The 121896-nt window shown below is 42.4% G+C and overlaps 2 protein-coding genes across 2 annotated transcripts; both read right to left on the reverse strand.

Annotated features, from left to right (window-relative positions):
* Positions 1-40849: 40849 nt before the first annotated feature.
* Positions 40850-75923, reverse strand: tomm7 (translocase of outer mitochondrial membrane 7 homolog (yeast)). The gene is made up of 3 exons (XM_041185223.1): positions 75759-75923; positions 56563-56611; positions 40850-41486 (listed from the first exon to the last, which is right to left on the reverse strand). The coding sequence occupies exons 1-3, from the start codon at positions 75859-75861 to the stop codon at positions 41471-41473; spliced, it is 168 nt and encodes a 55-aa protein (XP_041041157.1). The 5' UTR covers positions 75862-75923; the 3' UTR covers positions 40850-41470.
* Positions 75924-77801: 1878 nt separating this feature from the next.
* LOC121276044 (solute carrier family 40 member 1-like) lies at positions 77802-121260 on the reverse strand. The gene is made up of 10 exons (XM_041183990.1): positions 121182-121260; positions 120950-121017; positions 113940-114099; positions 111595-111710; positions 102068-102194; positions 98489-98752; positions 93589-94183; positions 93461-93537; positions 80435-80691; positions 77802-77939 (listed from the first exon to the last, which is right to left on the reverse strand). Exons 1-10 carry the CDS (start codon positions 121258-121260, stop codon positions 77802-77804), a joined length of 1881 nt encoding a protein of 626 aa, XP_041039924.1.
* Between the last annotated feature and the right edge of the window lie 636 nt (positions 121261-121896).

Raw genomic sequence — 121896 nt, forward strand, 5'->3', positions numbered from 1 at the left:
CTTTACCTTCATCATTGGCTTCAGATAATGAACTAAGAAGGTGCTGGAAAGCATGGGTTCATTAATGGCTTCAGTTAACAGATCGATAAGATCATAGAAAGTGAATTATGGTTCGGCAGAGTTCCATTAATAACGTAGATACATACACAAGTACTGTTTTGGGATTGTAAGGAACGAAGACCATTGATGAAATTTCCAGATTCTGGGGTGTCATTCGCATGCAACACATACTTATGAACTATAAATATGAATTTATGAAAGTATAAATCTGAAATAGGAACTTTCTTGTAACACAAAATGGAGTTGAGAGGTCAGGTGACTTTTTTTCTTGCCAACACATAGAACTGTAAAAACACTGAGCAAATTTTCATGATAGAAAGGTCTTGGCAAAGTCATTAAGATGCAAACAACCTTTCCTGTGAAACTGAATTAAAAGAAGTTAAACACTTTTTAAAAAAAAACTCAGTTTTCAATCAGTGGGTAGGTGAATAAAGGAGGAGAATCATGCCTTTCATCTCTCCCCTGTCCATAACAGGGGAAAAAAATGAAAGCATTGGATTGGCCTGCTGGTGGTCTTTCAACTCTCAGACCTGAGGTGTCTCACTTTAATAGATATAGAATCCTATTTGGACAGTCGATAGCCACTTCCCAGCAGACATAGCCTCATAGTGTATTGATAGTATTGATGCAGGTTGGCAGTCTCATGCAAAGAAGCCTTAAGGATACTAATGTGTATTGCAGAAGCAATTACATAAATGAGACAATGCTGTATTGGACCTGAGCAATTGTTGTTCTGCATCTTGCCGTGTCATGCCTATCCTGGAAATAAAAGAGATGGCAACTAGCAACGGGAATGAAAACCAGCAGCAATTTATTACATCAGGGCCCATGTGCAACAGGATAAAATCTCTGCCAAAGTTTCAGCCAGCTTTTCAGCTGAGAATCCTTTTCATTTTATCTGGAAATGGCCATCTACCAACTTGTATCACTCTTAGTGGGAACAGGCCGCAATCAGGCAGGCTACAATGAAAATGGTGGTGGATTCTAACCACATCATTTCCTGATTTGCAATGTGTATGAGCTCCTACTTGTTTCAATCGGGATTTCTGGCCCCCAGGAAATCAGGACAAATACCAAAAGAAGAAAGAAAAAAAGACAGACATGCATTTATGTAGCACTACAGAATATCTCAAAGCGCTTTACAGTCAATGAAGTACTTTTTGAAGTGTGGTCAGCATTGTAATGCAGGAAATGCAACAGCTAATTCGCACTCCCACAAACAGCAATATGATAATGACCAGATAATCTGGGCCTGGGAGCAGACAGGAAACCATCCCCCAATCACGATTAGCCCTTGACCCTGATTTCACACTTGGTAGCCAATTAGCGGTTGGCCAGCGTGAAACACACCCGGAGAAAGACTCAGTGCTGCTGGTGGCGGCAGGAAGAGGGCTGGGCTAACGTCACTGCGGGTGCTGGTGAGCGCTTCCAGTGAGCTCCCTGAAAGTAGACAGGTGCCTCAGAGAGCTACAGACTTCCAAGTAATAAAAGAAAGCACAAAACTGCTGCAAAAAATGTCCATGCAGCAAAATCAAGCACCTGAAAGCATACCTCATAAAAAAATAGTCCCCAGATATTTCTTTTTATATTAAATCCTAACAGAGATTTCATCATGCCCTGGGATGAGGTTTCATCAAAAATGCAAAGGCTGCTTGGCCGATTGGCCCATCCGCCAGTCGTAGGGTTGGATGGGCCACAAACAAATCATTTACAATTGGACCGTTGATGAGCTTAATTGCCCACTTAATTGTCGACAGGCACTCTTCTGACTTATGCACGAGCTTGCCGAGCGAAATGTCACGCGAGTGCATGATGACGTCGGGACGCTCGTCCGACATATTCTGCCCGCCCACAGGATGTAAATTTCTGGCCTATGTTTCAATTTGCTCCACAGATTCAGCTCATTCATGGACTTTACCCAGCCACTAACATTATAATGATAGCATCTGTATGAACGCTAACCCCAAGACCTAAATCCAGATTTAAGCAATATTGCTTCATTGGTATGTATTAGTGTAAATGCATGGTCAATACCCCAGGAAAATGTTGCTTAGAACACTGTGTCATGTAATTTTAGCTCTGAGGAAAAATTGGATAGGCTGCAGTTTTTTTCTTTACAACGGAGGAGGCACAGGGAGATTTAATTGAAGTGTATAAAATTATGGTGGACTTAGATAAAGTGGACAGGAGTGACGTATTTCCCTTAATGGAGAGAGCAATAACCAAGCATTGATTTAAAGTAATTGATAGAAGTATTACAGAGGAGTTTATGAGAATATTTTTCACCCAGAGGGTGGAGAGGGTCTGTTTTTTTTAAATTTAATCTTTCTTTGTTTCTTTAATAAACTTTTTCAAAATTTAGTAGTTCCTTAATTCAGTTTCAATTGTCTGATTGCGTGGTGATACTAGTAACTTCATGAAATTCTATTTCCTATTCTCGCCTAAACATTACTTAAGATTGCCCAGTTGCGATTGCAAATTCTCTCAGGGATGAGATATTCAGAATTGAGCTAAGCAAGTAAATCAGATATAGTTTCTTAGTCAGGCTGCACCTGGAATACTACATTAATATGACCATCATGTGATTATGTCTAGATGTGGTTCATGAGGCTGATCGCACAGAATCACAGAATTTTTACAGTGTAGAAGGAGGCCACTCAGCCCATCATGTCTGCACCAGCTTTTTGAGCATTTTAACTTAGTGTCAATCTCCTGCCTTTTCCCTGTAACCCTGCACATTGTTTCTATTTAGATAATCATCCAACACCCTCTTGAATGCCTCACTTGAACCTGCCTCCACCGCACTTCCAGGCAGTGCATTCCAAATCCTAACTACTCGCTGTGTGAAAAAGCTTTTTCTCACCTCGTATTTGCTTTTTTTGCAAAACACTTTAAAATTGTGCCCTCTGGTTCTCGATCCATTTACAAGTGGGAACAGTTTCTCCCTATCTACTCTGTCCAGACCCCTCATGATTTTGAAAACTTCTATCAATTCTCCTCTTGGCCTTCTCCTCTCCAAGGAAAACTGGCCCAACTCCTCCAACCTCTCCTCATAAGTGAAGTGTCTCATCCCTGGAACCATTCTCATAAACCTCCTCTGCACTCTCTCCCTGGTGAACTCCATTACAAACCTTCTTCCGGCCTGAAAAATTCCCATTAACCATTACTCTCTGTTTCCTACCCCTCATCCAATTTGGTATCCACTTTACTACTGGCCCTGTCTCTTGTGCCAGTGAGTTAGAAGAGCTATGAAGAATAATTGATAAGCTAAGGCTCTTCAGCGTGGACCAGAAGGGTCTCAAATAGGATCTTATGGAGGTCTGGAAGGTACTTAACATGATAGAGAAGGCAAAATCTAAAATAGTGTCTTCAGATGTGCTGAGGCAGCAAAGTGAGAAGTTGAAAGACACATTCAAGACAGATATTTGGAAGCCTTTCTTTACACAGATGGAGATCAATAGCTGGAACAGACAGCCAAGATAGTGATTGAGGCAGGACACTGAACCCATTTAAGAAACAGTTAGATACTGAGATAGAAAGATCTTGCAGTTGATTGGGCCAGAGCTTCCTATTTCTAACCCAGATTAGACAAAAGGTGATATACTCCCTTTCCTATGATTTTATGGGCCTGTCTTCCAATAGGGGATCTTTCCAAGCTCAGGCAATGCAGCAATCCTCACAGCAAGCAGCGGAGAGAATCATTGTAGAAGCTACGCCCCCTTTTCATGGCACCAACTGCCGTACTCCAGTAAGTAAAGAGTTCAAGTATCCCAAAGCTACTTTGAGAAACTACGGAGAGAAGATAAATGTGTAAGGTAAGTGGGTGAGGAGGGTAGGGTGGCAGGTGGGTATGTGAGGGGTTAGGGTGGCAGGTGGGTATGTGAGGGGTTAGGGTGGCAGGTGGGTATGTGAGGGGTTAGGGTGGCAGGTGGGTATGTGAGCGGGAAGGGTGGATTTCCAAAAAGCATTTGATAAGGTACCACATAAGGGTTACTGCAAAAGATAAGAACTTATGGTAATGGGGATGATATATTGTCATGGATAGAGGAGTGGCTAACGAACAGGAAACAGAGAGTCGGGATAAATGGGTCATTTTCAGGTTGGCAAACTGTAACTAGTGGAGTTCCACAGGGATCAGTGCTGGGGCCTCAACTATTTATGGTCTATTTTAATGACTTGGTTGAAGGGATAGACTGTATTGTAGCTAAATTTGCTGACTATAAGAAGAGAGTTAGGAGAGCAAGTTGTGAGATGGATAGAAAGGGCCGAATCATGCAGTCCGATTGATGGCGGGTGTCATGGCAGGCGGGGGTGGTGGGAGAGGAAGAGATTGGTTTCACGCCGGCTTGTAAGCACAGCGGGATCAACCCATGGTGTCTGCCATGGCAGAATGCCAATCCCGCTGGAGGCCAGTGTGAACCCAAAAGTAAGGCCCAACCAGAATTGCCCCCCATGCCTGATTTACTGTTACGCTGGTGGTAAAACACGCCAGCCCAGAACACGCCTAGACAAGCGAGACGTACAGAAGTTGGGACTCACCATTAGGGACTTGCTCAGATCATGGCCGTCTGAGGAGATGAAAATGCTGGAACCCTACAGCTACTGGAAGAAAAAGTGCATTGCAGGCTGGGTGGGTTCTCATGGACATGGCTCCACCGCGAAGCAGCTCTCAGTAGGTGGGAGGTCTCCACTGACGTCTCAGTCATCACAGACTTGTCCATGGGCTGCTACAGATGATCGGCAAAGGGGGTGGAGAGGAAGGTCTTGGAGTACCTGGGAGAGGAAGGCGTACTGGGGTTGGAGTGGGGGGTATGGTAGGGGTGAGGTTAGGAAAGGGGAACAAAGGTGTTGTCAGGGATGAGGTTGGGAGGGGGGAGGAGGGAGTATGAGGGTAGTGTATAACAGAGGAGAATGCTGTAAGTGGGGAGGTAGGTGTAAGGGGGAAGGAAGGTGTAAGGGAGGCAGTTTGGAGGGAGGAAGGCGTCTGGGGGAAGGAGGGAGATCGGAGGGGGGACGGTGCCTGGGGGGAGAAGGGAGTAAAGGTGGAGGAGGGAATAAGGGTGTAGGAGGAAATAAGAGGTGGGGGGATGTCCAGGTGAAGGTGTAAGGGAGGAGTCTGTGGAATCAATGACTGACTCCTGGAAAGCGAACTGAGGGTGAGCATTGTATGAGGGAATGGTGAGTATGAGAGAGGGCAGAGTGAGCTGGTAGGGTAGGAGGGTGAGGGTGCATCGGTATCAGTGGAAGGGACAGTGAGGGTGGTTGGTGGGAACTCAGAGGCAGACATCACCCTGGGGGTGGGAAGGAGGAGGTCGGGGAGGTCAGTGCGGATGGAGGCGGGATTCTCAAGAAGGTAGGGAATGTGCACATTCACCTGACATCCTGGAATGACGGGTTCAGGTTGATAGGTGTTGGTGAGGAGGTGGAAGGTGATGCTGTGGGAGGCGGGGCTGCAGTGATGGGGGAAAGGACATGGGTGACTGGGGAGGGTTAAAGACAGGGCAGCTGATCCAAAACTTCACTACAACCATGGTTTTCGAAATTGAAAGTGAGCAAAGCCTCGTGTTGGGCAGGAACAGGTCCTGCATGGCAGTGTGATCGGTGGGTGGGCGGAGATGCATTTCGGCTCAGATGGACAACTGAAAGAGATCCCCAGCAGACTGCATTGAAAATAAGATGAGTGTGATGGATGTAGGCTCCATGTGCATGGGAGAGTGCTAGCACGAGGCTCCGAAAGGCCCTGACACATACACACTTCACCCTCCTGAATCACTCATGGCTACTAGTGGGGGGTGGGGTGCTGCAGTGGGAGGACTCGCGAAGCCTGTCAATGAAGCTGAAAGACAACGTTAAACATTATTCAGTAAAAATGAATATATTTTCAGATCATAAAGTGACAAAATGTATTATCCCATGCAACTACTAGTGATCAGAATTTCTTAGCTTTTCTAGGCTTAACCCTTCCTCTAGGTGCTGCCCAGACATCCGCAGCAGGGGTGGAGACCACCTGTGCAATGGTTGACCCTGTTGCCACTGATGACTTCGGCATGTATCCTCTGGAGAGACGAGGCCTTGAAGGCCCCAAATTGCTTTGGCTGTCTTCCTGTGGGCCAGCCAATGAGGTTGAGGGAGTCACAGGCAAAGGGGGCTTAAAAGGAACTGACAGCCTCTGAGATTCCTGAATGGATGACACAGGGGTGTCCAGCTGCTGCCTTTCCACCTTTCAGGTACCCGAGGTCCACGGCCTGACTCTTTGAGAGGAAGGAGCACCTGGAGGGATGTCGAGGTGCCCTGTTTCCCTCTCGCATTGCCACTGCAGGAATTCACCCATGGCTATTGCGATGGAGTGCACGTCCATGCACATCGCCACGTTCTACTGGACCAGGGCCTCCATGGAGTTTATCATCCTTCCCATAGAGACAGCCATGCATGCACATATGGGTGCCACTTCATCAGGTATGGGTGCATATGCGAACACATTCCTCCGATCTATGTGCCACTCTGTTGAGGGCTTCCAACAGCTCTGCACAATGTTCCCCTGCCTTCTGCTGACTCTCGAGGATGAGTTGGAAGGCTGAATCCAGAGGTTCGTCATCTGACTTGGACCTCACAGATGCCTCTTCCCCAGCAGTCCTGGAAGTGCCAGGGAGCTCGGCCAAACCCGCCTCATCCTGCTGCAGACACGTGTCCACGTGATGGCCACGAGATTGTGAACCCGAGCCTGCTCTAGAGCTAGGTCCCAACAAGGTGTGTGTCTCTGCGCTGGTGGAGGGTGTGGGTGAGCGCTGTGACGGATCTTCTAGGCTGCTTATTTCCAGCTCTTCAATGGAGGAGGTGTCCCCTTGCAGGAGGTGAGGACCTGGATGAAGCTGAAGGACTGGCTGGCTGAGGGTGTCGGTTGCTTGGCAGAGCTCCCTGTGAACCAGAGTAGAGATAATTAGTGCATGGCAGCAGAGTCAAAAGCAGGAGAGAGAGCACTCACAGTTGCATTGAGAGAGAGATGATGTGGTGCAGGATCGTCACATGGGTGTTTGCCACCAACTTCACCATTGCCGGAGGAAAGGTCCACATCCTCACCAGTCAACGCGATGGCACGCTCCTCAAAGTGACTGAGGAGCCTAATGTGGGCCACTCCACCCCCGGTCTGGGACCTCTCCCAGCTGTTGTGAGCCAGCTTCTCCTGCATGAAAACATATGGAGAGATTGTGAGCAGGATGCATGGCACTGGATGGAATGTTTGTGTAGTGAGCTGGATGGGATGAGGATGTGAGCTCCAGAGGATATGAGTCTGATGGAGATGTGAGGGTGTGTGTGAGAGTTAGTGATTTTGTCCCTTGTGGTGTGAGATCCTTGTAGATGTGTGATGGGTTTGAGAGTGTGTGAGTTGAGAGTTATGAGGTTGGCTTACCCCTGGCGCTATGGATGAGATCACTCATCCTCTTCCTGCACTGGATGACTGACTACCTCTATACTCCAGTGGTGCTGATCCCAGGCCAGATTGATGACTCTGGTGGACTTCCTGCGACCAGAGTTGGGGTAGAGGACAACACAGCGGCCTTCTACTGAGTCCAGCAGGCGCCCCAGAGAGGCTAAATTTAGAGGCTGCTGTCTTTTTTGCTTTCACGGCCATCTGTCGCCTGGAGGAGTCCTGACCTGGAGGCATGAGGTAGGCTGCGCTCTGGTGCACTTTAAAGATGGCGCCTGGAATGAGGAAGGGCTGAGGTCATGGCATGGCAGGCACATCTGAGCTCACCCACCAGCGATCTGGAATGTGTCCCATGACTGCATTATTAATGAGTGCCGGGAAAAGTGTGATATGGCATGAAATCCCACCATGGTGGCCGGTGGGTAAAATGACTTTTTTCACACCTGCTACCGCACTTAGTGAAAATCTGGGAAGATTTTGCCCAAAGGGATAAAGATAGGTTAAGTGAGTGGGCAAAAAGTTGGCACATGGAGTATAATGTAGGAAAATGTGAAGTTGTTCACTTTGGCAGGAAGAATAGAAAAGTTGAATATTATTTAAATGGAGAGAGACTGCAGAATGCTGCAGTGCAGAAGGATCTGAGTGTCATTGTACATGAATCACAAAAAGTCAGCAAGTAGGAAGGCAGATGGAATGTTGGCCTTTATCGCAAGGGGGATGGAGAATAAAATTAGGGAAGTCTTGCTACAACTCTATAGGGCATTTGTGAGACTGCACCTAGAGTACTGTGCACAGTTTTGGTCTCCTTACTTAAGGAGGGATATACTTGCATTGGAAGTAGAAGGTTCACCAGGCAGATTCCTGGGATGAAAGGTTGTCATATGAGGAAAGGTTGAGCAGGTTATACTCATTGGAGTTTAGAAGAACGAGAAGCTTAGGGCTTAACAGGATAAATGCTGAGAGGATGTTTCCCCTCATGGAGAAATCTAGAACTTGGGGGCACTGTTTAAAAATAAGGGGTCTCCTATATAAGAAGGAGATGAGGAGGAAATTCTTCACTCAGAGGTCATTAGTGTTTAGAATTTTCTTCCTCAAAGAAGAAGTCAGGGCTGGGTCATTGAATATATTCGAGTTTGAGCTAGACAGATTTTTGATCTACAAGGGAGTCAAGGGTTATGGGAAGCCGGCATGAAAGGCCACAATCAGTTCAGCCATGATCTTATTGAGTGGCAGAGCAGGCTTGAGGGACTAACTGGCAACTCATCCTGCTCACATTTCTTATGATCTTATGAGGAGTCCATAAATGATGGTTAAGCACAAAATGAGAGGAAATCTTATTTAAAACAAGTTAAAATATCTGTACAGCAATGCACACATTGTCTGGAATAAAAAAGGTGAGCTGGAGGTGATCATGAGCTGGGAGAAACCATAGGTAATAGGGTTTACTCAAGTTAGTGACAGAAAAATCAGGACTGAGAATTAAACATTGCTGGGTATAACATATTTAGAAAAGATAGAGAGGGAGAATGGGAGGGTGCAGTAACTGCACTTATTAGGGATAACATAATGGCAGTAAGAAAAAGGAACACAACTCTCAGCAGGACAAAATTAGAATTTATATGGACAGGGATAAAAAATGATAAAGGATCAGTCACAATAATAGTGTAATCTACAGATCGCCTAATAGTAGACGGAAGCTGAAGGGAGAAATATGCAGTCAAATTAGAAAACTGAGTTAAAAAAAAAATAATCATAGGGGATTTTAACTACCCTAATATTGATTGGACAGTAGAGATAAGTAAAGGGATAAGGAATTGGAGTTCCTACAATATTTACAGGACCCCTTTCTTACCCAATATGTAAAAAGCCCAACAAGGGAGGATTCATTATTGGATCTAATAATGGGGAATGAACTAGAGCAGATAAGAGAAGACAAAGTAGGGGAACATCGAGGCAATAGTGAGTACAATATAATACACTTTAAAATGATGGTAGAGAAAGGCTTAACTACAGCAAAGACCAGGTTAATAGATTGGAGAAAAGTTGATTTTGAGGGGCTAAGAATAGTACTTGGGAAAATAGAATGGGCAACAATATTGGCAAACAACAATGTAGAACAATGGGAAATTTTAAAATGGTATTCAACAGAGTACAAGAAAATATATTCTGCTAAAAGAAAAGAACAAATTAAGCACTAGTGAGGCTCCACAAATGAATAAAGACATAAAAGAATAATTGAGGGTTAGGAAAGAAGCACACATTAAGTACATAGAAAGCAGAGGAATGCATGATAAGAGAATATGAATGGATTAGGAGAGAAGTTTAAAAAATAATGAAGGCAAAGAGGAAATTTGAAATTAAATTACCAAGGAGCATAAAGCAATATAGTAAAATATTTTCCAGGCACATCAATAAAAAATAAGGAAGGCTGGGATGGGATTAAGGATAATACCACAGGTAACGATACAGAGCTGGCAGAAAAATTAACTAATTGTTTCGCTTCTGTATTTACTGGGGAGATATGACATTGAATGATGAAATAAGTGCATTTAGAATTAAAAAGGGGGGTGTATTTAATAACCTCAACAAACTCAAAGAGGATAAATCTCCTGGTCCAGATTTTAAAATAACCTGGGGGAGAGATAGCAGAGGCATCACTACACATATTTAATAATTCATTAGAAAAAGGTATTAGTGCAGAGGACTGGTAAATAGCTAATGTAATTCTTATATTTAAGGGTGGACACAGAACCCATCCAGGGAATTACAGACCAGTCAGCTTAAAATTGGTTGCAGGAAAATAATGAAATCCCGACTAAAGGAGACAAATGAGAAATATAATGAATACTCAGCATAGTTTTGAGAGGAAAAATCTTACTTAACAAACATAATTGAATTTTTTGAGAAGGCAATAGAGAGAGGAGACAATGGTAACGCAGTAGATACAATTTATCTGGATTTTCAGAAGGCCTTCAATTAGACGTCACATAATAAACTGTAATGAATAAGGTCAGAGAATGTGGAATCGGGGAGAAGTGGCAGAATGGATTGCTAGCTGGCTTCAAGACAGAAAGAAGAGAGTGGGAATAAAGGATAGTTATTTCAAATGGCAGAAAGTAAAAAATGGTGTTCAACAAGGAGTAGTGCTGGGACCACAGCTGTTCACAGTTTATTTTATGATTTGGACATTGGACTCAAAAACCTTTTGTGAGTTTTTGAATTTTTGTCAAAAAGTTTTAAATTTGGAAGGTCACTTATTGTTTGGAGGGTGTAAATCTAGGTGAGGTAGAGGAACAAAGGACCTTGGAGTAAAAATACATCAATTACTAAAAGCCACAGGTTAGCAAGACCCTTAAAAAATCAAATCAAGTACTATGCTTTATTTCTAGAGGGATAAAATTGAAAAGTAGGGAAATTATAATAAGCTGTATCAAACTTTGGCCATTGACCACACTTATGGCAGAATATTTTGATGGGGGGAGGGGCAAAGGGGGCTGCCGGAGGATGTGTCATTCGCTCAGAAGCAACTGAGTCAATTTGGAATCGACCCGTCCACACTGGTCCACCTTCAACCATAATGCACTGCAGGCAGGCTACATTGGGGCAGTGTGGGACTTCTGCCACTCACTGGGGAAAAAGTCCTGCCCGCTGGAGCTGCCAGCCAATCAGATTGGCAGCACCAAGAGCACATTAATTGGCACAGCTGGGACTGCAGCCAGGAACAAGAAGAAGGCCCATGGATCCCAGAGCCAGGTAAGTCTGGGGCCTTGAGCAGAAAGGGTTTGAGTAGTTTAGGGACGGGGGAGGAGAGGGAAGGGGGGTGATGTGTTTTATGGAGCAGGCGGGTAGGAAGAAAGGGCAGAGTTCTATCTTAGGGGGGGCTGCCCCACCCCCAGTGAAGAAAGTACCCTTTTCCTTCCCACCTTATGAAAAGATTTTGTAAAAAAGCAGCCTGCCCAATCCCATCCAACTGCCAACGCCAACCATTTTATGCCATGGCAGCATATTACTGGATCAATTGGCTTGTTAACAAGCCCGATTGACCCTTGATTATTTATTTAAATATGGTAGGCAGGCTGCTGATTTCAGTGCCCATCCACCGACATATTTTAGGGATGAACTGGGGGCTGGTTGGGAAGGTGGTGCAGTGCCTCCCGTCCCCCCCACCCCCCACCCCCCGCCGAAAACACACCCAGTGGGAGCACATAAAATGCAACCCTTAGAGTATCGCATGCAGTTCTGGTTGCCATATTATAACAGGATATAGAAGAAGTGGAGAGAATGCAAAGAAGATTTTCAAGGAGGATACCAGAAATGCATGGGTATACATATCAAGAAAGGATTGACAGGCTGGGTCTCCTCTCGCTTGAAAAAGGAAGGCTGAGGGGTGACCTCAGTCTGTAAGATTTTGATAGAGTGGATACAGAGAGAATGTTTCCTCTTGTGAGGAAGAGCATTGTTAGAGGCCATCAATATAAGATAGTCACCAAAAATCCAATAGGGAATTCAGAAGAGATCTCTTTACCTAAAAAGTGATGAGAATGAGGAATTGACCATCTCAGTCTGTGGCTGAAGTGAATAGTGCAGATGCATTTAAGAATTAGTTAGTTTAGATGAGGAAAGATGGGAGGAGGCTTGAATGGAGCATAAATACCAGCATGAACTGGTTGGGCCTAATGGCCTATTTCTGTGCTGTATACGCTATGAATCCTACATAATCCACAATTGCTATGTCTGCTACTGTCAGCAAGCAATGCATTCTTTGAAATCTAGCCCCAATAAATGGTCAGGTTTTAAAAGAATGAAATCTTTGTTAAAATGCAGTTTCTAGTAGCAAGTACATGAGAATAATCCCCTGCAAAGCTCTATTGGGATGTATGGTGATAAGATGGATAGGAAACTGAATGCCCTGAGATAGCCTTTGGGATTTAAAGCACCTTTAAAATTGAAGCACTAAAGGAATTTAAAATTAATGTTCTGGAAATTGTGCTATCAATGGAAATGAGAGAGAACAAGGATAATTTATGAGCAACACTTGAGCAGGACAAGATGCAGTTTGCAGAGTTGAAATTCATATCGGGTGTGGGTGGGTGGGTGCTGGGGGTGTGGGAGTTCAGGAGGTAGGTGATCAGATAATCAGATCGTTCAAGACTGGAGGTTGAGAAAAGTGAATTACGCCTCCAGCAACAGTGAACATGAGTTAGTAATCAACGTAGGCAGTGTTACAGAGGTGATAATAGGAGGTTTTGATGGTGGATAAGGGTTGGATGAAAGCTGAGCAGAGTTGGGTTCCGTCTGATCTAGCAGCCGGCCAACTGGTGGAATTGTGGGTTTAGGGTTACAACTAGGGGAGAAAACCCAAAGATAGGAGAAAAACTAAAGGCAGACTGGTTTCAAAATCTATTCATATCAAACTTGTTTTCCTATCAAGAAAGAAACATTTTGCACCTTTCCACGGGACACCACAAAGTGCTTTACAACCTATTAAGCTTTTCTGAAGTGTAGCTACTAGAAGCCATCAAGATAAGATGCAATACAGTATTAGCCATTTGCAAGCACTCACAAGCAGCAATGAGTTAAATGACCAGGTAATTTGTTTTAGTTGTGCTGATTAAGGTGTAAACATTAACCAGAACTTTAGACAGCCCTGCTCTTCAAATAGTGCCATGGAATCTTTCACAACTTCCTGATGGTGTAACATCATTTTTTTCATTTACTCATGTGTGCTCTGCCCAAAGGCAAGTTTTTGGTTCATTGTTTGCTGCTGCTGCATCCTGAGCTGTTTTCTTGGCAGTTTTTGCCAGTAATGGTTTGCCATTGCCTTCCTCTTTCAGGGTCAGGGCAAGGAGGCAGGTCCTAAGGCTACCTCAGCTGGGACAGGAATTGAACCAGCACTGTTGATATTATTCTGAACTACATCTTGCCAACTGAGCTAACCAGCCCCCTCTTGCTTAACTTATCTCATCTGAAAGATAGCATCTCCTCTGACAGTGCAATGCTCCCTTGATATTGCACTGGACTGTCAGCTTGAATTATCTGCTCAAACATCTCAAGTGGGACCTGAGCCCACAATGTTCCGACTCAGGGACAAGAGTGCTGCAACCAAGCCATGGATGACACTAGATGGCAATATTGATTAAGCAAACCTGTTATTTTCACTGTCATTTTTTTTTAATTCTTAAGATTCTTTCTTGGGAAAAGAAAATGACTCTCAGTCTAAGCATTTCTCTCACATTTCAGAATAGCATATTTTTTGTCAATCAAAGTCATGCTAGTTAGGTTAATGATTCTATATAGTTTTTCATGTGTGCCTCTCCACAATGTAGTGGACTGAGATTACCTAAAACCAGCTTGTTATAAATTATTGGTCATTGGTATGGATTAAAAACAATCATGGTCACAGCACTAAATCATTTGGCACACCAGCAGCGGGTACTCCTCCAGCCAACCCCCTAACCTTCTCATCTTTAGAAACTACAATCTAAATTTACTTGAGAGGACCTGTCAGCCATGGCTCAGCTGGGCACTCTTGCCTCTGAGTCAGAAGATTGTGGACTCAAAGACCACTCCAAGCCTTGAGCACAAAAATCAAGGCTAATATTCCAGTGCAGTACTGAGGGAGAGCTGCACTGTTGGAGATGCCTGTCTTTCAGATGAGATGTTAAACTGAGGCCCCATCTGCCCTCTCAGATGGAAATAAAATAAGAAGAATGGGGACTTACCCCTGGTGTCCTGGCCAATATTTATTCCTCAATCCAACATTACATTATGACATAGCTGTTTGCTGTGTACAAATTAGCTGCTATATTTCACACATTGTAGCCAATGACTAGACATCTAAAAGTATTTATTGGCTGGAAACCACTATGCAGCATCTGGTGGTCATGAAAGGTGTTATACAGTGCAAGTCTTTCTTTCTAATAGTTGAGTCCCTTCAATCTCAGATATCAACTTAAATCATTACTGTACAATGTAATCTCCCTAATACGGGTGCCAAAAACAGAACTCGATACCCAAATGAGGTCTGACTAGTGTTCTGTATAGTGACTGCATACTCACTTTATATATAATACATCTAAAGGTGGATTCCTATGACTTTGGACACCAGATAATCAGGCTCACAACAAGTTATCTTTCATGACTCTATTTGCAGCACTGCAAACTACAGCAGGGGGTATAGCTCCATTACCTATGGAAGGGAAAAGAGTTATAGTCACTTCAGCATGCTAACTTCTTGAGGGCATTCTGTTCAGTGGCTGTGCTACCTACATTTTACCTAACTTAGCCTACTTTAAGGAGGACATCAAAGGAATCTGATTCTTATACAGGGATGCCATTCCCCTGTCTGTCTTTGGATACAAAGACTATCTTTTGATACATTTTCTTCCTATACAACTAATACACATATAAGTAAGAACATCAAATACATACACAGACAGTGAAGTTTTAGGACAGCCAGAACTTCACCATGACATCAGTAACAGCTTTACTAGTGGAACTTGCATATTAATGAATAGTTTGTGTTATACATTTTTGTTTATTTTTTAGTCCTGGCACAACCTAGTAAAACCTGGGTATAAATGTAGACTATAAAATGCATTGAACTTCATTGCATGGAGAAATAACATTTTTGACATTGTGTAAAGGCTTCGTGTGGTTGAGTTGTTGGCTGGGGTCTTCTGTGTCTGCTGGTGTTGGACGTATTTGATGGCGAGTGGACAATATGGCAAGAAGGCAAAAAATCAGTTTCACGACGTCATGAAACTGTTTTGCAATTGTCCGCTCAGCCCATTGATGGCAGGCCATGTTCCCCACTATCGGACATTGGGAACCTCATTGTAATGCACCTACATATTATAAGGCTGGCCTGCCAGATTCATCCCTTCCCCATCCCCCCGCTGGATTGTCCGCCCACATCAACAGGAAAACACACCAAATTGTTTCACAACAGCATATATAAGGCGCGCACATGGTGGGCTGCACTTCATTTGGGACTTCAAGATTTGTTTGCCTACCTTGCTTCGATCAGCACTCACAGTCATCAGCACCAGGCTTCACACACAACACCACATCACTTTTAGGCGGACTCACGGGCAGATCACTACCTACTGGATCAGCCATATGTAGGTGGATTTTCAATGGCTGCAGGGCGAGGGCTTGCTTGGGGAAGGGGGAGAAGTGGCCTCAGGCAAGGGAAGAGGCTGCAGGATGAGAGCTATACTAGGAAAGGAGAGTATCCCAGGGTGTGTGTGTGAGGGAATATGTTGATCTGTGCAAGGGGCCTCAAGAAGATGAGGGCTGAAAAGGCAGTCTCCAGAGGAGATGAGGCCAGATGGACATTTGAGATTATGTCTGTGAGAATGGATGATGATGTCCCTTGAGCTGGCAGTGAGTGAGATACCTGTGAATGTGTGATGGGCTTGAATGTGTGAGATTAGAGTGATGAGATGGTTACCATACCCTGGCTGCACAGATGAGATCATTCATTCTCTATTTGCATTGGATGGTCAATTTTTTCTGTGCAGCATTGGCACTGATCACCACTGCCATCGCCTACCAAGCCGGAGTGGTAATGTAGCTGCCCGTTCTGCGGCCAGAGTGGGGGTAGAGAACATCACAGTGGGCCTCCAAGGTGTCCAAAAGGCGCTCGAGGGCTGCAGTCTTCTTGCCTTTTGGGGCCATGTCTTCTTTTCTGCAGTCCTGGGCTGGAAACACTGAGCACAACTGTACTTTAAATGTGGTGCCTGGCATGATGAAGCAGCGAGGTGACAGCGTAGCAGGCGAATCAGAGTCCACCCACCATCAAAACAGCATGTATCCCGGGAATGCATAATTAATGAGGCACGTTTGGGACGATACAACATGAAAAGCCGCCATTGTGGCCAGCGGGTAAAGCATCATTTTTCCTGCACACTACTGCACAGTGCAAACCTGGCACAATTCTACCCATTGTCTCTTGCACCTGTTCACAAGTGCAATTTCTAGAAAAAGATGCTGATAACATAAATGATGTGATCAGTCACAATCCATCTTTCTGAGGGAATGAGAAAGAGAAAGAAGAGGGATGAGAGAAAGTTTCAGAACAGTGAGTAAAAGAAATTGGTTTCATTAGCACATAGTTAAACTATTTGCAATGTTTAGCTTATTTGCAAATCGTGTCTTTTTTTAAATGTGGCAAGCCCGGCCTGTAAGTGCATGTTAATTGCTTGGTTGGCTGTGTTAAATTTTGGATTATTTCATTCAACGGAAAATATTGACAAACTTTCACTTTTTGTTAAAAAAAATGACATGCTGTCTCCCCAGTGTCATACTCTCCCCCCATGCTGGAGATTCCTCTTAGGAGGAAGTTCAAAACAATACAGATCTCAAAACAAGATCTTGGGGTTTCCATTGGGGAATCCAACAAAGTTACCCTCGGCAATAAATAAAGGGCCAGATGTGGTGATGGTAGCAAAGGTCTCAGGACTCGACCCCAAGACAGCTCCACATAGACAATCCCGTTGACAGAGCCTGCGAGCCTCAGCATGCCTTCGCCGCACTGTTAGTACAAACTCTGGCTCTTTGGGCTCTGCTGATTGCCCTTGTCTCCGGGGAGAATCGCTACTGACGGCCCTTCTTGTTTTTCTCTTCCAGATCTCTGCCAGTCTGTCCTGCTGCTGTCGCTATGGGTCACAGCCGCCTGGATGTCCCCAGTTGCCAGTTCCCCGCTCCCCGAATCCTCGGGAGACTCTGAGGACTTTTCGGAACCAAGCGCTGATTTGGGGGGTTTGAATCTTGAACCCTTGGCTCTTTTCATCCGGAGTGTTGCTGTGGAACTGCGCAACCGGCAAGTAAGTCTGGAGGAATTAATGCGAAAATGATTTAATATTTAAATAAACCTTACCGATTAACTGCAATCAGCCCTCGGCAAAAGAAATGTTTGATACTATTTAATTAGACATTGTTAAATTCACGAATTGAACCGTTGTTCTCCTTTATTGCATTGGTTGTATTGTAATAACATATTTGGGTGTTATTTTCCAGTTGTGTGACTTTTTTTCGTTGTGTGACGGGAAGATGAGTTCGCTACAAATGTACAACATGCAGCTGCCACAACTTGTGAAGAAAGACAGGTGTTTCAGCAGAGGCTTCCGAAAGGTAAGATATTTCCATTTAATTTCGAAATTCGCTTTCTCCGTAGGTGGGCAAACTCATTTTCCTTCACGTGGTAATTTTCAGTGCAATAGTGCAGTGTTGCCGATGTCATTTTCTGTAGGTATCCCTCTATATAGCGGGTACCTACCAGTATCTCAGTCACTGAGCATTTCCAATGATTCAATTTACTGCTGGAGCAAAATTCAAGCAAATAATAGTTTTCTGAATTTTCAGAATGGAGTATAGCCGGGAGATTACTTTTTTTTGCCTTTTTAATTATACCAGTAAATTACTGATGGTGTTGTCAGTGGATGAATTATATGGTTTAGAGTTGTGTGTTAGACCTCAGATACTAACTGCATAAAGCCTGCAGTTACATCATGACAGTTGAGTGGGTAATGTTGACATCTAAAAGATATTAAAAATTCTACACCTGCAATGCACATTCTGCTTCTATAAAGCATCACTTCCTACATATTGGTAACACAACGCTTTTGCCCCAGCTATTTCCAATGTAAATTCCTATGATCTCATTTATAATTGAAAATGTCCACGTAAACTTGTACTGTAATTATACTCTATTACCAACGATGGGATTGCAGCACTTCAGTTTTGAGACACCAGCCACACTTAATTTGTATTATAGTGAAAATTCTAAGCTACTTTTTTGCTTCATAATAAAGGCATAAATTAAAATGCAGGCTCAACTTTGTCTGCATGCCCAGGTCCAATTATCCCTCCCTCTAGAACCCCACTTCAGCCAAAAACTAAACTCGATTTTACCTACTGGGTGGCCAACTTTCAGAGCATGCCAACAGTTCACTCATTCCACAGTACAGGCTGTAGTTGTTTTTAGGCCTGTGTCTCAATTTAATTGAACTTGTGAGTGTGTGTGCCAGGTAAGTATCCTGATGCAGTTTGCCTGGTGCATCAGAGGCTACCCAGTTCAGTAGCAAGATATGTCTGGTGGAGGGAGTGCGATCATTGTTGGGGGGGGGTGGTGGGGGGGGGGTGGGGGGGGGGGGGAAACGTGGGGCAGGAGTGGTTCCAATTATTTCTGCAGGGCACAGTGGAGCATTCCTGATCTTCATGACTCCACAAAAGTATTTTAAAAGCTACCTCTCCAGTTCTATTGCCAATCAAACAGATTGGAGAATGCACAGCGCATACTCTGACCTGTTCTGTCCTAAAATGGCAACAGGGATCCTATATATGTAATAGCAGCCTTTGTCATGGATATATGATAGTTTGTACACTGAGCTGTTAACAACTGTAGAATTGTTCATTATAAAATAATTAATTGCTGATCAAGAAAAAAATGGGAATTTTTGTGATCCTATGCTACAGTCAGAATAAATCATAAAATCACAAGCACAATGCCAACCATTTTAATCATAACATTTCTTTATGGATTGGTTATCATATGATGCACTGCACTGTACCATTTCATTGAATCACAAGAAAATATCTATCTAAAGTAAAATAAATTCAATACATTAAAATATGGATTGTCTAAGTTTAAGGTCACACTAAATCTTGATTGCTTTGAAAATATGTTAATTTTTCAGGTAAAACACTGACAATCTTCCTGCTGTAACTTTCAGCTAGCTTTTTGTGAACATGTATTAAGTTATGGGAAATCTCATCTGTTGAATCTCACCACAATTTTTCCTATAAAGCTCGCAGTAAACATCAAGGCTACATTTATGATATATCTGTCCTTGCTACAAGTTGCAATCAATTGAATCCCATCACCTTATATTAAAAAAAAAGTATCTCTATCTTACTGTAACAGAGCCTTTATCTTCTGTGAAACACTATTTCTGTCTTTCTAAACATTTTTTTAAAGTAAACAATGTTGGAAATACTCAGCAAGTCAAGTTGCATCTGTGGAGAGAGAAACAGAATTAACCTTTCAGGTTGCTAACCTTTCATCTTTGCTTGGGATTTAATGTTTAGAGATAACTCATTAACAGTTTGACTATTTTTCTTTCCACATCCTACAAGATAGTAATTATATTTTAGGGAAAATATTCCTTGAATATATTTCTGGAGCAGATAGACAAACATCATCAGAAAAAGATGATCTGATCATTATCACATTGTTGTTTGTGGGACCTTTCTGTTCACAATTTGCCTGCTGTGTTTCCCTATATTACAACAATGACGATACTCAAAAATTTTGAATTGGCTGTAAATATTTAGGTATGACCTGAGGTTGTGAAAGACACTACAAAAATGCAATATCATAGTTTTATTTTAAATTGTCAAAATAAATTTTCTACATTTGTCCTTGTTGCAGCCAGTGGTACAATTTGTGTGTTTCCTTCATGTAGAAATGTACTGGACCAGTAGCAAAGTAGGGATTCCTCTTCACGTGATAGCAATTTCTTATGTAAATTTTACTCAGATTTGAATTTACAGATTTCATCATGGATGCCAGAGTGTAATACTTGCATCTTTATTAGTGTTCAATAACTTTAGAAGTTTTTGTCTTTTTTATAGAAAAAATGTTTGGCAAAGATTGTCGAGAGCCTTGATGAATACAGAAAGCATCTATTATTTGTGAACCAGTGGATTCAGGATGAAAAGCAGCATGTGGATTTATTACTGGTCAGCATGAAAAATCTGGCTGATTTACTGACTCTCCAGGTAATCACTGTTCAGAGTGTAACACTAAGCAAGCACTGTTTACAGCTCTATTACTAAGCAAGTCAGGGCATCAGCAAAGTAACTATAAATCAATGGATCAAGACAAAGCACATTTCTGCAGAAAATTAATCTGGTCAACATTCACTTAACCCACTAAAAAAAGATTCATAGACAAGGATACAAAGGGCTCTCAATTAGTACTGTTTGAAATTACATATGAACAAATATATACTGGAGTTAAAAGCTCCAATAGTGCACAAGAGACTGGAAATTTGTCAGTACAAAGTGCTCCTTGGTCTTAAAAAGCCTTATGTGGCTAAATTTCCATAATCAGCCCAATGAATGGACATTACACAGGAAATAGAAGCGAAAGGGCTAAATTCAGCAGCCAGTTCTCACAAAGAGTGCTGCCTGGAAAATTATGAACCTGCTTCTCTGTAAATTCATCTAAATGGACAGAAAAGCAGGAACTGTGGAATCACAAATTTTCAACTAGTGTCCTCTGCAAATATCACTATCTGCCAGGAGTGCTCAATCACAGAATCAGCCCTCAAGTCTCAAGTGTGGGGAAAGGGGATGTCTCTGAGAAAAGTAAATCATTTAAATGAGAAAGCTTGTTTGTCCAATTTTGTTTTTGCAAGTAACATTAGTGGAAGATAATGTCTATTCATGTGGCTGAAGGGACTCTTTTGCACTGTGATTCTGTGATTCACTAAATGCTATTCCCCACTGAAGCATATAGGCAAGCAAACCAAAAATGATTTTTACATAGACAATAGATTTTCAACTAGTCTTATTATTGTTTTAGCCATAGTTAATAATAACGTAGGATTCTGGCATAACTTAGTGAATTCCTAAGATTTGCTGTCAGGTTTTGTAGAAATCAGCAATTTAAGGCTCAGCCTAAAAAAGTCAGCAAACATTACACTGTAATTCACAACAAATGTTTTAGAAGAGTCTTTAGGAATAAGAGGAGGCAGTGGCAGAGTTAGGGGGAGGTAGTGGTGTAATAGTATTGTATAGTAATCCAGAGACCCAGGGTAATGCTCTGGGGACCTGGGCTTGAATCCCAGCAGATGGTGAAATTTGATTTCAATAAAAAACCTGGAATTAAAAGTCTAATGATGACCATGAAACCATTGTCATGAAGACCTTTCTGGTTCACTGATGTCCTTTAGTGAAGGAAGTCTGCTGACCTTATCTGGCCTGGCCTACATGTGACTTCAGACCCACAGCACCCATATTGACTCTCAAAGGCCCTCTGATTTGACTAGGAAAGCCATTCAGTTCTGATGGGCAATAAATGTCGGCCCTGCCAGAAATGCCCCCATGAACAAATAAGAAGATACTTTTGACTGTGTGCCCTTAATTATGAATATTAATATGCAATAATATTAATTAAGCCAGAACCTTGCTTTGACATTGGCAGGGATCTATTATAAGGTTTGCTAAGCCGAGGGACACTCATTCATTGGGTTAGGAAGTCTAAGGAATCCTGCTATATAAAGACTGACTTGAGGTGGTTGAATTAGAGTCTGCAATTCTCTTCAGATCCCAGTTTGTTATTTCCATAGTTTCAGTGCATCATTGATGCCAGTGATAAGGTTTTATTTTGTTGTACTATATTCTTAGATTAGCATGTAAACTGTATTAATGAATGCTATTTTGTTCTCTGTTTTCTAGAACAAGATTCAAGAAAGTATTACACACCAGAACAAGGGGGCTTTTATTTCAGACAAGCCTCCTAAAAGTGTCTGGGATAAACAATTGAAAATTCACGTGATTCTTAGGAACCTTGCTCTCTTCATGGAGAGCACTGTTCGAGCCATTCGTTTCATAAATTGAATCCTTACAGCTGTTACATTATGACAGCAGTAACGACACTGTATGAACATTTTAGTTCACAAGGTACAGGGTGAGATCTGCTTTTAAAGTAGATAACAATGTTGTTCTATATTCAGAACCTGCAGTATTGGTTTTAGTTCAGCTCTGTGAGATTGAAAATGGTAATGACCCTTGCCTATTTGTAATATTTTAAATTAATATTTATTTATTTAATACGAATATGAATCTAGTGTTGTTGCGTTGTAGTGAAATTTTGCACTTTGTTCTTAAATCTACTGAATTAGTGTCCTTTATACTGTGATAAGAACTGCTGCTGGTTTCACCATTATCACATCTGAAATCTAAGTAGAATTTGTCCGAATATTTATAATAAATTATGGTATAGTATTTAAGTCCTTTGTGGTTAAAATGAATCATAAAAATCATTCACTGGAAATATTTTATTTATTTATTTTTGTACACAACACTGTATGAAACAAACAGAATAAAAGAGATATTTGACTATTTCTATCACCTGTCTGCCATTTATTTTACTTTTATGTTGCTTGTATAAATGATAATGTACAAGGAGAATATGAAGTGGCATCAACAGTATAAAATATTCTGTTAATAACTTAAATGTCTGGAATCAGTGCCTTATAATAGGCTAAGAAATGTACTTTGCCAGGTATTCCATGGCACAATAGGTTAGAACACTGGGTCCATTCTTCTCCCTGCTGGCTCTAATGGTCAATTTTGGTGTTTCAAATCCAGTTGTAGCTTGCAAGAGCACACAGCACAAAGCTACCCATAATTCAGGATGCAGTGACACTAAATTGGCATTTTTATGCAGAATCTAGAAGTATTGCTAATGTGGAAAGTGAAAAAAAAATCATCCTGGTTCAAGAAGCTTGAGGTTTAGGTACCTCTGGGGCAGAATTTTGTTTCTGAGGAGGGAGGATTTGATGCTGACATTAGTGTCTAATAAAGATGAGCTCTGTTTATTTCTAGCTCTAAGTTCACTTTCTTTAATGAATATAAAATATCACTCAACCAAAAAAGAAACATAGAAAGCAGTGGACCGCAATTATAGAGATAAAATTTTAAGTTTGTTCAATCAAAAAAATAACTTTTGACCTATAACTGAAACCTTGTGTCTTCCCTTTATGAAATTGTAATTGTGCAAACATCTTAGCATGGAACCATAAAGGGCAGTACTTTTCAATAGAAGTAGCAGTGAGGCTAATAGTATTCACTTATGTAGAAATCAGACAGCAAATTTCAGGGACCACACATGCGCAGTTAGATGCCAAAATTCGAAAACTGCTGTCAAAGATGCCGTGCTCCTCCAAAGGCTGAGGTATAACAATAATTAACTGATAGACTCATCATCAAAATATATGGAACAGCATGATGTTGGAGTAGTTAGCTGTTATACATGATCTAAACTCAACACAAGAAGTTAGGGCAAGTCCACTTCAGTGTAAGTGCCCTTTTAATAGCTTGGTAAGTCTTAATTAGCGGCAAAACGCTAGGGAGTTGGAGGATGATACACCCAAGCTCCAGAACATTGGAGACAATGAGGAGACCAGCGCACCCCAACTTGGCCCACAACCCGAAGAGGCCAGTGCACCACAACCCCAGGAATCTGGGAGCAGTGAGGCGCTCAGCGCACCCCAGCTCCGGGAACCCGGGAGCAGCAATGCCCCAGAGGGAGAGAGGATTGGAGAAGCTTCTCCAACAGAGGACATTTCAAACCCCGCACTCTGCATGGACCCCCAGATGCCACCCGAGCAGAACATTTCCAATGGGGAGGTTCAGGACGCTTTCCTCAGTCCATCCAAAGTGAAGCAATTTGAGCACACCACGGGCATGAAGAAACTCTCAGAGACAACAGGTTTGGTAAGCGACTAACTGCTTTAAAATGGGTGTAAAGATTGTATCCATAAACGTGCGTAGCATTAAATCTACTACGCAATGTGTTGCGACCTTGGACTATCTTGCCAAGGTCAAAGCTGACCTGTTGTTTCTGCAGGAGTGTGCGATACCGCACCTCAGCTCCTACAGGCAATGGTCACGATGGTGGTCCCAGGGGCCATCGATCTGGTCGGGAGGAAACGACTCACGTTCCTCCGGCCTGGGTATTCTGCTGTGGGGAGGCAGCTTCACCGTCTCCCAGGTTAAGGAGGTGGTGGGCGGGCTCCTCCTCGTAGCAGACGTAATGTACAAGAATGCTCCACTCCGCTTAATTAACGTCTACGCCCCGTCACAAGGGGCTGAGCGGCTGGAGGTTTTTCAGCAGCTCCCACTGCTGCTGGCGACCTCCAGACCGGTCATTCTGGGCGGTGACTTCAACTGCATCATCGATGCGGCTGGACGATCCGGCAGGGCCAACAGCAGTTTGGACGCTACGTCCAGATCCCTGATGGAAACAGTAAAGGATGCCAAGCTGCACGACGTCTTCAGCAACCCTGCAGATGGAGCGCAGCGTAGATACACCTGGTCGCGGCCTGACGGGTCCGTCTGTTCCAGGATAGATTTCCTGTTTGTGTCCCGTGCATTCACAGTCAGATCCACCGACGTCAAGCCGGTGTTCTTCTCTGACCACTGACTCCTACTGGCTGACTGTCACTTAGAGAAGGACCAGAGGGCTGGCAGGGGGGTATGGAAGCTAAACGTGCAACTGCTGACCCCAGAAACATTGAGGAGCTCAAGAGGGATTACAAAGGTTGGAGAACCATGAAACCCCACTTTGAGTCACTGACACACTGGTGGGAAGCGATCAAGGGAAACATCAAGAGGTTTTTCGTCCTCAAAGGCACCCAGAAAGCTAGAAAGGAACAGAGGGAAATGTCCCGACTCCAGAAAAACATGCAGAACCTGCTCTGGCTGCGGTCGATGGGGGTCAATATCAAGGAGGAACTCCAAGAGGTGAAGAGCCAGCAAGCCTCGCTCTTTGCCTCGGAGGCCTCCAAGATCATCTTCCGTTCCAGAGTCCACTCCGTGGAGCAGGATGAGAAGTGCTCACGTTTCTTCTTCCAAAAGCTACACAGAGAGAGCTCTGTGATCAGCAGCCTGAAGGAAGAAGACGGCTCAGTAAAGTCATTGCAATCTGACATTTTGAGGATTAGCAAATCCTTCTATGCCGGATTATATGACTTGAAGCCCACAGACAGCACGGCCTCCCAGTCCTTCCTGTCCTCTATCATGGAGGTCTTAGATGACAGTACACGGGAGAGTCTGGACAAAGCGCTAACTCCTGACGAACTGACTGAGGCCCTTGAGTCCTTCGAGAAGAGTAAAACTCCCGGAAGCGACGGCTTGCCGGCGGAGTTGTATTTGGCTCTGTGGGACTGGATCGGCCCAGACCTGCTAGAAGTGTATGAGAGTATGCTCCTGGCTGGCAGTATGTCAGAATCCATGAGGAAAGGCATTATCACCCTCATCTACAAGCACAAGGGGGAAAGGGAGGAAATTAGAAATTGGCGACCCATTTCACTGTTGAATTTGGACTATAAAATTCTGTCCAAGGTCATCGCCAATCAGGTCAAATCCGCTCTCGAATTGGTGATCCACCCTGACCAGACCTGCACTGTGCCTGGCAGGAAGATCTCTGACAGCCTCGCGCTGCTCAGGGATACGATTGCCTATGTACAGGACAGGGGTGTGGACACCTGCCTCATCAGCCTGGATCAGGAGAAGGCCTTTGACAGAATATCGCACACCTACATGGTGGATGTGCTCTCCAAAATGGGGTTCGGGGACGGAATTTGCAATTGGATCCAACTGCTCTACACTAACATCAGTAGTGCAGTCTCAATCAATGGGTGGGAATCAGATAGCTTTCCTATTAAATCTGGAGTCAGGCAGGGCTGCCCTCTCTCGCCTGTTCTTTTCGTGTGTTGCATAGAACCCTTTGCTGAGTCCATCAGGAAGGATCCGGGCATAAGAGGAGTGACGATCCCAGGTAGTGGAGGCACTCAGATCAAAGTCTCCCTGTACATGGACGATGTCGTCGTCTTCTGCTCGGATCCGCTGTCGGTGCACAGGCTTATCCACATCTACGACCGTTTCGAACTGGCCTCGGGAGCCAAGGTAAATCGTGGGAAGAGCGAGGCCATGTTCTTTGGGAACTGGGCTGACCGATCCTTTGTCCCCTTCACTGTCAGGGCTGATGGCCTGAAGGTGCTGGGGATATGGTTTGGAGGGACCAGGGCACACGTTAGAAACTGGAAGGAGCGAGTGTCTATGGTGAAAAGGAAACTGGGCATGTGGGAGCGACGCTCCCTCTCCATTGCGAGTAAGAACCTGGTCATCAGGTGTGAGGCACTCTCGCTGTTGCTGTACGTGGCGCAGGTCTGGCCCATTCCACACTCCTGCGTGGTGGCGATCACTCGAGCCATCTTCCGCTTTATCTGGAGGTCGAAAATGGATCGTGTCCGCAGGGACACGATGTACAAGCCTCTAGATAAAGGGGGACAAAACGTGCCCAACATCGCCCTCATACTGATGGCCATCTTTGTGTGCGGCTGCATCAAGCGGTGCATAGACCCTCAGTATGCAAACACCAAGTGTCACTACATGCTGAGGTTCTACCTGTCCCCGGTGTTGCGAAGGATGGGTCTGGCCACGCTGCCGCGGAACGCTCCAAGTAGTTGGACTGTGCTGTACCACCTGTCCCTCGTGGGAAAATTTATGCAGAGAAACACCTTCGACCACAAGTCCGTCAGGCAGTGGTTGGCACGTAACGTCTTAAAGGCCCTGAGGGAAAAGGACAGGGTGGATCCTGTGGGATGGTTCCCTGAGCAGACTGACAAAGTCATTTGGCAGCATGCCTCATCACCAGAATTTTCCAACAAACACCGAGATGTAGCTTGGCGGGTGGTGAGAAAGGCCCTCCCTGTAAGATCCTTCCTACACGCTAGGAGTCTCACCCCCTCTGCACGTTGCCCTCGAGGTGGCTGTGGTGGGGAAGAGACCGTTGTTCACCTCCTTGTAGATTGTGTCTTTGCAAAGAAGGTCTGGAGAGAGATGCAGTGGTTGCTGTCGAGGTTCATCCCGAGCAGTTCTGTGACAGAGGACTCTGTTCTCTATGGGCTGTTCCCAGGGACACACACCGAGACAAACATCAACTGCAGCTGGAGGATCGTCAACTCGGTGAAAGATGCTCTTTGGTCTGCCCGAAACTTGTTGGTTTTCCAACGCAAAGAGTTGTCCCCGAATGAGTGTTGCAGATTGGCACTGTCCAAGGTCCAGGACTACGTGCTGAGGGACACATTTAAGCTTGGGGCAGCTGCCGCAAAGGCGCAATGGGGAAGGGTCGCTGTCTAAGACCTTTCTGCCACAGTGCACTGGGGGCTGGGAACTGTGAAGAGCCCCTCAGGCTGTACAGATTAAAATGTATGTCGGCCAATGATTGAAATATTCATTGATTTTTCTGATACACCTTGTGTTTCATGTTGTAAAAGTTGAACCTGTTTGTATTTTTGTAATGGTGATTTGAAATGTTTCGAAATGTTTTTGAAGATTTATGAATAAAGTATATTATTGCAAAAAAAAGGTAAGTCTTAATTACTACTAAACAACGTTTCTGGTACTGAAAATAAACTTTTACAAATGTGCAGTCTAATTCCTTCTGATCTTATTGTTAGATAATTTTAAAAAAATTTAAAATGCATATAAATAATTAACTTTTCATTTGTCTCTTTTATCGCTCTCAATCTTTCTTTCCCTCTTTATTTCACTTTTTGTCACTGATTTGACATTGAATTCAATATTTTAACAGATACTTGCTGTTTCACACTCTCACTAATGATTGTTCAGTCTGGCTGGTTGAGATACACGGCTGTTTATCGAGTCCCATGTACTGTATGGAGGATGCTGTGCTTTTTGGATAATTGGGTAGGAGGATCATCCAGTGCGAAAGCCCGGCATTGTTCATTCGCCGCTGACCACAAAATCCAGCCCAATTAATTTGGCTTAAAAAAACTAATTTACCTATGCACTTTACTTCACTTGCCAAACTTTCCTTTATCTCTCATAAAGGTTTATGTTTGCATTTTTTCTAAGGGTTATGCTATTCGAGATACCATAACTAATGGAATATACCCATTGGAACTAATTGAATATTCAAATAAGGATCATTGTATAAAGACTTTTCACAAAACAAAATAAATGTCCTATCTTTAGGAATAATGGAGGATATATTAGTTGTACTAAAAGGGAAGATATTGTAATTTAAACTTTTCTTATGGGGGAGGTGGTGGGTTTAAAACCCACTTGGGCAGCTGGTGGAGTTTGAATTTAATTAACACTTGTAGAATTGAAACCTAGTCTCAGTAATGGTGACCATGAAACCATCATTGATTATTGAAAAAACCCATCTGGAAAATCTACCATCCTTACCTGATCTGGCCTACATGTGACCCCAGGTCCACAGTAATGTGGTTGCTCTTAACTGCCCTCTGAAATGGCCTAGCAGGCCATTCAGTTCAATGGCAATTAGAGATGGTCAATAAATGCTGGCCTTACCTGTGACACCCACATCCCATGAAAGAATAAAAAAAGAGCAGAATATTGAAAATTTATCTTAAAAGGTTTATTTTAAGTTGTGTTTTATTATTTGGCAATTATTTCTGTTTATTGAAGATACAAGTGCCAATGAATAAATGATTTTTGCACATTGTGCAACCTGGTTCAGGACCATGTGCTCTCAGATCAAGTACAGTAAAGTTAGCTGCAAAGTAAAGTTCCAAGAAGGTTACTTATCATCAACTTCAGAAGAGTTTATTTCCTATTCAGTACTCTTTTTCACATTAGTTGTTCTTATAGCCTTTAAGTAAGATCATCAATCTAGCATCAATTAACGTTGCACTCTGTACAGTTTTGTGCTCTGCATTCATACAAATTAAAACAAAGATTCACATTTATTTAGCAACTTCAGGAAGTTCCAAAGAGTATTACAGCCAATTAAATACTTTCAAAGTGTAGTTACTGTTGTAATATAGGAAACATGGTAACCAATTTGTGTACAGCAAGATCCCACAAGCAGCAATGTGATAATGATTAAAGAATCTGTTTTTATCTATGTTGGTTGAGGGATAAACATTGGGCAGGATGCTGGAGTTAATTCCCCTGCTCATCTTCAACATAGCAGCAAAGGATCTTTTATATTCTCCTGGGAGGGCAGATGGGGATTTGGTGTAATGCAGTAATCAAAAAAGAGCATCTCAGAAGTGTAGCACTTCCGCAGCCTAGGTTATGTGTTCAATTTCCTCGAGCGGGAATTGGACTTAGAACCTCCTGACTCAGGAGCAAGTTTGGTACCACTGAGCTACAATTGACACCATTGGATCTGCACTGAGGTTGCTCAAGCTCTATTTAACATAAAATATTATATGCTGCACAGCCGACTGTGCTACATCTGACTTGACATGCTCAATACTGGCACTGGTGTCAGAAAGGAGAACATTTTCTAATTTTGGTTGATTCAGGGACAAGTGTTAGTACCAGTAAAACTTCCTGTTTTTTTTTGGCCTTTTCTTGATCCGAGCCATTTGCCCACCTTGCAAGCTTGACGCAAAAATAGAGCTCATCAAGGCTATCCTGCAGGACAATGGCGGACAATGGCTATCCTGATCAGATATATTGTTCGCTGCGAGTTGCACAAACTTGGGAATGGGCCGAAGGCCACCCATTTTAGACCTGGAAAGTGCCTGGTCTACTTCACATTACCCTGGAAAGACAAAGTTGTGCAAAAATTTAAATAACAGGCTAAGCAAGCTGTTTCACACTGTTAGTATGCAGTTGGTACATGAGGTGGTATTTTCCATTAACAGGATTCTGCCATCAGTCCAAAAAGATGTTCTGCCTACCACACATTTAGCAACGTCATGGATGAATTTCAGTGCTGGTACAATGTTAGGTGCGTAAGCCATACATGCTAGTGATTGGCTGATCAAATCAAACAGCATGTTCGTTTGATTGTTCTTAATAGGCAGAGTACAGGCCATACTCAACCAACCCACACTTCCAAAACCCAAAACAAAACGTCTACTGTGAGATGTGATTTGGTGAATGGGCAGCACTTGCTGCACAATTCTGAATGTGCTAATAGCTACAGTAACAAAGAATTTAAGATAATCAGTCGAGCTCATCATGTATTTCATTTATGCTTACTAGAAGCAACATACATTCGGATGCAGGAAATATGGGAACAAAGGGAATATGTTCAAGCATTGATCCTTTTTTGAATTACCTGGTAGTTTTGGGAACCTATAGCTAGCTCCCTGTTGCTTTTTCCATGGCAATGCCTCGATCAATTGGATCTGACTTGCCAACTAATCATCACCATTTTTTCTTTTAGTATAAACTGTTGTGATCATTTGAAATTTGGAATTCTTGTATTTGTCCTGATGAGTGCAAGATGAAAAGCTTCGGCAACATGTCTGTCTTTTCAGCAATATTCAATTTCTGCACTACCAGGCAACTGGTTCTTGAAATTGTGCCATTGGATTTTTAACTTCTGCCTGAACAGGCTAATGAGACCTTTATTTAATAAAGCATCTGATAGCTAGCAGTCACTGGCAATCAGCTGCCATATTAGGCCCATAGAATCCGTGCAATTACCTAAGGCCCCAAGTCAGTCCAATGCTCCAAGTGGATGTAATGATAAATTCTGGCTGAAAATCTCTCTTAAAGGAAATAGCACAGGATTTTCTTTTCAACTCATAGTTTGTGAACATTTAGACTATCCTATGAGAAGTTTGATTTTTTTTTAATTTATAATAACAACCAGATTGAGGACAGTACTCTAAAAACTACAGGCTGCATCTAAAGCAACATTTGTTCTGGGTTTTTACTTACTGGAAATTATGAAATATCTGTAATAATGAAAAACATTTTTGATTTTTCTAACTGCTATTTATATGAATCATTGTGTCAGAGTGACAATGCCAGTTATCTAATAACATTGGCCTTAAGTACCAGCACATAATACAACCTTCTTACCAAGAGACTAAGATCTTTCCAAAGCATTGGTATGGAATTCAGTCAGTAGCAAAGCAACAGTGCTCCTTGCTGACTGCACTTCAAATTGCAAACAAACCTAGTGCTTTCCCTGGGGCTAGGATTTCACATCAAAAACAGAATTACCTGGAAAAACTCAGCAGGTCTGGCAGCATCGGCGGAGAAGAAAAGAGTTGACGTTTTGAGTCCTCATGGCCCTTCAACAGAACTGGTTCTGTTAAAAGGTCATGAGGACTCGAAACGTCAACTCTTTTCTTCTCCGCCGATGCTGCCCGACCTGCTGAGTTTTTCCAGGTAATTCTGTTTTTGTTTTGGATTTCCAGCATCTGCAGTTTTTTGTTTTTATCTTTTGTTTTTATCTACGATTTCACATTCCTGCTGCAGGATTAAGTAACAGCATGTGCCACACTGAGGCCCTTAAGCAAGAGTGCAATCCCAGCAAAGAGCCCAAATCACATGGTACAGTAAAAATCTCTTCTCCGTACTCCATAGTGCTGAGGTGTGAAATTATTTTCAGTGAATGATACCTGTCTCCAAACCACCCAACAAAGTCCCTCCAGAACTAATAATGAAGCACAACAAAATATTTAGTTTGCATGTCTATTTAAACTTTAGAGTAAGTTGACTCATAATGTCCAGAGGTGTTCATTGACCTAACATTGGTGACTACGCCTTCCATTGTCTAGATCCCATGCTCTGGAATTCTCTCTCCATCTCCTTTCCTCCTTTAAGGCCATCCATAAAACCAACTCTTTTAGCCTAGCTTCAGTAACTTATCCTCCTTTGGCTCAATGTTCATGTTTAGATTACGACTCCATGAAACACATTGGGACTTTTTCCCACTTCAAAAGTGCTTATGAATGCAAGTTGTTATTTAAGGTATTTCTATACTGTGCCCATTTCTGAAATGCCAGGTTTTCCCCTTCACAAAGAAATATCTACTGACAAGGCTCCCATTCTCCTCTGGCCTCTTACACTTCCCTGATTTTAATAATTTCACCATTTCTTGTAACTGCCTGGGACTTAGCCTCTGGGATTCCCTCACTAAACTTCTCTGCATCTCTGCAAATACTCCTTTCAAATGCTGCATAAAACCTAAGTCTTTGACCAAACCTTTGGCCACCTAACCTAATATCTTCTTACGTGGTTCAGTACCAAACTTTGCTTATCAATGTTCCTGTGGCACATCTTGGGATGCTTTACAAGTTTAAGGGCAATATATAAGTGCAAGTTGTTGTTCATCTGTTAATTATTCTGTATGCCTATTAAGCGTGGAACTGCTAATAGCTAATGCCTAATCTCAAGATTATCCTTGGAAAGGATTAGGGACCACACTAGAAAATTCTCTTGTTTTGGAAGGAGGAAGCTTTATTAGCGAGAATGGACTTCATTTCAATCTGTGGCTGCAAATTGGACATGGCCTGAAAACAGGCGCGGGATCACAGTGCAGGATCATGCTGCGCCGTTGCTATGATGCAGAATTTGTGCTAATTCAAATGATTGTAGCTTCTAGCCAGAGTTAAGCACGCTGTTGAGTATTTGCATGACTGAGCAGTGCGTGCAAAATGAGAGGCTAACACAAGTTGAAGTTAAAGCTACCATGCACTACTTAAAAGGAGGCGCATTGTGGCTGGAACAAGTACCGGAAGTCATTCTATAAGTGATTTGGGAATGCTCAAAATGACACAGAATGACAGAGTGTGTATTCTGAGGTTCCCTGATGCTGCACTGGAGGCCTAGGTGCAGGTGGTGGAGAAGAGGAGAAATGCTGGGGTCAGGAAGCCCTCCAGACAAACTGTAAAGTTCGAAGTGACACCAGATAACCATGGTAGTGAATGCCAGGAGTCTAGCCTCGAGAACATGCATACAGTGCATCATAAAGATCAATGACCTCACATGGTTCAGGCCTGTGAATGTATCCTCAAATGCCATATCCCACCAACAGTACCACTAGACTAACACACTAAATGCATTACACCATGCTCAACTACCAGTAATCTTTATCAATCATGACTCTTTTCTAACATTCATAGATTCACCTCACCTTCACATTTAGCACAACTGCAAACCCCATTAAATGGTGATAGAGATGATTAAGTGGGTCCAACCTGTTAGCAAAGTCTCACCAGGAACAATCGCTTTGAAGGAGTAAGAATGGGGGTCATCTCCGATCCCATTAGCAAAGCATCCAATCGCCTGGGTACTGAACTGGTGGAGACAAAACTTTAGACATAATCACTTGGACAATGGGACTCTAGCTGAGAAAGGGATTCCCAGTCCTAACCTAATCACAATACAACTGGAATACCGGATGGACCACCTGGCCTTGACCTAGGCACTGGAAACGGTAACAGCCTGTCAACCCTGCAAAGTCCTCCTTATTAACATCTGGGGGCTCATGCCAGAATTAGGAGAGCTGTCTCACAGACTAGTCAAGCAAAGCCTGACATAGTCATGCTCACAAAATCATGTCTAACAGACAATGTCCCAGTCACCACCATCACCATCCTTGAGTATGTTCTGTCCTGCCAACAGGACAAATCTAGCAGAGCTGGCAGCACAGTGGTATAAAGTCAGGAGGGAGCGATTGTTGACCTGGGAGTCCTCAACATCGACTCCGGACTGCATGAACTCTCATGGTATCAGGTCAAGCACGGGCAAGGGAACCTCCTGCTGATTACACCATCAACGCCCCCCCCCCCGCCCCTCAGCTGATGAATCAATACTCCCCCATGTTAAACACCAATTGGAGGAAGCACTGAGGGTGGCAAGGGTGCATTATGTACTCTGGATGAGGGACTTCAATGTCCGTCACCAAGGGTGGCTCAGTAGCACCACTACTGACCGAGCTGGCCGAGTCCTAAAGGACGTAGCTGCTAAACTGAATCTGTGGCAGGTGGTGAGCGAACCAACAAAAGGGAAAAACATACTTGACCTTATCCTTACCAACCTGCCTGTCACAGATGCATGTGTCCGTGACAATATCGGCAGGAGTAGCCACCGCACAGTCGTTGTGGAGACAAAGTCCCATCGTCACATTGAGGATGCCCTCCATCGTGTTGTGTGGCACTACCACCGTGCTAAATGGGATAGATTTTGAACAGATCTAGCAACTCAAGACTAGGTATCCATGAGGTGTTATGGGCCATCAGCAGCAGCAGAATTGTACTCAACCACAATCTGTAACCTCATGGCCCGGCATATCCTCCATTCTACTATTACCATCAAGGCAGGAGATTAATCCTGGTTCAATGAAGAGTGTAGGGGGGCATGCCAGGAGCAGCACCAGGCATACCTAAAAATGAGGAATCAACCTGGTGAAGCTACAGCACAGGGCTACTTGCGTGCCAGCATAAGCAGCAAGTGATAGATGGAGCTAAGAGATTCCACAATCAACGGATCAGATCTAAGCTCTGCCGTCCTGTCACATCAAATCATGAATGGTGGTGGGCAATTAAACAACTCACAGGAAGAGGAGGCTCCATAAGTATCCCCATCCTCAATGATGGAGGAGTCCATCACATTAGTCCAAAAGGTAAGCCTGAAGTATTCGCAACAATCTTCAGCCGGAAGTGCCAAGTCAATGATCAATGGCCTCCTCCCCAGCATCACAGATGCCAGTCTTCAGCCAATTCGATTCACTCCATGTGATATCAAGAAATGGCTGAAGGCGCTGGATACTGCAAAGGCTATGGGCCCTGACAATATTCCGGCAATAGTACTGAAGACTTGTGCTCCAGAACTTGCCACGCCCCTAGCCAAGCTATTCCAGTACAGCTACAACATTGGCATCTACCCGGCTATGTGGAAAATTACCCAGGTATGTCCTGTACACAAAAAGCAGGACAAATCCAACCCGGTCAATTACAGCCCCATTAGTCTACTATCCATCATCTGTAAAGTGATGGAAGGGGTCATCAACGATGCTATCAAGTGGCACTTGCTTAGCAATAATCTGTTCATTGACACTCAGTTTGGGTTCCGCCAGGGTCACTCAGCTTCTGAACTCATTACAGCCTTGGTTCAAACATGGACAAAAGAGTTGAACTCCCGAGGTGAGATGACTGACCTTGGTATCAAGGCTGCATTTGACTGAATGTGGCCTCAAGGAGCCATAGCAAAACTGGAGTCCATGGGAATCAGGGGGAAAACTCTCTGCTGATTGGAGTCATACCTAGCACAAAGGAAGATGGTTGTAGTTGTTGGAGGTCAATCACCTCAGTTCTAGATCATCACTGCAGGAGTTCCTCAGGGTAGTGTCCTCAGCCCAACCATCTTCAGCTGCTTCATCAATGACCTTCCTTCCATCATAAGTTCTGAAGTGGGGGTGCACAATGTTCAACACCATTCGCGACTCCTCAGAAGCATGCCCAAATGCGGCAAGACCTGGATGATATCCAGGCTTGGGCTGACAAGCGGTAAGTAATGTTTGCGCCATACAAGTGGCAGGCAATGGCCATCTCCAACAAGAGAAAATCTATCCACTGCCCCTTGCCATTCAATGGCATCACCATCACTGAACCCTCACTATCAACATTCTGGGGGTAACCAATAACTAGAAACTGAATTGGACTAGCCATATAAATACTGTGGCTATAAGAGCAGGTCAGAGGCTAAGAATCCTGCAGCCTGAAACTCACCTCCTGACTCCTTAAAGCCTGTCCACCAGCTACAAGGTACAAGTCAGGAGTGTGATGGAATATTCTCCACTTGCCTGGATGAGTACAGCTCCAACAACACTCAAGAAACTTGACACCATCCAGGACGAAGCAACCCATTTGATTGGCATCACATCCAAACATTCGCTCCACCACCAACGAACAGTAGCAGCAGTGTGTACTATCTACAAGATGCACTGCAGGAATTCACCAAGGGTCCTTAGGCAGCACCTTTGAAACACATAACCGCTACCATCTGGAAGGACAAGGGCAGCAGATACATGGGAACACCACCACCTGGAAGTTCCTCTCCAAGCTACTCAACATCCTGACTTGGGAACATATTGCCGTTCCTTCGCTGTTGCTGGGTCAAAATCCTAGAACTCCCTCCCTAACAGCACTCTGGGTGTACCTACACCACATGGACTGCAGTGGTTCAATAAGACAGCTCACCACCACCACCTTCTCAAGGGCAATTAGGAATGGTCAATAAATGCTGGCCTAGCCAGGTTAAGTACAATAACAACTATCTCTTTCCTTCTTGAAAAGCTCAAAAAAGTCTGTCTTTGTGTGTCTTTTATAGTCACAGCATGTAAATAGTTAAACACTCACTGAATTGGGGAACCATTCGATCCCTCCCCACTTGATCATAACAGTATGTACAATGAAATACTTGGTGTAGCGACAGGCCTGCCAGAAAACACAGGTGTTTGCGTAGATTGGAGTCCATCCATCCATGTGGAAGTTCTGGCAAACTCCATTAGCACGCTGCAGACCCAACCATGATACCATGTCTGATAGCTGATGTCTCAGCACCCATTGTAGCACAAGCAGAAGCCTTCCAATGACTTGATGCTGCAGTGGAAAATCGGACTGAAGTCATGTTAGGCCAGCTCACTGCCACAAGTTCAGATGGCTCTCAAGAAAACTTAGCTTGTTGCCAACATGGCTGGAGATATCTTTTCAAAGGGGCTTACAGGATGTCACAACAGTCCAGCAATCTGTCCTCCAACAGATTACTAAAATTGCTAAGGTGCACACAAAGGGAGTAGTAGTGGCTCCATTGGGCATAAACCTATTGTCCTCACCCAACATGACATTTGTCCTCCCACCACTGTTGCCTATGGCGAAATGATAAAACAGTCTGAACCTGGATTTTCTTGGCCTGCCCAAAGCCATTCCTAGAAGGCCATCTGCAATCTCCCCCCTTGAAAGTCAGCAGCCTTCCAACAGCTATGCTACTGCTACTGGGGTAGCACTGTGTAGGAGCACTAGGACAGACAAAGGCACTTGTAAGACAGGCACTAAGGGAGTGCACAAAGATGATTAGCTAGCATGTATGTAATGTGGTATTGATTTGAATTTTGATTTGGTTTGAAATGTTTTGTGCTGACTTTAATTTGTCCGTTGTGGCCAAGCAGACACTATGGTGGTCAGTAGCAGCGTGAAGGGGTGTGGACTGTTGGCGAATTGGGAATTAAGGTTGCGGTTACTGGTATCATAGTCCAATGTGCCAATCATGGGTTTTGGTCGACTCCTCCCTTCCTCCATCTGAGCTGATCATATGTCTGTATAGCAAAGGCTGTGCCTCATGAAGTTGTGCAGCTTGCACAGACTACCACAAATTTTGACACAGCCTCTTCTGAGTACTGCAGGGCTCCTGTAGGGTGGTCCAGGCAGCAAATAGGTTAAGCACCCTGGCAGCCTGTTCTATCACGTTGTCTGTGGCAGCACAGCTCATTATATGCATGCTGTTCATGTTCCAGATGGTTGTGCACTGGAGTCACAAGCCACGTTGTCAAAAGACAATCTTTGCTGCCCAGTTGTCACCCTTTAGTTTACTGTGGTGGCTCAAAAACAGATGGCACAGGATACTGCACAATGACCAACATGATATGATCATGATATACGCATAATCACACTCCAGCTGAACATCGAGAGTGGAATTTTTTTCAGTTGAAGTACAACTCAGAGTTGACATACAAAAGCGATATATGTGCAGTCAATGAAATCCCATACCACAGGGAAACCTGCATTTCTCGCAAAGCTGTGTGCATCTCTCCACCACTTTGCTCTGACAAGAGAGAATTAAATGTGCCTAGCTTTCTTGGAAGTGTCTCAGCGACCTCCTTTATGCAGCACTGCACAGCAAATTGGGAGATGTTGTGAATATTACCTGCTCCAGCCTACATAAGAGCTCATTGCCAAGGTCCACTTCACAGTCACTGGCAATTCTGTCCTCGCCTGCAGGCTAAAGTAGGTGGCATATTTCAGTCAGGATGTCCTTAGAATTATAGAATAGTTACAGCACACAAGGAAGCCATTCAGCCAGTCGTGTTTGTGATGGTCCTCTGTAAGAGTAATTTATCCAGTGCCATCGCCCCGCCTTTTCCCCATAACCCCGCAAATGTTTCCTTTTTCAATAATGATCCAATTCTCTTTTGAGTGCCGTGATTGAATCTGCCTCTATCACTCTCTCAGGCAGTGCATTTCAGATCCCATCCACTCGCTAGGTAAAAATGGTTTTCCTCATGTCGCCATTGCTTCTTTTGCCAATTACCTTAAATCTGTGCTTGCTGGTTCTCAATCCTTACACCAATGGGAACAATTTCCCTCTAGCTACTCTGCTCAATCTCATGATATTAAACACCTCTACCAAATCTCCCCTCAACCTTCTATCCTCCAAGGACAATCCCAGTTTCTCCAATCCAGCTACATAACTAAAATTCCTCATCACTGGAACCATTCTTGTGAATATTTTCTGAGCCCACTCTAATGCTTCCTCATCCTTTCCAAAGTGCGGTGCCCAGAACTGGATACAATACTCCAGCTGGGGCCAAACCAATGTTTTACATACATTTAACATAACTTCCTTGCTTTTGTACACTATGACCCTATTTATATAATGCCCATGCCCCACACAAGGTATCAACCACATTCTTAACCTGCCCTGCCACCTTCAACAATTTGTGCCTCTGCTCCTGTGCCCCTTTTAGAATTGTACCCTTCATTTTATATGGCTTCTCCGCATTATTCCGACCAAAATGAATTACTTCATATTCCTCTGCATTAAATTTCATCTGCCACTTGTCCACTCATTCTACCGGCTTATATCCTTTTGAAGTTTAACACCATCCTTCTCAGTTCACAATACTTTGAAGTTTTGTGTGATCAGCAAACTTTGAAATAGCTCCCTACAAACCAAGATTTAGCTCTTGGAGTCCTATCACTGGCACCTGGGAACTCCACTATAAACCTTCCCTTGTCCAAAAAACAACTGGTCACCACTACTGTGTTTCCTGTCACTCGAGCATTTTCATATCTATGTTGCCACTGTCCCTCTTATTCCATGAGTTCTAACTTTGGTCACAAGTCACACATGGTGCTTCATCAAATGTCTTTTGAAAGTCCACATACACCACGTCAACTGCTTTACCCTATCAACTCTCTCTCACCTCATCATAAAACTCAAACAAGTTGCTAAACACGATTTGTCCTTAGCAAATACATGCTGGCTTTGCTTAATTAACCTACATTTGCCCAAGTGACTATTAATTTTGTCCCAAATCAGGGTTTCAAAAAGCTTCCCCACCACTGCGGTTAAACTGACTGTCCTCTGGTTGCTGTTACACCCTTTTTTTGAGCATTTGCAGATTTCCAGTCTTCTGGCACTATCCCTGCATATGAGGAGGATTGGAAAATTATGGCCCGTACCTCCACAATTTCCACCCTCAGTATCCTTTGGATGCATTTCCTTTGGTCCCGGTGCCTTGTTAAATTTTAAGTCCAGAAAGCCTATCCGATTCCTTCTCCTTGTCAATTTTAAACCAATCAGGTATCTGGAATACCTCCTCTTTCATCATGACCTGGGCAGCATCCATCTTCCGTGGTAAAGACATGCAAAGCATTCATTTAGTACTTTAGCTATCCCCCCCTACCTCCATATGTAAATCCCCTTTTCGGTCCCTAATCAGCTCCATTTCTCATTTTACTATTTATATGCCTAAAGATGACTTTAGGATTCCCTTTTAGTGAAATACAGATGTCTGACACACTGTTCCTTGCTGAGGTTCAGGTAGGAAAATTAATCCCTGAACAATCTATGGATATGGCCTTCTGTTGACAGCCCTTCTCCCCTCCTCTCCCACTCCCTTCCTTCCACAGCTTGGTCCTGCTCTGAGGAGATGCATGCTACCACACTCATGTCAGGATCCTTGAAGTCATGGTAAAATTCTACAAGTGTCTCACCACTCCCTGTAGACTTTAACAACTTTAAACAACTCTAAAAACCATCAATTGCTTCTGTAAACAATAACAGCCATTAGAAATCAGTCAGAAACTAATCCGATAACAGATCCCTTGAAATAGTGATGGTGGTAGGGAGGTTCTACCTGCCACTGCTAAGCTTATGTTCAGCTGTTCAAGGTTGAGAGAGAGCACTGGGTGAATACTGAGCTCCAAAATGGTAACACTAGCATCAAATTGATTACACACTGATTTGGCATCAATCTGTCTACTCTGTATACTTAGAAATAAGGAGAGTTTACGGCACAGGAGGCCATTTGGCCAGTTTGCCTTTGCCAGCCAAAAGAAAGCAATACAGCCCGATTGAGATTATTTTGGTGGATGTTCCCTCCATGTGCATGCCTTACGGATCCCATCTAAGGAAAAACAGCACTCATAGCATTGAAAGACCGATGATAAGGAGTTGAATTTCCTAGCCTTTGCCTTAAAGCCTGTGACCACCAGTTGAATGTTAGATTTTAAAAGCTGCTGGTGCTAATTAGAGTTCAACTTACAGTTTGTGACCTCTTTCCCCCACTGCAGTCCCTTTCCAAATACAGCATGTATCCACATTAGCGGGGGTAGAAAAGAAGTTATTTGGTCCCCCTGTATCACCTGACAACTCATCATGACCGATGTCACTATCACCGGACATCTGTTGTTCTGTTAATAAAATTCACCGTTATATTGATAGATAGTGTAAAATATTGCACTATATCAGGAAAGACAACTAGTACATTTAGGCACTTAGGTTATTATTTTAAAAAGTATTCTGTTTAATTAGTTGCACAGGAACAATGAGTTTATTGTTGGCACAATGCAAACTATTTGAATTGACAAATTTCCATTTCACATTTCCATTGCAACTGTAAAATCTCAAAGCAAAGTTTACAATATGCTTCTTGCACTTGAAAATTACAACACTTTCAAGTAAAGTGTACCCAGGAATTAGAACACTCTAGTAGTTACATCCATTATCTTAAAAACTTAAAACTTTTTGGGTACAGTTAGGTTCTTCACTGTATGCAGCTTTATACTGTGAAGCTTCACATTTTAAAGATGTGCTTACTTAGCATTTAAACAAAGAAAACTGACAAATGTGCATTTAAGCAAATTTCATCCAGCCATTTTTAGACAAGTAGTTTCTCTTTTGATTTGTTTCTTCCCAATGAAAAGTTTTATTTGCAGTGAGTCATATAAATTGAAAAATACCAGTCTCAAACACAGTTTTTTTTAATAGGATAGCAAGATAGTCCATAACTTTTCTGCTGGAAATTCTATTGCTGTAGATCAGTAGTGAACACAGGCACTGAACCTGCCAACTGCAATGGTCTGTTCTTCCCAAATTTTCCACAAATGGCGTTTCCAGTCAAAATGGAAATACAGGTCTTCTGCTGTACTGTTTTCATCCCCATAGCAAACTACAAATCGAAAATAGGATAATTAATTCATCAGAATTCGGATTGTTTCATTCACAATTTCTTTATCTAAATGAACTCATTTATAAATAAAAATAAAGGCTACCCTGATTAAACGACCACAGCCTCCACTTATTACCTTGTGTAATATAACACAGCCTTAAAGGATTAGGACGTATGTAGTCAGGAGCAAATAGCTGAATGGACAGCAAATTGGCTTAAAAATATGGAAAGCAGAAAGAAGGTGCAAAGGGTGCTTTTTCAGGTTGGAAGGAGGTGTAATGCCATACGGCTAACTGCAAAGACCACTGTTATTTATAATTAACATCAATGGTTTGGACTCAAGAACAAGTAAAGCAATATGAAATGGCAGAATAGCTAATACGGAGGAAGAATTAAACATAAAAGAACATTAGAAAATTTGCAGACTTGGCAGTTGTGGAGAAAATGAACTTTAACAGATTAGTGTGAGGTGAGGCACTTTGGCAGGAAAAAATATAAACATAATTTGTACCTTAGAAAATAAGAAATTTAAACAGGGCAGAAGAGCAAAAGGAATCTAAAGATATAGACGAGCAAATCATTAAAAGCATCATTGCGGTTCAGCAAAGCAATCAAAAATGCTAACAAAACACTTGGATTTATTACTACGGCTATAGAATTTGAAAGCATTGAAATTAAATTAAACTTGTGTAGGACTATGGTCAGGTAATCCTTATGAGTACTGTGCATATTTCTAGTCTCCTTACTATAAAAAAGGACACTGAAGCACCGGAGAAATTACAAAAAAAAAATATACAAGGACGATACCAGAACTGAGAGATTGCAGCTATCAGGAAAGATTGAACAGTTGGGGCTTTTTCTTTAGAAAAATGAAGGCTTAGAGAATGACCTGAGAAGAGGTTGTTAAAATTATAATTGGGCTGAAGAGAGTAGATATGAAAACAATATTTCCACCTGTGGAAGAATCAAAAACTTGGCACCATAAATACAAGGTAGTTACTAATAAATTCAATAGGGAAATAAGGAGAAATGTCTTTACTCAGATTGATTTGAATGTGGAACCCTTTACCACAGAAAGTGGTTGAGGCAAAAGGAAACTAGACGAGTGCATGAGAAAAAAGGGAAAGAATGAAATGAATGAAAAGAAAAATGAGGAGGATGGAATGGTAGGAGACTCGTGTGGAGCGAAAACACCAAGACAACCTTCTTGGGCCAAATGGCCGTTTATGTGCTGTACATTCTATACAATTTTAAGTAAATGTCTCTAATAGGTATTAAAAGGTGATTTGTAAAAAAAAGGAAAACGTAACCTAAAAAATAAGCATTAAATAAGATTTCCTTTAATTATCTTAAATCCATTTACAACTAGTAAGAAACAATAATTGCTCATTTATATCCAAAGAGATTTCCACTTGATGGGGTAGGGAGAAAGAAACTACTGCCTCTGGTGGGAGAGTTCAGAAAAGGGGGGCATAGGCCATTCAGGGGTGATGTTAGGGCCACTGAGTATATTCAAGAAAGAAATCCTGAATTTTTTTGATATTAGGGACATCAAGGGGTATGGAGAGAAAGCGGGAATATGACATCGAGATAGAGGACCAGCCATGATCATATTGAATGGCGGAGCAGGCTCAAAGGGCCGAATAGCCTACACCTGCTCCTAGTTTCTATGTTTCTAAACTTCAAGTGAGACTGAAATCCGTCCAAGGAGACTGTCCCTTTGTTTTTGTTCAATAGGGATGCATTTAGCTTCTGCTGTATCTATGGCTCCAATGATCTCCTGTGGGAAATTACAAGGTTGATGTTGTATTGTCCCACCGTGAAAAAAACAGGGCATTTGTGCTGTAATGCATTGTGCCATTGTGCTACTTGATCGATTGTGATTTTTTAAAAACATCACAGCAACTAATTTCTATTTTCCACTCACTTCATAGCAAACCTAAAATAATTTCAGCTTCCTAACAATTAAAAAGAATCAAAGGAATTGAATAAGTCAAATTGCCTTTTTTTTCTATCTGGGCTTGTAGGATCTTTCATCTTTTTCCTGAAAATTCATCCACCTCATAATTAAGCTCATTAGGTTATAGTCACTGGATAAATTAAACTGCACATTCATTATACTGAACTAACAAATATTCTGAGGTTATTTTTAACCAGTGTTTGGTAAATGATGTTCCACATTTCATCAATTTTTCTATGAAAGTTTCAAATCAGTGACTGTGAATATAGTGCTTTCCAAATAACATGCCATCATTTTCACGTGGTCCATCTCTGACACTTCCCTTCCCTTCCTTGACCTCTCTGTCTCAATCTCTGGTGATAGACTGTCCACCAATATCCATTACAAACCCACCGACTCCCACAGCTATCTTGACTACAGCTCCTCACACCCCGCTTCCTGTAAGGACTCCATCCCATTCTCTCAGTTCCTTCGCCTCCGTCGCATCTGTTCCAATGATGCTACATTCAAAAACAGTTCCTCTGACATGTCCTCCTTCTTCCTTAACCGAGGTTTTCCACCCACGGTCGTTGACAGGGCCCTCAACCGTGTCCGGCCCATCTCCCGCGCATCCGCCCTCACGCCTTCTCCTCCCTCCCAGAAACATGATAGGGTCCCCCTTGTCCTCACTTATCACCCCACCAGCCTCCGCATTCAAAGGATCATCCTCCGCCATTTCCGCCAACTCCAGCATGATGCCACCACCAAACACATCTTCCCTTCACCCCCCTTATCGGCATTCCGTAGGGATCGCTCCCTCTGGGACACCCTGGTCCACTCCTCCATCACCCCCTACTCCTCAACCCCCTCCTATGGCACCACCCCATGCCCACGCAAAAGATGCAACACCTGCCCCTTCACTTCCTCTCTCCTCACCGTCCAAGGACCCAAACACTCCTTTCAAGTGAAGCAGCATTTCACTTGCATTTCCCCCAACTTAGTCCTACTGCATTCGTTGCTCCCAATGTGGTCTCCTCTACATTGGAGAGACCAAACGTAAACTGGGCGACCGCTTTGCAGAACACCTGCGGTCTGTCCGCAAGAATGACCGAAACCTCCCTGTCGCTTACCATTTTAACACTCCACCCTGCTCTCTTGCCCACATGTCTGTCCTTGGCTTGCTGCATTGTTCCAGTGAAGCCCAACACAAACTGGAGGAACAACACCTCATCTTCCAACTAGGGACTTTACAGCCTTCCGGACTGAATATTGAATTCAACAGCTTTAGGTCGTGAGCTCCCTCCCCCATCCCCACCCCCTTTCTGTTTCCCCCTTCTTTTTTTTTCCAATAAATTATAAAGATTTTCCTTTTCCCACCTATTTCCATTATTTAAAAAAAAAATATAAAAAACCCCCCACTAGAGCTATACCTTGAGTGCCCTACCATCCATTCTTAATTAGCACATTCGTTTAGATAATATCACCAACTTTAACACCTATGTGTTCTATTGTACTATTGTCGTTGACATCTTTTGATGATCTGCTTCTATCACTGCTTGTTTGTCCCTACAACCACACCACCCCCCCCACCTCTCTCTCTCTCTATCTCTCCGCCCCCCCACACACACACCTTAAACCAGCTTATATTTCAACTCTTTCTTGGACTCGAACTCAAGTTCTGTCGAAGGGTCATGAGGACTCGAAACGTCAACTCTTTTCTTCTCCACCGATGCTGCCAGACCTGCTGAGTTTTTCCAGGTAATTCTGTTTTTGTTATGGCTAAAACATTTCAATTCTTCTGGATGATTGGCCTGTGACTATTTTTGAGAGGTTAACTGATCCTTAAAGGTTTGTACTTGAGAAGATCTTGGATAATAGGAAAAGTTTAATTGCCCATTGTCAAATAAGTTATTTCATTTGCAGTAATCGTGTAAAGGTAAACCATTACTTTTTAGATATCTGTCAAAATCTGCATAATATTAATATCATTAATACAAGTAAGTAACATAATAAATAAAAACAAAGTGCTAGAAAAACTCAGCGGGTCTGGCAGCAATTGTGGAGAGAGAAACAGCGTTAACATTTCAAGTCCAATATGACGTCTTCATAATTGAGAAGAGGTAGAAAATTATGGGTTTCATGCTGTTGAAAAGGAGGAGTAGGGTGGGGAAGTGAAGGTCAGGTAGAACAAAAAGGTCAGGGATAGGTTGCAGGGCAGGAGATTAAATAACAAATGTTTTCATGTTTTTGCTTTCACAGAGAGCTAAACTTTATTCTGCCATTGACGCTTACTTTGGACCAATACTTTGTTTCTTTGCTACAACCATTACCAATCCCTTTGCCTTTTGTTCCATGACATCTTTGTTTTTTAATCTCTCCCATCCTCTAACCTACTCCTGACCTTCCTTTTTGTTCTACCTGAGCCTCGCTTCTTTCTCAACAGCATAAAACCCATCACATTTCTACCTCTCTTCAGTTCCAAAGAAGTCATGTTTGACTAGAAACATTAACTCTTTTCTTTTTCTCAATGGGTGCTGCCAGGCATGCTGCGTTTTGCTGGTACTTTGTTTTATTTCAGATTTCTAGCATCACTTTGCTTTTATTTAAGTAACATAATATTTGGCACTTCTCAATTAAGAATCCACGGGTGCTCAAAATATACACCATAATCTACAAATTTGGCAACTGTTGGCAGCTCCAGGGAATTTTTTGCTTAAAATATTTCGGCTCATATTCTTCAGTAAAAATCCCCTACTCGGAGTTGATTTATTACAGTAACACCAATAGTGTTATAAAAATAGACACTTAAAATGATAAAAATGAAGTGCTGTCTCCTTTTGCTATTTCCCTACTTTGCCCCTATTTCACAAACTTTTTTATACTGTCATATCAGCCATACATTATCACTTTTGAGATTCATTTAACACTTTTGAGATTCATTTAACACTTTCTTATTTCATGTTAGTTTTAAAACTTGCCTCTATTTATTAAATCTCCATTCTTAGGGGTTTTTTTTATTCGTTCATGGGACTTAGGCATCACTGGCTAGGCCAGCATTTATTGCCCATCCCTAATTGCCCTTGTTCAGAGGGCAGTTAAGAGTTAACCACATTGCTGTAGGCCTGGAGTCACATGCAGGCCAGACCAGGTAAGGATGGCAGATTTCCTTCCCTAAAGGGCATTAGTGAACCAGATGGGTTTTTACAACAATTGGCAATTGTCTCATGGTCATCATCCAGAATTCAATTTTGAATTCAAATTTCACCATCTGCCATGGTGCGATTCAAACCCTGGTCCCCAGAGTATTACCCGGATCTCTGGATTACTAGTCCAGCGACAATACAAGCCTCCCCATAGGGTGGTCAAATTTGATACAAAATGGTCTTTAATTGGCTGAATACAAGCTTAAGGCCAAATTTTCCACCAATTAAGTTGCAGGACACAGAAAATCCGCTTGGTCACATGATTGGAGTGATTAATTTCCACTGTCACCTGCCAAGGCAAAATGGTCGCCTGTATATGCACACCGGTCCATGCAGACATCACTTTGCTGCACCTAGCCAGCCAGAAAGTTTTTGTTAAAAGAAAGGCAAGCCCAAAGTGAAAGCAGCAAAGTCTAAGAAAGCAGCCTAAGAAAGGAAATAAGTGAAACAGTCCAAGCAAATTGCAAACATCTGAACCCAAAGGCTCTGAGGGCTACCCCCATCTCTTAGGAAAGAGTTGATCCCTGTCCCGGCACTCGCAGCAGATTTCACGTAGGGTGTATTTGAGATTCATGATAAAGATACTGCTTGGTTTCCTTGCTCAAACCATACAGCATAAAGACTGGATGTATGTTAGATCATGATGTAGATAAAATTGATAGCAGAAGTAGGAATCCCATTCATTTTGTTGGAGGCCACTATCATGATAAATCAAATATTCTACCTCAGCTGTCAGAGTGATGGCTGTAAAACTATGGAGCGCTCAAAACACTAAAGCTGCGCAAGTGCAGCATTGGCAGCAAACACGGCCATTCATTTTATGACAAATATTTTTACAGGTTCAAATACTCAACAAGATAACTTGTCAGCTGCTTAGTGGGCAGGCATTGACAGAACAAGTTATTTTAACAGCAATGAGCATAAGGCTAATTTGGATAATCTTAAACATCATATTTTCCTTTTTACACAGATCACTGGAATGTCTACATAATAGTAATTAAGAGTCATGTATCATAATGGTTCAATTTGTGTTATGCAGTATAAGAATGAACTATGATCTACAAAGAATGAATTCATTTCATCAGCACATTTCAAAAGTGGATCACAAACAATGTTACACAAAGTGCTGTCCTACAACAACAAATTAATGGCTGGAGACAATGGGTGCCAGAACACAGCATAATTGGTATGAAAACTGTACAATGAAATCTGTAAATTACGGACACTTCAGAGACTGGCATCAAGCTATATTTTTTGTTTTGCAAATGTCTTATTTTCAAAACGGTCATGGTAAAATCTCCTGTAAAATTTTTCCCAACAATCTTGAGGAACCAATTAAGATCACAATCAGCATTTAATCAGCTGCAACAATGCTATGATTCCTTCTCCTACTCCAGTTTTGTTTACTTAACTGTTCCACAGGCTAAATTCCCATTTCATTTCATTCCAAACCGCTCTCAATTGGAGCACAGGTAACTTCGGGTAACAGCATTTCTCAGTTCTTTTTACCAGCATTAGGGCAGACATAGGAAATTTAAGGAACAAAACTGAATGAACTGCATGCACAAATTCAGCTTGGAGGGTGTGTCATGGTAGCCACTACTGAGACAAGGCCGCAAGATGAGCAACACAAATATTACAGGTTATAACATCTACAGGAAAAATAAGGAAAATGGTAGCAAGGGAGGAGGAGAGTAGGGTTAGTGATTATGGATGAAACTACTTCAATGGTAAGAGGGGATATAATCAGAGCTAAGCTGGCAGCTTTATGGGTAGAACTAAGAAAGAGAAAATGATTTAAAACTGTAGCAGGAGTTTTGTACATACTCCATTGAAACAGTTGTGAAGTGTTAAATCGAATAAATGCTGAGGTTAAGCATTAGGAAAGGCAGAGTGGTTTAGATGGAGACTTTAACTCATTCCAATTGGCATATACTGACTACCAGATATCAGAAACATAGTGAATTCCTTGAGTGTACTGGGGACAGTTTCTGCAACAATATGTCCTGGAATTTACAAGGGTCCATGCCATATTAGATTTATTTATAAACCAGATTTAGTTAACAACTTAACAGTAAGTGAACATTAATTTAATAGCGATCATATGATGATTGAATTCAGCATAGTGTATAAACAAAAACTTAAAACAGATACTAAAATTCAAGATTTAGATAAGGCTGACTTCAATGTGATGACATAGAGGCTGCCCACAGTAAGCTGTGCAAATCTGTTAATGGGTAAAACAACAGAAGATCAGTGCGATGTGTTCAAAAAAGAATGTAATATGTTACAGCATCAGTTTATACACTGAAGTAGCAAGAGCTCTACTTGCCAAAAGAAAAGCCATACTAAAAACTAAACAGGAAGGGACAATCTGAAACTAAAAGAAAAAAACATACAAAAATGCAAAAAAAAGCACAGAAAGATACAAAGAACAAGAAAGAATAGCAAAACAGACAGTAAAGAGTTACAAAATGCGAATATGAGAAGAAACTTGCAAGGGATATCAAAATATTTGCAATTATATGAAGAAAGGAAGGGTGGTCAGAAACAATATGGGTCCCTTGACAACTGATAACAATGATATTGTCAATGAAAATTTTAAAAATTGTGTACATGCTTCACGTCAGTAATTACAGGAAGAGGTCAGCATGCCAGGAATTCAAAGGAAACTAATACTGAATCAGGAATAGGGACTCACCAAAATTAACTTAAGCAAAATAACAGTAATGAAGAAAATAATGACCAGGAACAGATGATTTCCATCCCAGGGCTAGCTAGGGCATCTGCAAAATTCTATTGATTTTGGAACCATTCCTTTAGGTTGGAAAATTGTGCATGCCATTTAAGAAAGGTGACAGGAAAATTAGAGAATTATAGGCCAGCTAGCCTAACATCTGTTGTTGGAAAATTACTAGCCTGTAATTAAAGATAGAATGACTGAACATCTTGAAAATTTTCAGCTGATCAGAGAGATCAGTATGGATTTGTAAAGGGTGTATCATGCCTGACGAAGCTAACTCAGTTTTTTTGAAAAAGTGACTAAAGTATTGGACAGGGAATGTCCACAGATGTTATTTATATGGACTACCAGAAGACATTTTTTTTTAAGTCCATCAGAAGGGACAGTTAGCTAAAATTAAAGCCTATTGAATTGAAGGCTATTTGGTTTATTCATTCATGGGGCATGACCGTCACTGGAAAGGCCAGCATTTATTGCCCATCCCTAATTTCCCTTGAACTGAGTGGCTTGCTAGGCCATTTCAGAGGGCAGTTAAGAGTCAATCACATTGCTGTGGTTCTGAAGTCACATGTAGGCCAGGTCGGGTAAGGATGGCAGATTTCTTTCCCTGAAGGACATTGCTGAACTAGATGGGTTTTTACGAAATTGATGATAGTTTCATGATTGCTGAGACTAGCTTTATGTTCCAGATTTATTAATTGAATTTAAATACCACCAGCTGCCATAGTGGGTTTGAACCCATGCTCCAGTAGTATCCTGGGCTAATTATTAATCCAGTGGCATTACCACGACGCCGCCATTTCCCTCATATGAATTGGTTATTGAACCGGTTAGGAAATCGGCTGAGCGGAAGGAGACAGAGTAGGGTTAATGGGCAGATACTCTAATTGTGGTGTCCCGCAATGACCTGTGTTGGGGCTCAACTATTCACCATGTCATACTGCAACAAGGAGGAATGATATCTTAGAAGGTTCCTCAAATGAGGCCATATGGGTAGAACTCAAAAACAAAAAGGGGGCAATCACATTGCTGGGAGTGTACTTTGGGCCCCCAAACAGTCAGGGAGAGATAGAAGGGCAGATATGTAGGCAAATCTCAGAGCAATGTAAAAATAATAGGGCAATAATAGTAGGGGATTTCAACTTCCCCAATATTAACTGGGAAAGACAAAGTGTGAAAGGCTTAGAGGGGCCAGAATTCTTAAAATGTATCCAGGAGAGCTTTTAAGCTAGCACATAGAAAGTCCTACTAGAGAGGGGGCTGTGCTGGACCTCGTTTTAGGCAACGAAGCCAGGCAAGTGGTAGAAGTGTTAGTGGGGGAGCACTTCGGTGATACTGGTCATAACTCAGTAAGATTTAGGGTAATTAAGGAAAAAGGCAAAGGTGAACCAGAAACAAAGGTCCTGAATTGGGGGAAGGTCGATTTTAATATGATAAGACAGGATCTGGCCAAAGTGGACTAGGAGCAGCTACTTAAAGGAAAATCTACATCAGAGCAGTGGGATCCATTCAAAAAGGAAATAGTGAGAATGCAAGACCAACATGTTCCCGTAAAGGTGAAGGGTGGGACCAACAAGTCCAGAGAACCCTGGATGTCGAGGAACGTACAGGGTTGGATAAGGAATAAAATGGAAGCTTATGGTAGGTACCGAGGACTCAAAACAGCGAAAGCCCTAGAGGAGAATAGCTAATACAGAGAGTTGCTTAAAAAAGTTAGGAGAGTGAAGGAGGGGCATGAAAAAACACTGGCAGGTAAAATAAAGGAAAATCTAAAGACGTTTTACAAGTATATTATGGGGCAAGAGGAGAACCAGGGAAAGAGTAGGGCCCATTAGGGACCAAATTGGCAATCTGTGAGAGGAGCCTGAAGACGTCAGGTTTAAAATGAATGCTTTGCATCTGTATTCACAATACAGAAGGGCAATGTTGGTATAGAAATCAGGGAGTGGGACTGTGATATACTGGAATGAAAGCATTGAGAGGGAGGGTATTAGCGGTTTCAGTGGGCTTAAAAGTGGATAAATCCCCAGGCCCAGATGAGATGTATCCCAGGCTACTGTGGGAGGCATGGGAGAAGATTGTAGGGGCTCTGACATTAATTTTCCAAACCTCTCTGGCCACAGGAGATGTGCCAGGGGCTGGAGAACAGCGAATGTGGTGCCATTACTCAAGAAGGGTAGTAGGGATAAACCAGGGAACTATAGGTCAGTGAGTGTAACATCAGTGGTAGGGGAACTTTTGGAAAAAATTCTGAGGGACAGAATTAATCTCCACTTGGAGCGGCAAGGATTAATCAAGGATCGTCATCATGGCTTTGTCAGGGGGAGATCAGGTCAACCAAATTTGACTGAATTTTTCGAGGAGGTGACTAGGTATGTAGATGAGGGTAGAGCAGTTGATGTAGTCTACATGGACTTCAGTAAGGCTTTTGACAAAGTCTCGCATGGAAGACTGGTCAAGGCTGCCCATGGGATCAAGGGCAATTTGGTAAATTGGAAAACTAGCTTAGTGGCAGGAGGCAGAGGGTGACGGTTGAAGCTTGTTTTTGTGACCAGAAACCTGTGTCCAGTGGTGTACCGCAGGTGCTGGATCCCTTGATGTTTGTAGGGTACATTAATGATCTAGACATGAATGTTGGAGGTATGATCAGTAAGTTCGCAGATGACACAAAAATAGGTGGTGTGATAAATAGTGAGGAGGAAATCCTTAGGCTACAGCACTGTATAGATGGGCTGGTCAGATGGGCAAAACAGTGGCAAATGGAATTTAATCCTGAAAAGTGTGAGGTGATGCGTTTGGGGAGGACTAACAAGGCATGGGAATACACATTGAATGGCAGGGCCCTAAGAAAAGGGACCTTGGTGTGCATGTCCATAGATCCTTGAAGGCAGCAGGACAGGTAGGTAAGGTGGTTAAGAAGGCATATGGGATACTTGCCTTTATTAGTCAAGGCACTGAACACAAGAGCAGGGAGGTTATGATGAAGCTGTATAAAGCGTTAGTTAGGCCACGTCTGGAGTATGGTGGGCAGTTCTGGTCGCCACACTATAGGAAGGATGTGATTGCATTGGAGAGGGTGCAGAGGAGATTCACTGGGGTGTTGCCTGGTGTGGAACGTTTCAGCTATGAAGAGAGAGACTAGACAGGCTGGGGTTGTTTTCTTTGGAGCAAAGAATGCTGAGGGGGGTACCTAATTGAGGTGTACAAAATTATGAGGGGCATAGATAGGGTGGATAGGAAGAAACTTTGCCCCTTAGTGGGGGGGGATCAATAACCAGGGGGCATTGATTTAATGTAAGGCGCAGGAGGTTTAGAGGGGATTTGAGGAAAAATTTTTCATCCAGAGGGTGGAGGGTATTTGATATTCACTGCCTGAAAGGGTGGTAGAGGTGGGAACCCTCACAACATTTAAGAAGTACTTACATGAATGCTTGAAATGCCATAGCATACAAGGCTACAGGTGAAGTGCTGGAAAATGGGATTAGAGTAGATAGGGACTTGATGACTGGTGCAGACATGATGGGCTGAAGGGTCTCCTTCCATGCTGTAAAACTCTATGACATCTATTAAGGACATAGATGATGGGATAGACAGCCACATCTCCAAATTTGCTAATGTCACAAAGATAGTTGGATTGTAAGCAGTACACTGTATATACTCGAATAATAGTCAATCTTGTGTAAAAGTCAGCCGCCAACTTTTGGCCAAAAAATCCTTAATTTTTCACAATTCATGTGTATAAGTTGGCCCCAGTTTTGGAGGGATAGAGAACAGCATATTTTTTCTTGTCTTTGTTGTACAATGCTACACCAAAATACTGTAAGAACACAAGATATTACCAGTAATTATAAATTTCCTGATGTTACGGTCATACTACCAATGCTATTAGATTATCTACGCTTTAACACAATATCCTCTGGTACCACACTCCATATTATGTCTTATGAAACTATTTGAGATGAGAAATACAATCAGTTATGAAACCATTCAGAGGCGGGACATCAGCAAAACAACAAACGCTACTAACAGTGTTGCCAGATCCAAAACTGCGTTTACACCAATCCCACCCTCTAAACCAGCCAATTGGTAATTTTAATTTCCTGATATTATGGTCATATCTACTAATTCTCTACTACAAGAGACGATGGGAGAGGATGGCACTACAATTAACGTAAATTAAGGTGTGAGATAAATCTTTATTTGTAGATTTAAAGTGGAATATGGTAACTGAGTGCAGTATTGCCTTCAAGAAGAAATTTAGGCTATGGCTACCACTGCCTAGCCTACTGAAAAAGCATGGTGCAGCTTACAGGTAATTGGTAAATATTTTTCATGTTTTAAGATAACTGTTGACCCTCCAACATACAAGGATTTCAACCCCTCAAAGATATTACTCCTGCATAATTTGACCTCCTATGTTATGGTTATTAAGCTGTAGATCAGCCATAATATCACTGAATGGCAGAACACATTCGAGGGGATAAATGGCCTACTCTTACTGTTTAAGGAGTCTTTCAAGTGAAGTTAAGAAGCATTTAAAGCTTTTGTTTAATTAATCTCCTTCACAAAAGGTCTTTTACTTAATTCATGGGATGAAAACTTCACTGGCAAGACCAGGTTTATCCCTAATTGCCTTTGCCATCACCTTAACCGCTGCAGTACATGTAGTGTAGGTACACTCATGGCACTGTTAGGGAGGGAGTTCCAGAATTTTGACCCAGCAGCGGCCGGCAATATAGTTGCAAATCTGGATGGTGTGTGACATGGAGGGGAATTTGCAAGTGATGGTATTTCAATGCACCTGCTGCCCTTCTCCTTTTAGAAGGTAGAGATCGGGAGTTTAAAAGGTGTCATCGAAGGAGGCTTGGCGACTTGCTGCAGTGCATCTTGTAAATAGTACAAACTGCTGTAACTGTGTGGCTGTGATAGAGCAAGTGAATGTTTAAGATGGTGGATGGGGTGCCAATCAAATAGACTGCTTTGTCTTGGATGATGCCAAGCTTCTTGAGTGTAGTAGGAACTATTCTCATCTGGGAAAGTGGACAGCATTCCATCATACTCCTGACCTATACTTTATAGATGGTTGCCAGGCTGAGAGTCAGGAGGTGAGTTGCTCGCCACCAAATTCCAGTCTCTGACCTGCTCTTGTAGCCACAGTATTTATGTGGCAGGGTCAGTAAAGTTTTGGGTCAATGGTAACCCCAAGGTGTTGATGGGAGCAGATTCAGCAATGGTAATGCAGTTGAACATCAAGGGGAGATGGTTAGATTCTCTCTTGTTGGAGCTGGTCATTGCCTGGCACTTCAGTGGCGTAAATGTTACTTCCCACTTATTAGTCCAAGCCTGAATGCAAACATGGACTGCTTGTGTGTCTGTGGAGTCGCGAATGGTACTGAACACTGCAATCATCAGCAAACATCCCCACTTCTGACCTCATAATGGAGGGAAGGTCATTGATGAACAGCTGATAATGGATAGGCCTAAGACACTCCTCCGAGCTCCTGCAACGATGTCCTGGGGCTAAGATGATTCGCCTCCCTGCAACAACAACCATCTTCTTTTGTGCTAGGTATGCCTCCAACCAGTGGAAAGTTTTCCCTGACTCCCATTGACTTCAATTTTACTAGGGTCTCTAATACCACACTCGGTCAAACGTTGCTTATTGTCAAGGAACGTCACTCTCACCTCATCTCTGGAATTTTGGGAGCAAGGAGTGGGCTTTTTCCATCTGTCTATATTTTGCTTAATGATAAAACTGACATTTCTCACACTTAAGGCACAATTCTATTCAAGATATTAATTAGACAATCGGGACATCAGTAGCTTCTGTAGCCACTTAGGATGAAATATCATGCTTTTGTCTTGCAAAATTCATGACATTAACAAACTTATAAGATTAACTGGCAAATGGCTTTCAATACGAATGAGTAAAGTGGAGCATTTTTTGTAGAAAGAAGCCACAAACTGCTTGGATAATGACAGTCTAAATAGGGTAGGGGAGCAAAAGGATTTTGGGGTAGAGATGCACATCACTAAAGGTTCAGATGGCCTTTAAAAAAAATTGTCCAAACACTGGAGGCTGTTTCTGGAGGGATAACAATGAAAAGTAGAGAAGTTCTATTTAATTTATATCAAACCTTGGTGAGACCAGACTGTCACAGTTTTGGTCTCTATATAATAAAAAAGACATACTGTATAGGCATTGAAGGAATAAAAGAGATTTACAAGGATTATACCAGATCTAAGATGATGTAAGTATCACAAACTACTCAACAGGCTAGGACTCTTCTCTCTAGAAAGTGGAGGGTGGGGGTGGGGGAGAGGTGTCACTTATTGGCAATCTAATGAAAAGATCTGACAAAAGTAGACAAGAGTTTTCACTTGTCAGGTAGGCTAAAGCTAATGGCCATAAATATAAGATAGTCATGAATAAGTCCTACAGAGAATTCAGAAGAAACTTCTTTACCCAAAGAGTGGGAAGAATGTGGAATGTGCTACAAGGAATAGTTGAGGCAGATAGCATAGATGCATTTAACAGGAATCTAGGTAAACGTATGAGGGAGAAAGGGATAGAAGGGTATGCTGATTGGAATAGATGAAGAAAAGTGGGAGGAAACTTACTTGGAGCATAAATGTCAGCATCGAACAGCTGAGTCAAAGGGACTGTGTTGCAGGGTTGATGCATTAGCATTTGTAAACATACTGACACATTTGTTCACATTAATCAATTGCTGCAGAAACTGGAATTGTGTCCAATATACAATGGACACTAATTCTTCCAGACTTGAGACTTCAGTAATTGAACCTAAACTTCCCATCTGCGCCCTTCCCCAAACACTGAAAAGGTGATATTGAGAAATTGCTGCAAGGAGAACTGCAGGTATAAAACTACATTTTATCACTCCAAAAATAAACAACAAATTAGGTCTCTTCATTGGAAATACAGGCATATTCCTATATACAAACTAGATACATCCAAATGTTCCAGTTCAATTATTTTTTTCGTAGCACACAGCCTATTAGTTTAATTGCGAGAGCCCTTTAAATCTTTTTGTGTGACTGTACATGAGTAGTAGCTCAAAGGGGCCGACTTGTGCTCAATCTGCACAGGAACTTCTGGGTTGCTGCACAGCTTATAGGGGAACACTGGGTACATTATATTAAGTGACTATTGCAGTTTCAGATATCTACCTTAGAAGGTTGGGTTCTGGCATGCCTGGGTCTCCACCTCTTCTGAAACCTGTAGGAAAATAAAATAAATATTTACAACAAATCCAAACAACCAAGTTTGAAAACATCTGTAATATATTTAAAGTCTAAAGCATAGCCATAATTAAGACTTAAACTTCACATTTCATCAGTCAGAGAAGACCAGTGCACAGCAGAGGGACACTAAATACTATACGTACACTGGCAAACAAAATTGCAGTAATCAACTGCAGGACAGTTGTTGATAAACCAGACATAAAGTACAATAAGGGCTCATAACCAAAATGGTAACTACATTGATACATAAAACAAGAAAACTGACAAATATATCTGAAACAGTACGCATCACTCCCATGGTTTCTGTCACACTGAACCCTTGATTAATTTTTTTGCTTTTCAAGGATAGACGGCACAGAAGTTAACACACTGTCTCTTCATCCCTAGGTTATACTTGCCTACTTAATGCCTTGAATTCTCCTCTCTGCTGGCTTCAATAGTCAGGTCCTGTATAAAAAGCGTTTGACCAATCTTTGTTAATACATATGCTGCAACACAAAACTGCTTGCTACAACACAAAACTGCTTGCGTTCCTGCAGAAAAATACCATTCTCACTCAGAGGGGTTACAGTAAAGGAGAGAAAATGGAAGAATTCAAACGTGGAGCTCTCTCCTAAAGCTGGGGCCAAAGCACAATGCTCCCGCAGAATAGCACCTGATAATACTATGACAGACACTAGAGTATACAGGATTACATAGAATAAAGAACGCAAAACAGGCCATGCAGCCTCACCAGTCCATGATGGTATTTATGTATTACCCCTTCAATTTCGTCCGGCAGAGCTCATTTTCTGCAGAAACCCTCATCCATGCCTTCTTTACTTCTAGACTTGATTATTCCAACACACTCCTGGCTGGGTTCCCATATTTTAACTATGTAAACTTGAGGTCATCTAAAACTCTGCTGCCAATGTCTTAACTCGCAGCAATTCCGGTTCCCCTTTCACTCCTGTGCTCAATGGTCAATATCAGCTCTTGGTTGAGCAACATCTTATTTTAAAAATTCTCATCCTTGTTTTCAAAACTTTCCATGGCTAGCCCCTCTCTTTCTCTATAAACTCCTTCAGCCCCACAGTCTTTTGAGATATCTACGCTTCTCTAATTCTGGCCTCTTGTCAATACCAAGCACAAGTTCTCCACCATTGATGGTCGTGCTTTCAGTTGCCTAGGGCCCATTCTCTGGAACTCCCTCCCTACAGCTCTCCACCTCACTTTCCTCCTTTAAGACACAAAACCTACCTCTTTTACCAAACTTTTGGTCATCTGACCTATTGTCTTCTTATATGGCTCAGTGTTATACTTGGTTTAAAATGCTCCTTTAATGTGCCTTGGGACTTTTGTTTTTATTCCTTCACGGGAGGTGGGCTTCGCTGGCTAGGCCAGCATTTATTACCCATCCCTAGTTGCCCTTGAGAAAGTTGGTGAGCTGCCTTCTTGAACTGCTGCAGTCCATGTGGTGTAGATAGACCCACAGTGCTGTAAGGAAGGAAGTTCCAGGATTTTGTCCCAGCGACATTGAAGGAACGGTGATATATTTCCAAGTCAGGAGTGACTTAGGGGGGGAATTTCCAGGTGGTGGTGTTGCCATCTATCTGCTATCCTTGTCCTTCCAAATGGTAGTGGTTGTGGGTTTGGAAGATGCCGAAGGACACGGACTGCTTCAGAATCTGAGGAGTCAGAAATGGTGCTCAACATTGTGCAATCATCAGCAAACATCCCCACTTCTGGCCTTATGATGGAAGACAGGTCATTGATGAAGCAGCTGAAGATGGTTGGGCCAAGAGCACTGCGCTGAGGAACTCCTGCAGTGATGTCCTGCAGCTGAGATGACTGACTTCCAACAACCATAACCATCTTCCTTTGTGCTAGGTATGACTCCAGCCAGCGGAGAGTTTTCCCCCTAATTCCCATTGACTCGTTTTACTAGGGCTCCTTGATGCCACACTCTGTAAAATACTGCCTTGATGTCAAGGGCAGTCACTCTCACCTCACCTCGGGTGTTCAGCTCTTTTATCCATGTTTGAACCAAGGCTGTAATGAGTGCCCCTTGCGGAACTTGAACTGGGCATCAATAAGCAGGTTATTGCTAAGCAAGTGCCGCATAATAGCACTGTTGAGGACCCCTTCCATTACTTCACTGATGATGGGGAGTAGACCGAATGGGCAGTGATTGGCCAGGTTGGATATGTCCTGATATTTGTGTACAGGACATACCTGGGCAATTTTCCACATAGCCACGTAGAATGCCAGTGTTATAACTATACTGGAACAGCTTGGCTAGGGGCACAGCAAGTTCTGGAGCGCAAGTCTTCAGAGCTATTGCTGGAATATCATCAGGGCCCATAAACTTTGCAGTATCCAGTGCCTTCAGCCATTTCTTGATATCATTTGGAGTGAATCGAATCGGCTGAAGGCTGGCATCTGTGATGGTGGGAACCTCCGAAGGAGCCCAAGATGGGTCATCCACTCAGCACTTCTGGCTGAAGATTGTAGCAAATGCTTCAGCATTATCTTTTGCACTGATTGCTGGACTCCTCCATCATTGAGGATGGGGATATTTGTGGAGCCTTCTCCTCCTGTGAGTTGTTTAATTATCCACCACCATTCACAAGGATGTGGCAGGGCTGCAGAGCTTGGATCTGATCTGTCGGTTGAGGGATCCCTTAGCCCTATCAATTGCTGCTTATGCTGTTTGGCATGCAAGCAGTCCTGTGTTATAGCTTCACCAGGTTGACACCTCATATTTAGATATGCCTAATGCTGTTCCTGGCATGCCTTCCTGTGATCTTCAACAAACCAGGGTTGATCCCCTGGCTTGGTGGTAATGGTGGAGTGGGCCATGAGGTTACAGATTGTGTTCGAGTACAATTCTGTTGCTGCTGATGGCCCACAGCGCCTCATGGATTTCCAGTCTTGAGTTGCTAGATCTGTTGAAATCTATCCCATTTAGCATGGTGGTAGTGCCACACATGATGGAGGGTATCCTCAATGTAAAGGTGAGGCTTTGTCTCCACGACGACTGTGCGGTGGTCACTCCTACTGATATTGTCACGGACAGGTGCATCTGTGGCAGGCACTGAGGTAAGGATGAGGTCAAGTACGTTTTTCCCTCATTGGTTCCCTCGCCACCTGCTGCAGACCCAGCCTAGCAGCTATGTCCTTTCGGACTCGGCCAGCTGTCCGTAGTGGTGCTACCGAGACACTCTTGGTGATGGACATTGAAGTCCCTCACCCAGAGCTCTTGCCGCCCTCAGTGCTTCCTGCAAGTGGTGTTCAACATGGAGGAGCACGGATTCATCAGCTGAGGGCAGAGGTGCGTGGTAATCAGCAGGAAGTTTCCTTGCCAATGTTTGACCTGATGCCATGTGACTTCATGGGGTCCGGTGTCAATGTTGAGAACTCCCAGGGCAACTCCCTCCTGACTGCATACCACTGTGCCACAATTTCCGGCTGGTGGGATAGGACATACCCAGGGATGGTGGCAGTGGTGTCTGGGACATTATCTGTAAGGTATGTTTCCGTGAGGATGACTATGTCAGGCTGTTGCTTGACTAGTCTGTGAAACAGCTCTCCCAATTTTGGCACTAGCCCCCAGAACTTTGCAGGGTCGACAGGGCTGAGATTGCCATTGTCATTTCTGGTGCATAGGTCGATGCCGAGTGGTCCGGCCGGTTCCATTCTTTTTTTGTGACTTTGTATCGGTTTGATACAACTGAGTGGCTTGCTAGGCCATTTCAGAAGATATTTAAGAGTCATGTGGGTCTGGAGTCATGTATAGCCAGACGAGGTAAGGGCGGCAGATTTCCTTCTCTAAAGGATTTTAGTGAACCAGATGGGATTTTACAACAATTGACAATTGTCATCTTTAGACTTATTGAATTCAAATTCCACCATTCGAACCCGGGTCCCCAGAGCATTACCCTGGGTCTCTGGATTACTAATCCAGTGACAATACCACAATGCTATCACCTCCCCCTTAAGTTAAAGGCTTTATATAAATATAAGCTGTTGTTGTTACTTGAGCCTCCTCTCGTCTTTCATCATCTAACTCTATCAGCATAACTTCTATTTCTTTCACCTTGGCTTCATGTCAGGCCTCCTATTAAATACATGTATACGATTTGCTAGCAAATTTGATAGCAAGTTCCACATTCTCACCACTCCTGGGGTAAAGGAGCTTCCTCTGAATTCCTTATTTGATTTCTTGGTGACTATCTTTTATTAATGGCCTCTAGTTTTGGTTTCAGCCTTTTAAATCTTACTTTATCCCCTCCAGTGCCTCTATCCCTTTTGCATAATATGCTGACTAAAATTGTACTCAGTGTTCCAGGTGTGGCCAAACCAAGTTTATGCAAGTTTAGCGTAACTTCTTTATTTTTCAATTCTACTAATCTAAAAATAAACTTTAATTGTTTGTTTTTTTATGGCCTTGTTAACCTGTGTCGCCATTCTTTGTTATTTGTGTATTTATACACCCAGATCCCTTTGCTCCTCTATCCCACTGAGATCCTTATTTTCCAAATAATATGCAACCTTCTTATTTTTCTTGCCAAAATGTAACACATTTATTAATGTTGAAATTTATTTGCTATTATGTCCATTCTGCATGTTTCTTAATATCATGTATTTTGTTGCAATCCTCTTCAGTATTGACTACGCCCTCCCAATTGGTGTCATCTGCAAATTTAGAAATTGTTTTTGATTCTAAAGTCTAAATCATTACTATAAATTGTGAACAACAGTGGCATTGATTCCTGTGAATCGCCACTTTCCAAATTCTGTCACACTGAATAACTATCCTCTACTCCTTTTTGCTTTCTGTCTTGAAGTTAGTTAGCTATCCATTCTACTACTTGTTCTCCAACTCTACATCCTTTGACCTTAATGATTAATCTATTATATATCTTATCAAAGGCCCTTTGAAAATCTAGATAAAGTACATCTACTATTACCTTTGTTTACTTCTATTACCTCCACAAAAATTTCAATGAGTTTTGTCAAGCAAGATTTCTCCTTTTACAAGTAACAATAGCCACCTGCCAGTCTTCTGGCACTACACCTTTCTCAAACAGATTATTAAATATGTGTAGTAATGCTTCTAGTCTCTCCTAGATTCTTTTTAAATGTGTAATCCATCCAAATCTAGGATTTTATCTCCAAGTTTGATTAGCTTATTTAATATTTGACTTATTTTTATTTTAAATGCAGTTATCTCATTTCTAATCTTATCACCCGATGTCATGCCCGCTTGTCATGGTTCCCTAGTAAATACTAAATCTAAGTAATTATCTAATATTTCTGTCACTTCTCTATCATAGCCTATGATGTCGACCTGCCCCTTGTTAAGTGGCCATATTCCCATTCTGACTTTCCTTTTATAGGCGAGTAAAATATTTTGCTATTTGTTCTGTGCTGCTTGATAATTCAATTTCATTGTTCATTTTTGCCCTATCTGCTTTTTGACTTCTACTCTTTGTGTGTTCTCCCAGGTCATGTTCTCTTCTGCTGTCCACATACTTTGTGTTTATCGCTCTTCTTACCCTGTACCCAAAAACCTGATTCTGACATCCCATATCCAGTGTCTAAAACTGTTCTGCTCCCTGTGAGTCAACAATTTAACTGTGATTGGAACAACAGCTTGGTGTCAACGTGCAACTTTTACAGCATCAAAGCAGTGTGGCACAATGTGTTCCAAATAAATCAGCACTGTGCAAAAAGTAAACACGCGCTGCAAATTTATTAATATTCCCTGGCAAAGAAAATGATTGATTCTTCTAATTCACTTGTATTATGAAAATGGAAGAAAGAAAATTCCGTAAATGTATTTCAAATAAAATCTCCCAAAACCGAAATTGCCACATCCAAAACGAACACAAACGCTAACACCCATTCATCCTAACTTTTTGAATCATCCTTGCCCCACCCACAAAATGTCTCAGTTACTCAAATTTCACAAGGCCAGTCTGATTGAAGTGATTCAGCCATTACAGCAAAATAAAATCTAAAAAGTATCAATTCAACTGGCACTTGCCACACTAGTCAGTGATTGAGTTCAGCTTCTAGTCAGTTAAGAACCTAATGTTCAATTCATTATTCATTTACAGGAAATATTAATGAATCTGCAATTCTCTCCAGGACTGCAAAGTTGAAAACTTGCCAAATCATTTACAATACTATAAGAAAAAGCACTATAATAAAAGCTCTGTCATCTGTGATCTAACGAGAACCATCTTTTTCAGCATTAGATTGTACAATTGGCTCTGTGTTTTAGATTATAAACCAAATAATTTCATTCTTCAAATCATCAATAAGTTTAACAGAATTATAGTGCACATTTGACAAGTGAGTAAGAATATAATGCTCAAAGTTACAGGAGTGTAAAACAAGATGATTAGGAGACACACATGGTGTGAAGTACCAAGTTATTTGAGTGTATTCTTTACTACAGCTACTAGATACCAGCAATGATAGCATCCGTTTCACTATTGATTACACTGGCCAACCCTGAATCAACTTCATGGCTGGCAGATAGTCCTGTACACTCTTACATACATGCATATGCAGAGCTCCCTTCTTACCCATTAGCTTTCCAAATATTTGAGAGAGCAAGCAGGAGTGTTGGCAATATCAAAATATTTAAAACAACTACATAAGTTTATGAGGTGTCCAGGGACTACACTTGCTAAACTCAGTATGACACCATACTGCAGTAATAATTTAGGCATTGCCCAAGCCAAGCAGAATAGGACTGCCTCCCTAAGAGTGAATCACATTGATCTGCTTGAGATTTGCTACATTTGCAGGTTTTTTGTGGTAGCATAAAAGAGATAGTATAACTATGTCCTTAGATGTCATCAGGAAAATATCATTACAATGATATATAACATAACATAGTATACTATGTTATGAAATGTGTTTTTTTAAAAATAATACAATTTCTAATTCTCCTTTTTCCGGCTCAATTTTAAAAAAACAATAAATTGTAACCCTATTACAACAATAAAGAGCTGCCAGCCAGCCAGAATATACAACTTGCACTCTACCCAAGCGGGATGAAAAAGGGACATACAAAATTCTTTGAGCAGTGTTAAAGGCCTCATTTTCTGTTGGCTTTCACACTATCTTGAAACTCTTCAAAAGTTTATGAGATGAGACATCAGAATGCAATTCCATGTTCTACAAAACAATGACCACAGCAGACATGGTAATTGAATTCCTCTGGAATATACAGCCAGCAGAATTTTTAAGAACTGTTTTACAAAGCCAGAGGGATCGCAAAGAGAGATCAGAATGCTGTATGAAGAGCTGCAAGGAAATGGTTTCTTGCTCTCTCGCTCTCAGAAGTATTGCACCCAGATTTGCAAGTAACCATCCTGAGAAGAGACATCTTCTGCAAACCAAGAACTTTTGGGAATAAATTGGGAACATCTGCTCCATATAACTACACCCAGGAAGACACAACAGCCACATGGAATCACTGCATCAAGACGAAGCAAAGGACAGTTAACTGTACATTTCTTTGATTATTTATCTTCTTCACAATCTTTAATGTAAACAACTTTAAGCTCATCCTCTTATTCTACCATCTGTACTAGCGTATGTGTGGGCCCGGCGAGTGTGTGTGACGTATAGCATTGGTTGCGATTTACCTAGTATTTTTAAGTCAGGAAATAATGTCAATAAGATCTTGTTCTGTGTTTAAACTCAGGCGAATTCTTCATAATCAAAAAGTACATAGTGGGACTCCTGCAGTATTGGCAAAGCACATACTCGCTAAATTCACAAAAAAGAACTCTGTTACGGATAGACTCAGAGTGGTAGGTTAGAGGAGTCGTTTTCACCGCTCCTCAAATGGCCATAACAATTACAATAACGTCATTAAAAAATGCAAACAGGAAGTAGGCACCTTCACTGTTTGTGGTCCCAATTCCAAAATGCCTCAGCAATTAATTTCCAAATGATTCACTGTAAGTTTTTAAAAATTCAAACAAGGACCAGACATCAAATCTAGACCAAAAGGTCTGCGGTTCTAACAACATTTATTAATAGCATAAAGCTTTTTTAAACAATACATTGCAGGGACTTATGAAAAGCTCTCAATTCTGTTTGTTCCTGTTTCTAAAACTGCTGATTAAGAACAGCCTGTTTTGTACAGAATTGCCCGTGACATAATGAAGATTGCTTCATCGATAGGTAATGGAATTTACCCAAGAAAATAACAGCAACCAAAATTCGCATTTTTTCCCAAATCACAATGTCACATATCTGCACACAGGCCAAGTCAAACCAGCATAACAATAGCAGCTCAAGAGTCACCAGTAAGTGTATGGGTAGCCACTTCATAACACTTATCGATATAACATAGTAATGCAGGGATATTCAGCTCCTTTCTGACTGATCACATCAATAAGTCTGTATTCATCAATTTTGAATCTCAGATTTATTGACAATATTATACTTTTGCCATTATTTTTTTGGGTCAAGTAAGGGTAGTTGGGCTGGGAATTGAACACATTCCCACTTTTGCTAGTGTTTCATTCAAGCACAAGCCAGAGGATGAGTCTACATTTCCCGATATGCATTAACTCCAACCTTAGAATAGCAACAATGATACCTGTGTAAATTTCTCTAGTGAGTATGAATTATTAAGTGTTTATTCTATGAACAGCTACTAGGAACCGGATTGACACAACACAAATCATTTCATCAGAACCTCTACAGGTAGTACTAATAAGGGCCTTTTATTGCATTACTTTGGATTTGAATTGAATGTTGAGAGTTATTTTATTTAGAATATTGTTAATTGTTTTAGAATGTTGTGGATTGTCTCAGCTGCTATGGTGGAATTTGTCACAGCTGCCAAAATGTGAGCAGAATTTTCACAGCAGGTTGTTGGATATGGATTGGCCTGAAGCCTCCTCAATGAGGTGAAAGCTTATAATAAAAAAGTTATTTTTTTCAGCTTTGTAATTAAATAGCATCAACCAGGCTGGAAGAAGCCGCAAGGAAGAACTGTGTTATTGTAATAATGTTGAGTTAACACAGCGCGGCAGAGGTCTGGGCTCCATAGAATGCTCTCTTCACTTGTTACTTATAGGGGGTGGGAATAAGATAGCATCCAGACTGGATTTCTTGCCAGTCTCAAAATAGGGGATGATAAAGTAGCTAGAATTAAATAGTAATTCCTGAGAAAGATTAAGTAGTGACAGTTTTAGGTAGGAACAGTCCTCAGGCATAGGAGTGCCACATGACTCATCTATACCCTCCATTAGCACAGATACACACCTCAGTGGATACTACATTAAGGATAGCTGGATTATCACATGGTGAAGAACACATCACGTGAGCAGGAGACAGGAACAGCAGTGAAGGGCAACAGGAAACGTGTGTTCTTCTGTCAACATTTCCAGAGGCAGTGTGCACCCTTGGAGAGAGATTGAAGGAGCCCATTCTCTAGCATGAGCGCCAAAGTCTCAGGTAATTGCTACTGGTGTCCATCTCTATGGAAAGAATGCCCATCTGCCTGGAGAATCAGACATGGCAAGCTACCAAGTGCATGCTGGCCCAGACCAATGGCTTGCTCACTCTGGTTGCCACTTTACATAGAATGGAGCAAAGCCTCACCTTTGTTGGCTCAATACCTTACTGGCATGCAGCAGAGTGCTCTCCAGCTCTTGGCTCGCAGGGAAGTGCAAGTGGTCCATGAGGGGAAAAAGGGCATATAGTGGTTGGGACTCTTCACAAGGTGCTCCCACTTGCTATCAGTTTTCCCCTCTGCCGACATGGTCTCCCATGTCTCCTCCTGTCCCAATGACCGAGTTTGTCCCTGCATAAGTGCAGTTTTTGGCAGAGCCCTCAGAGGTTCTAAGTTTGCCACAGGTGTCTCATCAGTCAGAGCAGGGAAATAAGCCAGGCATTCTGCACCTTCCTCTTCCTGCAACTCCACTCCTACTTGCAGCACAATGTCACAACAGACACAGCAGATCACAATGATTCTGGAGACTCTTGATGGGGTATACTGAAGGGTGTCTCTAGATCTGATGAAAAGCCCAAATTGCAACTGAGCAACTTAATGGCTTGTTTTATTAATGCCCTGGTGGTGATGTGACTCCTGTTATATCTCACCTCTGGCTTACTCAGTAGGACTCCTTCCAGGAGCCAGCAGTCAGGTCTGCAGAGGATTGCCTTTGATCCCCAAGGCTGAGCCACCGCTGATGTGTGGAGACATAAAGAGACAAAATGTGACTACTACAGAAATTAATGAGTCATGGCAGTTCTTGGATATCTAGTGCAGGCCAGGTATGATCACCTTCTGGTGGTCAAATATTAACTGGATATTGAGAAAGTAGAATCCCTGTACTGAAGACGAATCCAGGCTGATCTGGCGAAGCCCTGATTGCCACATGTGTGCCATGAAACCAACAGCCCTCTTTGTTTGACTGGCCTCATTGGTGGCAAAATGCATATAAGCAGTGGCCTTGCAAGGGATCAGTGACCTTGCAATTGCACTGATGGGCAACAAATTGAAATATCCTTAAGATGTCACCAGCAGATCCATGGAAGGAGCTGGAGGCGAAGAAATTCAGAACTGCGGTGATCTTGACAGCCACTGGTAACACACTTCCACCTGGTCCTCTTGGAAGGAGGTCTTGCGTCAGAAGGCTACAAATGTCGGTTATGAAAGCTGAGCCTCCTCAGGCACTGTTGTTTTGTCATGTTGTGATTCTCACCCTCTGTGTACCCTGTGATAGGAGTTTCTCCCTCTTAAAGCTGCAGCTCTCTGACTATCCCCTATGTCCTGTGGAGTAGCATGTGGCTGCTGCAGCTATTGGTGTGGTTGCTCTTGATCAGAGGTCCAAGTTACTGTTGTATAAGTTGCTCCCTTGCTGAAGTGAAGGCTGACAGCAAGAGAGTTGAAGTGAAGATGAGTATACCCCAAGGCAGTTGAAAGTATTCCCAAAAGGCTGAAACTGATCCACAAAGTAGTGATTTCAGGCTCGCCCAAAAGTGTTGCAATTTCACTGTTTAAAAGCTTCTCAGCACATCAATTTCATGAAACAATCATTCCCCGCTGTGATCTCTCCTCGGTGAAGCTGGCAAGTTGCAGGGGTCCTGGAAAAGCAATGCACTTACTGTTAAAGCAGAGTTCATGATTAGCTTCAAAGCTAATTCCCTCTTTGCATATTAAAATGACTTTCCCAACAGTTGCACATGAATTCCCCGCTTGCCTACAAACCTACCTGGGTGAAGCCCAGAAGCGGGAACAATCACATCATGTTCCCAGCTAGTGCCATCTTCAGGGATTAAACCCCATGCCTGCACCCAAGCTCTTGGCAATTAAAATTCTGCACAGAATCTCAGCATTAAGGCAAAAGAGAATAAGTTGCCAGATCAAGTTAGAAATGATAGACCTATAAAATACTCATTTCTTAGCGAGAATACTATGTCGAGGCATCTACAAGTCTTGCAAAGAGTAGACAATCATTTTGAATTTCCAACCAGATGCACAACCAATTATCCTGTCAGTAGCCTTGCAAGAAACATGCCAAAAGTTATTTTTTCATTTACCTCTGAACCTATCCAACAGTAAGATGACAAGAGCTATCCATAGTGTAACAAGCAGATTTGCCATTGCCTTATCAAGCTACCTTCCTCCAACTGATCTCCTCTACTCATTTCCCAATTTCAGATTTAGTTTGAAAATAAATACAGAACTTGCAAGGTCAACTGGTCAAACACTAGCAGTTCATGCTGTTATTTCTACAAGAGTCGCACTCCAGACATGGATGTTTTGGCAGCAACTTTGAGATAGATTGTTCATATACCTGGGGCAGCTCAGGTTTAGGAAATTCCGAATGTAAAGTAAAATCCCAGTCCCCAAAGAATACTTAAACACTTTATCATCCACTGGTATAAATATTTAGCACTAGGAGTCCTGACAGTGAAAACTGCAACTTATCAACATTTCCTCCTAAACTGAGGAATTCCTTTTTCAGTTTGCAGACAGAAGAAATGGACATTCTCATACCTTATGACATTGGACTGCACGGTCCTGCTCTGCCTACTGCTTTACAAGCAAAATTATTAGAAATATCAGTAAACAGGCTTTCGTCAGAATAGGACCAAAAACAATACAAATAATGAAAGGTTAGTCAAAGTGTGGGGTGGGGTGGGGTGGGGCTGGGCGGGGCAGGGGGGGGAGAGAGAGAGAGAGAGAGAGAGAGAGAGAGAATGTGGTGGCAATTAAGGACCAAAATGATCTTCTTGTGGAGGCAAAAGGCATGGCTGAAATACTAAATAAGTACTTTGTATTACTCTTCACAAGTGAAGCAGATACAGTTGTAAAGGGGAAGTAATAGCAATATTGGATTAAATAAAAATAATGAGGCGGTACTTGTTCTCAAAGAAATGTCCTCCACTCCAGATGGGATGCATTATAGTTTGAGGGAAGCTCTGCTACAACCTTCCAATAATCCTGGGACATGGGGGTGGTACCAGTGGACGGAAGGTTGCAAATGCTATACCCCTGTTCAAAAAATGAGAGGGGGATAAACCCAACAACTACAGGCCAGTCAGCCTGACATTAGCAGTGGGTAAACTTGTTGAGATAATACACACAAAGTTAATTGGCATTTAGAAAAGTATGGGCTAATAAATTAAAATCAGTATGGATTTGTTAGAGGCAAATAGCACTTGATTAACGTGTTTGAATTATTTGATTAAATAATGGAGAAGGTTGATGAAGCGGATATAACGGGTTTGTACTCAAAAGTTACAGACCTTAAAGCATTTGACAATGTACTGCATAACAAAACTAAAGCCCACGGGATTAAAAGGACTGTAGCAGAATGGATACAAAATTGGCCATTGGGACAGAAAACAGAGAGCAGTAGTGATTAATTGCTTTTCAGACTGGAGGGGAGTAACAGTGGCATTCCCCAGTATTCAGTGTTAGGACCAGTGAATCTTTTTGATCTACATTAATGACCTAGACTTAGCTATAGATGGCATAATTTCAAAGCTGAAGATGATACAAAACTTGGAATTGTATCAGTAGTAAGTAACAAGGTCCATAGTAACAGGGTTCAGGGGGACATAGACAGTTGGCAAAATAGGCGATGCATGACAGATAAAATTTAATGCAGTTGAACATAAGAACATAAATAGGTGGAATCCATACTGCTCGTGAGCCTGCTTTGCCAGTCAATATGATCATGACTGATCTTCCACCTCAACTCAACTTCCCTGCCCACTCCCCATGTCCCTTGAAGCTCTGAATGACCAAAATCTGTCTATCTCAGTCTTAATCATAGTCGATGATGCAGCATCCATATCACTGGGGTAGGGAATTCCAAAGATTCGCAACCCTCCAAGTGAAGAAATTTCTCATCTCAGTACTAAATGATCGACTCCTTATCATGAGACTGTTGTCAAATGAAACTCCAGAACTTGACTTCTCAAAATTGCTCATGACTCAAGATCATGAAAGGAACATCAAAACTTTCTTCAGTGCAAACATTTATGTAATGTCATCCAAGATCAATAATATGCTTTTCTTTTCTATTTATAGCATCTCTTTAGTCATTGCATTTGTGTTATTAAAAATTTCTTCACTGTGGATGTAGTGTATTTGAATTTTCAAAAACCATTTGATAAGGTAACACACAGGGGTTACATTTTCTGGAATTTAGAAGAATGAGGGATGATCTAATTGAAGCATATAACATTATTAAGGGGTTCAATAGAGTAGACGCTGGGAAGATGTTTATCCTAACTGAAGAATCTAGAGCTAAAAGTCATAGTTTCAGAATAAGGGGTAAGCCATTTAGAATGGGGTTAAAGGGAAGATAATTAATACAGAGGACGACAGGAACAAATTATATGATGTCATTAATAAACTTGAAGAATGGACATTTAATTGGCAAATTAATTTTAACACAGATATTACATTTTGGTACAAAAAGTAAGCTGCCACTTCTTACATGGAATATAACTTTATAACTGGGATAGAGAAACAAAGAGATCTTTGGGGAGGGGGGGTATATAGATAGACAAATCACTAAAATAAGCCATATAGATTAATAAAGCCACAACAATAGCAAACCAAGCACTGTGGTTTATTATTAGATGAACAGAATTGAAAATTAGAGCAGTTATTCTAAACTTGATTCAAACTTTGATGAGATCACACTTGCAGCACTGTGTACAATTCTGGCCACCATTTTGTTAAAAAGTTGGAGGCGCACTGGAGAGGATGCAAAAAAGATTTACAAGGTGAAACCAGTACTGCGTGATTATACTTATCGGGAGAGAATGAACAGACTGGGTCTCTTTTTCTCTTGAAAAGAGAAGGGTAAGGGGTGACATAATAGAGGTCTTTAAAATTATGAAAGGTTTTGATAACAGCAGCCACAGAGGGAACATTTCCACTTGTGGGAAAGAGCAAAAATAGAGGCCATGAATGTAAGATAGTCACCAAGAAATAGGGAATTCAGAAGGAATTTCTTCACCTAGAGTGTGGTAATGTGAAACTCCCTACCATCAGGAGTGATTGAGTAGCATAGATGCATTTAAGGGAAGGTTGATAAGCATTTGAGGGAGAAAGAAATAGAGGATTATGCTGATAGAGTTAGATGAGCAAGGATTGGGGGAGGCAGGGGGAGGCTCCATAGACAGCAGCATGTACTGGTTGGGCTGGATGGCCTGTTTCTATCCATCGTCCTGACTTGGAAATATATCACCGTTCCTTCATTGTCACTGGATCAACATCCTTGCACTCCCTCTCTAACAGCACTATGGATTGCAGCAGCTCACCATAACCATCTCGAGGGCAATTAGACGTGGGCAAGAAATGCTGGCCTTGTCTACAATGTTCACATCCCACAAATAAATAAAAAAAGACACATTCTCAGAAATTGCACAAGTAGTGCAGAATGACTTCCTCTGAACATTTCACTTCCCCTACTGGAACATGGCAAGACTCTGTCAATGACTAAGTGATAGGTCATGTGCGAATGAGATGCCTAATTCTGGGAGTACAAGAACATGTGTAACCCAGGTCCTGTTTACAGTTGGATAAAACAGATGATGCACCTCATCTTCCGACTAGACACTTTACAGACTTCCGGACTTAATACTGAGTTCAACAACTTCAGATCATGAACTCTCTCCTCCATCCCAACCCCCTTTCCAATCCCCCTACTTCCAATAATTGATAATTTTTTAAATATATTTTTCTTTTCCCACCTATTTTTAAATTTATTTTGATCTATTGTTTTATCTCCACCTTTTAGCCCATTTCGATCCCTTTCCCCCCACCCTACCCCCACTAGGGCCATCTGCCACTTGCTTGTCCTGGCTGCTAACCTTAATGTATCCATTAGCACATTCCTTAGATAATATCTCCACCATCAACACCCTTTTGTCTTTTTGTCTACTACATCTTTGGCAATCTCTTCTTTGGCTCCACCTATCACTGGCCCTCTATCCAGCTCTACCTGTCCCACCCCCCTCTACCAGCTTATATTTCACCTCATTTCTCTATTTCCTTAGTTCTGATGAAGACTCATACGGACTTGAAACATCAACTGTGTTCCTCTCCGCAAATGCTGAGGTTTTCCAGCTATTTTTGTTTTTGCTCCTGTTTACTGTCTCAGAACCCTTGAGGTTAAATCTGTTTGGTTTTAAACTCCCCCTAAAGCATTCACACGGTACACAATTTAGTAACTGCCACACACCCATGATCATACACTTAGATGACGTTCCTCAATATACTTCAGGAATGCAAAACCACAAATTACACAACAGTGGACAAGGAAACAAGAGGAGACGATACTCCAATGAGACACTATTAATCACTTGTGTTACAAAATGATACTCCAATAAGTAGGGTCATATCTCCCATGCAGCACATGTGTCTAAAACATCTCATTACCTCAGAGTAGCACCATTCTCTACTGAACCAAAGGCACTTGGTGCCCCATTACCATGTTCACATTCATTTGCCAACAAAAATCCCACAACTAAAAATTATGCCAGCTATTCTGGAAAATGCATTGAGGGGGAAAAGGGTGGATTTTGTGTTCTTTCCATGCTATCATCCATTTTCTACATGTTCTAAGAGAAAGAAAAAAGGTATCATTGTTTGAAAAAGAATGAATTGAAAAAAATGATAAAATTCTGATGTCAAATAGATTCCATTCCAAGAATATTTTTTAGTAAGGCTGAGTTTTACTGTACAAGGTAAATATTAACCACAAGTGAATTTTTAATCCTTCATTTTATTGCTTATTGTTAAACTTGAACAAAATTGTTAAAAGGAGGTGGAAACAAGAAGAAAGACTCCAAGTGGAATCAGCCAGCTATGGCTGGAGCTCAAAGTTGCATTGGATAGTAAATTTTCCCAGATGCAATTACAATATACAAAGGCCAAAGCTGGGGACATTGGAAGTTAAAGTCAGTCAATTAGAGGTTAATTAAAATAAATCAGGTTTATAGGCATAAGATGCAGAAAAGATTCATGAGAATGGTTCCAGAGATTAGGAACTTCAGTTATGTAGACAGGTTGAAAAGTAGAGACTGTTCTCCTTAGAGAAGACATGGTTGAGAGGAGATTCAATAGAGGTATTCAAAATCATGAAGGGTCTGGACAGAGCAGATAGGGAGCAACTGTTCCCGTGGTAGAAGGATCGAGAACCAGAGGGCACAAATTTAAGTTAATTGGCAAAAGAAGAATGGTGAAATGAGGAAAAGCCTATTTACACAGCAAGCGGTTAGGATCAGGAATGCATTGCCTGAGACTGTGGTGGAAGCAGGGTCAATTGATGCTTTCAAAAGGGAATTGGATCATTATATGAAAAGGAAAAAAATAGACGCCTATGCAGAAAAGGCAGGGGGAGTGGCACTAGGTGAATTGCTCCTTCAGAGTTTCAGTACAGGTATGGTGGACCAAATGGCCGCTTTTTGTGCTACCATTCTATGATTCTAAGAAAAACAGAGGGGTAGAATTTTTCCAAGGATTCTCTTGATCTCCTGCTAGTCACTTATATAATTTCTCCAAATTTTCATCGATGTTATAGTGGGGGATTGAGAGAATTCACATGGAAATACCCCTGTAATTTCAAGTGTAACAAAAAATATTTTAGGCAGTCATGATGGAAAAAGCAGCATGCAATAAAAGTTAGCGTTATAGAAAGTGACAGCTACATGAGATTTTTGCTGAATTTTGCCCACAGGTTATGGGGTTTTTACATTAGAACTTACTGTATAAGAACCAATTAGAGCACCCTAACCAGTCAAACTGAGGAATTGCCAATAAGTAGCTCAGAGTCTGAACCAGGAATTGCCAGTTAGAATGGTGAATTCTATGTCAAATTAGACATTGAAAGCAAAATAAAGAGAAAGAAAAATTGACTTGAGAAATAAAATATGCGGAAAGAAAAAGTTAAAAATGTTATTTTTTGGAAAACCTCCATTAATACTTAAACTCCCAAGAAATGCAATTCCACACTTGTAGATAGTAATTGTCAGTGCCACAGAACTTGTTTGGCAGTAATTAAGGTTTACCACACTATTGAAAATTCACTTGCATCAAAATGGACAACTATAACTTTTTTCTGGCCAGGTCATTGGGAATCTATCATGCTAGTACAGCAACTTCTTCCTGTTCCGTGTATTTCAATGCTGAGTCTCTGCAAGATACCAGTATAGCCCAGCTTTTGGAGCAGCAGGCTATCTTGGGGCAACAACATCACAATTTCCACATTCAACTATACATGTGGCAGAAGGGTCTGTCCAATTTACACTTTTAGTAACCGTGAGTACTGTTATGCTGTTACTTCTACAGCAAAATCCAACTCGATATATTGCTATATTTTCCATGGCATTGTTCATGGTGATTTGGAGTAGATTCTGTACCTGTGACCATGCACACTATTTGCCATAGTGGATCTTGTTGAATCATGCATGCTGACATTTAAGGCAATATTATTTCTTAAAAAGCATCAAATTTTTGAGCTAAAAAGAGAGGTTTTGTAGGCGAGGCCAAGTGTTAACATTATATACTTGTTAAGTGTGCATTCCAACCCAAACCCCACCAAAGGATTTTGTTATACTATTTATGCAACAGTTAAAGAAACTAATAACTGAGCAAAACAAACACCTTAATTTGCTAAAGCATTAAAGATGACAACTTGCATTCATAAAGCTTCTCTAGAGTAGAAGATCCCAAGATGCTCCATAGAGGTGTGATCAGAGAAAAGTGAGCACCAAATCAAAGGAGCAAATAGTTGTTTGGTGGTACAGAGCTTGAGTATCACTGAAAAATGATGTGTTGTTGAAGCTTTTCATCTTGCACTCATCAGGACAATTCACAAGAATATCAATTGGGTATACGTACAAATTGTCTTGAAGAGTGCAAGATTAAAAGCTTTGACAACATGAATCTTTTTCAGAATTAAAAAGCATATATTAAATAGGATGATGCAAAGCTTGGTCAAAGTAGTGCTTTTAAGTGACACAGGAAAATGGAAGGGCAAAAGGTTAGAAAGGGACTTCCAGAGTATAGGGTCTTGATGGCTGAAGACACAGCTGCTGATGCTTGGGTGAAAGGAGAGAGGATGCATAAAAGCCAGAGTTGGAGGTATAGTGAGGGAACTGTAGGTTAGAGAGATGGACAGAGAGGCCGCAAAGATGTTTTAAATTTAAGAATTTTAAATTGGAGGTACTGGGAGAGCCAGAGGGATAGGACAGAAATAATTGGTGAGCTGGCCAATGCTGGATAAGATATGGATTGAGGAGTTTCAGATAAGCTGAAGTTTGCAGGACGTGGAATATTAAAATAGTCAATTGTGGAAGCGAAATAGGCACGGACAAGTTTCAGTAACAGATGTGGCGGAGGAGCGGAGCAAAAGATGTAGATCTTTGTAAAAGATGGAGTATGAGGATGAAAACTCAATTCAGGGCTTACACGATGCCAAGGGTCCGAACAGTCTGATTGTGGTCAAAGGAGCTGAGTTTAGAGATTCAGGGTTAATTCAGGGGAAAGTCTTGCACCTTCCAGCCTGAATGCCCAAGCACGTGACCGAACCCGCCTCCCACCCGCTCCCATCACTCAGACTGACCCAGGTACAGGATGGTCGGGATAAATCCCCAGCGGATGGCGAACTGTCCACAGCGGAAGACCTGCTGCAGCCGTTGTTTGGTCTCTTTACTCATTTTGACCATCTTTTGCGCGGCTCCCTCAGCACACTGCCAGCACCAGGAAATGACTCACCGGAAAGAGAATCACAACCGGAAACGCTCCGCCGCTCACAGCGCCACCTCGAGCCGGGCAGACACGGCCGTCTCCACCTGGGGGTCACAGCGCCACCTAGAGCCCAGTCACAGCAGCACCACCTGGGGGACACAATTCCAATGATTGCGCATGAGCTAGTGAGGGAGGGATGACAATCTGATATCATTGATCTGCACTGAAGTGTTCTCCAGCACAATGGTGGTAGTGATGCAGCTGGGCCAAGAGGGATGATGCAAAAGGGGCCATATGGAAGTGGAGGTCCACTCAAAACCCTTTTACTTGCCACCTGTTTCCCCTCACCTTCAGTCAGTGCTCAACAGAATTGCCAACTGTTATGAAAGAAAATAAGGGGCACTTCTACTGTAAGACCATTGAAAGGAGAGGGATGCTGGTGACCTTGAGTGCGGGAGGGGGTCATGAGAATGGGAGCAGGTTGGTAAGCAGATGGGGGTTTGCAGTTTAAACATGAGGAGTGCAAGACCATGATACGGGGTGGGGGAGGGGTTAAAATCAAGTACAACTTAGAATTATCTTGTTGAGTCACAACATGATCATCTCTCTGCTGGCCAACTCAGTTGCAGCCCCGCTCAAGTCACTCAAACTCACCATGGATACTCCCAGGATCAGTCTCCCACAGGTTGTCCTAGAAACACATGACGAACACCAGAATCAGAGACAACCCCTTAATATAAAGGACAGTTGGTCACCTTGATACCCAAAATGCTGCCATAACTCTAAGACCCAAGTCTACCTCTACACAGGTGAAGCAGGTTTTGGTAGAGCCCTCATGGGCTCCATAGACCAGAAGTCATCAGCCAAGAAAATCTCAGCGGTCAGAACAGGGTTGTAAGCAGCCTCTACCTCCTTTCGTGGTAGAAAAAAGAGAAATAAAACTTTGTAGTTACACAAGGGTATGCACAGGAATGTATGTTAAAATGTAAGCTTATTAATTTTTTGTTAAATCACTTTTTTTGCATCACTTTTCCATCTAGCCCATTCTTGATTACTATGTGAAAAGAAACCTTGGGCAGCCTTTTTCCCCCGTTAGGGTGGGTGCGCAGGAGCAGGCATTGGAAGGCGGATTCCCAATTAGTGCCCCCAGTTGGGGGCACACTGCCATTTTAAGTGGGCAGGCCAATTAAGGCCCACCCAGCACGACATCCGCTTTAAAGCACTGTGCACTCTCTGTGCGGGTGGGTGGACGGGCGGGCGGGAGATTCTCTGAGCCGGGAGTGTGTTTTTTGCACATGCATGCAAAAGAGCGCTCAGATCTCCCTGAGGCAAAGTTCTGCCTCAGGGAGGTCAATAGAAGTTATGAAAATTTTTTGAAGGGTAGAAAAAAATTTCCTGACATTTCCCCTCACGTGACACTGTCAATTTCTTTTATTTAAACATTTTATAAAAATTTTGATACCCTCATGAAACCTCATCCCGCCCGTGGATGAGGTTTCATGTTTTTTCTGAAGGACGCCTGGGCTCTTTGCAGGTCTATTAATCATTTCAATCATTTTTTTAATGGCCTTAATAGGCCGTTAACAGTTCGGCTGCGTGTCCGCCAAAATGAAAATCTAAATGACACGGAACGCATGCCCAGCGTCACCCCACATTATTTTACGCGTTGGTGAGCGGGACCTGCTCCCTGCTCACCGACCGGAAGATGCAGCCTCTTGTTTTGAGCAGGAAGACATGATTGGCGAGACCTTTGGGAGGATATGGAAGAGTGGCTGGTTGTTTGCAGGACTGCTTTCTCTCACTGGCATTGAAGTGGAAGGGGTGGTGATGGGAAGAGTGGCTGTTGGACGTGCTGTTGATATGGATCCATTGATACAACTTAAATGAACCTCGCATTAATAAGGGTATCTCTGGCATCTCAAGCAGCAATGTGAGCAGCTGGTGCTGTATTGTCCTCATCACATTCCTCTACTTTGTGTTCCTCTTCTTCCATGGTATCATCCAAAATGGATCTGAGCACTATGCCTTGTTCCTCCTGCAGGTCCAAACCTTGCTGCTGCACAATATTTAAGAGTGCATCACAGTATACTTATCAGCCATTGCACTCTTTACAGGATTGCAGTCCTTTTGGCAAGCAGCCACAGTGACCCCCAGTTTGCAATGGGCTCCTGTATGCTTCGCTGGGTAGTAACTTCCTCAGTTTCCAGAGAATTTCTTAAATCCACCACCAGCATTAAAGCCTAGTCCAAAGCCCACCACCCCCCATCCCGCCCCCCACATCTCCCAGGGTGCGAGATCCCTTCCCTGCCTAAAACTCTGGGACTTAACTCACTTCAGTGGCAATCCACGTTCATCGCCAAAAATGCTGGGACGTGGCAGGTGGAGCTGAGTTTTTAAAACTGCTTTTCTGAAAAGGTGTTATGGATAGGGGCACATCAATCGGAGGCAGACCCTGCGTACATTGTGCCCCCCCCCCCGCCTCCCCCCTCCCCCTCGCCCTCCCCCTCGCCCCCCCCCACCCCCCTCCCCCTCGCCCCCCCCCTCTCCCTCCCCCTCTCCCTCCCCCCTCTCCCTCCCTCCCTCCCCCTCTCCCTCCCTCCCTCCCCCCCTCGCCTCCCCCTCCTCTCCCTCCCCCCCCTCCTCCGCCCCCTCCTCCGCCCCCTCCCCCCCACCCCCCCGCCTCCTCTCCCTCCCCCCTCCTCTCCCTCCCCCCTCCCCCCCTCCCTCCCTCCCCCCTCCTCTCCCTCCCCCCTCCCCCCCCTCTCCCCCCCCTCCTCCCCTCCTCCCTCCCCCCTCCTCTCCCCCCCTCCTCCTCCTCTCCCCCCTCCCTCCCCCCTCCCTCCCTCCTCCTCTCCCCCCCTCCTCCCCCTCCCCCCCCTCCCTCCTCCCTCCCCCTCTCCCTCCTCCCCTCTCTCCCCCCCTCCCTCCCCTCCCTCCCTCCCTCCTCCTCCTCGTCCCCCCTCCTCCCCCCTCCCTCCCTCCTCCTCTCCCCCCTCCTCCCCCCTCCCTCCTCTCCCCCCTCCCTCCCCCCTCCTCCTCCCCCCTCCCTCCTCCTCCCCCTCTCCCTCCCCCCCTCCCCCTCCCCTCCTCCCTCCTCTCCCCCCCTCCCTCCCCTCCTCTCCCCCCCCTCCCTCCCTCCCTCCCCCTCCCCCCCCACCCCCCTCCCTCCCCCTCCCCCCCCCCCCCCCCCCTCTCCCCCCCCTCCCTCCCCTCCTCTCCCCCCCCTCCCTCCCCTCCTCTCCCCCCCCTCCCTCCCTCCCTCCCCCCCCCCTCCCCTCCCCCCCTCCCTTCCCCCCCCTCCCCTCCCCCTCCCCGCCCTCCCCTCTCCTTCCCTCCCCCCCCGCCCTCCCCTCTCCTTCCCTCCCCCCCCTCCCCTCCCCCCCTCCCCTCCCCCCTCCTTCCCTCCCCCCTCCCTCCTTCCCTCCCCTCCCCCTCCCCCTCCCCTCCCTCCCCCCCTCCTCCCTCCCTCCTCCCGCCGCCCCCCCTGCCTCCTCCCCCCCCCCCCCCCCACCTCCCTCCCCCCTCCCCTCCCCCGTCTGTCCCTGCCTGATGGGGCTTAAACGAACACTCCCCCTGCTGCTGGTGGCCTGGCGCACAAGGAAACTACAAAATAAATAAGGAAATCTACTTTTCTGGGCCTCTTCTGGCTCCAGCTCCTGGTTTCATCAAGATCTAACTTGCATGTTTAAATAAAAACTGCTGGTTTCATACGAGTATCCTTTGCACCTGCCAGGAGGATCAGAGTGAGAAGCCAACAGATTAGTCTCAGATTAGTCTCCAGTTCCACTTAAAATTCCCCTCATAGAACGTACAGAATATTGTTAAAAATTAGACACTGCAAATTATATTTTTGATTCAAAATGCCCAAAATGACAATTGCCATTATAAATGGAACAAGGCAAATTTTCCAGGAAGTCGTTGAGAGTTGCTGCAATTACTATTTCCTTCTGTCCCACCAACAGCGCCTTTGACCATAAATGTAAAAAATCTCAGGGTTTCATAAAATTACCAGAAAAAGGACTTTTTTCTTTACCTTTATGTAAACTGGTTACAAGACAATACTGATGCAACTTAAGAAAGCACAACTTGCATTCAACATGATCGATTAATGTATCTTCCTGATAAGCTGGAAGAATTGAGCTTTTGAAGTGCCATATAGTTTTGTTTTCTACACAGTTCCGTATCCATATGTAAAGTTTCTTCTGTCTTTACAGGCTGATTTATAAAGATTTAAATAATTAATTATTATAGAGTCTGCTGAAAATACTTTTATACATAAACTTTTGTTAGACACAGTAAAATATTTGCATTTATACTTCTACATGAGCGGAGGAAGTCAGGCAGAAGTTGAATACCTCAGAAACTGCTGTGTCACAATAGGAGGTAGAAAGAATTTGCATTTTCTTCTGGGAAAGTTTCACAAATATACGTTCTCGATTGGTCACTAGTGAAGTCTCAGATGAGTCCTGCTTCAGTATTGTATGCATCTTGTGACGCTTGGGGGAAATCAGTTTTTTCCATTTTACTAGTAGTCCTTTTCGCTTTTCTAACTTGCTCCAAAACCACCTGGGCATTACTTCTTTTTGCGTATATGAAATACACTGTGTGTCCAGCCATTACAAAAGTGACTGAGATAATAACCAACAGCCCGAAATATTGAGGGTTAGGAGCTGTCATAACCATAATGAAATGAAGCAGATCCATCAAATAGTTCATTGAACTCTGCACACCATTTACAATTCCTCGCTGGAATTCTGGAATACTCTCCTGCAGAAGTTGTGTTACTGTCAGGTCAAAAGTCCACAGACCTAAAAGGGAAACACAGTTTTGTAATCATGTTTTTGGTAAACTGATTGTTATGAATTGGCAGAACAGGTAGCTTGCATGATCTTATAGTTTACGTTTGTTGAGAACAAATCAATTAAATATTTAATCCCATATTTAGTGTAAATCAGTTCAACTAAGAATGTGACTCTGATAATTTCGCTTTTATTTTGCCCACGCATTATTAGAACACAACTGTGAAGCAAATTATATCAACAGGAATCATTGCCTTTAGCAGCCATGCAATTCCTCTACAATTCCATGATAGCAAATATAATTGAAATACATCATTCACGCAATCTATCTTCCTAAAAATCTATGTATAGCTTCAAGTTATGGCTGATAGAAATGTAACATGCAAGGGGTAGAAGGTTAAGGGTCATTCTATTGAAAATGTGTCTCTCATGGAAATTGACAAAAATATTAGTGAGAGCTGAGGCTAGCGGGGATCCCAAGGCAACACCATCTATTTGGGTGTACATGGGGCAGAATTTTACTCGTGTCAGGTAGGCTCGGCGATGATCGAGGCCGGAAGGCGATTTCACACTGGTGGACCAATTAAGGCCCACCCGGTATGAAAAGCAAGTGATTGCGCTCAGCACTGCCTGTGTGGGCGGTGGGGGCAGCAGTGCAAGTGGAGCGAGTGTGAAATTCTTGCATGCGCGCAAGTGCGCGCTTCATAATCTCCCTGAGGCACAGAGCTGCTTCGAGGGAAATGAAGGGTTATAGAAAAAAACTAAAGAAAATAAAAATGTCATGAAACATGTCCCCTCATGTGACTCTGTCACATGAGCAGGGGCATGTTATTAATTAGGTTTTAAAACTTTTATTTTATTTTATTTACTTTAGGAAACCTCATCCTGCCTGTGCATGAGGTTATCTTAAAACGTGCAAAGGCCACTTGGCCTTTTTGCCTGCCCGCCTACTGTAAGGTTGGATGGGCAGCAAAAAATTTAAGTTAATTGCTCCTTTAATGGCTTTAACAGGCCTTTTAATTGTCGGCGGGTGCGCTGCCAACTCTGGCACGTGCCAGTCAACCAAACCATTGAGCGACTGCACGTTGACGTTGGCATACTCGGCCAATGTTAATGCGCGTCATTTCACGCTCAAGCGGGTTGGGCACACGCTCGCCCGGTGAGCTAAAAATTTTGACCATTGTGTCACTGAAGCTGAACTCAACTGCGTGAATTGTTAATTTCGCAAGTTTACTGAATATAGATTCAGAAAATGGCAACACATGATATAGTGACGCAGCACAAATGTCTATGGAATCTGTTACAAATAGGGGAGAGTTAGGGGGTAATTTCCTCTTCTTCCCACTTCTCTGTTGACCGCAACAAGATGTATATCTGAGGAGTGTGTTTTATGACCCCCTTTCAGTGCTGTGACTTTGAAAAACAGACACAAAACAGGCTTTCTTGTAAATTTAAAAATCAAAAAGAAAAGATGAACATTTAGTAATCACAAAACCCGAAATGCAAAATGCAACAAACACTCACTCCCCAAACTCTCAGACACACACACATAGGAAATAGGTGATTTCTAGAAAACTAACATGCATTTAGATTACCAGAAAAGTAGGGCAGAAACAGGTCACTTTTTTACTGTCCTTAAGATGGTGGATGAAAATGTTGCAGTCCTCAAGGATTCTCTCCTGATTTCTTGATGGCAAATAGAGGTTGGAAGATTCTAGTTTTTAGTCTAAATCATAGTCCAGCCTCTGTAGTGAAGAAGTGTAATAGCAGGTAAAACGTATTAACCCCTTTTAATGCCTGAGGTGACTTCTAAACAGGGTTTGTTTTTTGCTGGACCTGGATCTCTTCCCTTGGGGTCTTTTTCCTTTCTTCGATCAACTGACTTTCCACCATTCAAAAAAATGTCAGTTATAGAATGTTTCGTAAATGTCATGATCGGTTTCCCTGTCATGTGACCATGGCGTTAGCTTTCCATTGTCCACATATCAACATTTAGGACCAGAATCACATTTGATGCAATTGTAATATCTCTCCGCCAGAAAAAAAATGAAATTCCCTGACATTTCATTTTTGTTATATCACAGAACTTTAAAAAATAGCGTAAAACACAAAATAGTAATCATTCAAACAGATTCATTCCCATGCACTTCTCACGGTCATAGTCATTGAACTTTTCGCAACATGCTTGTAACATGTTGTTCATTTTAGACAAACAGAAGATTCTTTTTGCGATACAAGAGTCCATAAAGCAAACACTAAGGGCAGAATTTTGCTCTTGGCAGGTGCAGTCAATCAGGAGTAGACCGTGATTTCAATTAAGGCCCGCCCAGCATGAAACACAAGTGGCAGTGCTCAGCGCATGCCTGTGCCGGGGAGGGGGGGAGTGCCGAGCACGAGCTTTGTGCATGCGTGCGTGCGAGTGCTTCATAATCCCCCTGAGGCACAGAACTGCCTCAGGGAGTTAAAGAGTTATTAAAAAAGAAAAATGAAGAGAATGAAAATGCAATAAAACATGTCCCCTCATGTGACTCTTATTAATTCAATTTTAAAGCTTTTATTTTATCTTTATTTGCTTTTGGAAACCTCATCCCGCTCATGGATGAGGTTTCCAAAAAACGCAAAGGCAGCTTGGCCTTTTCGCCTGCCTGCTAAACCGTTAGGTTGGATAGGCACTGAAAAATTTAAGTTAATTGATTACTTAATGGCCTTAACAGGCCTTTTAATTGTCAGCAGGTGCGCTGCCAGCTCCGGTGCATGCCCGCTGCCCGAACTATCGTGCGACTGCGCTTTGATGTCAACAAACTCAGCCGACGTCAACGTGCGTCATTTCACGCTCGAGCGGGTCGGGCGCGTGCCCGCCCGCTGAGTGAAAATTTCTGCCCCACATACTATCCAATAATTTAACATCAGAATTAGGGTGAGATAAACATGAATTAACAGGCAAACTGTGGTTACTACCAAGTGGCAGATAAAGCCAAAACAGAACCCACAAATTCTCTCAGCAACCCACCCCAGACCTCAGTGATCACTTCACTTTGTAGTCATAAAAATCCTTCAGGCATTGTTTTTCTCACAAAGGACCCCAGCTTCTCTCCTTTAGAGATTTAGCCACAGATTTTATCCTCCCAAAAAGGCGCACTTATTCCAATCCCTCTCAGACCTGCTCCAAGGTTCAGCCTTCTTGGCTCTTCTTTTCAGCTGCACTGATCAACCACTGCCTATCAATTGCTATTCACTGATCTCTGGCCTCCTTGAGGACCCAGCTTCCACCACTGCACTGAGTTATTACTGCTCACAAGGGGATTCCCTAAGCCCCAAATTCTCAGCAGCACTGAGCAATTACTGCTCCTGGGCCTCTCTGAGCCACAACTGTAGGGAGCTAACCACAGCACTTCAGCTGAATGCAGCTGGCAACCTTCTGCTGCCCCTCCAGCTCCAGACTATTAAATCTTACAACAGAGTCAGCCCCTGTTTTGGGCCATTTTTGAATGTATCAAGCTTAGTACTTCAAATGTTACAATCTCCAGTCAACCACCCCTCAAGTGCTAATTTAAAAAAAAACATGCAGACAAAAATCAAAAAATATAGATTCGCTCAGACTTCTCACCTTGGGAAAAAGAAAGCTTCATCATAGTGACAGTTTCTTTGCAATAGCTTTGAAAATACAAGTTCTTAGCACCATAAACTTTTCACAAATAGATTACTTACTGTACAACCTTTTCATTTTTCACAATTTCATATTCAGAACTTAGTAAGCACATGTCAGAAGTAGGATTAGCAGAATTTAAACATCATAGAATTATCATAACACAAAGCCTCTGTTTTCTCCAATGCCTTTTCTTTAACTCTGCAAAGAATTTTAAGCCCACAAATTGTCACCCTCTTCTTTAGCTGTAGGCGTATCTCTGTTTTTAACTTCGTTTTCTAAACTCAAAAGTTGTAAATTCTCTTTTTAAGACACTTAGTTCAAAATGGCTTCTTTGTGAACCAACAACTCATTCCTTCTTTGAACAAAATCTATTTAGGCTGTTCCAAGAATCTCACTGAGGTGCTTTATACATTCAAACAAAAGGGTTTGATATTCCAGTTTGTTTTGATCTTTGAACATTTTAACATCTTTCAGTTTCTCCTAATCCCATTCAGAACCTGTCTTACTTAATTCTTTTCAAGCAATATCAATAGCTTCCTCAATTTGGACTTTTATTTTATTTTCTAACATTTGAAATCTTACACACAATTCACAAACCACATTTTCCAATCTTTAGGGTTTTAAATGTTTTTTTTTTCTGAACTGTCCACTTGCCTGGATTCCTGCTGCTGTATTCTGTGTCTCACTGGCTAATTTGGTAGTCACTTTTAGTCTTTCCTGTTGGAAATTTTTATTTTGAAATTCTGCAAGTACTTTTACAGCCTCTGTATTGTCCATTACTGAGGTGGACACATCAGTATTTTCACTTGAATCAATTCTTTGCTCAACTGGATCACAAATAGGTAAGGAGTTTTTACTCACAGGAACAAACTTGGAACTGTGGCACCCCATCCCAGATGGTGGAAAAACTATTCTGCCCCTATATCATTTCCCAATATAAAATCAAGAGTTTAACTGTAATTTAGAAACAATTCCAACTGCATAAGTCTCCTTATCAGAGGACAATTTAATTTTGCTCTACACGATGGGATAGACACACACTTGCTAACAACACCCTCTATTATGTGAGAAATTGATTTATATTTTTGGGGAATCTTATGTTATTCTGTGGCAAAGGCTGTATGTGCATGTGTATGATTTAACTAAGCTAGGCAGAGGTTAATAGGAGACAGGTTGTTTGGGGTGGTTTAAAAGATGAAAATGAGATACCAGTGAATAGGTTAGATCTAACATCTGAATTTTTAGAAAAGTTCAGAGTTTGTTTGAATATCAAAAGGAAATCAGAGGTCACAAGAAACATGTTTGCATCTTGTAGGAGTTCCATAGGTAATTATGAGGGTAATATTATATTTTATTGACCCAAAAGCAAAGACAAGACGGAAAAATGAAAGATATTATATTTGAAAGGATTTAAGTTTCAAAGAGGAGTGAGAACAATGGAACCAGAGATGAAGGGGAAAAAAGGTATTTTACAGTGGGTGTGGAGGGCTGTTTGAGCTGTGAGCTGAGAGATGTAGCAGCTGGAGCTGTGGGCTGGGAGAGGATGCAGTTTGAATCAACTATCCACTCAAGCCAGAACAGTCTAGGGCTGCAAGAAGTGGTTTTATTCTGAAGTTTGGTTTTCCACGAGTGGAAAACAGTTACAGGTCACATGATATGTCTTTACTAAAGCATTAGCAGTTTGCCTTGGGTAATATATCTGGATTTGTTAATAGTTAAACATCTATAAGGGAGTGTCACCTGGAAGGTCTTTACTTGTGGGTCTGACCAAGTAGAGAGTCTTTCTGGGGAAAAATGTTGTAGGACTAAGTTTAACTGTGTAACTGTAATCTTGTGTGCTTAAGTTTTCTTTTATTCTTGTTAATAAAACTTCTACTTTTATTTTTTTAAATCCCAGAAGTGTTACTGGACTTCTTGTTGCTGAGATCAGTATGACTTCTTCTCATTTTCAGAATACAAAAAAAAAGGTATAGCCCTTAAGCCAAGTTTCCCTCTGGGATTTGGTTTGTAAGCAATTAATACCAGCTGTAATCATAACACAGTATACATTTTTATTCAGCAAACTTCTGAAGAAAGGTCGAAATCCTTTGCTAACAATAAACTCTGAGCCAAATCAGTATCTCTCTGAGTAACAATTTTTCTAGGCTCTTTCTTGGACAAAAATAGAGTGACTTCCCCTTATAATCCTTTGTCTCTCTGTCTATTTCCACTGTAAAAACTTTAGAAGCAACGCGTTTCCCAGAAGCTTCACTTTCTGGTGCAGCTTTCTCTGTGAAAATTCCTGCTATTTGCACAAGTGCCAATGATTTAGGCTTTAAGCTCCAATAATTTGCCATTTTATGACAGTGAAACCATGCCAGTCTTCCATGCTATCTTTTTGAACACCTTGGAGAGAATCAGCTTTTTCCTTCTTGCTATCCCCTTCACTATCTTTTGAAGCCTGTTCATTTGCATTTAGCCTACTGTTCCAACTCCTGTGTGGATTTACAAATGGAGATCTATTGACCCCTAGGTGCCTATGTGATATATCATACCTATCTGCCAGAATTGCCATTTCCCTTATTTTAGAAATCTTGCTGTCTTCCAGGTATGACCTGATGGCTATTGGGATGTTTTTAAATTTCTCTAACTACCTCCCATAAGTTCTCATAAGATGGGTCTAATTTTAGAGACCTCATCCAGCGATCAAAACCATGGGGAGAATTTAATTATTAAATCCTTCATGAAACCTTATCTCGCCCGTGGATGAGGTTTCATGAAAAACGCAAAGGCCGCTTTGGCTCTTCGCCTGTCCACCAACCTTAAGGTTGGACGGACAGCCCTGTTAATTATGTAAATAGGTTTTTAAATGGCCTTAACAAACCCCAATTTTCTCACCAAAGCCTCTCCAGTAAAACTTATTCCATGTGAATGAGACAAAATGTATTCCACCAGAGGTTTCTTACTGCTGTAATATGGAACACTCCCCTCTAATGTACCCAATATTTCATCAATTACCTAGCGCACAAATGGAAGGAATTAGCACTCACATTTCAATGTTGTTAGAGTTAGGAAATTGATGGTAAGCAAGCATTATACTGTGTTCTTGCCAATGCTGGCCTCTAGCACAGGCTTATTGCTGCCATAAACCTTCATGCTGACAAAAACGTCTTGACTTTTAACTTATTTTTTCTGACATCCACTGAATCATCAACACCCAAAAACATCTTTCAAAAGTATTTTGATACTTGTTACTAAGACTGAACCAAACCACTTTGCACATTAGAGAACATCTCCAAAAACTAGCATTATATGTTTTCATTACAGTTGCTTGGTAGTACAGAACTTGAACATTGCTGAAAAGAGGCATGTTGCCAAAGCTTTCCATCTTGCACTCATCAGGACAAATGCAAGAATACCAAATTTCAAACAAACAATCACAACAATTTATATCACAGGAGAAAAGGGGTGCTGATACATTGGCAAGTCAACTCCAATTGACCAAGGTGTTGCCATGGAGAAAGCAACAGAGAGCTATAGGGTCCCCATGTTTCTGGGTAATTAAAAACGTGCAACATATTCCTTTTGTTTGCAGAGAATGCATCCCTGTGTACGAATAAATGTCGCTTCTAGCAAGGGTAAAATATACCATGGACAGGATTTTGCCCTTGGCGGAGGTGCTCGGCTGGGGTGGGCAGTCGGTGCCACACCATCATTTTACGCGAGCGAGGCAATTAAGGCCCGCCCAGCATGCAATGCAAGTGGCAGCACTGCCTGTGCGGGTGAGAGGAGTGGTGGGGGCTAGCGTGAACTTCGTGCATGCGCACGAAAGAGCACTTTAATCTCCCTGAGGCATGGAGCTGCCTCAGGAAGATGATGTGCTGTTTAAAAATAACTAAGTGAACAGAATTAAAATATCATAAAACAAGTCCCCTCATGTGACTCTTTTGTTTGATTCAATCAGCTAATCCTTGGGATGTATGGCCTACATACCTGGCATCATAAATGATGTTGCTGAATTGTGTGCTTTAGCAACATGTCTCTCTTTTCAGCAGTCTTCAAGTTTTCATAATTAGCATTAATGAACATGATTGTTTTAATATAATTTCCTGGAATGTGAATGCAGGGTCATATGATAGTACATCAAATTGTACAGACTTATATGTACTTAGAAATGATATTTAAAATGTCAGATCAGTCTGAAAAAAATAAAATTGATCCAATTGAAAAGTATTTTTCCATAGGTTAATCCAATGTGATCTATTAACATTGTCACTATGAGGGATCTTCAGTAGGTGCACAGCTGTTCTTCACCCAAATTGATTTTAGTCAGGCCAAGTAGTACCAAGATATTTTCCCACAGGGAGAGAAAATCAGACATGGAGTCAATTTATACACTTCCTACTAGCCAGATAGCACCAGTGATACGATGCATTGAGCCATTTCAATGTACTTTATCATGAATCGATTGGATACTAATTTGTTCACTTCTTCTCCCATTTCCCTATCTCAGCTATGCCACAATTGAGTGGTATGCAGCAGAAGCATGGCAATCCGATACAAGGAGGGAAGCAAGCTGGAGAGTCATCGCTTATCAGTTCCTGCAAACCTTCGTATGGCAAATGTCTATAGTTTCCATGTAAGAAAACAGCAAAATTGTGTTTTTATGTAGATATACTGGATAATTGGTTACTCATGTCTCTACAGCCTGAGTTGCAGAACCACTGGAGGTAAAAAAAAAGATAGAATATCCAAAAAGAGTTGGAAATTTGAAGCACCAAGACCAAAGGAGAATTTTCAACTCTGGAATGAAGAAGAGCTCAGGCCCAGATTGAGAGGGGAGAGGCCCTTATTGGGAAAATTTCTTGCAGAGATTTTTCATGTTGGATTATTTAGATTTCAATGCACAATACTTAATTTATGATATAAACATGGCTACATAGCCAGCTGGAAGAAAAATCAAGTTGGTAGTTGTAATCACTTTAGAAATAAAATTAAGGAATGTAATTCATTCAACTTGCAGCATTTCCATTTGTTGCTTTTCCTTGGGATCTTTCCTGATCTCTCTTTCAGTATTTCAGTACAGTTAAGATTAAAAGATCACAAGAAATAGGAGAGGGGTAAGCTATTCGGCCCCTCTAACCTGCTTGGCAATTTAATAAAATCAGGGCTGATTGGACTGTGGCCTTAAGTCCACACTCCTGCCTGCCTCCCTTAATCCTGGACTTCCTTGTAGCTAAAAAAAATGTCTAACTCAATCTTGAATGTATTCAATGACCCAGCCTCCACTGCACTCTTGGGAAGAGAAATCCAAAGCATAATGGCCATGTGAGAAAATAAATTCCTCCTCATCTCTGGCTTAAAGGGAGACCTCTTATTTTTAAAACTGTGCCTTCTAGTTCAGATTCCCCCATGAGGGGAACCATCCTCTCAACATTTAACCTGTCAAGCCCCCTCAGAATCTTATATCTTTCAATAAGATTACCTCTCATTCTTCTAAACCCCGTTGAGGATAGACCCAACCTACTCAGTCTTTCCTCATAAGACAACCCCTTCATCCCAGGAATCAGCCTAGTGAACCTTCCCTGAACTGCTTCCAACACAGACATATACCTCCTTAAGTAAAGAGACCAAAACTCTACGCAGTGCTGTAGGTGCAGTCCCATCAGTGTCCTGTACAGTTGTAGCAAGACTTCCCTACTTTTATACTCCATCCCTCTTGTGATAAAGGCCAACATTCCATTTGCCTTCCTAATTATTTGCTGTACATGCAAGCTAACATTTTGTGATTCATGTACGAGGACACCCAGATCCCTCTACGTCGCAGCATTTTGTAGTCTCTATTTAAATAATATTATGCTTTTCTATTCTTCCCATTAAAGTGGACAATTCATATTTTCCCACCAGCTGCCAAATTTTTGCCCACTCACTTAACCTATCTTCAGCCTTCCTCACAACTTTCTTTCCCACCTATCTTCATATCATCAGCAAATTTGGCTATAATACATTCAGTTCCTTCATCCTAGTAATTAATATATTGAGTGTAAATAGTTGAGGGTCCAGCACTGAGCGCTACAGCAATCCATTAGTTACAGCTTGCCAACCTGAAAACTACCCATTTATCCAGACTCTCTCTGAAGGATTTTCCCTTCAGTGATTTGCGGGTGGGGCCCATTCACCGAGGGGAAAATGACGCGGGACGACGTCGGGAGGAACCCCCGACGTCATCCCGATCCATTTAAATCTTCAAGAAATCTTCGGGCGGACAGCAAAATCAGCTGTTTAATTAAGGTATTAATTAATTAAGGCTAATTTAAGGCCATTAACAGGCTAATTAACCTTGTTAAAGGCCCTGCCCATCCAAGCTTAAGGCTGGAGGGCAGGCCAGGAGCCCCAGCGGGCTCCAGATTATTCATGAAGCTTCATGTCGGGGTGAAGTTTCATGTCCGTTTTTAAAAATTTAATAAACTATATGTGTTTCTTATTAACATGTGCCATCTCGTGACATTGTCACGTTAATAATTTTAATATTTCTCTATTTTTTGACTTTTCTTACCTGTCAGTAAACTCCCTGAGACAGCACTTTGCCTCAGGGAGCAGTGCACTCTTTCGAGCACATGTGCGAAAGAGCACACTTTGACAATTGGGAATCTCCCCACCCAACCCCCCACACAGGAAGCGCATAGCGCTTCCTGTCGGGCAGGCCGCTGGGCAGGCCTTAATTGGCCCGCCCACTCAAAATGCAGCGGGCCCTGTTTCGGCAGCGGGGGTCGGCTGCCCGCCTGCCACCGAGCTGGTGGGGCCCACTCACCCATCAAGGGTTAAATTCTGCCCTCTGTTTCCTGTTGGTTAGCCAATCCTCTATCCATGCTAATATAGTATCTGCAACACCATGAGCTCTTATCTTGTGTAATAACCATTTAAGTGGCACATTATCAAATGCCTTTTGGAAATCTAAATGCACTGTATCCATTGGTTCCTCTTTATCCACCAGTTCTCCTTTATCCACCCTGTTTGTTACACCCTCAAAGAGCTCAAATAAAGTTGTCAAACACCATTTCCCTTTCATAAAACTATGCTGATTTTGCCCAATTGTATTACGATTTTGTAGAAGTTCTGTTATTGCTTAATAATTGATTCCGGCATTTTCCCAATGACAGATAAAGACTATCTGGCATAGTTTTCTGCTTTCTGTCTTTGTTCTTGAATAGGGTACTGCGTTTGCAGTTTTCCAATCCACTGGGGCCTTTCCAGAACCTAAGGAACTTTGGAAGATTACAACCAACACATCCACATGAAGAGCAAATCCACTGTCTCTAGAGCCTAGATACAGGCCATCAGGTCCCCAGGACTTGCCTGTCTTCAGTCCCATTAGTTTTCCTATTACTGTTTCTTTAGTGATCGTGATTGTTTTAAGTTCTTCCTTTCCTTTTGCCTCCTGATTTTCTACTATTCTTGGGATGCTTTTTGTGTCTTCTACTGTAAAGATGGATACAAATTACTTGTTCAAAGTCTTTGCCATTTTCTCGTTTCCCATTATTGATTCCAAGTCTAATGATCTAAGCAATCAATGTTTACTTTAGCTACTCTTTTTCCATTGTATGTACTTGTGGAAGTGTTTACTGCCACTGCCTGTTTTTATATTTCTAGCTAGTTTAATCCCATACTCTAATCTCCCCCTTTACTTTTGTCACCCTTTTCTGGCTTCTAAAATTTTCCCCATCTTCTGGTCTACCACTAATCTTCACATAATTATACGCCTTTTCTTTCAATTTGATACCATCCTTAACTTCCTTTGTTAGCCATGGCTGGTGCATCCTTCTCACAGAGTATTTCTTTCTCAATGGAATATATCTTTGTTAAGAGTTATGAAATATCTCCTTAAAGGTCTGATATTCATTCTCTAGCATCTTACCTTTTAACCTATTTTTCCAGTCCATTTTAGCCAACTCTGTCTTTATGCACATGGAAATCACCTTTATTTAAGTTTAAGGCCTTGGTTCAGGCTCAAATTTCTCACCCTCAAACTGAATGTGAAATTCTATCATGTTATGATCGCTCTTGCCTAAAGGATCCTTCACTATAAGGTTACTAAATAACCCTGTCTCATTACACATTACTAAGTCTAAAAGACCTTTTAACCTATTTTCTCAGTCCATTTTAGCCAACTTTGTTTTTATGCACTTGAAAATCACTTTTATTTAAGTTTAAGGCCTTAGTTCAGGCCCAAATTTCTCACCCTCAAACTGAATGTGAAATTCTACCATGTTATGATCACTCTTGCTCAGAGGATCCTTCACTATAAGGTTACTTAATAACCCTGTCTCATTACACATTGCCAGTCTAAAATAGCTTGCTCCCTGGCTGGTTCCAGGTCATATTGTTCAAAGGAACTTTCCTAAATACACTCTATGCACTCATCTTCCATCCTACCTTTGGCAATTTGATTCCTCCAATCTATATGAAAATTAAAATTGCCCACAACTGTTGCAGCACCTTTCTTATTAGCCTCCATTATTTATTGTTTTATATGCTGTCCTACAGTGTTTTTGCAGTATTAAGTTTCTTACTTAATCAGAAAAGCACAATATTTAATTATTTTCCTTTGTGGACAGATTGAATGTGGTATCCTAACACATATAATGTGCCACATGCCACATCCAAGTTTTTAATCATATACACTGCTGCATACTAGTATGTATACCATACCCAAGCACAGAATTATGTGCATTATGGAAAAATAGATACTGCTGTCAATAACTGTCCAGGAAGAAGAGAGATAGACACCAGTAGAACATTAAAGTAGCAAGGCGTCAAGTGTGGTCGGTGGTGGAGAAGGCAGGTGAGAAGGAGAGAACATTGGCAAAAGAATGGCAAAGCTTGAGAGCATGGTTTCATAATTGCAATTTCCCACATTCTGACCTTTGCTGGCTGGAGCTGGCGAGTATGGACCAGTCATTTATACGCATAGGTCGAGGAAATAATAGACTAGTTCAAATTATCAGATCAGGTGGCTTTTGCATATCACTCTGCAACCTGTTGGAAAGTGGCAGGAAAAGGAGGACAAAAACAGAACAGAAAATATTTCCTTTTTTTAAAAAAAAGCACCAATTGCTTAATAAACAGATGGTGAATTCATTATAAACTCACCTATTCTTGCAGATATAACACCAGAGAAAAGTAAACTAATGGAGACATAGGAGTCTGGATAATTCCCAGCCGGGAGACTGTCATACAGCAAGCTGTTATTTGTCCAGTGAATAGAAGAACGGTCTGACAGCAAAGGCTGATTCATATTTGAGCTAGGCAGGTAAGAATGCAATTGATTCACCTCTGTGTCTGGAACAGTCTGGTTCATTAATGAAAAATTAGTATGTGGAGACATTGGGTTGCTGCTCAAATCAAAGGGACTGCCAGGTGCAGAAACTGAAAACACACAAAGTAACAAGCAACCTAAGTGCAGACAACTGGATATGATTCCTGTAGATACCAGGCCATAATATTTCCGTAACATAGTGAACAAAACTGTGCCCATTAGTCCAGTGATGGTAGAAATGCCCATGAGGAGGCTAAGTAGTGAGCCACTAATGCCTTGTGTGAAGGCATAACCTGTGGTGATACAGTCAAATCCCAAAACTGTGGTGTACATAAACGCTAAACTCATTCCAGTGAGGAAGACTGATTGCTGGTAGTATACATTCCAACCGGTTTTGCTGATGTACAGCATCCTCTGTATCCATTGTAGCACAGTATAAATCCCCAGAAAGTTTTGCTGAACGGGTAACCTGGCATTCTTGTCCAAATCTGTCGTGGAGTTTGGGGTCATTTCTGATCTGCTGTTACATCCATGTATGGGGTATTGCTGCTGAGCATCTATTAACAACATAATATTAAACAAGCTAACATAGAGTTATGACAAACTTTCCATTGCTTTCAAGCTATCTTTCTCTACAATATATATTAATAATTGGGGACAGAAATATTCTTAATACAATTAAACAGCAATCTCATGAAGTTTGTTTTGAACAATTGTCAGGACGATATAATAATTCTCATAATGTTATTGGAATTTATTGTAGAGTAATAGTAGGGCCTGTGTCTATGGGTCCATGTCTGTGTGTGGGTGTGTGTGACTTAATTGAATTAAAGGCAGCTGGTCTAAAGGTTTTGATGTGTTAGAAGATAAGCTAGATTTGAAATGTAGAGTAGGTAAACATAGGGGTAAAGGGAACATTTGCATTTTAAAATAAACCAGACCAGATTGATTTCAAAGGAGGGGTGAAATGTGACACCTAGTCAGGAGAAGTAAGAAACAGTGTGTTTATTTTTCTCAAAGATTACTGGTAAAATTGGTACTATGAGAGATTTTTATTATCAGAGAGGTGAAGTCCAAAGACATGGTGAAACAATGGGAATTGTATTCAATGGGGAAAATATGTATAAAGGAGCGAAGGTTGTGTGGAAGGGAAGGAATTCTAAGACCTAACAAGTGTGAAATGCCTTCAGCATCTAAGCTTAAGCTACTGTCTGCAAAGAACTGAAGTTAAGAAAACTCACTTTGAATTGGATTGTTTAGGGTATCATGTTTCTTTGCCTGGATCTTTTAAAATCTATGGGCAGAAATTTGCAGTGAGCGGGCGGGTGCGCGCCTGACCTGCTCAAGCATAAAATGACGCACGATGACGTTGGGCAAGCATTCCGACATCATCGCACACTCACGCGATATTTTGGTTGATGGGTGCACGCGTGAGTCAGTTGCGCGTCTGCCGACAATTAACAGGCCTATTAAGGCCATTAAAGTTATAATTGAATGAAATTTTTTGCTGCCCGTCCAACCTAACGGTTGGTGGGCAGGTGAAAAGGCCAAGCGGCCTTTGGATTTTTTAGGAAACCACATCTTCAGGCGGGGTGAGGTTTCCAACAGCAAATAAAAATTAAATAAAAATGTTTAAATTTTATTTATAACACGTCCCTGCTCATGTGCCTCAGGAAGCTTTCACTGCACGCACTCACAAACTTATGTGCTCGCTCTCCTCCCACCCCTACCCTGCAACACTGAGTGCTGCAGCACACATTTCATGCTGGCTGCCCGTTAATTGAACAGCCAACATGAAACCAATGTCGGGGCCCGATCGTGGGCAGCAGTCGGTCTTGCGGCCACTCCCGGCCCACCCAACGAGGGGAAAATCCTGCCCTACATGTCTTACCGTTGCCTTAATACAAGTGTAACTGGGAGTTAGATTAGTTAGGTGATTTAGAAATTATCATTGTAGTAATTTGTAGATCTATGTGTGTACTCAAAATCATTTCTATTAATAAAGATTTAATTTAGTTTTGTAAGAAACCTATAAAACTCGGTGATCTTATAACTACTGAATTCAATGTACACATCTCAAAATTTATACAAATTGCAAAACAGTTGTGGCATTTGTTTCAAGTTTCCCTCTGGGATTTAAGCAGCTCAGATTTACTATTGGCTGTGCCATAACAAGGATGGGGGCTCATCTGGGATATATTTAAGATTCCTTGATTGGTTTGGAGTTGGTGAATCTTAAGGTTATGAGTACAAGAAGCACTTTGAATTCAGGAATAGGTGTGAGTTTTTTTTTTTAAGTGCTGAGACTGCAATATGGCTTTGGCAGTTGCTAAGACTTGTCTAGAGCTGAAGTTATAACTTTGGCTGGTTTACAAACAGTAAATGAAGTTAAGTTAATGGAATTGGTGGATCAGTTACAGTTGGGATTACCTGCAGGGGCCAGGAAAGCATTGAAGGTACAGCATAGCATTTAAGGTTGGAAGTGACATCTGACACTAGTGAGTCACAGCTGGAGGTAGTGAGACTTCAGTTAGAAATGAAGATGCTTCAACTTGAACAAGCAAAGGGAATGAAAAAACCTGAGCTAGAGACAGCAGAAAAGGAAAGGGCAGAAAAAGAAAAAGAAAGGGCATTTCAAAGGGAGCAAGCAGAAAGGCAGGAGAAAGAAAGGAAGTTGGAACTGGAATTCCAGTCAAGAAAGAAGGATAAAGAAAGAGAAAGGCAAGGGAAAGAGAGAAGGAAAGAGCAAGGATATACCAACTTAAAAGGCTGAAAGTTTAAAAACAGTTCTCAAGTTCTGAGGAAAGTTCTGATGAAAAACCCTTTAATCTAAACCCAGTGGGAGATATTTAGATTTGTACATGCCCTTCCAAAGTTTGAGGAAAGGGATGTGGAAGCATTCTTCCTTTCATTTGAGAAGATAGCTAAACAAATGAAATGGCCGCAGGAAAACTGGACATTGTTGTTACAATCCAGGTTGTTGGGTAGAGCACATGAGGTTTATGCTTCACTGTCAGAAGAAATGTTGGTGAACTATGATGTGGTAAAAAAGGCTATTTTGAATGCATACAAGCTGGTTCCTGAGACATGCAGTTAGAAATTTAGGAGTATGAGAAAACAGCCTGGGCAAACTTATATTGAGTTTGAGAGAATAAAGCAAAATAATTTTGACCAGTGGATACAGGCATTAAAGATAGAGACAATAAATGCAACTCTTAGAGGGGTTATTCTTTTGAAAGAATTTAAAGATTCAGTCCCTTCGGTAGTGAAAACTCATGTGAAAGAACAGAGGGTTGATTCTGTAAGACAAGCAGCAGAGATAGCCGATGATTATGAGTTAGTTCATAGAGCTAAACCTTTTCTCGGTCACCCTTTCAGATTGGAAAAGGATAAAAAGTGGGAAAATGAAAGGAAGGCAGGTAGTCAGGGAACAGGAGGTGTAGCTGGAAGTTCCCAGGAAGTTTTTTCTCAGAATAAAAAGGAAGGTGTTGAGGATAGAAGTGGCATTCAAAAATTGAAGCGTTTTCATTGTAATAAAGTTGGACATGTGAAATCATTGTGCTGGAAATTGCAGGGAAAATCTGTTGGAATTATAGGGTTACAGAAAAGTTCTTGAAATAAAATTACTGTGAGTTCTGAGGTTCAGGCATTGGAAAAACCAGTGGCTTGTGTGCAGGTAAACAGAAAAAAAAATCAGTGAAAGGTAAAGAAGTGGGAATGTGTTCACAATTTACCCAAGATAATTCAGAGGAGCAGGTTGCAGAAATGTTTGAAGATTTTGTGTGTGAAGGAAAAGTCTTTCTCTGTGTACAGGGTGGAGTAGGTAAAGGTGTTAAAATTATAAGAGACACAAGAGCTAGTCAATTCTTAATGTTGTGGGATAGTGACATTTGTTGTTCAGAGGGAGTACTGCAGGAACAGGTGATAATAAGTGTGGTTCATGGAAATGCTAAACCTATTCCAATGTGGAAGGTACGTTTAAAGAGTAAGTGGAAAACAGGTGAGGTGATTGTTGGAGTAGTGGAAATAATGCCCATTGAAGGGGTTCAATTTATTCTGGGTAATGATACAGTTGGATCACAGATGTGGGCAATATCTATGGTAGTTGAGCAGCCTGTAGAAGTGTTTTCAACAGAAGTGTTGCAAAGAGAGCGTCCTGGATTGTTTCCAGATAATGTGATAACAAGATCACAGGCTCATAGGTTGAAACAAGAACAGGAAGCTCAAAGGCAGAGAGAAAGTGTGGAAGTCCAATTAGCTGACACTATGTTTGATATGATTTTTCAGGAGGAAAGACCAGAGGACAATTCAGCTGAAGTGTTTAACTCAAAGCAATTAGTGGAGTTACAGAAAAGACCTATAGCAAACTGATAGGCAAGTGAATTTAGAGTGACCTAAAATGCATTGAATATTAATCTTTGTTTAACAGTAAGTACTCCTCCAATTGCTCAGTTCAGATGTATTGTTCTCGGAGTGAAACCATACAGACCAAGAAAGTTCCAGGTTCAGCATGCATTCAATCCCCTCAATGTCTCTGGGCTAAGGAGAGACAATGTCCTGATGAGGAATTCCAACCTTGTGGCGCTCATTCTGTACCCCAAACATGTAAGAAATGCGCTGCAATTTCTACTACATTGTATGTCCACAACAAGCCATAACAGATCACTCAGTGAAAAAAGTCGTTCCGATTGACCAATTGATCAAGAAATAATGAACTTATTTTCTATGGTGCTTTTCACATCTTCAAGATATCCCAAAGCACATCAATCTTTGAATGAAGTGCAGTCACCTGTTGTTTTGTAGCAGCCAATTTGCACACAGCAAGGTCACATAAATAGCAAATGAGATAAATGACCTTTCACCTTTTCTGCTTGTAGTCGCTCTTGTTCTTTCGAAGTAGTTAAGCTGGTCTTCATACCATCCTGGTCCAGCTTTAAATGCAAGTGCAGGGACCATTCTATAAACTCTTGACAGACAAATAAATTCAACCAGCAGTGGAACTAAGGTCCAGCCCAGAATGAAGACACAGCCAATTACGTTCGATGCTGAAGACATGATCTGGCCCACAGTCATTGCAGCCAGAACATTGACGACTTGGTCTATTCTTCTCATAACAGCATTCACATCTATAATTAAAATATTAAGTTAGTGTAGGATAACAATATTAGCCTTATGTTTAGGTTACATCAGGTTGTCAAACTAAATGAACAGCTTACACTCTGTGCACGGTGATAGGAAATCTTCATAGGATCTATTTCTTAGAGGTTCATAACAGGTTTTTCTGCAATCAAGTTCTTATTTCATAATTCATGATCGTTCAGTACTTTCAAAACATTTCAAGTTCTAATCAAAAATACCAAATAAAGCTTGGAGTTAATATCCAGCAACATAATGGTCTGGATTTTGCTCTCTGTGGCTTTCACCATTCATCATATACAATTAACTTGTGACAGATCTGTCAGTGAACAACTTCCACTAATCTGGCATCTGTTTCAGTAGGGGATCTATGAACCAGGCAAGCAACAGCAAGGCTTCATATCCAATCATATTGAAGTACCTATTCTGAGCAAAATAGACTGCAATCCAGGAAGTAAAAGGAGGAAATATAAATCATATTTAAATTGTGTACAAGGAAAAAATACATAAAAATTAGGAAATACAAATGGAATTAAGTGGAGAGAGAAAAGAGGGAAAAACATAAAAAGTAAAAAGGAAACCTGCAACACTACTTTTGGGGAAATGGGACTCCACACTTTAACATTAATTTTTCAGGGCTACAGAGGTTTTCAGCACTAATTATCAATTATCATGTCATAAAAACTTCATTTACCCCTAAATGCACTAGTCCTAATGTTTTCAGCCATCTTTAATGTGGAACTAGTGGGTGCATACCTTAAGTTTATACATTTCAATGATTTCAATGTGGAGCCAATTGGTGAGGACAACAACAGTGCGTCCTATGGAGGAGCAAGGCATAAATTTTCCTCTTTAGCTCTGAAGAAGATCTAACATTAACTCTGTTTCTCTTTCCCAGATGCTGCCAGACCTACTTAGTTTTACCATCATTTTCCATTTTTATTTCATAAATTTTCTGATTTTAACTGTGGATCTGCAAAAACCAGAAATTGGTGTCAGATTCACCCTGTAATAATGGTGAGTGTTGATAGCTCCATTGTTATCATCACAACAATGTCAGGGCCAATATTTTAATAGCTAGTCCAAAGCAGTGTTTATCACACCAAGGAAAAATAAATTCAAGAGAAATAAATGATTTAGGCGAAAGTTTTTTTCGGAGGGTCAAGGACATGTGCTGCCAATAGGTAGGGAGATGCTGTTGGTGACTGATACAAATAAGTGATCAGAACTGTTGAAGGGTCATGAAGACTCGAAACATCAACTGTGTTCTCCTCTGCCGATGCTGCCAGACCTGCTGAGTTTTTCCGGGTATTTCTGTTTCTGTTTTTGTGAGAGAAAGATGGAGCAATTGGAGTTACTGTGCCCAAGATGATAGCATCAGCTGCCTTGATATGCTGATCAACAAACGCTGGGAGATGCACAGGGCTGCCAGCTTATTCAAGGGGCTGCAATCCATTAACATTAAGATGTATTGTTTAATGTCATTCAATATCTTTTATTCACAAAGATTACAGAATCATGAGAACATGATTTTCCATGAACAAAATCCAGAGGCATTATGTCAATGTTGAAAATTTAGTTAAGATTAATTTGTAACAAAATACTCTTTATTTCCCATCACTTTTATAACACATAGCCTATTTCAGGAACAACCACCTTGTTAAAAATTAATTCATTAAAAGCGGCTCCTTCATCCAAAATGGTCTTTATTATGTACATAACATTAACATAATTAGTCAGTTGGACCATTTACTTATGAATGTGGGAAAGGGTCATAATTATCATCAACTATGTATTTTGCATAACCAAATTTCAGATGAAGAAAATTAGGATTCATCTCAGGAGACAAACCACAATTATCCACCCACAATAGTATCAACTGCAATTTGATAAATGGGTGCAGCAAATTTTTCCCCTTAGGAGATTTTAAAGAAAGCTTTAGTCAGAACTGAAACTTAAAGATAGAAAATTATAGATTTTACTATCACTGCGTATGTATGGCCTAAGTACAGTGAATGCACTATGTTCCATAAACCCAAACATTTTTGTTCTGCAAACCTAGTTAGATGAGCATGATATAAATGCATAGACATAAGCAGTGAACTTGAAGCATGGACCTAAACTGGACCAAGTGGAGTCTCTTCAGAATAGCTTGCAAGTATCCAAATTTCTGTCTTTTCAAACAATTAGCTCATTCTGCAGAGGAAACATCATTTCAATATCCTACACAAAAAAGTTTGTCTCTTCCATGCATCCACCAAAGAAAATTGATGAAACAAAGCTACATTTTTTCATTAGTGCTACTGTAGCTCAAGCCACAGTAAGATCATTTTAATTCTAAATTTAAAGGCTGACCGAGGGCAATTTAACGTAGAAAGGATGGAGGCCTCATTGTGTAAGTTGCACCATACTTTTCCCTGCAGTTTAATGGGCAAGCCTTCAAATAGTCTTAAACTTCCATACCATTTCCACACCCACCTTAGTCCACCCGCTATTAGAACCCTTATATGAACAGGAATAGGCTATTCAGCCCTTTGACCCTGTTTCATCGATCAATTAAATCATGCTAAACTAGCTAAACCTCAATTTAGTCACTTTTGACCCATATCTAACAAAATTGATTGTTTCAGTCATGAAAGCTTTAGTTGACCGCATCCACAGCCTTTTAGGGAGATAGTTCCAGATTGATATTACTCTTTCGCTGAAGAGCTGCTTCCAGATTTCAACATGTGGGGCAATGTCTTAGAGGTGGGATTTGACAAGGGATGAAAAGTGTGAACTCCTTGAAAAAAGCCCCAATGTTCTGTGTCCTTTCTCTTCACTCTCATGGTAATTTTTCCTGATTTGATGTCTCAGAATTATGTTTTCAGTCCTTGTCTTTGAATCCCTCTATGGCCTTGACCCTTCCTATCTCTAAACTCCTACTGTTCAATTATTCCATCATGTGAACCTCCACCAATGCCCCCACACCATCCCTTTCCCCACCCCCCAAACCCCTTCACACCACCACTGGAAGCTGTACACTTCCATTTTCAAGATAACCTATCCTAAACCTTTCCAACTCCCTCTCCTCAGGCTATAAATAGAAGCAATAGATTACAACGTTACTCCTAAATTAGTTGATAGCTACTTGAACTTTACTTTCTTTTCACCATTTACTAACACCTTTGTTTGAAGAACAAAATTTCCTCTCGTGTTAATCATTTGTCAATTCAAATGAATTCAAGGGTCACAAGAAGAGTTTTTTTTCTACATCGTAATATACAAACAAGGTTTACACACATGGTTCTTTGTAGATATCTTACCTGCAAGTCCATCCCTGTTGCATCCTGTGATTACAATAATCCAGTCCCTCTGAATGGCAATTGTCAAAGCTGTGCTTGCAAGGTTTGCTGCATCTGCTAGACTGATGACCACCATGTAACAGACCACCTTGTGTGAGTTACATTAAACAAACGGACAATAGATAACAGAAAAGCTACTCATCTAGTTACACGTGCAATAACTAAAACATCTTTATTGGATTTCTTAGCTTTTACTTTTAAAAAATTGTAACTTATCTAATCTTTTGAGTTCTTCAACATAACTACAAATTTAAAATAGACATTGTGAAATTTGAACACATACTGTTATGAAGCTATTAATCTATATAATATTTTGAAAAATATTTTTCTTTTAAAACAGAGGTTCGGTCTGTGGGTATGTCTTAATTGGATTAAAGCCAGCTTGTTTGCATGCTTTGATGTGTACTAGTTTGAGATGTAAACAGATAGCGCTCATTTGCATTTTTTGAATAGAGCATTCAAGAAGCGGGGTGAAAACTGATGCCTTTCTAACAGCTACCAAGCAATATGTTTATATTACTAATATAATTGGTATTATGAAAGGGGTTTCACTGTTAAAAGGTAAAGTTCAAAGAGGTTGTTGATACAATGAGAATTTACATTCAATGGGGCTGGTAGGTATAACTTCAGTAGTTTTTCAGGTGTGCAGACAAAGGCAATGTACGATCAAAAGGCAGCTGCAAGCCTCCCACTGGCTCCACAGTGGAAAGAACCTCATTTTGAATTCGTACGGTGAAAATGCTTTGCCTGGTGTTTGGTTAAGTCTATGGGTTGTTGTCTTAATGGAGATTAGTTTGGGAATTTGTTAAAAGTTATGATAGTAGTAATTTGTAGCCATGTGTACATATATTTTAACCTGTGTAAATTAATAAAATGTTTCAATTAGTTAATGTAAAGCCTCGAGAACTAGTGGTCTGATTCCTGAGTTTAGAGTCGCATCTCAAACGTAACACTTAAAATTATAGGTTATGACAGTTGTTTAAAGTTTCCGTCTAGAATTTTTAAATAACTCCACTTTACCATCTGCATCGATCATAACAATATCTAGTTTGCAAATTTATTACTGAGCTTCTCTATCAACATCAAACCAATGTGCTCGACTATAATTGGTGTTCAGTTTTTTACTGTTTGGTTGCTAAATCCAGTCATAAAATCTGACAACAAAATGTATTTTCAATCATCTGCTCAGCCAGTGAAAAGTCCTTCTAGTTAAATGGATCTGTTCCAAAATATTACTGCTGTTAGCTGCCAATTAATTAATATAAATACCCCTCAGCTGGTCTGCCAGCTCTCACTTACATACTTCTACGCTATTTTAAAAAAAGATTATGGGCAGAATGCTATCATTACAGACCTACATGCAGTGGGAAGGTCAGGAGCAGGCCGGGAGTCAATTTGTTCTGCCATGGCTTAACCCAGCTATGACATTAGCATTGTGGTTCCGTCATTCCTGACCAATCAGACAGGCTAGGTGGGATGATGGCTCTCCAAAGGGACTCAAATAGGGGTCAGAATGACGGCAGGAAGCGTTGCCTGTAAAGACTACTAGAGGCAAGGACATTGAAGGAAGATGTGGGAAAGTTTCCCCCGTTCTCTGACTTTTTCTTGGAGGTTATGCTAGAGATGGTGAGAGCCAGAAGGACGTGTTCTTTCCTCTGGATGGAAGGAAGAATCAAGCCATCCAAACGTAGTAGGCATGGCTGGAGGTTGGGCAGGCTGTGAGCAGCAGAAGCGTGATGACCAGGACCTGGAAAGAGCATAGGAAAAAGTTTACTGACCTCATTAGGTCAGGAAAGGTGAGTGTCATACCACTCTCAGGTGGCACCCATTACACTCTGACCTCCATAGCATCCTCCTCTGACCACAGCTTGCAGTCCCATCATACATTCCTTTCTCTCCAGAGATCTCCTCAAATTTCCAGCTGAACAGCCAACCTCATCCTATTGCCATCTCATCTCAGTTACCTTGTAAATGTTCTCATTTCATTTTCACCACTCCACTCACTGTCCGCTTTCTGTCCTTGCAGGAAAATAGAGTGCAAAACTCCAGGACGTGGCAAAGAACCATAGCTAAACCTGCAGCTATAGCCACCCTGACTGCATGGCGGGGAGGCCCCGGAGATCAGCAGACTGGCTCTCACACACACTAGGGGCCTTCAATTACGACTTTGGTCGGAAAGTGCTGGCCCGCAGAAACTAGAAGAAACAAATACCTACTTATCTGATCTTGAAAATTACGTTGCCACTTCCATTCGCAGGAGCAGCTTGGGGCCTGCATCAAAAGACACCTCGCAGGCCCCAGCAAAGTGTAACTCCAGCATATTCAAGGAGGCCACACCCCTTTTTTTTACAGCACTAGCTGCCGTAAAGCAAGTAAGTTTAAAGGGCCAGGGAAATGGACAGGCCAGGGAGAAGGTAAGTGTCTAAGGTAAGTGAATAGGGTCTGGGGGTTAGGGGTGTCCAGGGGTGGTCAGAGGCCCAGGAAGGGGGGGGTGGAGTTGGCCAATCGGAGGCCCAGGTGGGGTTGGGGGGTGTCAATCAGTTGGAGGCCCAGGTAGCAGGGGTTCCGAGATTGAGAGGGGTGGGGGTTGGGAGTTGGAGGTCGGGGTGCTGGAGTTCAGGGGGGGGCGGGGGGGGATCCCATGGGGGGCAGTCAGTGTTGTGGGGGAGTCCCATGGGATCAGTAGGGTCTTTACAATAGTTACTCAGAAGTTAGAAGAGGTTTTAATTCTTTCTGGCTAACTATTGGTTTAACCTTGGGAGAACCATCCAAAGTTTGTGATTTAAACCGCATTTTCAGATGGTTCCCAGCGCAGTGCAATTGTCCAGTGGAAGTGTGCACATCTGGGCAATTGCCGTGAAACCCTTACTGGGAATTTCCCAGAGGCATTCCCCAGCACATGTTTGGAGTATCCTCCCAAATCCGACACTGGAGAGCTCGGAAGTTACGGGCCTATGTGTCAACAATGGAGAGATCAGGGTGTCCCACAAACCTGGTAACAGCATTAGATGATGCACTGCCACTTGGCACTTAACAATCCCTCATGTTGAATTGATGCCATCATTAACTGAAATGCCATGGTATGCTCTGGAGAAGAGTCATACGAACTGGAAACGTTAACTGTTTCTCTCCCCACAGATGCTGTCAGACCTGCTGAGTTTTTCCAGCAATTTCTGTTTTTATTTCAGATTTCCAGCATCGGCAGTATTTTGCTTTCATCATGGCATGCACTATGTTGAGTTTGTACCATTTGTCAATGTCAGCACTAGTTCATATCTTTCATCACCCAAAGGGCCTCCAAGGGTGACGGAGAATCTGCTTCAGGAGGACGCTGAGCACTCGAGGATGCACCATAACATGACTCTTGCACATCATTCACCAGCCCAAATACACATGGGTAGATTGCCACATGGTGAAGTGACAATTACGTGAATATGAGTAGGGGCAGGGGACAGGGGCAGCAGTGGAGAGCCCTGTCAGAGGGCACAGGACACTCCAAACTCTGCTAAGTTGGATGTAGATGCTAAGACTTGGGGATCATCTACAAAAAGGAAACTTGTGAAGCAACAACTGGAAATGTGTGAGGTTCTGTCCTCCTTTCAAGAGACAGTGCAGATCCTTGGAGAGAAATTGGAGGCGCTCTTCCCTGGCATGAGTGCTATGATATCCCAGGCATTTGTGCTGATGTTTACATCCATTGAAAGAGTGGCCACTTGCATGGAGAATCAGAGACAGGCAACCAAGTGCATGCTGGCCCTGACCAATAGCCTGCTCAGTCTGCTAGTTTAAATAGGATGGAGAAAAACTTGCCTTAGCCATTCAGCACCTCACTGAAATGGTGCAAAGTGCTTTCTAGCTCTTGGTTAGCAGGAAGTACAGGTGGACCATGAGAGTGAAGGTCGACAAAGGACACATGGTGGGGGACTCTTTTCAAGGAACTCGCAATTCTCATCCTTGCCAATATCCACTTCCCAGAGACTGACCCACTTGCTGCTTCCTGATGATCACAGGTGCAGGAGAAACAAATTTTGGTGGGGTTCTTACAAGCTCCAAAACCTACAGCACATCTACCACAGCAATCTCAGCTGTCAAACCATGGGAATGAATAATCTGCCCCCTGAACTGCTGAAGCCACAGGTTTGCAAAATGTAGGAGCAATAGGAAGTGGATAAAAAAATATGAATTATTTGCACAAGGGATTCACTCATATGGCAATGTTAATGGTGTTATATTAATGTTTATTTCAATGAATCAAACACTTAATTAGAACTCCTCGTTCTGCTAGACTCCACTTTGTTGCATTCCCCATTCACCCTGGGCTGTAGCCTTCAGATGAATGGTCGTCATCATTTTCCCTTCATTATTGAACATGGCATTTCTTGCCTGCGTAGAGTCACCTGTTATGTGTTCTATCATGGCTGTGGAGCTTAATTGTGAACCTGCTTGGCTTTCCACAGTGCGAGCAAAGATGAATTGTCTGATTTTGTTGGGACTGCCCTGTTTTTCTAGCTTGTCTTTTGTCCTTAGCTGCCTGAATTCTGTGCTGTTCAAAGAAAGCAATGCTGCTAGTTGAGATCACTCCTCAGTAGTTCTTTCTTATGCATGCTTCTCCTAGTCCATGGTGAACATGCCACATTTCCTGAGATTCATCTTCAAGTAGTACTTGAAAAGTAATCTTCACCTAACTCGCAGGCAGTGTTCAAGTTTAAGTTATAAATACATGACTGCCTTAGGGATTCTATTATCAGTCATACATACTACATATCCACTCCATTTGAACTGGGTCTGATGATGGAACATTTCTGTTCTTTGAAGTACCACAATGTTGGGCACATTTTCCTCCAATTTGATACCCACAATGTTCCAAATGCATCTCAAGTAGAACTTGTCCAACTACTTCATATGTCTGGAGTAAATAGTTCCATGACTCACAGGCAAATAGGAGGGTAGGTATTATCACAGCTTTGTACATCGTAAATTTTATTGCAAGTTCGATAGCTGTCTTATGCTTATGCAGACAAATGCTGACCTTGCTCTGGTAATTCTATTTGTTACCTCACTGTCAATGCAAACATTTCTGGAGATGGTGCTTCCAAGTTAGCACAGTTGCCCTGGCCCTTTGTCCCAGATGTGAGAATTTCGCACCTTTCAGCAAGTTCCTTGACTTGGGCCTTTTATTCTCATAGCAACTAAACCAGGCTTGTTATCAAGCATCTTCTGGAACAGGTCACATAACCCCCTTTTTTACTCTGGGGAGAATTTTCTGAACATCGGGCGGGCCCTTTGGGAGCAGGAGCGAGGCCAATCAATTAAAGCCTGCTCAGCGTAACACACGGCCGGCAGTACTCAGCACCAACTGTGCGGGTGGGGGGAAGAGGGAGAGTCGGAGCCGGCGCTCTTTCGCGCATGCACGCGAAAGAGTGCAGAAATCTCCCAGAGGCACGGAGCTGCCTCAGGAAGACTAAGTACATATTGAAATTTTTTAATAAAGATAAAAATTATTTATACATGTCCCCTCATGTGACAGTGTCACATGAGCTGGGACATGTTTGTCAATTTAGCAGAATTTATTTATTGATTTTATTAAACCTTCAGGACCTCATCCCGCCCGTAGATGAGGTTTCCTGAAAAACGTAAAGGCTGCTTGGGCTCTTCGCCTGCCTGCCAACATTAAACATGGACGGGCAGCATTGATGACTACTTTAATTGTTTTTTTAATGGCCTTAATAGGCCGTTGACAGTTCGGCAGATGCACAGCCACCTTTGGTGCACACCTGCCCAATGTAATATCTAAATGATGCGCGCACACCCTAAGTCACCGCATGTCATTTAAGGCATCAGCATGTCGGGCCCACCCCCACACACCAACGTCAAAATTCTGGCCTCTATTTTGCCTAAAATTAACAGTGTTTCCTGCCAACGCAAGATGGCTGCATATACCCATCAGCATATGCGCACTGGTCTGCGCATGCGCAGAAAACCAACTGCATCACTCTGCTGCACTGTGATTGTTTAACCCTTTAATATTTTGTTACTTGAAGAGTGTGTGCATTTGATTCATTCAACCACAGCAAGCTAATGATACTGTGCAAATTGTTAACGACAGGACCCTCGGAGAAGCAGCGACTGAAAAGTATTCACTTGAAGATGCTGCTCTAGACACAAGGGGTTATTCGCATATCCCTCCCCATTCATTGTCTATATTTATGTGGCATCTGATAGTCTGCAACCTTAATTCCACAGCTGATTCTGACCTGGAAGAACCCGATTTTAATGCCCCGCTACCAATCCAGTTTTCAGTATTATGCTGAGAACTCTAGGTTGGGCACTTACATCTATAAACACATCTCCCCTTTCTGTGGGTAGGTTTTAAATGTTTTGGGAGCACCACTAATGAGCTATCAAAACATTTTATGAAACTCTGGATAAGTTCCTAAAGTATCCAGTAGACCAGGGTGACACGGAATAGTAGTCAAAGGAGCACAAGTTGTAAATACTGTCCTGGAACTCCATTAATTGTTTAATAAGCATCTCTGCTCCTGGTTGCTGCCTACTCTGTTGCTCGCAATGAGGTAATAGAGTAAAACACTAAAACTGTGCATTCACGGCATTGTCAACAAACTTAGCCTAAAATTAAACCTACAAGTTAAAACAGAACAATTTTTTAAATCTCAACATTGTAGCAGCTGGGATAGACAGATTTTTGGTCTTTCTGGGAATTAAGGGATGTCGGGAGCAGGCAAGAGAATGGAGTTGAAGCCCAAGATCTGCCATGATTGTACTGAATAGCAGAGTAGGCTCGACAAACCAAATGGTATATTCCTACTCCTATCTCTTGTGTGATATGGCTCCTGTTATATCTCACCTCTGGCTCACTACGGGGCTCATTCCAGGAGTCAGCAGCCAGGTCTGCAGAGGATATTCCATGCTCCCCAAGGGCGGGGTACTGTTGATGCTGTGTAGAGACGTGAAGAAGCGAAGTGTGACTGCCACAGAAATGAATGAGTCATGGCAGTTCCTGGATAGCTAGCACAGACCATGCATGATCATATTCTGGTGGTCATATACTAGCTGGATATTGAGGAAGCAAAATCTCTGCAATTGATGAAGACTCCAGGCTGATCTGAGGAAGCCCTGATTACTACACATGCACAATCAGTGACTCCCTGAATTTGTGGGAACCCGCTACTGCAGCGAAACCAACAGCCCTCTGTTTGGCTGGCCTCATCTGTGGCAAAATGCACACAAGCAGTGGCCTTGGAAAACAAGGCAGCGATGACCTACAAGATGCACTTATGGGCAGCAGTTTAAGAGATCCTTGTGAAGTCACCAGCAGATCCCTGGAAGGAGCCAGAGGCAAAGAAATTTGGGGCTGTGGTGACCTTAATGGCTACTGGCAAACACATGTCTACTGGCCCTCTAGAAATTAGATCTTCTTCCAAGAGGCTGCACGTGTCAACTATGACATGCCATGAAAGCCTGAGCCTCCTGAAACACCTTAGTTCTATCCTGTCAAGGAAGCTCACCTTCTATCTGAGTACCTTGTGTTGAGGGGAATAGTACCTCCTAGCTGGAGCTCTCTGTCCATTCCTTCTGTCCTGTGGCTGCATGCTGCCGATCTGGTGCTGTTGCTCTTGTTGCTACTGCGGCAGCTGGTGCTGCTGTACGTGTAGCTCTTCCTGTTGCTCCTGATCAGAGGCCCATGCTATAGCTGTATAAATTGCTCCCGTTCTGCAGTGAACGTTAACAGCGAGGATGTTGAGATGTGAGTGAGTACACTCCAGGGTAATTGAAACTACTTCCAATAAGTTGGAAGTGATCTTTGAAGCATCGAATGCAGCCTCTCAGGGCAAATCCTGTAAGCACCAGCACTGCCTGGGCACAGATTTTGTCTTTTCACTCTTTCAGCATGTCAATATCATCCAACAATGAGACCCTGCTGTGCACTCGTCTTGTTGACCCTGGCGAGATACAGAGAGTTTGGGAAACCAGTAACTGGCTGTTAAAACCAGAGTGCTGAGTTAAATCTTCAGTTAATTGTTGCTTTGAATATTTTGATTACTTTCCGGGCAACATCGCGGGGTTCCCCACATGCCTTGGGTTAAACCCGCAAGTGGACAGGATCATATCAGGCTCCTGACCCAAAGTTACCTTTTAGGGCTTTAACTGCCGGCCCCTGAACCTGCCTCCCGTCAGAGTTAAGATTCTGCCTAAATCTGTGGACATAATCAGATTTATTTTCTTAAAGACTCTTTTCATTTCTCTGTGCTTAGTTGCAAACCAATCCCATTAAAAGCTGCTTTTAAATGGATTAGCTGCAGCAGCAAGTTGCCAAGTGGTGTACAGTTTTATTGCCTATATGACCCCTTTTTTCCCAACAATTTCCAGAATTTCTATTACTGGTCAATGAGGGTGAAGGGTGAGGAGTGGAGTGAGCATTGGGGTCATGCCAATCTATTGCTATTATTAACATTGGTGCAGATTTCAAATTAAACTGCTTTACCAGTATGACTGAGCATATAGTGGGTTCTGCGTTGTTTTGTCCATGTTGGTGATTTAGCACAACAAGGTCTGTCGATCAAGGTCCACATTCACAAAACAACCAAATATTATTGTGGTTTTCATTCTTTGACAGTATTATGCAAAAGTAAAACCTCAAGCAACATACTGAGTGAAACTTCCTCCACTTCACAACATAAATCCTATTATGGGTCTTAGGTATTTGTACTTATTTATTACTTATTTATAACAACGGTATAGAAATTCAGAGCAGTTAGCAAATATTTATAATTTCAGTCCTGGCAAAATTTACACTCTTTGGGTCCTTGTGGTATCTCAATCAATGACTATCATTCCTTGTACTTCAATGAGGCATGTTTTAACTGCAATTAAAATGGAGAATTTGCAACAATCCTAATTCTAAAAAAAATCAGCACAAGCTCAAATGCAGCAGATCAAGTCAATCATCAAAATTACGACTTAACATTATTGGTAATTACATTCTTCAATTCTAATCTGGTTACATGGTATTAAACGGAAACAATGATCCTCAGAACCCACTATTGCATTCTGCAACCGAAACAATGGTGGGTTGGGATTTCCAGAATGCCCATGTAAGAAGTCCCTGACACTGTTCAATTTTTGGGGTCTGACAATTTACATTTTGTTGACAGGTGTCTGCCTCAGCTTTGGCATTGTGAAGGTGATCCTTTGGTGGGGGATCCACAAAACGTGGTGGTGGTCCAGTTACTAGGAGCAAGGCTTCAAGGGGGTGGATTTATGCAACAACTGTCTGCTCCCAGGAAATCCATTCAAGCTCAAGTTCCAATTGAGTCAAGACCTGGCATCACCCCAATTTTGGTGTCATCCCAATTTTTGCTGTTGAAGTTATCTGCCCACACCGAATCTGTTAGTAAGCTCACTGACTTTCACAAGTAATATACTTTACATAGATGAGAATTTTTCTTAAATCCTCAACAGATACTCACAGTTAACCATCCATCCCAAGTTTGTTCAATCCACTTCTTGTGTGAAAATATCAAAATCAGTATGATACTGCAGAGGATGATGGAACCATTCTGAATAAACAGGGATCCATGAGCAACTAAAATATAATTCATAAGGGATGGGTTAAAATTAAACTATTTGTGCAAAAAGGTTTTATCTGAAATAAATTAACACAGATTTCTGATTTCTTGTACTCCATTATGACCAGCACCTCTATGACCTCATCAAAAATTAGCATGAACTTATTGTTGAAAATGTTTTACTACTTCAGTTTGGTTTCTGATGGAAGTAGAAATTTCAAAAATCAAAACATTCAGATAATTGTTCAACAATTAGGCACTTGCATTGTAAAACAATTTGGAAATTCCAATATTTAACCCAAATTTAGTTGAATTGAAAACTAACAGTTAGACCAAGAATGGATCGGGACATCCTCAACTTTTCTGAAACTGAGGTTGACAAAAAACTAATTTTCTTGACACTCATTTCCTGTGGGCAAGAGCTCAGACACAAGTCCAGTTCCTTGAGCAGCAACAGGCCTTTGGCCATTCACTCAACTGACCACTTGTTTCAGCAAGTCTAAACATTGTGGCATTGAGATTCTGGAGGGACTCTGTTATTTACAGTAACACGATGATACAAAACCTACAGGAAAACAGGGGAGAAAGTTGGAATTCATCAAGAGAACATGTGCAGATGTAAGCACCAGGAACTTGGGTAATCCTGCTCCTATCACTACTTTGTGCAGACATGATAGCCTAGTCACATCTTAAACATTGTGCAGTGCAGATTCTGGGATACAGTAAAGCCATTTCATTCAATTTAGTAATCTTACTGACTTCAAACTTTACTGAGAACTGAAGAGTGTGCATTTCACTGTAACCTGCCACACAGGAATGCAATACTGGATGAGTACAGATTTTGTGCCAACTGCAACAAGAAATGCAGACTCAATCAAGGAGATGGGAAGTTTTATTCAAGGTCTTGAATCCTTATAGACAGATAAGCAAATGACATTCTCAAAAGAACTGTTGGTTTTATCAGCAATTAAATACATTTTAAGCACACTTCCCTTAAGAATTCCTCTCCAGGTATTATGTTAAAACAACAGAGCCCAGATCTTCTGCTCTCCAGATCGTCGGAGACCATATGTATGACCCAGGATGCATGTTGAGACCCTGAGGAAGTCCCAATGTTTGGACCTTCATGAAAATAGCCTGGAAAGTTTGAACTTTCCCTGCTCCCTGGGACCCTCCGAGAATGTTTCCAACTCTGATTTGGTGTCGGAGACTTTGGACAGTTCCGACTTACATACCTGAACAGTTACCCAGGAAATGCTAGAAAAATCCTAGTCTGAGTCCTAGGTAACTATACAAGTGATTGCTCAATCACTCACACTGACCCCCCGGACTCACCCCTTGAATATCTTCAATCCAACCTGACCCGACTACCACCCTGCCTCCCACCAACTGTCCCCCAACACCAACCAACCTGAATACTGCTCTCAACCCCGACTATCCCTCTAACCTCCCATCCATTCCCATCTACCCTGACCTGACCCGGCTATCTGCTGACCCTCTGACTACATCCCTATCCCGTGACTATCTCCCCTGACCCCCTGGCTATCCTCCTGACCCAAACCAACATGAATACCCTCCTCATCCTCCGACTATCTCCTTGACCCACCGCTATCCCTTGACCCCACCTCCATCCCCCCACTGACAACTACTCCCTCCCTGACCCAAGATTTCTACCCCACCCCCCGTCCACATGGCTAACCCCCCCCAACCTGACCTGACCAGCCCCCGATCAACCTACCACTCTACCCACCTACCTCACCCAACCACCTATTCATCCACTCACCCATTCACTAACATTTACACTGGACATTTAACCTTACCATACAGCAGCCAATACTGCAAAAGGGGGCGTGTCTTCTCCTCCCCCACACTACAGCACTGTGTTGGAGTTCTCCGAGGGACACAGTGCTCTATATTTCTGGAGATGTTGGGCCCATAAGGCCCGGCAAGAAATACAGAGCAGCGTTGAAGCACAGAAAAGTGCGTGCAGAGCGGCAATCTGACAATGATTGCCACCACGGGCCTATATGTCCATCTGTCATGTCAGGTACTCCCTCTGAGGAAGTTACATGGTATTTTGTTAGCATTTTTAATATGTACTCAAAAACAGGCTTTTTCACACTTAATATAAATGTCGTAGCAACAGCTTGTGATTTTGGCAGCTACATCAAAACAGTTTTTCTCAATATAATTTTGGATTTGATAATATGCATGTGTTTGTGTAACTACATATACCGCTGCATTACCTTTAATTCTTGGATTCCGGTCTACCCAATCTCCAACAATTGCACCAAAAATTACCACAGATCCTGCTACTATCAAACCAACCACAGCAGTGAAAAACAGGTTATGTCCACACAGCTCAATCAAAAAGACAGATACGGCAAAATGCCACATGCGGTCGCCCTGAAAGATAAAACAAGAAATGAGATTCTGAATAATTACAGCTGTGAAAGTACTATCAATGAATAAAAAAAGGTGTACACATACTACTAAAGGTGTAGTGTGCTTTCATTTATCTTATTGGCAATGAATTTTTAATTTTGTGATTCTAAAATGAGTCTCATATAAAGTAGAAAAATGTTAAATGAGTGGCAGGCCTTGAATCCTGCAATCTTGCCACACCTAACTTTTCAACTATAGGTGGGATATGCAGACTAATTACTTGTATCGCGATTTAAATTCCTTTTACTAAGTAATACTGGCAGGAAAAGGATGGTTGGGCATTTGAAATGCCCTGATTGGCTTGTCTGCCAATTTCCTTCTTGTTATAAATTTGATTTAAACTTGCTCCTCAGAGCAGGTAGCAAAGGTACCCGTGTGAAGCTGGCAGGCATCTTTAATTATGCAAATTGGGGTACATATGACATCAAACAGCTCAAGAACCAAATGGATCACTGGCTTCAGAAGGGTGGTTTGCCTCCACGCATATAGATCAATTTATATAACGAAATATTACACCAGGGGTAAAGATTAATGATAGCTGTGCTATTTGTACAAGTGACTGTTGTATCTTTTCATTGAGGGCTTTAAAAATTACATAAAAAGCACTAGCATCTGGAGCAACCAAGGTACATCATACAGTGGTAAAAGATATACATTGTTTCAAATTTTCTACAATCACAAAAAGTACCATTTCAGATAAGTATTCATAAATTTGGGACAAGTTTATAACGTTAGAAATTAGAAACACCTCAACACCAAACTATACCATAAGCTGGATTTTCAATCAGAGGTTGGGAAGCCAATGTCCAGATCATTTCCAGGTCCCAATCTTGTGTTCTGCAAGTGTCAGCGATGCAACACAGTCTTGTTATGCAAAGGCCCTAATTGGACAAGATTTCCAATTAGGAGCAACTGGCACTGCCTGGAGATGGGAACTTGTTCTGGAGCTTGAATCTCAAAGGCAGATGGCAGCCATGACTGGGCTTAAAGTTGTCTGGAGGAATGGAGCAGGCAGGAGAGCAGAGGGCCAGTAGCCTCACAGTCCACACAAGTTTCCTAACACTCACTCATAGGGCTGGATTTTACAGGGCATCATGGTCCCCATTCCTGAGCTAAAAAGTCAGCGGGGAGCCCGGCCACGATTCTGACGGCTGCCGCGCAGCAATTGAATATTGAGACCAGTATTAACTGCTTTAAGGCGAGACTTCTGCTCCTATCTCATAAGGAAGTCCTGCCTTAGGGAGCTGCCAGCCAATTGGATGATTGGCAGGTCAGTAGTAGAAAGGAGTTCCAGGTGGGAGCGGCGGCTACAGGTAGTCCTGATAAAGAGGAGCACAGGCTCCAAGGTAAGTCCGAGGTATTGCCTAGGCCCGACTGGTGAGCCCCAATGAGAGGGTTAATGGGGGTAGTGGCTTGGTATGAGAGACCGGGTCGGGGGGGGGGTGCAAAGGGGGAAATATGGTCTTGCAGGTGGAGTGCCTCTGATGGGCCCAGGGATCCACAAAGAGGTTCCGCCCATGGGAAAAAATAAAGGACACATTAGCAGGGTGTGGTGTGGGTGTGCAGGTGAGACTGTCAACTAGGGGTTGGAGGGGTTGGTTCTGGCAAGACTGTTGACCAGGAGGGATACATGGTGAATTTAGGCTTGCCAGACTAAATCCCGCGCCCCCCCCCACCCCACCCCCCACAAGGACCACCCCCAGGGCTTGCTGTAGTACTCCCCACCCCAGGCCTGCTGGACAACCCTCTACACCCCTCCTCCCCAGCCATGGGATGTGAGTAACATCAGTATGGCCTGCATTTGTTGCCCTAATTGCTCTTGTGAAGGCCTTTGTGAATCATTGCTGTCCATGTGGTATAGAGACACCCAAAGTGCTATTAGCAAGGGAGTATGAGGATTTTGACCCAGTGGTAGTGAAAGGCCAGTGATATAGTTCCAAGTCAGGATGGTGTGTGCTCAGAGGGAAACTTGCTGTGATGTTCCCATATGTCTGCTGCCCCTGTCCTTCTAGGTGGAAGAGGCTGTGGGTCTGGAAGATGTTGTGGTGAATCTTGCGCTGCTGGCAGTGGTGAAGAGAGTGAATGTTTAAGCTGGTGGATGGGGTACTGATCAAGTGGGCAGCTTTGTCCTGGATGGTGTCAAGTTTCTTGAGTGTTGTTGGAATTGCGCTCATCCAGGCAAGTGGGGAGTATTCCATCACACTTCTGACTTGTGGCTGGAAAATGTTGGACAGGAAAAGGGTGGGGGGTGGGCGGTCAGAAGGTGAGTTACTCACCTCAGAATTCCCAGCCTCTGACCTGTTCTTGTAGCCACAGTATTTATATTGTTGGTCTAGTTAAGTTCTGGTTAGTGGTAACTGTCCTGCAGATGTTATAGTGAGAATAGAGGCACTATATCTGTTTGAAAACCAGTGTACCATTCTTCTGAATTTTAAATGGTATTAGTGTGTTATTGGTTTGTTTGTAATGTTTGGTTTCTTGAAATATGTAAAAAGTAGTTTATTTGAAAAACACTAACACAGCTTGTACTTACTTCAGGATCTTCATGATTGAGCCTTTCCACTGCAGCTAAGGAGATGACAAAAACTGCCAGCTGACTGTTTTATTTAACTCTCCCTGCAGTCTATTCACAAATAAACGTTGTAGTCATACTCCAGAATCTTCTCAGCTGGTTTTGGGGTATTTCTGAAGCCTTCTGCCCATTCACACAAACTGGCTGCTCTGGCTGGGGAACAGGAGCAGTAAGCTCTGCCAGGGCTGTCTCCTGTTCAGCTCTTGAACCCGAGCTTCACTTGTGTCCTGTCTGCTTGTTGCTAACATTTCCACAATGCCTGGGGAAGAGCTGGAGGGTGTTTGTGGACAGGAGGTAGGCAGTTGTCTATAGTGGGTAGGAGTTATAGCCAAAGCTTCCAGCCAGTGTCTCAGTCAGCAGCCAAACACAGTCAGTCTCATGGTGTCAGGGACAGGGAATTCTCAGCACAGTTTAACTGCACCATCTCCGGGGGTCCAAGCAGCAACTGTAGGAGGCAAGGACAGCTAGCCTTCCTGCAGATCCTTCCCTTGCACTCAATCCTGAGCCAGTCAGCCCCCAACAACAAAACTGTTCACAGAGACTATGACAACCCAGCAACACAGTTGTCTCCAATCACAGGCTCTAGAGTGACCTGTGGTACTACTTTCACTATCCCAATTCCTCTTTGTGTGAGTACTTAAATTCATTTGATAGAATTGTTCTAACAATTATAGAGCTGGGTACTTGGGGCAAAACAGGTTTGTAGAGGAATGGTTTCAAAAGTGCCATGAGAATTATACATTAATCATTGGTTTTGTTTCCTTGTGGAATGGTTAGACTTAGTTTAGTCATATTCACTCCATTGATCGTTCAGCAAGGAATTGGACAGATTTCTGCTTCAGCAGAAGGATACAGGTTTGAGTTAAACAGATAATTAGACTTGGTCTTGAAAGAAGATTTTGGCTGAGAGGTGAGAGGACCACCTATTATTGGCCTATTGATGGCTGTTTTTCAACCCCGCCAGGATTTTACCAGGATGAAACGGCCCCCTCCACATGGTGAGGCTGCCAGCTATATCAAGGTGGCTTCCGGGAGAGGCCTTCCTTTCCAGAGGCTCCATGTTCAAGGACAGATCCCCGATTCCAATGGCCGCCCAAGGCAGGCCAGTAAAATCCCAGCCTTGCAGTCAGTGTGAGCCGGATAACATTACACTACACACATCAATGCCAGCACATTTACAAAATGTGATACAGGTGTTTGCCCCTTTTTATTAGATTCATTGCTTTCTAAGAACATTTTGGTTCTTGTATCAGGTTTGCTGTTTTTTTAAGTCTTTTCTTCTGCAATTTTATCCAGTATTGTGAACTGTGTCACATCCTGGGCACAGAGGAAAGCGAGATCAGTGCTACTTGGTTCCTAGGCATAAAAACAGTTTTAAAAACACTTAGAGGGACAATACTGCTCCTCCTGCTCAGTGCTTACTCCTCTTACTATCCTGCTGCTCCTCATGATTGAGTGTGGGCTCGCTGGCCTGCACATGAGCAGCAGTACAGTGTGTATGTGCAGACATACATGTGGAAAGAGGAGACTCTGAACAAAACAAAAACAGAATTACCTGGAAAAACTCAGCAGGTCTGGCAGCAACGGCGGAGAAGAAAAGAGTTGACGTTTCGAGTCCTCATGACCCTTCAACAGAACTCTTTTCTTCTCCGCCGATGCTGCCAGACCTGCTGAGTTTTTCCAGGTAATTCTGTTTTTGTTTTGGATTTCCAGCATCCGCAGTTTTTTTGTTTTTACACTCTGAACAATCTCCCAGTCACTGCCTGGAGGAATCCGGGACAAGTGGCGTCCCGGGAAGCCCACAAACAGGACATGGAGTAAGGCAGCAGGCAAATTCTGGGACAACCCTGGAAAACCCGCGATGATTGGTCACCCTGTCCCCCAGTCACTTGCTCAACACCAGCTAAAGCTGCCGGGCTTCCCTCAAGGTGTGGGCCTCCCCCTGCAGCAGGTAAAATACTGGCAGGGGTGGGATAAGACCCTTAAGTGGCCATTAATTGGCCACACAAGGGCCTCAACAGACCAAAGGGCGGGGCGGGCTGCCTAAAGTATCCCCCACATCAAATTTCAGACAGGTCGGGTAGGCAGCAGGAAGGGGTCATCTGTTGGGTTTTACGAACCTGCCGACGGGGAAGCGTAAAACTAGCCCATGAGGTACTTAATCCGTTCTGCTCAACTTTGCGCCATCACATGAGCACCTCAGTTTAAACAGGCTTTTTTCAAGATTTATCATCAGCAGCCACAATGAATACTGGCTCCCCGCTGTGCTCCAGGCAGCTGTACATTAACCTCTCCCAGGCAGTTCACTCTTCCCAGAGGAGGAGAGTAGTGGTGGATGGGGATTGTTCGGGCTGTTGTTGTCTGCCCAAACAATCCCCATCCACCACTACTCTCCTCTGTCTGGCTGAACTTGTTCTCACACTGAACAATTTCTCCTTCAACTCCTCTCACTTCCTCCAAATAAAAGGTGTGGCTATGGTTACCCGCATGGGCCCCAGCTATGCCTGTCTCTTTATGGGGTATGTGGAACATTCCTTGTTCCAGTCCTACTCCGGCCCCCTTCCACAACTCTTTCTCCGGTACATCGATGATTACTTCGGTGCTGCTTCATGCTCTCGTCGGGACTTGGAAAAATTTATTAATTTTGCTTCCAATCTCCACCCCTCCATCATTTTCACGTGGTCCATCTCTGACACTTCCCTCCCCTTCCTTGACCTCTCTGTCTCAATCTCTGGTGATAGACTGTCCACCAATATCCATTACAAGCCTACCGACTCCCACAGCTACCTCGACTACAGCTCCTCACACCCCGCTTCCTGTAAGGACTCCATCCCATTCTCTCAGTTCCTTCTCCTCCGTCACATCTGTTCTGATGATGCTACCTTCAAAAACAGTTCCTCTGACATGGTCCTCCTTCTTCCTTAACCGAGGTTTTCCACCCACGGTCGTTGACAGGGCCCTCAACCGTGTCCGGCCCATCTCCCGCGCATCCACCCTCACGCCTTCTCCTCCCTCCCAGAAACATGATAGGGTCCCCCTTGTCCTCACTTATCACCCCACCAGCCTCCGCATTCAAAGGATCATCCTCCGCCATTTCCGCCAACTCCAGCATGATGCCACCACCAAACACATCTTCCCTTCACCCCACCCCCCATCGGCATTCCGTAGGGATCGTTCCCTCTGAGACATCCTGGTCCACTCTTTCATCACCCCCTACTCCTCAACCCCCACCTACGGCACCACCCCATGCCCACGCAAAAGATGTAACACCTGCCCCTTCACTTCCTCTCTCCTTACCGTCCAAGGGCCCAAACACTCCTTTCAAGTGAAGCAGCATTTCACTTGTATTTCCCCCAACTTAGTCTACTGTATTCATTGCTCCCAATGTGGTCTCCTCTACATTGGAGAGACCAAACGTAAACTGGGCGACTGCTTTGCAGAACACCTGCGGTCTGTCTGCAAGAATGACCCAAATCTCCCTGTCGCTTGCCATTTTAACACTCCACCCTGCTCTCTTGCCCACATGTCTGTCCTTGGCCTGCTGCATTGTTCCAGTGAAGCCCAACACAAACTGGAGGAACAGCACCTCATCTTCCGACTAGGCACTTTACAGCCTTCCGGACTGAATACTGAATTCAACAACTTTAGGTCTTGAGCTCCCTCCTCCAACCCCACCCCTTTTCTGTTTCTTCCCCCTTCCTTTTGTTTTTTCCAATAATTTATATAGATTTTTCTTTTCCCACCTATTTCCATTATTTTTAAATCTTTTATGCCCCCCACCCCCACTAGAGCTATACCTTGAGTACCCTACCATCCATTCTTAATTAGCACATTCTTTTAGATAATATCACCAACTTCAACACCTCTGTGTTCTTTTGTTCTTTTGTCTGTGACATCTTTTGATGATCTGCTCCTATCACTGCTTGCTTGTCCCTACAACAACACCCCCCCTCCACTTCACTACCCCCCCCCCGCCCCACCCCACTTTAAACCAGCTTATATTTCACCCCTCTCCTTGTAAAGAAAAATCAGTTCTGTTGAAGGGTCATGAGGACTCGAAACGTCAACTTTTTCCTTCTCCGCCGATGCTGCCAGACCTGCTGAGTTTTTCCAGGTAATTCTGTTTGTTTTGGATTTCCAGCATCCGCAGTTTTTTGTTTTTACCTATATGTCTATTGTTGTGCATTCATATGCTAGACAACAACTCAGATAAAGTAATGTGAGAGTTATTCTGCTTACCCACATTGACAGCGCACCACTGACATAAATCAGACACCTTGGGGTCTTAAGAAAATTCAACACCAGACCTGGGGGGAGGGGGGGAAAGAACCAAGTCTTAAACCACAAGTAAAGCAATTAACTACCGGAGACTTAAAATTCCCCAAAGTCCACCAAACTAATGAAGAACATGTGGCTGGTCTTGTCACCAAATCTTAAAATGCTTGTAAGAATACTTGTGAAAACTACTCACCAAAAAGCCTTATTTGCCGATATTTTTTCCCCCTCCGTTTATCTTCTTGACCAACACGGATCCTTTTGCAGTCTGGCATTCTGCAAGGTAGTGCAGATTAGATCAGTCTGTAGCTTCTTGCACTGTGATAACCAAGTTAAATGATCTGGGACTTCTGCTACCCGGAACAATATAACTGGATGTAGGAATATACATTTGTGCAAATTATAAAACACAGTCCTCTGAAGCAATACGTTTATATCGGTTTGTTTCTTTGCAAAATGAAAATATTCTTACTCTTGTAGCCTAAGAAAATTCCATACACTTATGCTTGTATTTTTCTTGGTTTTGCGCGTTGCGTTTCCTGATGTGCACGTTTGTTAATTCACAGCAATTGACATAAATAACTTAGATGCGACAGACCTGTAGTCGAGTGAAGTGATGTTGCTAAAACTTGCTTTAAAAGCAGAAATTCCCTATTGTTGTCGATGACACGAGACCAACACACTGGAAATCATGTGACAGAACCAGTACAATCAGCCTCGAGAGCCCAGGGGGACAGTGAAGGGGATGCGGCTGAACATAGCAGTCACCTAGCATTTGACAAATACTTAACAGTATTTGCATTCACCGTTATTTGTTATTACAAAAGGGCAGACCAGTCCACTACGAAAAACAATAAATGAAGAATGTTATAGAACATGCAGCAGTCAATCAAAAACGTGTTCAACCTTAT

The sequence above is a fragment of the Carcharodon carcharias genome, chromosome 3 (assembly GCF_017639515.1).
Source record: "Carcharodon carcharias isolate sCarCar2 chromosome 3, sCarCar2.pri, whole genome shotgun sequence".
NCBI classification, from domain to species: domain Eukaryota; kingdom Metazoa; phylum Chordata; class Chondrichthyes; order Lamniformes; family Lamnidae; genus Carcharodon; species Carcharodon carcharias.

Bases quoted from the DNA above. Each gene is read 5' to 3' on its own strand.
- tomm7 (XM_041185223.1), bottom strand. From the start codon at position 75,861: ATGGTCAAAATGAGTAAAGAGACCAAACAACGGCTGCAGCAGGTCTTC. The intron at 56,612-75,758 runs GTCAGTCTGAGT...ATTTTCCTACAG, and splicing joins CCCGACCATCCTGTACCTGG to GTTTCAGAAGAGGTGGAGAC.
- LOC121276044 (XM_041183990.1), bottom strand. From the start codon at position 121,260: ATGCCAGACTGCAAAAGGATCCGTGTTGGTCAAGAAGATAAACGGAGG. The intron at 98,753-102,067 runs GTAAGATATCTA...TTTTAATTATAG, and splicing joins CAACAGGGATGGACTTGCAG to ATGTGAATGCTGTTATGAGA. The intron at 80,692-93,460 runs GTGAGTTTATAA...TTTCCCTTTTAG, and splicing joins TGTTATATCTGCAAGAATAG to GTCTGTGGACTTTTGACCTG.